The sequence below is a fragment of the Antedon mediterranea genome, chromosome 5 (genome assembly GCF_964355755.1).
Source record: "Antedon mediterranea chromosome 5, ecAntMedi1.1, whole genome shotgun sequence".
Classification (NCBI taxonomy): domain Eukaryota; kingdom Metazoa; phylum Echinodermata; class Crinoidea; order Comatulida; family Antedonidae; genus Antedon; species Antedon mediterranea.
The window spans coordinates 30,335,619-30,465,564 of NC_092674.1; the positions used below are offsets into that span (position 1 = coordinate 30,335,619).

Consider the following 129,946-nt stretch of genomic DNA (forward strand, 5'->3'; position numbering starts at 1 on the left):
AACAAATAAGTTACTGAATGTTAATATCTTTTCGTATGTTAATACACTGTGCTCCAGTGGATCCAATTTGGCGTCAGTGGTGGAGCACAGATAGTCACATACAAAAACATCGAGAAAAAATACTTCTGAAAATACTTCAAAAATATTTCAAACTTCCAGGTATATAGGCTATGGTAAAATCGGTTACTCCATAAAAATTAGTTTCAAGCCACATCAGTGATTTTAATAACTTGCGTTTGTCTAAGATAAATACTTATTTAGTGTCACCGGAGAGTGCACCTATTCATTGAAATATGACATTAAATATTAAGTTGGGGCAGAGTTAATAATGAAAATAGAGCCAAGAATTGCACTTATACTTATAACTATACATAATCACCTATGGTAATATAATTATGGTAATGTTAAAATTTCAACTATTCAGATGCGACTTCAAAATTTTAGGTGGGGTTTTCTACTTTAAAACTTGACTTCCTATAAGGCCTACCCGGCGGCGGAATTTGGTCTAGAGATCGGCATCTTTACAAAATGTTCTATATTTGATCTATTTCACTCTCCACCATTAACCCCATACAAAAACCATCGGAGACAAACTATCTGTTTATAAAACATGTTCTTCTGATAACGGTGTGGCCATACACACCAACTATCATAACAGTTTATTCATAACATTATACAATACAATATCTTGCATGAATCGGAGATTTTCGCTACCAATGTAGCAACATAATAAAAATGTAACAGTGTGGCGTGTTGACCGCGAATGAAACAACACCTGCACAACCATTGCATAACAACGCACGGCATTCCAAACCGTTTCGTACACCTGCGATGAAAATATAAAATTCATTTTTTTAATTGAGGGCCGCAAACATAAAATTTAGAGATAGAATACAGGTTGAAAAAAAAATTTAAATAAAAAAAAAATAAAAAAAAAAAGATGTTAAATGTGCTCTCCCTGCCTCAGCACTAAGGCCCTGCCAATGTTGTTCCCTCATGATGTGTGGTGGACGTATAATCCTGTGAACTCCAAACGTATGCCTTTAACTCTATTCCACCGACCAGCATGGAAATCGAACCCACGACATACGTGTTGTGAACTCAGGCGACTGAGCTAACTGATTTTGGTTTTAACAAGGTTAATGTGATATTTATGATGAAATAATGAATTACGTAATACACGTATAAATACACTATTATCAGCTGTTTAGTCATGTACTACTTTGTGGCCTAACGGGTAATGCTCAGCTTTGGGTACTCTCCCAGTTCTAGTAGATTTGGGTTCGAACCTCTAGGGATATTTTTTTTTTTTAATAAAAAATAATAAAATTCATAAATAAATAAATAAAATAATGAATATTATTTCTATATACCACTGTGCTCAATTGAACCCAATTTGCCACCAGGGAAGCAAAGTGTATTAACATACAAAATATATTAAAATTCAGTGACTGGACCAGTTGCCGTACAGTAGTACTATTTCTATTTCTGAAGTAAATAAAGGCATAAATGGCGCTCCGTAGATAAGTAGAGAACGCTCCATTGTCAGAATGAGGCTCTGAATATACCTCCAGGGGGTGGAAGACGCTGTTCTATTATAGAGGGCGACATTCCAGATAGAGGTAGATTAAAAGGGAAATTCCCTACACTGCACTGCAGATACTGAAGTCTGTGTGGTGAGTAATGCGAGTTTTAGTCTAAATAAATAACAATTAATAAGGTAATTAATTAATATTGATTTAGATCATGAGTTACTATCTTATGTTTATAGTTTCATACACACATTTTGCAAGGCGTTCCACCCTTTTGCCCTACCCCCTATACCCCCTACCCTACTGCCTCTCATCAAAGAATATATATCACAAGAATGAGTATTCCGCGATTTTTGCATGAGAAATTTGTAACAGAGAGCTCCAGTGAGTGATGCCCGCCCTCATAAGGGCGGATGTATACATACTAAATAAGACTTGATTTAATAGATATTATACATGTCACATTAAATAGAATTATGATAATAGTTTTTGCAATTGTAAACTATTTTATAATACATATTTATTAACAAACTAGTGTACATTCACTTTTACAGACAATTATTTACTAACATGCTAAGTTAGTTCACAAAAAAGGCCTGACACAGCAACACCAAAAATCAATGAATCGTTACTCAGCACGGCCTATTCTTTACCATTGCCGTGTACTACTCTACGCCCGGTAAATTAAGTATTGTTTTTATGATATAAATTAGTATAAAATACATGTTATTAATAGGAAAAAATGTTAAATGTTATTAACATTTATTTGTTTTACCAGAAACAAGTTAAATATAGGAATATTATTAAACAATCCTTCGTGAAAACGCGTAAACACCAACACGCCCGGTCACGCTATCGTAGCGCCCGGTTGATAAAGCAAACTGTTTATACGGCAGATTTTACTAAATAAATTGCATAAAACGAACAATTAAATATCCAAATAGTATTTAACATGATGTTGGCATGTAGTTGATAACATTTTTTATCATGAAAATACTACCGGTGGTCTAGCCTTTGATTATTGAAACCGTCACAAAAAGTTGTATACATCCCAGATACATCCACACTTATGGCGGCGCCCTACCACATGGACAATATTACTGTTACAGGGAAAATCGCGGAATACTCATTCTTGTGATATATATTCTTTGCTCTCATCTACCATTTTTTGCTACCTAGTAGTAGTAGGGTCAGACCTGTTCTCCCCTCCTCTCAATCCTAAACATCCACAGGATCCACCCTTGGCCTCTGACTGACATAATGTGGAGAGATCAAATTACTTTAATATCCTGAATAAGTTGATCATTCTCTATGGTTAAATTAATGAACTGATGTTTATTTATATAAATAATCAACAGATTAGATTCTGGGATGGGAAAGTATGTCTGCAGAAATTAGCCAACAATGCAGAATTTGCAAGATCAGCAAACCTACAATGATGAGGTGTACTCGTTGTTGTTGTGCATATTATTGGTAATACCACACATTTTTATTGTTTAACAATAGAGATATAATATCTCTATGGTTTAATGCATTTTCTAATATTTTCTCCTTCTTGTCTTTAAATTTTGTTGATGCTGCAGATGAAGGAAATGAGAAAATCACTGGTTAAAAGAAATACAAAGTTTTAAGTTCAAATACTTGTTTTTTCTTAAGCGTAAAATGCAAAATATATTAACCTTACTAGCTTTGATTTTGTTTATAGTTCACGAGCATGTCAAGTTAAAGAGTGGCCAGTTCACAAAGGGGTCTGCTGCCCAGCAGCAGCACACCTAACAGAGAAATCACAAAATGCAGACACAGTCTCAAGCAATACAGCAACAGTGCAATGCAAAGGGATAGAAGAAGATAAAAGTATTAAAACTACTTGCGAAGAAAGACTTACAATAGTTATCAAATGCCACAAGGAGAAAATTAAAGTAAACATTAGTAAACACTGGAATGGTGAGGAGATACTCAACCACATTTCTGTTGCAATTAAAATAAAGAAATTAAAGTTAATTCATAAAGGTCGAATAATGAATGCAGATAACGTATTGGAATGCGTAAGAGAAAACGCTCTTTTTCAAGCAATTGGTGAAAAAAATGAGGACGAGGACGGACTGAATTCATCAGATATTGACTGCATTGTTGCACAAGCGAAAGTGAATAGAAACGAAGCTGTGAGGGCGCTGAGAAGAACTGGTGATGTTGTAGATGCTATTTTATACATTTCAAATAAATGAGCAATAGGTCTGACACTGGCAGGGTCATTTTTTAGTGTCATGTTTTGTATAGGAGTCAAGTATCATTAAAAAAAAACATTTTTAAGACAATTTTTACCATCTGATAACTGTTTTATTTACTAATTTTCAAAATGTTGTTAAATTTTTGAAATTATAAACTTTTCTACTCAATCTTTTAAGTTGATGTTACATAAGTTTACTTAACATTTTTTCACTTTTTGGATCACATTGCGACTACTGTCATTATTATACAAAGAATTTGTATTTAATGTAACATTCTGGATATCTCACATTCTTGAGATACTCCAGAACCATCTGTGTCTCAATTTATTGGAAATAATTAAAAATCAAAACATTGTACAGTATCTATCATTTCTACATATGAATTATTAAATATAAATCTATCTAAACGAGAGTTTGTTATTGTTATATGCCTTTGTTGAGTTGACATAGTTAAGTAGTATCTTAAAAAATAAGCACATTATACATCAAGGCTTCTTAGCAAGTCAAGGTCTGACCTTATGTCAATGACAAAATCACAAAATACAAAATTATAGTACAGTCAACTCTCTCAATACCGGACTCCCTAAAAACCGGAAAATCTCCCAATAATAGACTTTTCAAGTCCAAAAGGTCCAAAATTCATTAAAAACACATTCTGAATACCAGACTTTCTGGAAAACCGGACATATTTGGCCAGCCCAAATGTGTGCGGTATTGGGAGAGTTGACTGTATAACATTAAATACATTCATTATTTATATATAAAACATTATGAAAGCAACAATGCAAATATAAAGAACTATTCAAGGTAAAAATTATTAAAATTCAAGGTATACACATGGCTTTATGTCAATATTTGCATTTCTTTTGATTTATTTTATGTAACTTAAGCTCTGTCTACACTATCAAAGTTAATGTGACATGCCCATATATGGACATGATGATGTAATATCACTACCATATTTGAGACATCACACTTTTGTGAAATTAGTTTAATTTAGTGTAGACAGAGCTTTATAATATTAATTTTTTAACATGTTTGTACATATGTTCCAGTGGGTATAAACACCAAGCAGATACATAATTAGTAATTAAATAAACAAGTTTATTATTTATACAATAAAAAACAAATTAATGTAAATATAATAAATAATTATATAATTGTCAGAAATTGCTACATAAGATTGCAGTTATTTGGTATACAAAACCGTGTTACACCTCCGTTATTTATCAGGATTTATATTTAGTGGGTTCCTATGGAAATTAACAGTAGTGATTATGTGGCATTCAGTTTAGTTTATATTATATATACATTTGTAATGATAAATATTAAATAATTGATTCATGGTCAGAGGGCCCTGAAATCAAAGGTTTAAATTTGCTGATATATTCTAAATGTTTCTTAGCTTAATAGTTAAAACTACAGTACTGCACTAACCATAACATTTTTATTTGAGGACTGTCAGGTGATCTGTCAGGTGATCTAAACTCAATTATCTAATTACTAGAAGGTACGTTTCTTTATGATTTACAAGTGAAAAGTTAAGATCTGTGCTTTGTTGTGTATGTGGAATAAAGGTCAATTGAATCAATCCAATTGACCTCAGTAACCTATGAACTACTCTTCACCTTTGTCAGCATGCAGGTATATAGATGGATCCTCTATCTTGTGAACTTTCCCTGGCTTGATGGTGTCGGAGCACATTGGACACGTGTCATCAGATTCTAAAAGTCTATAAAACAAAATGATTTATTTGTTTTCATTCACTTAAAATCATATAGAAAAAGAAGATAGAGAGATGACATCAAGAAATATCTGGATAAATTTAGTTGTGGCTGACACAACTCATAATGGTGGGGAAAGTATATCATCCAATTATGGATGGCTGCGTACATTTTGAATTATAATAATTGTTTTTCCAACAAACATCAAATCATGGTCATATTAGATGCCAATTTGTTAGTATTCTTTTATTAACTGTATTATTTATTAACTGTCTTACCTCTTAAATTCTGAATAAAGTGCTGGGAAATTGCACTGTGGACAAACTGACCAATCATCTTTCACCATATGTTGACCCTGTTAGAGAAATAAATTGAAAGTGTATAAAGATAAAGTGATTATTCTGAATAATTGTAACTGCTAACATTACTTGCTTTGTTAACCTTCTTTATTGCTGGTTTCAGTTGACATGTGCATTGCTTTTGGAGGAGAGAGACCTGTAATTTATGTGCATATATTTTTCCATTTTTAGCGTTTGTAATATGGTTCCTAATTAATAAATGTTCCTGTAAACTCACTGTTACTACACAGTATGGAATGTTGTTCTTGCAACCTGGACAGACAAGTTCAGACGTCTCCAAATCAAACTTGCAATAAGGACATGGACTCGTTGGCTCGTCTTCTTCAGTCTTATCAGGTCGTCGCACTATTGCTTCAATCTTGCGCTTATATTTGAGATCAATCTTATTGCGATACTCCGGTCTCATTAGCATTGTTGCGTATGAAAATGACGAGTTCTTTAAACCAGACCGATGACACTCGATCACAGTGGATGTTAAAATTGGAACAATATCTGTAATTAAACAAATATAATAAGATTCATTACTATTAGTGTTTATGTTTAATTATTCATTTATTTTCTTTTATGGTAGCCCTTTCAGTAATATAAAAGTTTTCTAAGGGCCCTACAACCCATTTAAATGATTTAAAATAGTGTTGTCTTAATTTGTAAGGTAGTTGATAAGGCCTTACGCAAGTCTGTAGCAGTCAATTGGTTCTCAATGGTAGTGATTAGAGACCACTGTGTCACTTACTATACATACACATACATTATATGAGAACACATAGGTAAATTCTTTGCTTTAAAACATAATACACTGGTCTTTATCAATCTGAACAGTACTGTAATAAGATTGTATATTTGTACGTACGTGAAGGAAATTTACTGATGTTGTTTGCGACTCTAATGAGCATTCTGGCTCCCTTCATGTGGTCACCTCGTTTCACATGAATCTGAAATTACAGGTAAAATTAATTAGCAGATGATTGTATATATATATTAAATTTCCAATATTTTTATAATTACACATTCTCACTCCTGATGATGATCAAAGCATGTTGATCAAAACGTCGAGAAACTCAACAGTTCCTCTCAGAACTACTTGGTGTACCGCAAACTTTATATCAACAATTACACTAAGATTATACTACAGTATTATGATAATTGGATGCTGGCCAATGGGTAATAGTGTAACGCTGAGGCCCCTGGTTTAGAGACCTAAAGTGGTCTGGAGGCCTCAGACGTTTTTAGCTTTTTTCAACATAGTTGAATGCCTGTTTTTCCTCTGAGCTCTACTTAGAGGTCCACATAAGCTCTGTTACGCCACATGAGAGATATCTAGTTTTGAGAGCAACCTGGACAAAGTGACACATTCAAAAATGACAGTATAACAAACCTTAACAAGGATGTAGCTATGCAGTATCATGAGGTTGGTTGCCATCTCAGATGGTATCTTGATCTTTTGTGAGCGTAGTTCAGTGTACATGCTGTACAGCACATCATGTGCATTACGATAGTTTCCTGTAAGAAGAAAAAAGGCTTAGAAATGAAGAAAAACACACAGATGAAAAAAAAACAGACTACAGAAAGAAGAAAAACAGGCTTAGAAATGAAGAAACACATACTTAGGAAGAAAAACAGGCTTAAGACGGAAGAAAAACAGCCGTAAGAAAGAAGAAAATAGGCTTAAGAAATAAGGGAAAAAACAGGCTTAGAAATTAGGAAAAACACACTTAAGAAGAATAACAGGCTTAAGAAAAAAAAACATATTGAAGTGTACAAGCTGTGTAAAGTAAATTCAATTCCAAGAAGAACATTAAAATGTACATTAATAATGTGTTAATATCTATGTTGTCATCCATAAGTGGAAACATTAATAATCACAATTCTGGTTTTTTTTCTCAAATAATTAACCTAATTGACTGGAAAAAATATGAATTTATAGTATTGAAATTAATAGTTTTTAATGTTCAAATTTTGTCAAAGAAAAACCAGAAGAACTCCTCACCAGCATTCTGTTCTTCTCTTGCGATGATGATAGCAGTTCTTGCTGCCTCTCTGTGTTGTTTTAATGCCATGTACAATCGGAACAAGTATTTGGCATCTTTTGGCACGCCGTCTGTCTCACCCATCAAATAATCTATTAACTGGTGAGTCAATGGGTCTTCATTCGCTTGACCAACCTGTGAAATAATTAAATACATTGCTATTTCTATTTTAATACTGTATTAAGCTCCGTCTACACTATCAAACTTTTTGTGACAAAAAAATGTGATGTGCCCAATATGGACATGGTGATGTCATATCACTACCATATTTGGGAATATCACTACCATATTTGGGCACATCACACCTTTTTTGTCAAACTAGTTTTATAGTTGTACATATATTGTCTTTCTGGGGAATGAATACACATGAATTCATACATATATTTGGTAGATGTTATTTATCTAAATGTCATAACATTTTAATAACTGTAACCATGAAAGAAAATATTGTAAACAAATGTAAGTTAGATTAAAAAACCTGTAATGATTTACTTACCGTTTCAATAGCCATTTCCACAGCAGGGCTATCCTCACTTGTGTACGGACAGCGCAAGAAATGCTGCAATGCTTTCTTATACTGTGAACACAGAAGGAAGAACTTGCCAGCAAGAAAATGACTCTTTTCATTGTCAAAGTGTAAAGCAATACTCTGGTAATCCTCTTGGGTTGCATCATCACCTATAAGAAATGAAAAAATTATGCAACCATTTTATCATATACATTAGTAAATGTCTTATGTGATATATTTTGAAAGGTTTCGATGTAAAATAAACACTAGTAATAAGATTTGGGCTATCAAACCAGGGAGTTGTAAAATTTTACAATTCCCTGATCAAACCAAACATTCACTAGTTAGAATGCAGTAAATCAAAAACCAGAAAGAAACTTAAGCTTACAAATGTCTACAGTAGTTTTCCATAAATTGTGATTTCCCAAATACATTTTACAGCAAATAGGAAAGAATTTGGGCATTTAAAAACAATCGGTTTAAATCCAGGTTCATTGTGGATTGTTTATACTGCTTACCAATGATCTCTGCATAGACTTCCATTTGCCCATGTTGTTGAGCTAGCTGGAATGCTTCATCATTGCACTTTGACATGACAAGGAACTGGATAGCAGAACTGTAATCATTCAGTTTCTGGAAGAATCTGGAAAACAGTATACAAACAATAATGGTCACATAAAGCTTTGTCTGCACTATCAAACTAGTTTGACAAAAAAAGTGTGATGTGATGTGCCCAAATATGGTGGTGATATGTCTAAATATGATAGTGATAACAAGCAGATTAAATAATTCTGGCAATGCAGTTTCAAATCAAAACAATTTTCTGAATTAATTTAAGACAATTTAAAATATTACCTGGCAACCATTTTGGCGCCCTCTGTTGATTTCGTTTCTCTCACTATCCTCACAGCTTCCTCAGGATTATGTAAGTGATCAAGTTGTATCCTGAGAAAAAAAAACAACTTTGTTTATTGTATTGTTTATTTACTGTGCGCATCTATACATAGCTTTGCCTTACAATACAATTAATTTTATTTTTCAAGTTAAAAAAATAATATGAAAGATATATGAGAAACACACAAACATAGCATACACATATCTACATCTCACTTTCTGCAGTTTCCTTACCTGATTACATTATCAAAGTCCTTAGCATTCTCATAGGCCTTGGCTGCATCTTTGTATCTACCATCAGCTTCCTTGGCCTTCGCATACTGCATGTGAATCTTAGGGGAAGTTACTTGAGCAAGTAGCTCACCCACTTTATTCCTGAAATATAATTGATCTATTGTAAAATTGCCGTAAAAGAATAGAAAAAAGATGTTGAGAACAAAAGTTCCCCATTTTCCTTTTGAGGGGTGTACATATTTGGGAATAATGGCATATAGTACTTCCAAATTTCAACACTAACATAGGTATAAAGCTTAGATGCAACGCAAAGACGTAAGCGCAATGTAAGCAAGTTGACCAATGACAAGCAGGAAATAATCTATCGCTTGTGATAGTAAAATTAATTGTGTTGCGTCCCAATGTACAATGAAAAATAGTGCATGTGGGTACAGTGTAAATAAGCATAACTTGGAGAAATGAAATCAAGTTCAGAGCTTTAGTATTTGGAAAAGTCTGAACAAGTAAACAACCATTTAGAATAACTCACCAGTTTTTGCACTTAATATAAACAGATGCAGCCTTGTCGTAAAATTCACCTTTCTCATAGAGGGCAGCAGAGTCAGAATACTGCTTCATACTTTCTAGTATAGCAGCGCAGTCTTTCTTGAGGGCGCGGTTTGGCATTTTTGTTGCCATCTGGACTCCACGCCGGATATCACCACACCGAATTGATGTCCTTGCAATTCCAGAGGCGCACGATTCATCATGATCACGATGCTGTGTAAATATAGATCATAGGTTACTATCAGTAAATTGTTTCAAAACAATTTTAATTTCAGTACCCTTTCAACCCTCTCAATATCAGACTTTCTAAAAATCTATCAATCTCTCTTTATTGATCTCATTAACAAAGAATACACATGAGAAAAAGAGTAAAACAAATTTAAAGAAGATAAAAGGGACCTCCAGGAAACCCTAAGGGCTTGTGATATTGTAGGAGAGGCCCACTAAAAACTAGAGTTACATAGATCATGACAAATCAACAGCATTGTTATTACCATTGCCAGGACAACCAGAAAACTGAGAACTCTCCAAATACCAGACTATTCTTGAGGTCCAAACAAATTTCAAATTAATGAATATGAGAATTTCTTTCTTTCTTACAAACATTAATATAATGGTTTACACTGTACCTCTGGTAACTTTGTGACTCCTTTTTCAAAGTGTATGAGAGCATTGGAATGGTCACCACTGTAAATTATAAAAGTATCAATGGTAATGATAAACGTAAAATAGCATAATACTTAACATTATCACATGATTAACAGCCGTCCACATACAGTAATGCTGAATAACTATAAAATATTTTCTTTTTGACATAAACATACGTGAATTCCAGTTGTTGAGCATATTCCTTGGATATGAATGGAATCTGATCTGGTGCTAAGTTTTTAGCCAGTTTAAGTGCTTGATCCCAGTGTAGTAAGTCTCTTCTCATCTAATACATGAAAATAGAAATGTATTAGTTCATTCAAATTATGGTACTGTATCTAGGCAAATTGTATGATACAATACAATACAATACAAGTGTGTACCACATTATGTGACGCCTGCATCCCTATCCTAAGCTTCCATGATACAGACACTACATGTGATACACATGAGATGCTGTATCATGGAATTTGCCTATAATACCGGAAACAATTGTCCTATGTGGAGAAGCACTGAGAATAATTCATTCTGACTAGTACATCTATTGTACAGACCCAGAACAAATGAATGAGATATTGAAAATGTTCATAGAGACCTCAAGTGCCATCATTGGTGAACTTGAGGCTAGGAAAAGCTCTTGCGCAAGATTAAAATCTTTCTTCATTAAAGCCAAGTTACCGGCTAGAAGGTTCCGATCTTCAGTTCCCTAAAAGAAGCAAAAATCAAAAAGATGTTGAAGGAATAAAAAACATGTTATTTCAAGGTGTTAGCGAATATATTTGTGTGAATCGAACATTCTTGAGTTAAGATTAGTTATTTTTCCAGGCCACAAGTCAGGTCAAAGTATTCAATTCAATTTCAATGCAATTTATTTTCAACATACTACTACTGCTACTACAATCAAGTACATGAAGGCAAATATTAAGATCTGCACATTATTGAACACTTTTGATTTGCACAAATAAATTCACTTAGTGGAAAACTAGCTTAATGGTCACCTAATTATGTTTTATGAGTGTTTGTGCTAATCTTCTTTTGTGTAAATAAGATATCCAAAACTTACAAGCATGTTTAGTAAGGCCAGCAGCATACCCGCTTCACCCATCTGCCTGTACACTCTCATTGCTGCAAGGGGAAAATAGTATTGAGGCACAGAGTGTTATTAAAACTAGGCATAAGGGAGTGTGTGCAGTGATACGCTCTGTCTACACTATCAAAGTAGTTTGACAAAAAGAGTATGATGTGCCCAAAATGGTAGTGATATCACATCATCGTGTCCATATATGGGCACATCATATTTTTTTGTCAAATAAAGTTTGATAATGTAGAGAGAGCTTTAGACATTGAACTAGCAAAAAACAAATGTTTACCAAATTCAAGTTCCAACTGCTCCAAAGCGGTATCAGCCAGTTCCATCCAGTTTTCCTTCTTGTTGATGAAGTGGCATATAACCCAAGATTCACGAAGTTTCTTTAGTGCAAGTGATTTCTTGAGTGATGCCTTTAACTTTAAAAAAAAAGGAAAATTATCAACAAAAAGCAGACAAAAAAATCATTTGCATGGTAAAAGGGATACTTAAAAGGGAATTACATCCTGAGAGGTCCCATAAGAGAATACAAGAAAGCAAGTAGAAGTTATATAAACAATTTTAAAAAATCAATATAATAAACGAATTAAGAGACATTTGCTATATAACTTTAAAATAAAATTTAATGACAAAAAAGATCAACAAATAATTTTAATTTTTTGTTCACCATAAACAATTAATTTTTAGAAAAAAGTCTCTACTTACAAACAATTTTAACAGTTTTATAATATGAAGATTATTTGGATAATTATTGGACTTTTGCTCTTCAAATTTGACTCATACCATATTCAAAATGTTAAAAAAGTACATGACATTGACCTTGAGTTATACTAAACCTTGTGTCACCCTGCCCTGCCCACGCATAGTTTGAGTGTACAATTGTAAATGTAATATAAGTATAAATAAATACACTGCATTGCACAACTTGTTAGAGTAAATTACCACAAAACTTTACTCTTTTGTTAGTGTTTTCTGCCCAATTATTGTGATAAAAAAGGCCAACAAAAAAATCCAGATTGATCTGGCAAGTTGCATCATCTTTTACATGAAAATGAACAGATGAATGATGGACATTTTTGACATTGAAAGTCACCCTGCCACCGTCATTCTGCATCGTTTGAGTGTACAAGAGTAAATTTACCACAAATTATTGTGATAAAATCCAGATTAATCTTGGAATGGCAACTTACATTATCAGTTGTGAATAATGTTTCGGAACCATTCTCAACAACAAATGAGTAAAATTAACAAAGTACAAAGCACCAAAGGGTGACAGGAAATTAGTAACAAAGACTGAAAAGCCTACAAAGATACAGTAGGCTTCTCTCGTTAATGATTAAATAATTTTGCTTTGACTGAGTCATTTTGTTTAAACTATAGAAACCTTACCTCATCCATGGATAAGTCTTGCAGCTTATCATGAAAGTTGTGAGTATCAAGTTGCAAAGTGGTTGTTTTTCCTGATGGTGTTTGACAAGTGACTTCTCCATTGTAAAGTAGAAGTGGCTTCTGGGCATAAGGCAGTTTAGTTGTACCAGCAAGGGTCACCTGTGGCCCTGGTATCAAAAAATAAAAGTATGAACAAATGGCCTTCTCAATAAAAGACCCTCTCAGTATGACAATTGATATATGTTGCTTTGGAACAATTCTGTAGTACAAAAAAATCTAAATTTAATCTACAGCATTTGATTTTGCTACTAATGTATACCAATGTCTTTTATTACCTTTGATGGTTTCTCTAGAATAGACATACGTGTAGATATTATCGTCGTCATATGCAATAAACACTCCTTTATCGTAAGGCCAGTTTTCCCATATTACACCGTCAACAGTTGCTGAAAAGCTTGGAATCTCTAGCGTATGATCATTCACCTAAAAAGTATATAAACAAATATATTATTATTATCATTATCAATCATTATTAAATACATTTTACACAAAACATACATAGACTATATGATTTAATAAACATACAGGTAAGGCTCTACAGTGAGTATATATACCCTTTGTGTATATAGTTCTTTTACAGCCACATTTTCTGGCCGTTTTACTTTATCGTTTTGATTTAGCGTTTTGCTTATTTTATTTTGTATCTCCATTGACATCCAGCCACTGATACACACAGCATTTTAAGTAATTTGCCATTTGATTTATATGTTAAAAATAAACTTTAAATCTATGATGCTTTCAACTTTTTTCTTTACGTTCAATATATATGTTATTGTACCTTTAATGCAAATTAGTTGATACTTGTTGATACTATACTGGGCCTCTTTTGAAATCAATGCTTTCGCACTGAAAAGTATCATTCAATATAAATATTGTGTTACACAAAAACCTCATGAATTCATGCAGTAGAAAACAAACAAGATTCCTCAATTATTATTTAAATATCAGAATATTCCATTCACAAGAATTAGTAAAGAATGGCATCGTTGGAAAGTTTTCAAAATAGAGGGTCATGATAAAAGGTATCCTTTCAAAACCATTTAATATATGAATGGAAATAAAGAAAGTATATATATAGTGTTATTATTATACTAGGTTCTTTAAAGTACACATGAGCTAGATGTGTACACTGGACCTACGTTTATAGTCCTTATACCAGAACCATGGAGCGAGTGAGCCTCGAACCCCTGCCGATGTTATGGCTACGTGATTACAGTTTACTGTCTTAACCGCTCGGCCTTGACCCATACCCATTTCCGGAATTGAAATTGTAAGGAACAATTCAAGCTAAATAATGACGTTCAACACGGCTAAATGACGACATCAACAAAGAGACCAATCAGATCTCTAAAGACTAAGAGTGACAAATTTCCTAAAAATAACCCTATATAAGAACGCCAACAAGAAACGCGGGTTAGACCATTTCACTCCTTCGTGGTTGGTAGACATACATAGAAAGCTAAAGGTAAGTGTTGTATTGTAGTGAAGAGATTAATTTACAAAGAATTTCTTAAATACAGTATAAAACAACTTTATTTAAGAATTTGAAATCTCAAACTTCTGTACTAAATAGTCAGTATGGTAGTCTTCACATGTAATAAATGCATTTTCTACTAGCCTAGGCCTAGCTAACTAGCTATAATTAGTCTCCAGGATCACATTATACCAGTATGGAATTATAGTACAATTCTTATTTTGGATGTTATATAATTCTCATACATAGTGTATCACACAACAAAATAGATTACTGTATTGGCACTTTAACTTTTTACATCAAAAGATTTCATTATGTCGATGCAATAAGTTCCTTAGTACAATGACTCTTTTAAATATTTCATCATCTTGATGCAATAAGTTCCTTAGTACAATGACTCTTTTAAATATTTCATCATGTTGATGCAATAAGTTCCTTAGTACAATGACTCTTTTAAATATTTCATCATGTTGATGCAATAAGTTCCTTAGTACAATGACTCTTTTAAATATTTCATCATCTTGATGCAATAAGTTCCTTAGTACAATGACTCTTTTAAATATTTCATCATGTTGATGCAATAATTAGTTCCTTAGTACAATGACTCTTTTAAAGATTTCATCATGTTGATGCAATAAGTTCCTTAGTACAATGACTCTATAAAAGATTTCATCATGTCGATGCAATAAGTTCCTTAGTACAATGACTCTTTAAAAGATTTCATCATGTTGATGCAATAAGTTCCTTAGTACAATGACTCTTTTAAATATTTCATCATGTTGATGCAATAAGTTCCTTAGTACAATGACTCTTTTAAAGATTTCATCATGTTGATGCAATAAGTTCCTTAGTACAATGACTCTTTAAAAGATTTCATCATGCAACTTATTGCATCGACATGATGAAATATTTAAAAGAGTCATTGTACTAAGGAACTTATTGCATTGACATAATGAAATCTTTTGATGTAAAAAGTTTAAGTTAAAATGCCAATACAGTAATCTATTTTGTTGTGTGATACACTATGTATGAGAATTATATAACATCCAAAATAAGAATTGTACTATAATTCCATACTGGTATACTGGAGGCTAATTATAGCTTTTAGCTAGTAAAAAATGCATTTATTACATGTGAAAAAACCATACTGACTATTTAGTACAGAAGTTTGAGATTTCAAATTCTTAAATAAAGTTATTTTATACTGTATTTAAGAAATTTTGTAAATTAATCTCTTCACTACATATATTTGTGTTTAGTATAATAAACAATGTAGGGGAAGGATGTAGATGGGGTGTGTGGGGGAATAAAATGACCAAATTGTTTTTTTTTAGGATTTCGATTTTCCGTTGCCAAAGTGCCGAAAAAGCTGGGCCGTAGCTACCTGACCACCTTTACACCAAAACCTCTGAGAACCATGTGGTTTGAACAAAAATGGTTGCCTTTTCCTTTGTTAAACAGTAAGTAATTGTTATGTTTCGTCTTTTGTGGCCATTTTAACATACATTCATACCAATTTTTAAAACGTAAAGCATCACATTTAGTAAATTCAGACCATCATAACAGGGTGTTAACATTTTGTTTGAGTTGTACCAGTTCATACAGGAACAATAATGCATAATAAAGGATTCCCTCAAGTAGAAAACATGATTGCTATACTAAACTATTTAAACTACTGTGCTGTTTGGCAGTTTTCAAATATTAATAAATTTAAGATATCCTTATCACTCAATTCATGTACAAAATACAATAATGTTTTAAACCCTCTACTGATATCACCCTTTGAACAATAATTTGTATTAACTATAATTATAGATTAATCTACAACCAACAAAAGACATCTTCATTTGTGTTTGTTTTGTACCCATTGTACATATTCATACAAAAACACAATACAGTACATAATATGATTCCCTCAAGTAGAAAACATGACTATGGTATTTACTATTATTACTATTATTAAGTAAATATATTGGGAAGTATCCTACATTTGTACAATTTTTTCTTGCAGCCCAAGAAAATGATTTAATGAAATGGAAACTAACAGGAGGACAGGATGAAAATTGGTTAAAAATTGCAGATTATTTAAGTAAGTTTAACAAAGTCGATCAAAAAGACAATTTGTAACACTCAACACAGTGGCGGATCCAGAGGGAGGAGCACCCTCCTCACGCCCCCTATAAATCTGGAGAAAAAAAAATTATCCTACCATAAGGAAAAAATTGGGAAAAAAGGCGTAAAAAAAAGTAAAGTACTTTCACTTTTGATTAAAACACATTGTTTCAGCGCCGTGCTAATTTACTTCTTAGTAGAGGTCACCATAACCGTTGCTGTCTGTAAGAGTTGCGAAATGAATTTCCTATTTTCACCTGAAAAATAAACGCATTTTGGTCCCTGGATGTAACATGGTATTGACACGTGTATCGTACTCATACACAGCGAGGTGGGTATGAACGATTCGTACAAAGGACACATGTTTATTGGAGGGAAAAAGTATGATCGTTTTGCTCATTGGTAGCATGCTACATATGAGAGTGTCTTTTCCTGCAAATTAGTGGTGCCATTTATCATGAATTTTATGTGCGAGAGTACCATTTCCGGCCATCTGGGGCGTCATTTACAAAGTTCGCTTCGCCACAGGTCCTGTCGACAGCCCTGGACAAGCACCTTTTTCCGCCATGTACGTGCAAACGCTGACTGCGCGAAACACCCTGTTGTGACGCTTTTACACAAAATAGGTCTATGGGGAAAATGTCACCCTTTAATAGGCTAGTACCTCAGTTTTCATATTTAAAATATCAATTTTTAATACATTTATTTAACGTAAGAGTGCCATTTCCGACCATCTAGAGGTGTTATATTTTCAAAATCGCCTCAACTCAGCCCCACAATGGTTGGGTTGGTGTGGCCTCTCTACAGTTGCGCCTCCCCTTTCACAAAATCCTGGATCCGCTCCTGCAACAGGCGTCAAAAGTTGATGGTATCAGCATTGTTTTTATTTTACGCAACTCTAGTTTATTGAATTATTTGAATATAATGCCTTTTACAAAATGAATTTCATAAAATATGTCCAATATTGAATTGTTTGAACATATTGAAATTGGAACATGGTTCCTGTACATATTTTGTAGTTTTTATTTAATGTTAATCAGAAGTACTTCATAAATTGTTACTGATCTTGTTGTAATAATAAAGGATTAAAATTATATTTCAGTATAATCTTGTAAAAAATTGTTTGTAATAAAATTGAAAGTGATATTAATGCACTAAATTTCTTCTGCTCCTCAATACTGTCCTATCATTGGCCAGTATACCTCTGTTGTGAAACTCGACTAAAAGCCCAACCTTGTTATTTTAAGTCGAACTGCAAACTTCGACTACTTCTTTTATGAATCGAATTTGAACTACGACTGAAGTCCGGTTTAAGAATATGGGCTGAAAACCGCATATTTCATTCGTATTTATAGAAATAACTTTTTTTTTCTGTTTATAGAATTCCTCTGTGGAAATCCCAACACTAAAGATTGTGATCCCACAAGTATTTTTCAAATATATAAATTAGTGCACATTGATTTATATTTTATATATTTATATATTATATTTATCAAAATTTATAAATATGGCCTGAATTTTGATTTTAAAAATAAAAATATTATAAAAATTTATATCATTATCAATGTCAATGGAATAAAAATTCTTATACTTATAAAAATATATATCTATTATATATAAAATTAAAACAATTAAACTAAAAATTTATTCATTCATTTATTCAAATAATTAATGAAATAAATTATAGTCATACATTATAGTTTTATACAATTAAAAAAAATATTTTGAATCCTACATTTTGGGTCACAAAAAAACATACTGTGGAAGGAAAACGAAAATGAATTGGAGGGTTAACATGGACAAACATGCCATTCTACCAGCTTCTGGATTCCTGCTAAAGACTGTCAAAGTTGGAAGGACTTGGTGCACTGTACCTCATCTACTACACCCCTACAATCTTCACAAGATAACTAGAACTATTGTACATGACTAAGCCAAGTTTGAAGAATTTAAAATAAATGTTATGCCTGTGAAATAAAAAAAAAAAAAGTTTTTTTAATGTTGATCTATCTGTTTTTTTTTTTGTCATCAAGTTTCGTAACCCATCCAACATAAACATTGGTAGAAGTGCTATACATACTGTATTTGGTGTGGTTCTACGGTTCAATCTAGTCTATGTTCTAAACAGCGATGTTTTGGCTTAATATTGGTAAATATATTATTTGAAAAAACATCCCATTTTGAAAAAAAGCTTCCATAGAACATCGTTTGGAAAAAAACCCGCCTTAGAATAAACGCCTGCCAAATGCATACTGTATATACACAATATTGCATGATATTACATGACTTATGTTTTATATCGGTAAAATATAAGATTTGACATACCCTCGAGTATGATATTTTGCTCTCGGTAATTTATTTCCCTCAGCTTGCGCTTCAAGATATATATTCCCTCAAGCAAAATATCATTCCCTCTGGGATGTCAAATCTTATATTTCACCTCTAAGCAGGCAATATCGATAACAACAAATTTGTATTTGTTGTTTTATCGGAAATATATCGCAGAGCCTTTTTGTTCAGTGTCTTTTATGTGATGAGCATCCTCTTATGTTGATATAAAGTTTGCAATACACCATGTATATTAGTTCTGAAAAGATCTGTTGAGTTTTTCTACAATTCGATCAATATACTATGATCGTCCTCAGTAGTGAGTATGCAAAACGTCCAGGAAACTGGAATACATAGGTGAAATTGGGTGGGAGCATAATCTTGAAAATGATGAGTCTGTCTGGTAACAAATGCAATTCACAAAGAACAGGTTTGATGTGTTAACTACTTTTTCTATTTGAATTGCAAATAGTTCCGTTTGCTTTATTTTATTTTGTATCTACATTGAGATCCAATCACTGATACCCACACCATTGTCACTTGTTTCAGTAATTTGTCTTTGGATTTATATATTAAAATAAACTTGAAATCTATGATGCTTTCAACTTTAAAAAATTCTATCCACAATATATGAACTTTTTTCTTTACAGTACTTTCAATATATATGTTATTGTACCTTTAATGCAAATTAGTTGATAATTGTTAATACTATACTGGGCCTCTTTTGAAATCAATGCTTTGCCCTGAAAAGTATCATTCAATATAAATATTGTGTTACACAAAAACCTAATGAATTCATGCAGTAGAAAACAAACAAGATTCCACAATGATTATTTAAATATCAGAATATTCCATTCACAAGAATTAGTCAAGAATGACATCAAAATAGATGTAAAGGGTCATGATCAAAGGTGGTCCTTTCATCGAATCAACCATCAACATTATATTATTATTCTTTCTTTAATTCCATTCATAAACATTAAAAAACATAAACATGCATAAATAAGTATAATACAAAGAGAAATAAAAGAATGGAAAGGAAAAATCTCCCTGTTACAAAAAAAAAATATACCGGTATAAGTATTTGAATATTTCTACCTAGCTGAAATCTGTGAAACTCATGTTTGTTATTATTTATATGGGGCTACCTCTTCTCTCCCAGTTGGTGATCAGTGGCTGTGTGTGCACTAGTACACCAGGGTAATCCCCTACTCGTTTCAAAAGATGTACTAGGTTCTTTAAGGTGCATATGAGCTAGATGTGTACAGTGGACATACTGTACAGTTTATAGTCCTTATCCGAGAAGACTTGTTCTACCACCAGAACCATGGAGCGAGTGAGCCTCGAACCCCTGCCAATGTTATTTCTACGTTATTACAGTTCCACTGTGTTAACCGCTCGGCCATGACCAATACCTATTTCCGGAAGTGAAATTGTAAGGGACAATTCAAGCTGAATAGTGATGAAATACAGTAATATTTTTTATGAACGTTCGTTTGACTTATGTCATAATCACGTGATCAAAGGGGACCAATCAGCACTGGTTCTCTACTCAGAAGCTGTATAGAAGAACAATTTTCTAGCCTAACGAAAGAAGACTCTCCAACGGTAGGTGTTAATTTTATTATCAGATTGTAGTTAAGAGTTAGTTAGTTACAAAGAATTTCTTAAACAGTATTTTCAATATGTTTGTTGAAAATAACTTTATTTAATAATTATAGTTAGTTGAAATCCCAAACTTCTGTACTAAATAGTATGGTTCTTCACATGTAGTAAATGCATTTGTAACTAGCCTAGGCCTCGCTTATAATCAGTCTCTGGGCTACACAACAGTACACCAGTAATTATTATAGTACAATTCTTATTTCGGATGTTATATAATTCTCATACATAGTGTATGACACAGCAAAATAGATTACTTTATTACTATTTTAACATAAGTTAAACTTTTTATGGTAGGGTTTAGTTGCATCTTTGATGAAAACTACCACAGGCTAGATCCAAATAAATACCACCTATATCACTCATCAGATCTAATGTATAAAATGAGAAGAGATTTCACTCTGAAAATGATGTGTTCTATAAAAAGTTAATCTATATAACTAATGCTTAATTAGTCTGAAATATCTAGACACAAGAAAACCTTCTAACTCTAGAATATTCCACAGAATGTAGATTTGATAACATTATAGCAAAACCCTGCGGTATTGTTTCATATTTATCTTTAGTATGATAAAATTAAGGGTTGTTGCAATCATAATTTTTCACTTTCATTGCTAGGTTTTTACATTTAAAAATTTGATTTTTCATCCTTTTAGATTTGTCGAGAACAATAAAACCTGACACCTTTCACTAAAACCCAGTTGCTCAAACAGAGGTTGCAAAAAGATCATCTAAACGCCACGGAAATGGGGATTAACAGTAAGTAATTATGTTTCGTCTTTTGTAAGCATTTTAACATACATTCATACAGGAACAATAATATCTAAATAAAGGACTCCCTCAAATACAGTAGAAAACATGACTGCTATCTACTAAACTATTTAAACTCCTGTGCTGTTTGGCAGTTTTCAAATATTAATAAATTTAAAGACCCCTTCCCTGCAATTTTGGACGTTTTTTGGAAAATAATACATATATATCACTTTAAAAACATTAAACCATGTCATTCCTTGTCTTAAATGTACGTTTTATGGTAAATTATGATAAAAAGTGAGAAACAATGCACTACCTAAAGTAGCTCGCGGCGATCGACCTCTCGTGGACGGTCTTAGGCCTAGCCTAGCTAGGCTTAGTTTTGTAGGCCTAGCTGGTAAACATCGGTAACGTACGAACATCGTACGCGAGCTATATACCTAGCCTGACGTTGTATAGTTGCTGCATTAATTGTCTTTCTATTTTTTCCAGACTCCGTTGATACAAATTTGGGAAAACCCGGTATTTTCGCTGAAAAGTTAGTGGTCTTCCATTGGTTTTGGCCTCACGATCAATCGAAAAGTGGGCGAATTACAGGTGAAAAACAAAAATATCAATCCGCGCGCAATGCATTTTGGGATTTATAGCGGGCCGCTATAATTATTAGAATCGACTTATTTTTCACATTTTTAACCGTTTAAAGACGAAAAAAGTTATCGCAATAGGACCATATAGTATTATTTTTACATTAAATATAGTTTGTGATCTTAAATTAGATCTAAAAAACGTAGGGAATGGGGCTTTAAGATCTCCTTATCACTCAATTCATGTACAAAATACAATAATAGGGAGGTTTAGCAACCTTATGAATACGATAACGAAAACGGATACGTCACACATTTGTGAAACTTTTGAGCTGATCCCCATTTCATATTCGTAAAGCGTATTCGTGTTGACGAATATCACCAGTCATAATTCGTAACTACAAAACGAGTATAGTTTTTGATCTATTTTGCACATTTTGCATTTGAATCAGGAATGATTCATGATTATAATATAATTATACTTTTATTGAAAGTAATTGACTAAAGTAATTTACTAAAATGCCAGGTCAATTTTGATAAATAGCAGTTTTTAAAGTCCTCACTCGCTTTGATGTTACGCTAGGCCTAGGCAGTCAAGCACCAAGCAACACGTACCTGCACTTCGCTCAAATTTACCGCAGTCATATTTTGGACGGCGCCCTTAATATTTTGTTGCCATGCGAAACAGGATTTTACTGGCTTACGAAAAACGAATACGTGTGCGTGACGTATCCGTTTTCATTATCGTATTCGTAAGATTGCGAAACTTCCCTAATGTTTTAAACCCTCTACTGATATCACCCAATAATTTGTATTAACTAAGATTAATCTACAACCAACAAAAATACACCTTCATTTGTGTTTGTTTTGTACCTTTTCTACAGTTAATACAAAATAACAATACAGTACATAAATATAAACTAAGCTATTTACTATTATTGTTAAAAGGTAACAATTTTGGTGATGTATCAGGGAAAAATTTCATTTTAAAATTTTGTTTAGCAATATTGCTAATCAAACTGATTTTTGAGTCAAGGAACATAGTTTTGTATTGTATTTTTTGCTATACAATTTTCAAAATGTGTAGCAATAAGGTTGTTTTGTATAGCTTTTTGCTATGCTACACTGGCGAAATTATTCCCTGTGTATCCAACATGTGTACATTTTTTGTTCTTGTAGACCGTGTAACACCAAAAGAAGATGCATTGTATTTGCTTGCAAATATGAATTCTATTAATCAAACTAAATGTCAAACAAACCAAAAAGATCTTGAAAAGACAGAAAATTGGCGGCTACTCAACATAAAAAAGTCACCAACATCTGATGGTTAGTTTTTATTTTACACAACTCTTGTTTATTCAATTATTTGTTTGTTTTTTGTAATAAAATGGAAAGTGATATTAATATATATACTTTTTTTTCTCTTTCTGTTTATAGAAGTCATCTTTTTTTTTCTCTTTTGTGGTGTTACTATTCATTTCATTCTCAAGTGATCAATTATTGAATACAATGATTTTATACATCTTTCTAATATATATTCCATTGTTATTCTGACTTTTTTTCCCCGTTATCTTATATTTTCTCATATTCTTCATACAATTTGATCAAAACAATTTGATCAGTAGCATGTTTATAACATTCTATACTTCATATACCTTTGTTGTTGTATCCACCTTTTTTCATAATTTCATTTTATTTTGCTATTTTTCTCTATATCTAAAACTTGAATATCAAAATGTATTAAAAAACATTGTTTTATATTTATCTCTTATAGGAGTAATCTTTGAAAATAGACCTAAGAATTCCAGCTTGGGAATGTTTTGTGAAAATGCTTCCACTATAATATATTATGGGTTTTGTAACTTTAAAATATATAATGAAATTTACTTTGATATACATTTTGCGGTAAATTCAGAAAATAAATATATTATCACCATTTATATCATTATTGAAATAAATGGAATAAAAATAGTCATAATTATAAAAATACAAATGTATTCTATATAAATATAAAATTTAAAAAATTTAAATTAATTTGAAATAATAATTTGTTAAACTATATTTAATTCGTCACTATGACAAATTAGGTTATGCATTGATTAAAATAAAGATAATTGATTTGTAAAAGATATATTCATGAGGCAAAACTCTCCCTTAGCAGAAATGGTCCACAGGCCTGTCAAGAGTGACTGCCCATAAAACACACAATTGTAATTTGATTATATTAACTGCCCATCAAATACAACCCAAGGGTACTATTAGGTCATTTACAACAAGGTCACCTGGACAGCTCATGAAAATTCCTACATGGTTTTCAGCAATTTCTGTAGTGAAGTGTCTGTCACACTTCAGCTGGCCTCTCATGTGTGTCAAGATAAACAATCAGAACTGGTAAATTGTTTAAAACAGACCAAGATTTATTACCCAGATTTTTTCAAAAACCCGGGTGAAATGGACTGATTCTGCTAAGGGAGAGAAATGCCTAATGTTGTTTAATTATAGGTTATGCATTCATTAAAATAAAGATAATTGATTTATAAAAGATATATTGTTTAATTATAGGTTATGCATTGATTAAATTGTTATATAAATAAATTGTTAGTTGTGACCTTGACCCATGACATTTTTCCCTCAAATTTCGAACTCGTCTGAGCTTTTGGGGCATAGATCATTGTTGCCAAATTTGGTGAGAATCGGATAAAAACTGTGGCCTCCAGGCTGTTCACAGACACACACACACACAACACCCAAACACACAAACATACAGGGGTGAAAATATAACCTCCTTGGCGGAGGTAATTATAGGTTATGCATTGATTAAAATAAAGATAATTGATTTGTAAAAGATATATTGTTTAATTATAGGTTATGCTTTGATTAAAATAAAGATAATTGATTTGTAAAAGATATATTGTTTAATTATAGGTTATGCATTCATTAAAATAAAGATAATTGATTTATAAAAAATATATTGATTGATTGATTTTGTCAGAATCTTTAATCATTATATTACATAGCCTATGTAAATATGTGAACGTGATTGGTTGAAACTGCATCACATGACTACTGCTGCAAGGATCGTAAATCGTATATATCCTCGAGTACGATGATATTGACTGAGTAATTTTCGCGTAATTATCGTGTCCCTGTCATTAAACATATAAAATTCAGCAAATTCTCGAGTACGATGATATTTGACTGTGTAATTTTCGTGTGGCAACACTCGCGTTTGGCGATAAATAAACAAAAGTCATCTACTGAGTCTTGAACTTGCGATGAAATTGTCAATCCATCACAAAACAACCCTTCAACCGCTGCGCTACGGAACTGGCTTGAAGAAATTAATCAACTAAACTATTTAAGCTATGCATATACATAGCGCCCTCATTTGTTATTAGTCCTCCCTAGATGTGATGAAACACCGTTTGTGATTGGTCAATACTCACGCTAGTAACTAGTACACGCTGAACATCCGGTGATTAGGCTCGAAGAAGACGAATTGTTTATTTGGCCTACCTGATTTTATTAGGTGATCATTTAGAATAAAATGATCACCTATTGTTATTGTATGAAATCTTTATTAGGTGATCATTTAGAATAAAATGATCACCTATTGTTATTGTATGAAATCTTTATTCTTTCTGTACACTATTTTGTGTAACAATTATCTCAAAAAGTTGAATGTCAATGATCACATACTGTAACTTAATCCTAATAAGCTTTTCAGCGTGATCACTCATCCGTGACTCGACGGACGCAAAAAAAAGTTGTTGATAGATGACGTCATTTCAATCATGTCGTTGGTTGGCCAGAATCCATAATTACCGCGCGGTATTTTCACAAAATTGAATCTCTTTCGATCCTGAGCGGATTTCCGCTCAACCGATCGTCCGCTCCGCGTTCTGTGTAAATGGTCATAAGAAATAACATAGATTCTATTTTTGCGTTTTCCGCTCAACTTTACCGCTTACCGTTACCGCTCGTCTGCGTAAATTGGCCTTTAGTGAAAGTGATGAGTCTGTCTATTGGTAACAATTTAATTCACAAAGAATAGGTGTAATTTGTTAACTACTTCTTCTATTATTTGAATGGCAAATAGTTCCGTTTGCTTTATTTTATTTTGTATCTACATTGAGATCCAATCACTGATACCCACACCATTGTCACTTGTTTCAGTAATTTGCCTTTGGATTTATATATATTAAAATAAACTTGAAATCTATGATGCTTTCAACTTTTTAAAATTCTATCCACAATATATGACCTTTTTTCTTTACCGTACTTTCAATATATATCTTAGTGTACCTATTCTTAATGTAAATTAGTTGATACTTGTTGATTGACTATACTGGGCCTCTTTTGAAATCAATGCTTTCACACTGAAAAGTATCATTCAATATAAATATTGTGTTACACAAAAACCTAATGAATTCATGCAGTAGAAAACAAACAAGATTCCACAATGATTATTTAAATATCAGAATATTCCATTCACAAGAATTAGTCAAGAATGACATCAAAATAGATGTAAAGGGTCATGATCAAAGGTGGTCCTTTCATCGAATCAACCATCAACATATTATTCTTTCTTTACTTCCATTCATAAACATTCAAAAACATAAACATGCATAAATAAGCATAATACAAAGAGAAACAAAAGAATGGAAAGGAAAAATCTCCCTGTTACAAAAAAAAATATACTGGTATATATATTTGAAAATTTGAAAAAGGCACAAGGGAATGGAAATAATTTCTACCTAGCTGAAATGTGAAACTCATGTTTGTTATTATTTATACGGGGCTACCTCTTCTCTCCCAGATGGCTCAGTTATGATCAGTGGCTGTGTGTGTACAGAGGTAACCCTACTCAAAAGATGTACTAGGTTCTTTAAGGTGCATATGAGCTAGATGTGTACAGTGGACATACTGTACAGTTTATAGTCCTTATCCGAGAAGACTTGTTCTACCACCAGAACCATGGAGCGAGTGAGCCTCGAACCCCTGCCAATGTTATTTCTACGTTATTACAGTTCCACTGTGTTAACCGCTCGGCCATGACCAATACCTATTTCCGGAAGTGAAATTGTAAGGGACAATTCAAGCTGAATAGTGATGAAATACAGTAATATTTTTTATGAACGTTCGTTTGACTTATGTCATAATCACGTGATCAAAGGGGACCAATCAGCACTGGTTCTCTACTCAGAAGCTGTATAGAAGAACAATTTTCTAGCCTAACGAAAGAAGACTCTCCAACGGTAGGTGTTAATTTTATTATCAGATTGTAGTTAAGAGTTAGTTAGTTACAAAGAATTTCTTAAACAGTATTTTCAATATGTTTGTTGAAAATAACTTTATTTAATAATTATAGTTAGTTGAAATCTCAAACTTCTACACTAAATAGTCAGCATGGTTCTTCACATGTAATAAATGCATTCTTAACTAGCCTAGGCCTAGCTTATAATTAGTCTCTGGGTTACACAACAGTACACCAGTAATTATTGTAGTACAATTCTTATTTTGGATGTTATATAATTCTCATACATAGTGTATGACACAGCAAAATAGATTACTTTATTACTATTTTAACATAAGTTAAACTTTTTACGGTAGGGTTTAGTTGCTTATAGTACAATGACTCATCAAAACTGACAATATAAAAGATTTCATCTTTGATTTAAACTACCACAGGCTAAGACCCAAGTAAATACCACCTATATCACTCATCCGATCTAATGTATAAAATGAGAAGAGATTTCACTCTGAAAAAAGATGTGTACTAAAAGTTAATTTATATAGATTACACTTAATTAAAACACTCTCTCATCATACGTTGGTCTTGATTCTTCATTCTGGTGAAAACATGTAGTGACCGCGCAGAGTAACTAAACAGTTTCATTTTTATTTTCTTGTAGCAATTATGGATTTTGGTGATACTAAAATTGATTGGTTTTTAAAAGATTACATCAAAAAGCCAATGTCTGAACAAGAAGCATCAAAGTTACAAAGTAAGTATTAGCAGTGTAAACGGTTTGTTTTTATTTTATGCAACTCCTGTTTATTCAATTTTCTATCCAGACGTGTGAAACTCGACTAAAAGCCCAACCTTGTTAAGTCAAGTAAAACTGCTTACTTTGACTACTTCTTTTATGAATCAAATTTGAAGTGATAGATCGAACTAGCACGTTTGAAGTTGAAGTTCGGTCTATGACTAAAGTTCAATTGAAGAATACAGGCGCAAAACCTCATTATATTTCATTCATATTCATAGAACTTTTTTTCTCTTTCTGTTTATAGAAATATTCTTTAAAAACCCTAATATTAATGATTTTTATTCAAAAATTGGCATTACAAAAAATAATCTAAAATTGTTTGTGGAAAATAAAATCAAATTATATAAAGAAGGACAAAAATTTATTTTGTCAAATAAAATTATTATAATAACTGTAATAATAATAATAATCATCATTATTATTGTGAATGATGTTATTATTATTTTTATCATTTTTATTATTATTTTTATTATAATAATAATAATAATTGTTATTATAATAAAATTTAAGAATTGAAAAAAAAATTTGGAAAAAAAAAATATTATAATACTTATTTTATATAAAATTAAAACAATTGAAAAAACCTATTCATTATTCATTTTATCATTACTATTACGTTATAGATACAAAATTTAAAAAATGTAATGCTAATTTTGGGGTAAAAAATCAAATACAACATAAGATGCTCATCAAGACACTGACCAAAAAGGCTGAGACCATACTGATGAGGGGATAGTAGGATTTCTATGACCAGATAGACCAACTTATTGCCAAAACAAGCCTTCAAGCAAACTGTTTCAAGCCATCAAGCTTTGCGCTAACCATCCTCCAATGACCTGTGGAAGAAAAACGAAAACAAGGCTGTCCCAGAATAACTTGGAGGGATAACATCAACACCTGGACAAACATGTCATTCTACCAGCTTCTGTCAGAAATCTTCGTCATTCATTTATATCTTCGCCTCGACTATTCCAACTAAGAACATGTAGACATATGTTTGCTGATCAGTCATTCTCTTGCACAGCTCCATCCTTATGGAATACTCTTCCACAATCAATCAAGAACGCCAAAGCATTACCTACATTGAAAGCAAATGAATCCAGCCAGACAACCAACGATAAGATAGGATAAGAAATTTCAAGAGAAATAAGAAATTCCTAAGGAAAACAAACAATATATTCAGACAAATAACACCAGAACACGGAATAATATATGTGGTCAGATCTTGTTTCATTACATTGGCTGCTGGTTAAACAACGCATAGAATTCAAGATCCTCACGCCTACCTACAAAGCCATCCATAAACAATCACCGCAATATTTTTCATCGCTCGTCTCCTTCCAGAACACTCACAGAAATCTTTGTCTATATCTTTCTTAGCCTCGACTATTCCAACCAAGAACATACGTTTGCTGATCAGTCATTCTCTTGCACAGCTCCATCCACAATCAATCAAGAACGCCAAAGTATTACCTACATTGCAAGCAAATGAATCCAGCCAGACAACCAACGATAAGAAAGCGGAAATGTTATCAGGAGAAATATAAGGTTCCTAAGGAAAACAAAAGAAATATTCAGACAATAAACACCAGAAATTGACTTTGATGAGCCAGAAGAACAACAATGCATCATAGACACAATGGAAACAGAGCTAACGAAACTGCAATGACAAGATCAGGAAGAGCAGTAAACAAGTCACAATATTTAAAAGACTATGTCGCATATGTGGTATAACCCAATGTGCATGACCAGTATGGTTGCAATCAGAAAGACATTTAAACAACTAATTTCATTCTCTTTTCTTACAAGTTTACTTAATATACCTTATTTTAATAAGTCACACAGCTATCACTATCAGGCATTTAAGCAAAATACGATTATCAGATGTATATGAGACACTTCATTAACACTACTGTTCATAATCCACGGGCTTAGCGTTTTATATTTTGTTGGGGTAGGGATAATGTCAACAGCCCAGTAATTAAAACACTAACCAATATAATCTTGGTATCATTGTGTAGCATTATCTTATGTTTTGTAATCATATAAAATTTTAATTCGGAACAATTATTAAAGGTCAAAGGTCATTTACCTGTTGGTGTTGCACAAATTCACATTTTATCTAATAATATAGATACATTTTAATATCGCATCTCTAAATTTTGATATAAATCGATTTAAATAAACATAAATAAATAAACTAGATTTAATTCGTCACTATGATTATATGCATTGATTTAAATAAAAATAATTGATTTTTAAAAAGATATATTGATTGATTGATTTTCACAGAATCTTTAATTATTTTAATATATCATAGGATCTTGCTAACGGGAATACAATGGCCGGTATCACAATCTGATCGAAGATCCCTCTGCGTATAATGTCATAAACCACATTGTTACATAAGTAATAAAGACATTACTTACTTTTTATATAGATTTCATTATAAATTATGTGTATAATCTATACACTAAAAAATAAAATTGAACAAACCATACTGATAATAAAAAAAAAATCTTATTTCGTTTCCCAAGGTGAGACTCGAACTCGGTACCTTGAGTGCCATAGACACGAGCACAGACCACTGAGCCATACACAACTGACTAAAACTTGTAGAAAGATTCCTCCGTGTATCTACTATGCAGTAACCACTTTGGTGCAAATAGATTATTACATACCGCAATGAATTATAATTTTTTACCATGATGACATCTTTAAAAATGCAAAAAAAAATGATGCACTGTCAAACTATGAACTTTTGAAGGAAGAAAGTTATTAATGTTAAGTTTGTTATTTTGGCCTAAGACAATGTCATAATTTGTTTGATTGTCGGAATTAATTTTTTTAAATTTAATATGCAATTAATGATGACTTAATCAACGTTTGTTCTCTTAATTTCATAATAAATCATATGATACATGCACTTCAAGAAAATGAAATAAAAAATAGGTGTTCCCGAGCATTCTAACGATATATATTAATTTTAAAATTTAGCATATTTTCACCATTTTGTTAACTTACACGTGCGTAGACTGTCACTTTAGACGTGCTCGTATAACGATGTTTCGCGTTGAAAAGTGAATAAAATATGATGATATTATTAAAGAAAGGTTATACAACAGTAATCGGACAAAAAAAGTGCGCACTCATGGTAATTTTTTAAACGCTTAAAATTGCCTGAAACGTACTCTAATTTCATCGAAAATAAATTCGGACAATTTTGAAAATTTTAAGCACGCGTACGCATGCGTTATATGCGCTACGCACGTAATTGTATCGCCATATGATGAAATATGACCGGAAATTTATGAGTACCAAATTTTGTTTAAAAATGATTCATGCTTGTGAAGATATGATTACAACGTGATTTCATTAAATCGCGCGTAGACCAGGTAATGTTTGATTGCGCACCGTGAAAACATAACCACATCGATTCCTGGCCATAAGGAATATACTCTGAAAAATTGACTTAGCTAGATGAAACTGATATCAAGATAATTCACGGACAAAATAGTGCTAAGGAAAGAATAAATAAATAAATAAAGATTTTGACAGAATCAAGAGGTTATATGCATGATAATGCATATAATCATTAATGTAGGCTTATTGATGGAAATTCTTCTGTTAATTTAAACGGCCTAGGTCTAAAGTGAATATTTTATTGCCAAGGAATCATTAATTAGTAATTATCTGTATATTATTCTTCGCAAGGTAAGGTGAATGCAACGCCTAACTAGGCAGGCTTATTACATAAAGGAGGCCTAGCTACACCCGACCCAGCAGTTACATTGGGTGCTGGTCAACCCGTACCCAAACCAACCCTACCCATGCCAACTCGTACCCAACTTGGCTAACCCGTACCCAAATAATTGGTCAACTCGTACCCACTTTGGCTAACCCGTACCCAAACCAACCCGTACCCATGCCAACTCGTACCTAAATATTTGGCTTACTCGTACCCAAGTATTTGGCTTACTCGTACCCATTATTTGGCCTACTCGTACCCATTTTTGGCTTACTCGTACCCATTATTTGGCCTACTCGTACCCAATTTGAATAATTACTTGTAATGATTTGATCGCAAAACTAGTGGTATGCTTTTGCCGTATGAATATTTTTATATTTAAATTTTTATTTTATTTTACAGGTCTCGGTGAAATGTGTGCTAATAAAAATGACCATTGATTTGATTGTATGCTTCGTTTAATTAGGCATATATTTGTTAACATTTATTTAATAGTATTATAGTTTTATAAACGTATGTTTGATGTGTCTTTTTTATTTACGTAAGAGAACATTAATTAATAAAAAAATATTTTAACTGTTGTATAGTATTACAATTCTTAATTAAGCCCAGTAAAGTAGGTCTACCAACAACGTATAATTTTTATACTTATCAATTTTTATCACCTAATTATCTTCCCTGATTAGATTCGATCAAGTAATTATTATTTCTATTGTATTGGTAATTTAAAATTGGTTGAATTAACAACGTCCTGTTTTAAGCAAAAACCCCACGGGGCTATGGGGTCAAATTACTCGTAGATTTCGTGTTACGTGTTTTTGCTGACCGGGATTAACCTTTTATTATTAAAAAACACGCATTTATAGGGTATCAAAGAGACGACTCAGTAATGACGTATGATCGTTTTCCATATATTGTATTTATTAATAATTCAGTGAAATGATCATATCGGGGATCATAATACACGTACTGTAAGGCATGCAGGGCTATGGGGTCGAATTACTCGTAGATTTCGTGTTACGTGTTTTTGCTGACCGGGATTAACCTTTTATTATAAAAAAAACACGCATTTATAGGGCGTCAAAGAGACGACTCAGCAATGACGTATGATCGTTTTCCATATATTTTATTTATTAATAATTCAGTGAAATGATCATATACACGTACTGTAAGGCAATTAAACATTTTGGCAGATTTTCTTCTATAACAGCTACGTGTTTTTGCTGACTGGGGATTCCTCTTTTATATTAAAAAAACGCATTTGTAGTGCGTCAAAAAATAGACAACGCAATGTGGCGTATGATCGTTTCCTATTTATTTTTTTTCTAAATAATTCAGTAAAATGATCTGTTTGTTTACATTTTTGGTAGATGTTTCCGCAATAACAGGCCAGCTACGTGTTTTTGCTGACGAGGGATTCCCTTAAAAAAAAAAAAAACCCTTTCTATAATGTGTCAAATAAGACAAATCTACGGCCGTATGTCGTATTATTTACTAAAATAATATAAACGTTCTGAAAGCCTACCTACACGTGTCTGAGTATACTTAGGCCTACGTATCTGTCAGCGATAAGATGATTTTTTTAAATAGTTTTAGTAGTATGTATTTTGTTTTTTTAGTCATAATAATACAGTAATAATCATTATAAAATGAAAACGTAATAACAGCAAATGTCGTCGTTTGTAATTAAATGTTAAATTATTGGAGGTTACCTTTTATTATTATTCTCACATCCGTCATTGTATACTAGATAAACGACAAAAATATAATCTACTACTAAATGCTCATACCAGCAATGAGGCTGGTATCCACTTAAATAGTTTCGTGATTTAAAATACGAGTGACTACTTAAAAATGTATTAGATATTTTCGAAATGTTAAAACAGTTTAATATTTTCCAAAACTTGCAAAACAAAACAACAAAAACCATTCGTTTTAAAACGATTTTCAAAAAGCACATTAGGCCTACTTCATTATCTGTAAAATAAAATGAAAATACAAATTATGTATAAGATATTCATGTTTACTCTTAATAATTCAAGTTTTCATCATCACAGACTAGTGGGTATTTCAATTTCCGTGTACAGGCTATTCATAGTAAATAATAGATTAATAACTATTCATAAATAAAAAAAAATAGAATGCAGCACAGCCGACCACTGACATCTTCCATGTAAAACAGCGCCCTCAAGTATTAACTTGACCAAATACGACGTACCCAAATACGATGAAAGCTGTGCTTTTTTCGTACGAGTCAAAACAAAATTTGGGTACGAGTTGGCATGGGTACGGGTTGACCTGTATTCGTTACATTCACTGGGAATACATAGGTGAAATTTGTTGGGAGTATAAAGGCCAATTTACACAGACGAGCGGTAACGGTAAGCGGTAATTGTAAGCGAAAAACCGCGTGGCTTTTCCCATTTACACAGCGCGCGGAGTTCGTGAACGGAGTGGTGGAAAGTAGGTGCGTGTAGGCCTCGAGGCTAATGCATGTTACAGTCACTGCTGGCCTGGATGTGACTGCATGACTGTCAGTAGGCCTAGCACACACAGGCCTAAGTTTTAGAGGGAATTGTTGCCTAATAACGTACTAAAATGTGTATTTTCTTTTCACTGTCTTTATACGAACATTAGTCACGTCGTAGGTGTTTGTATTTCTGAATAAAAAGAAGTTGCAAACTAGGCTAGGCCTACTACGGCACTCGTATTTATTGTCGTCTTTCACTCGACGGACGCAAAAAAAAGTTGTTGATAGATGACGTCATTTCAATCATGTCGTTGGTTGGCCAGAATCCATAATTACCGCGCGGTATTTTCACAAAATTGAATCTGTTTCGATCCTGAGCGGATTTCCGCTCAACCGGTCGTCCGCTCCGCGTTCTGTGTAAATGGTCATAAGAAATAACATAGATTCTATTTTTGCGTTTTCCGCTCAACTTTACCGCTTAACGTTACCGCTCGCCTGCGTAAATTGGCCTTTAGTGAAAGTGATGAGTCTGTCTATTGGTAACAATTTAATTCAGGTGTAATGTGTTAACTACTTCTTCTATTTGAATGGCAAATAGTTCCGTTTGCTTTATTTTATTTTGTATCTACATTGAGATCCAATCACTGATACCCACACCATTGTCACTTGTTTCAGTAATTTGCCTTTGGATTTATATATATTAAAATAAACTTGAAATCTATGATGCTTTCAACTTTAAAAAATTCTATCCACAATATATGACCTTTTTTCTTTACCGTACTTTCAATATATATCTTAGTGTACCTATTCTTAATGTAAATTAGTTGATACTTGTTGATTGACTATACTGGGCCTCTTTTGAAATCAATGCTTTCACACTGAAAAGTATCATTCAATATAAATATTGTGTTACACAAAAACCTAATGAATTCATGCAGTAGAAAACAAACAAGATTCCTCAATGATTATTTAAATATCAGAATATTCCATTCACAAGAATTAGTCAAGAATGACATCAAAATAGATGTAAAGGGTCATGATCAAAGGTATCCTTTCATCGAATCAACCATCAACATTATATTATTATTCTTTCTTTACTTCTATTCATAAACATTAAAAAACATAAACATGCATAAATAAGTATAATAAATACAAAAAGAAACAAAAGAATGGAAAGGAAAAATCTCCCTGTTACAAAAAAAAATATACTGGTATATATATTTGAAAATTTGAAAAAGGCACAAGGGAATGGAAATAATTTCTACCTAGCTGAAATGTGAAACTCATGTTTGTTATTATTTATTGTTGTTATTATTCAGTCAAAGACTGGTCTCCCAGATGGCTCAGTTATGATCAGTGGCTGTGTGTGTACAGAGGTAACCCTACTCAAAAGATGTACTAGGTTCTTTAAGGTGCATATGAGCTAGATGTGTACAGTGGACATACTGTACATTTTAAAGTCCTTATCCGAGAAGACTTGTTCTACCACCAGAACCATGGAGCGAGTGAGCCTCGAACCCCTGCCAATGTTATTTCTACGTTATTACAGTTCCACTGTGTTAACCGCTCGGCCATGACCAATACCTATTTCCGGAATTGAAATTGTAAGGGACAATTCAAGCTGAATAGTGATGAAATACAGTAATATTTTTCATGAACGTTCGTTTGACGTAGTATGACTCAATTCACGTGATCAAAGGCACTGGTTTAGAAGAACAGCTGTGTAGAATAACAATTTTCTAGCCAACGAAAGGAGACTCTCCAACGGTTAGTGTTAATTTATTATCAGATTGTAGTTAGTTACTTAAGAATTTCTTAAATACAGTATTTTCAATATGAAAAATAACTTTATTTAAGAATTATAGTTACTGTAGTTGAAATCTCAAACTTCTGTACTAAGTCAGCATGGTTCTTCACATGTAGTAAATGCATTTGTAACTAGCCTAGGCCTAGCTTATAATTAGTCTCTGGGTTACACAACAGTACACCAGTATGTTATTATAGTACAATTCTTATTTCGGATGTTATATAATTCTCATACATAGTGTATGACACAGCAAAATAGATTACTTTATTACTATTTTAACATAAGTTAAACTTTTTACGGTAGGGTTTAGTTGCTTATAGTACTCAATGACATCTTTGATGAAAACTACCACAGGCTAGATCCTAATAAATACCACCTATATCACTCATCAGATCTAATGTATAAAATGAGAAGAGATTCACTCTGAAAAATGATGTGTACTATTAGTTAATCTATATAACTATAATGCTTAAAATGGACCAAAAATGGATTTTCAATTTTTTTCATTTTAGAATGATGTTTTGGGGGCTATATTAGGTGTTGCTAGAATGTATATGTTACAAAATATAAATTCGCCCTTTTGGGGAAAGCCCCATTTAAAAATAAAAAAAATTCACGGTTGACGTCACTTTGCGAATATATTCCTATCCCTCTAATGGACAATTTGCAGTTTTTTGGCTATAACTCTTAAAATCTATAACCCAGTACCGTTTTGATACGATCAATCGGGAAATTACCTCACGACAACAATATTGTGTTTATTTCGTACCCATTGTACATATTCATACAAAACCATAATACAGTACATAAAATAAAGGATACCCTGAAGTAGAAAACATGACTACTATCATTACTATCATTATCATTATACATCACCGTCGTCACCATCACCGTCGTCATTATCATCATTATTTATTATTAGGTCAAGATATTGGTGAAGTATTAAAAATGTTAAAACTATTTGAAGAGACAATTATGGTAGCAAAGAAAAAATTTACCAGTCTAAAACGCAAAAGTAAGTATAATTTATGTTTCGTCTTTTGTAAGTATTTTAACTTATTGCATCTGTTAATGAGATTTACTTATTATTGAAATACTGACAATATTGTGTTTATTTCGTACCCATTGTACATATTCATACAAAACCATAATACAGTACATAAATAAAGGATTCCCTGAAGTAGAAAACATGACTACTATCATTACTATCATTATCATTATACATTACCATCCTTACTATCTTCATTATCATCACTATCACTACCAACTATCATTTATTATTAGGTCAAGATATTGGTGAAGTAGATGATGATCTTTTTCGATGTATCTTATACGAATATAATATTAAACACAATTTAAAACAAGAAAGTTTACAAGATATACATTTTTATTCTGGTAAGTTTAAGTGAAATATAATAATAAAATAGAGATGATTGAAGAGGCAAAATGGATGCATTACATAAAAAAAATTACTTTATTACTGTTTACTAAGATTACTTATTATTAAGATGCTGACAAAATTGTGTTTATTATTATTATTTATCGCTATTCGCCATCGTTATCATTATCAATATTATTATCATCATTATTTATTATTAGGTCAAGATATTGGTGAAGTATTAAAAATGTTAAAACTATTTGAAGAGACAATTATGGTAGCAAAGAAAAAATTTACCAGTCTAAAACGCAAAAGTAAGTATAATTTATGTTTCGTCTTTTGTAAGTATTTTAACTTATTGCATCTGTTAATGAGATTTACTTATTATTGAAATACTGACAATATTGTGTTTATTTCGTACCCATTGTACATATTCATACAAAACCATAATACAGTACATAAATAAAGGATTCCCTGAAGTAGAAAACATGACTATGCTATTTTCTATCATTACTATTATTATTAGGCAATATTTTTGATATTGGTGAAGTATCAACCATCTTTAAACTATTTGAAATGAAGAATGATCTCATCAATTTTTCTGGTAAGTTTAAGTGAAAGATTTTAATAAAAATAGAGATGATTGCAGAGGCTCTAAAATGGATGTATTACATAAAAAAGAAATTGCTTGAGGTTTACTAAGATTAATTATTATTACTAGATGGTACGCTAGCCATCTAGGTCGTGCCCACAGATGGTTCTCCAACTGGCTATTTCAAATGTACGTACCACAGGACTATAATACATTGTCGTTTACAGAAACGAATAAATAGACAATGATTTATGTACTCAACTGAAATTAGCACCCTGGGAAAAGAATTACTTTTGAAAAAGAAACTTCTCACAAAATGAGTCCAAATGTTTGAGTCAAATTTAAACAAACCCAATGTGTGTAACATTAGGGTTGAGAGATGGAGAAGAGGATGGGTGCAAAGAGGAAAAATGTATTATGACCTTCAGACCATTCTCATCGCAAATGCCAAACTGTCTATAAATGTAAATGCACTGGACCAAAACAATTTGTCTATTTTTTCGTAAAATATTTTTCATTATTTATAGAAATAACTCAGAACTTTCTTTTCTTTTTAATTCTTTCTCTTTATAGAAATGCTGTACATCATTAAAAAACTCAACACCTCCAAGACAGGAAAAGGAAACATTAATACAGTTAAAACTGCAACAGAAAAAAACCACATTGTTATAATTATTTACCTGTATATTGATGGTGTTCGCATCATTATTATTTTAAAATTTTTTTTTAATGTCTATTAAACGTTTACGGTTTAATGGGCTTAGCATGTCTTTGTTTCTGGACTTATGGAAGTTAACATCATGAATAACTGAGCAAAGTTTTGTATTTAATTGCTTAAAGTATGCTCTTAAAAAAATGCTTTTCTCTAGAGGATCCTCAGTTTATTTAAACAAGATGTGGAATTAAATTTATTTTTTTTCAAATGTTGATCTATCTGTTTTTTTGTTGTCATCCAATTTCGTAACCCATCCGAATCCAACATTGTTAGTGCTATACATATTTGGTGTGGTTCTGTATGGTTCAATCTAGTCTATGTTCTAAACAGCGATTTTTGGCTTAATGTTGGTAAAAAGATAAACATTATACCATATTTTTTTTTAAAAACATCCCATCCCATAGAACATCGTTTGGAATAAACACCTGCCACGCACACTGTATATACACAATATTGTATTATATTACATAGCCTATGTAAATACGTGAACGTGATTGGTTAAAATTGCATCACATGACTACCGCTGCGAGGATCGTTAATCGTATATATCCTCGAATACGATGAAATTGACTGAGTAATTTTCGCGTAATTATCGTGTCCCTGTCATTAAACATATAAAATCCAGTAAATTCTCGAGTACGATGATATTGACTGTGTAATTTTCATGTGGCAACACTCGCGATTGGCGATAAATAAACAAAAGTCATCTACTGGGAATTGAACACTCGATGAATTGTCACTCCATCACAAGACAACGCTTCATCCGATGCACCACGCAACTTGCTTGAAGAAATTAATCAACTAAACTATTTAAACTATGCATACATAGCAGCCTCATTTGTTATTAGTCCTCCCTAGATGTGATGAAAGACCGTTTGTGATTGGTTAATACTCATGGTAGTAGTTAGTTACGCGCAACGCACTGAACATCTGGTGATTCGACTCCTCGAAAGAAGAATTATTATTTATTCGGCCTACCTGGTAATAATATCATTATTATTAATGTAGGCTTATTGATGGAAATTCTTCTGTTAATTTAAACGGCCTAGGTCTAAAGTGAATATTTTATTGCCAAGGAATCATTAATTAGTAATTATCTGTATATTATTCTTCGCAAGGTAAGGTGAATGCAACGCCTAACTAGGCAAGCTTATTACATAAAGGAGGCCTAGCTACACCCGACCCAGCAGTTACATTCACTGGGAATACATAGGTGAAATTTGTTGGGAGTATAAAGGCCAATTTACACAGACGAGCGGTAACGGTAAGCGGTAATTGTAAGCGAAAAACCGCGTGGCTTTTCCCATTTACACAGCGCGCGGAGTTCGTGAACGGAGTGGTGAAAAGTAGGTGCGTGTAGGCCTCGAGGCTAATGCATGTTACAGTCACTGCTGGCCTGGATGTGACTGCATGACTGTCAGTAGGCCTAGCACACACAGGCCTAAGTTTTAGAGGGAATTGTTGCCTAATAACGTACTAAAATGTGTATTTTCTTTTCACTATCTTTATACGAACATTAGTCACGTCGTAGGTGTTTGTATTTCTGAATAAAAAGAAGTTGCAAACTAGGCTAGGCCTACTACGGCACTCGTATTTATTGTCGTCTTTCACTCGACGGACGCAAAAAAAAGTTGTTGATAGATGACATCATTTCAATCATGTCGTTGGTTGGCCAGAATCCATAATTACCGCGCGGTATTTTCACAAAATTGAATCTGTTTCGATCCTGAGCGGATTTCCGCTCAACCGGTCGTCCGCTCCGCGTTTTGTGTAAATGGTCATAAGAAATAACATAGATTCTATTTTTGCGTTTTCCGCTCAACTTTACCGCTTACCGTTACCGCTCGTCTGTGTAAATTGGCCTTTAGTGAAAGTGATGAGTCTGTCTATTGGTAACAATTTAATTCAGGTGTAATGTGTTAACTACTTCTTCTATTTGAATGGCAAATAGTTCCGTTTGCTTTATTTTATTTTGTATCTACATTGAGATCCAATCACTGATACCCACACCATTGTCACTTGTTTCAGTAATTTGTCTTTGGATTTAGATATATTAAAATAAACTTGAAATCTATGATGCTTTCAACTTTAAAAAATTCTATCCACAATATATGACCTCTTTTCTTTACCGTACTTTCAATATATATCTTAGTGTACCTATTCTTAATGTAAATTAGTTGATACTTGTTGATTGACTATACTGGGCCTCTTTTGAAATCAATGCTTTCGCACTGAAAAGTATCATTCAATATAAATATTGTGTTACACAAAAACCTCATGAATTCAAGCAGTAGAAAACAAACAAGATTCCACAATGATTATTTAAATATCAGAATATTCCATTCACAAGAATTAGTCAAGAATGACATCAAAATAGATGTAAAGGGTCATGATCAAAGGTATCCTTTCATGGAATCAACCATCAACATTATATTATTATTCTTTCTTTAATTCCATTCATAAACATTGAAAAACATAAACATGCATAAATAAGCATAATACAAAGAGAAATAAAAGAATGGAAAGGAAAAATCTCGGAAGCATAGCTTATACAAGTAGAAACCCCCCTGTTACAAAAAAAATATACCGGTATAAGTATTTGAAAATTTCTACCTAGCTGAAATCTGTGAAACTCATGTTTGTTATTATTTATACGGGGCTACCTCTTCTCTCCCAGAGGTCCCAGTTATGATCAGTGGCTGTGTGTGTACTAGTACACAGAGGTAACCCTACTCAAAAGATGTACTAGGTTCTTTAAGGTGCATATGAGCTAGATGTGTACAGTGGACATACTGTACATTTTATAGTCCTTATCCGAGAAGACTCGTACCACCAGAACCATGGAGCGAGTGAGCCTCGAACCCCTGCCAATGTTATTTCTACGTTATTACAGTTCCACTGTGTTAACCGCTCGGCCATGACAAATACCTTTTTCGGAATTGAAATTGTAAGGGACAATTCAAGCTGAATAGTGATGAAATACAGTAATATTTTTCATGAACGTTCGTTTGACTTATGACATAATCACGTGATCAAAGGGGACCAATCAGCACTGGTTCTCTACTCAGAAGCTGTATAGAAGAACAATTTTCTAGCCTAACGAAAGAAGACTCTCCAAGGGTAGGTGTTACTTTTATTATCAGATTGTAGTTAAGAGTTAGTTAGTTACAAAGAATTTCTTAAACAGTATTTTCAATATGTTTGTTGAAAATAACTTTATTTAATAATTATATAATTAGTTGAAATCCCAAACTTCTGTACTAAATAGTCAGTATGGTTCTTCACATGTAGTAAATGCATTTGTAACTAGCCTAGGCCTAGCTTATAATCAGTCTCTGGGCTACACAACAGTACACCAGTATGTTATTATAGTACAATTCTTATTTCGGATGTTATATAATTCTCATACATAGTGTATGACACAGCAAAATAGATTACTTTATTACTATTTTAACATAAGTTAAACTTTTTACGGTAGGGTTTAGTTGCTTATAGTACAATGACTCATCAAAACTGACAATATAAAAGATTTCATCTTTGATTTAAACTACCACAGGCTAAGACCCAAATAAATACCACCTATATCACTCATCAGATCTAATGTATAAAATGAGAAGAGATTTCACTCTGAAAAAATATGTGTACTAAAAGTTAATTTATATAAATTACACTTAATTAAAACACTCTCTCATCATACGTTGGTCTTGATTCTTCATTCTGGTGGAAACATGTAGTGACCGCGCAGAGTAACTAAACCGTTTCATTTTTTATTTTCTTGTAGCAATTATGGATTTTGGTGATACTAAAATTGATTGGTTTTTAAAAGATTACATCAAAAAGCCAATGTCTGAACAAGAAGCATCAAAGTTACAAAGTAAGTATTAGCAGTGTAAACGGTTTGTTTTTATTTTATGCAACTCCTGTTTATTCAATTTTCTACCCAGACGTGTGAAACTTGACTAAAAGCCCAACCTTGTTAAGTCAAACTGCTTACTTTGACTACTTCTTTTATGAATCAAATTTGAAGTGATAGATCGAACTAGCACGTTTGAAGTTGAAGTTCGGTCTATGACTAAAGTTCAATTTAAGAATACAGGCGCAAAACCTCATTATATTTCATTCGTATTCATAGAACTTTTTTTCTCTTTCTGTTTATAGAAATATTCTTTAAAAACCCTAATATTAATGATTTTTATTCAAAAATTGGCATTACAAAAAATAATCTAAAATTGTTTGTGGAAAATAAAATCAAATTATATAAAGAAGGACAAAAATTTATTTTGTCAAATAAAATTATTATAATAACTGTAATAATAATAATAATCATCATTATTATTGTGAATGATGTTATTATTATTTTTATCATTTTTATTATTATAATAATTGTTATTATAATAAAATTTAAGAATTGAAAAAAAAATAGGAAAAAAAAAATATTATAATACTTATTTTATATAAAATTAAAACAATTGAAAAAACCTATTCATTATTCATTTTATCATTACTATTACGTTATAGATACAAAATTTAAAAAATGTAATGCTAATTTTGGGGTAAAAAATCAAATACAACATAAGATGCTCATCAAGACACTGACCAAAAAGGCTGAGACCATACTGATGAGGGGATAGTAGGATTTCTATGACCAGATAGACCAACTTATTGCCAAAACAAGCCTTCAAGCAAACTGTTTCAAGCCATCAAGCCTTGCGCTAACCATCCTCCAATGACCTGTGAAAGAAAAACGAAAACAAGGCTGTCCCAGAATGACTTGGAGGGATAACATCAACACCTGGACAAACATGTCACTCTACCAGCTTCTGTCAGAAATCTTCGTCATTCATTTATATCTTCGCCTCGACTATTCCAACTAAGAACATGTAGACATACGTTTGCTGATCAGTCATTCTCTTGCACAGCTCCATCCTTATGGAATACAAGAATCGCATCGACACAATGTAGTTGATATGGGGTTAAAAAGGCATTCGCCTAAACTTTCCCATTATAACTAAACTAAACCTACATTGAAAGCAAATGAATCCAGCCAGACAACCAACGATAAGATAGGATAAGAAATTTCAAGAGAAATAAGAAATTCCTAAAGAAAACAAACAATATATTCAGACAAATAACACCAGAACATGGAATAATATATGTGGTCAGATCTTGTTTCATTACATTGGCTGCTGGTTAAACAACGCATAGAATTCAAGATCCTCACGCCTACCTACAAAGCCATCCATAAACAATCACCGCAATATTTTTCATTGCTCGTCTCCTTCCAGAACACTCACAGAAATCTTTGTCTATATCTTTCTTAGCCTCGACTATTCCAACCAAGAACATACGTTTGCTGATCAGTCATTCTCTTGCACAGCTCCATCCACAATCAATCAAGAACGCCAAAGCATTACCTACATTGCAAGCAAATGAATCCAGCCAGACAACCAACGATAAGAAAGCGGAAATGTTATCAGGAGAAATATAAAGTTCCTAAGGAAAACAAACGAAATATTCAGACAAAAAACACCAGAAATTGACTTTGATGAGCCAGAAGAACAACAATGCATCATAGACACAATGGAAACAGAGCTAACGAAACTGCAAGGACAAGATCAGGAAGAGCAGTAAACAAGCCACAATATTTAAAAGACTATGTCACATATGTGGTATAACCCATGACATTGAACTAAAGACTATGATTGAGATTTATCACATAATGTACAGTGCATGAAACCAGTAAGGTTGCAATCAGAAAGACATTTAAACAACTAATTTCATTCTCTTTTCTTACAAACAAGTTTACTTATTCAGCTATCACTATCAGGCATTTAAGCAAAATACAATTATCAGATGTACGAGACACTTCATTAACACTACTGTTCATAATCCACAGGCTTAACGTTTTATGTTACAATATTTTGTTGGGGTAGGGATAATGTCAACAGCCCAGTAATTAAAACACTAACCAATTTAATCTTGGTATCATTGTGTAGCATTATTTTATGTTTTGAAATCATATACAATAAATTCGGACAATTATTAAAGGTCAAAAGACATTGAACTTTTGCACAAATGCACATTTTATCTCATAATATAGATACATTTCAATGTCACATCTCCAAATTTTGATATAAATTGATTTAAATAATAAATAAATAAATATATGATTTAAATTATGTTTTACTTATGTACCTACTAACATATGTAATAATAAAATGAAAATGAAAACAATTTACATCATGTACCATTACCACTTTTGTTTATTTATAAAATGTTAAATGTTATATTTCACCTAAGCAGGTAATACCTATATAATATTGCTGTTTTATTTGAACATAACTTAAGAAGCTCAGAAATATATCACAGAGCCTTTTTGTTCAGTGTATTGATGAGCATCTTATGTTCATATAAAGTTTGCGATACACCATGTATTATTAGTTCTGAAAAGAACTGTTTTTCTACATTTCGATCAATATACTATGATCGAATGCAGAACGTCCAGGAAACTGGGAATATACATTGGTGAAATTGGGTGGGAGTATAAGCTTGAAAATGATGAGTCTGTCTGGTAACAAATGCAATTCACAAAGAAGGTGTGATGTTTAACTACTTTTTCTATTTGAATTGCAAATAGTGCGTTTAATAAATACTCAGAATAAATACTCAGTGTAAAACACTGTAACAACGCTATAATGGAAATTAAGCCAACAGTAAAGCTACCACTGGCTGGCATTATGCCAACACAACACAGTCAGATTCATTGATGACTGGAGTGGAAAATTCCTTTTTAGCTAATAAACATTATTTAGCATGATATCAAATCAAATGCTGATTGGTTGATTCTATGTTATAAATTAATTACGAGGTAATAATCATGTGTTCCTTCAGTGTGCTCCACTAGATCATTTTAGAGTGACAGATTACAGCTGATCATTCACACCAAAACTCTGCTGAGATCTCCGGAGACACCCAGAGTTTGTGACCATTCAAAACGTCGAGAAACTCCAGAGATACCCCATTAACACCATCCTAGCAACACCAGTGTTTTTAAAAATAAAATTGTAAATACCACCCTCTATTTTTTTAATTTACATAGTGACGATCATTAGAGTCATTTTAATTGATAATATTTTTAATTTAATAATTATTTTCAAAAGTCTCAGAAGTTATATGTTTTATTTAAATACTATTTATTATTTTTTAGACCGCTATAGTATATATTTTTTACAAATTAAAGTATTTTGAAATAAAACTAAAGAAATGATTGATCGTGTGAGGATGACCTTTTGACCTAAAAACTCTGGAGTTTGATGTTGGTACCTTTCACATCAAAACACCGGTGTATCTCCGCAGTTCGCCTTCCGGAGAACATTCAGCTGTTCAAACCCGCTGTTTTTAATTCTGGAGTTTTTTATTTTACCTTTAACACCAAAACATCGGGGCGTCAACTCCGGAGTGTCTCCAGATTTTTTTCTTTTGTGTGAAAGGGGTATTGGTTTCACATATATGCTCAACGGTGAATGTGAACCTACCTATTAGCTCGAAAATAATCAATAATTTAATATCTGAGCAATAAATTTCATTAAGACATATTTTCAGACTAAACAAACTTTCTCAATGAACACATTTCTTTACATGTACAATGATGACATTCAAAATACATATTTCTCAAAAAACTGTAATAAACTGACAAATTTCTTAAAAATTAAAAAAATTTGAAATTATTTGTGTGTTTAAAATATTTGAATTATCAACATTAAAATAATCAAAGGCTAAATTACAACAATAATGAGATTATGTATTGTTTGAAGGTTTGCATGGCGAAATCAAATGTTGATATAAAGTTTATGGTACACCACGTGTATTAGTTATGAAAAGAACTGTTGAGTTTCTCGATGTTTCGATCAATGACGATCAAAGCATATTGATCGAAACGTCGAGAAACTCAACAGTTCTTTTCATAACTAATACACGTGGTGTACCATAAACTTTACCGTATATCAACAAATGAGATTATGCATAATCTTGGCACTTTGCCATAATAGGTGTAACAGTCACAAGACAATGAGACAATTGGGTGAATGGAGCGGAAATGTCCATTCATAACATTCTAGAATAGCAAATACTGCACAGTCAATGAAATTTGTTCACTGAGAAAGACATATTTTTCAACACAACAAAATTATCAGATAACAAGAACAATATGACAAGATGTAAAGGTAAGAATTAATTGTTATTATATTTAGTTTATTCGAAATATAATTTTCTTCTATATTCTAGATAAATTTATAAATTTAAATTGAAGAATTATATTAAGGTGAAGTTTCAACTTTAAAGTTATTAGTTTTGGATCTCTCACACACAAACTTTATGCAATATAAGTTATGTTCAGACTGCCTTATGTCTGAGGTAAAGTTACGTCAGACATGCAACATTACTTTTGATGAGTGTCCACATGATGCTTAATAATACCCCTTTCACACCAAAAGCAAAACTCCGGAGACACCCCGGAGTTGACGCCCCACTGTTTGGTGTGAAAGGTAAAATCAAGCAACTTTAAAACTGAGAGCGAACCGGAGAGCGAACTGCGGGGACACCCCGGTGTTTTGGTGTGAAAGGGGTATAATACAAGGAGCACATTGTCTGTAGTAAGGTTGAAGTAACTTAATACAAACAAACCCTTCAGAGCTTACTGACTGATATTTTGTCAATAACTATAGTTTATTTATTTATATGTTTTGTTATTATCATGGATTTTTGAAACTATACTGCATTGCAACATAAATTGGTGTGTTTAAATATATACAAAATTTGTTTTAAAAAGAATGTATAAAAAGTGTGGTCTAGATAACTGTTTTGTTTTAGTAAATAAAACTGTATTTATTCAATGACATATAAATAGTAGTACAAAAGTATACAAACAATAAGACATAATAAAAACATTTCATTTAAGATAGATTGCAAATAATATTACTTTTAGATAATAATAGTGTAAATAAAAACAAAAACAATCTTTATACAGCATAAAAATCAGGTACTATGAACTACCATATTGCAATAAACGTTTCAAATTGTGAAAAATATTTGTTCAGTGGGGAATATCTTTACATTATTTTGCAGAAATATTGCTTGGAAGTCTAATATGCGTTGGCCTACTTATGCTTACATCAAAAGACCAAGTGGATGCCAAACAGATTTTAGATGTTCCAAAAGGCGATTCAATTACCTTACCGGCCTTATTAGAAAACGCAAATATAAATGGAGTATGGCAATTGAATGGTCAGAACGTAACATGTGACCCAAACATGCTGGTAACTTACGACAGAGTACTTAGTAAATCCGAGCTATACATAGAACATGGTGAATACAATCATAGCGGCCAGTACAGCTTCATTGTAAATGGTGACATCTATAAAAGTTATAGAGTAAACATCATTGGACAAATAACTAAAAAGCCCGAATTAGAAGTGCGAGAAATAAGTAGTAATGAGGTGATTTGGCAATGCATTACGGACAACGTACATCCACATCCAAATTTCTACATAGATGAAGAGCCAGTACAAATCTTGTTCATAAATGACACCAACATTTGGGTTGAACACACCACAACAGTTAAAAAAAGTGTCACTTGCTGTGTGCAATTGGAGCGTAACTACAAAGAATGTTCAACGAAAGGCTTTAAAAAACCGGAAATGACCTCAACCATCGATCACAGAGACAGTGACCTCTTGACAAACCTGAAGAGCCCTACTACTACTGATCAGAATACTGCAACGACTAGACCGTTCTGGACAAACCCACTCACAGATTACAAAGATACCACTACTCAAGCCTTGATAGTTATTTTGATAGTCCTGGTTTCACTAATACTAATATTAATTATAATGCTTTTTCAAAAAGTAAACAATTACTTTAAAACCAAAATGTATGACAAAGTACCAACTTATGAAACAGTGGCAATCGAAATGACAACTATCCCAAACCCTGAACCTGATGTAACTAGTGTGACATTAAGGGAGTAAACAAATTAAGAATAAATTGTTTTAACACTCAAAACTATTTCAACTCATAAAAATGTGTAAAAAATCTCTTAAGGAAACCGTTACTTCTTTCTATAGCTTCTGTTACTGTGACCCATGAAACAAGGAGAAAAAATTAGTCTAAACAGATATTGTGGAAAATTATCATGTTACTTGATACTGTACTTATGAATACGTATGTAAAAGAAAAAAAGTTTATATCTATCCATTTACTTAACTTGTTAATTGAAAAAGTGTTTTTTTTTTAACTGTAATTGGTGAAAGCCTATCTTAGTTATGTTTATTTTAAAATTAATTTAAATACATTTAGTAGTAAAATAGATAATATAGAATGTTCTGTATAAAGAATGTTATAATATAGAGTGTTATTCAATAACAAATAATATAAAACTAGGTACCATTATATTCAAATATTGAACAAGTGTTTTTTACAACAATATATTACATAACTAAGTATGTACATTAGGTAACATTTTAATTTTAGATATTTAATATAGGTAGTAACTACTAAGTATTTCTTACAGATATTTACATATGTACACACATGTAAACATGTAAACTAATATTTAAGTAATAAATTAGGAGATAGGATGCTTCTCAATAACAAAAAATATATGGTAACAAACAACATTATATTTTAATATTGAAAAAGTATTTCTTATGTGTATATTAATGTAAGTTAAGCATGAACATTAGGTTAACTAATATTTATTTTATATTTAATAAGATAGGGTGCTTGTCAATAAGAAAAAAATATTATATAGGGACATTATAAAGCTAATATTTAATAATCTATTCTTAGGAAAGAAAATGTATTTAATAATATTGTAGAAGTGTCATATTTAAATAAATATTTATTTTGTACATTAAGGTAACTATTCTTCAGGAAAATTGTTCTTAAATCTAATATATTATTTGTTTTAAGTATACAGTATCTTATAATTAAGGAAATAAAATGTTTTATTGATTTTATTATTATTAAGAGAATATTGTATTTTAATTGTATGTTCTAGCACAGAATATTGTATTTTAATTGTATGGTCTAGAACAGAATATTGTATGGTCTAGCACAGAATATTGTATGGTGTAGTGCAGAATATTTCATTGATAATATATTAATAAACACTAGAATTACAAATTCAAATTGTTCAGTTATTTTTGTCAGGGCTTTTGACTTTGAAGTTTGAATGTTATTATGTTGCGACCCTTTATAAGGTTTGTTCTAGCATACTCTATGTCAATATGTAGTCAATGGGTTGAATATTGTTGAACGGGTTCAATATTGTGGAACAGGTTAAACAGAATGAATAGCCACGTTCACATAAGATTTTATCATGCTTTCGTATCCTGATATTGAATATCACGTTAACAGGAAAAGCGTTCACATAGAATTCAACATCGTGATAAGTATGCTAATGAGGTGCACTGCACTATTTTTGTTTCTACGGAGCGCCAAAAGAGCAACGATAATAAAGGACTAAAACTCAGAGGAATGCGTCAATTTCTCATGCATTTATTGGTGAAAAACACGTTTAATTTCAATATATTTGTTAATTTGTCAATACAAATGCTGTAATATGTTACTGCTCTGTTTTCAAAGAATAATAATCGATCCTAAATCAGCATCACTACCTAGCCTAGACCTACAGTAGGAATCCTACTAAGGATATTATGATGAATTGTTCTATTTTATTCTTTAAAAGGTTAACGAAACCGTGTACAGTATCAACAGTAACATTTTTCGTTAAGCTCTGTCTACACTATAAAACTTTATGTTACAAAAAATGTGATATGCCCATATAATATGGACATGATGTTGTCATGTCAGTACCATATTTGGGTATACCAACGTGATTGGTTGAAACTGCGTCACATGACTACAGCTGCGAGGATCGTAAATCGTATATATCCTCGAGAACGATGATATTGACTGAGTAATTTTCACGTAATTATCGTGTCCCCTGTCATTAATCATATAAATTCTCGAGTTCGATGATATTGACTGTGTAATTTTCGTGTGCAACACTCGCGTTTGCCGATAAATAAACAAAAGTCATCTACTGGATCTTGAACTCGGGATGGAATTGTCACTCCATCATAAGACAACGCTTCAACCGCTGCGCCACGGAACTTGCTTGAAGAAATTAATCTTTTAAACTATTTAAGCTATGCATACATAGCGCCCTCATTTGTTATTAGTCCTCCCTAAATGTGATGAAACACCGTTTGTGATTGGTCAATACTCACGGTAGTAACCTAGTACGCGCTGAACATCCAGCGATTCGGCTCCTCGAAGAGAAGAAGACGAATTGTTTATTCGGTCTACCTGATTATAATATTATTATTAATAGGCCTATTGATGGAAATTCTTCTGTTAATTTAAACGACCTAGGCCTAAGTGAATATTTTATTGCCAAGGAATCATTAATTAGTAATTATCTGTATATTATTCTTCGCAAGGTAAGGTGTCTAGGCAGGCTTGTTTACATACAATACAAATACTATAGGAGGCCTAGCCTAGCTTCACCCAACCCAGCAGACTTGTTCTTGGCTATATAATATAACAGATATCGTCTTCTATATCGGTAAAATATAAGATTTGACATCCCCTCCGGATGATATTATGTTCTCGGGGAATTATATATATCCCTCAGCTGCCGCTTCGGGATATGTATATTCCCTCGAACATAATATCATTCCCTCGGGGATGTCAAATCTTATATTTCACCTCTAAGCAGGCAATATCTGTATAATATCACTACTAGCTAGCTGTACACAGGGCATAGTTGTTTGCTTGACTTAACAGGGTATTTCCCTACTACTACACAGCAAGCTATGGTAACTAGTTTGGCACTCTGCCAAATTCAACATCAGTGACAGAATCCCCAAAGAATGGAAAATTCCATTGAAAAATCATTCTAGTCAACAATTCGAGAATATTTGATGAATTGAAACTGCGCAATGAATTTCTATCCATTGATAGAACATTCTAGTCAACAATTTGAGAATATTCAATGAATTAAAACTGCGCAATGAATTTCATTGTAATGAAGATGTAGCTTGGTGGTTAACATGCTTGCTTTTTCCACCCAAAGTCCAGAGTTCAATGATCCTGACCTGGTGTCATGGCTGTAACTCCCTAAACCTCAAATAAAACTTTATTATAAATTATAAAATAGCTACAGTAATCCATCCTCTAATTGGTGACTTGCTTGCTGTTGGATATTTAAGAAATGTTGAAAAAATAACTAAATAACAATTGTTTTGAAGACGTAATAATAAAACAAAAATCAGAAAATTGAAATAATTTGTTATGAATTTTAAATTAAAATTTATAATTTTTCAGACTAAAATATAAAAAATGAGAAACATTAGTATTATTAGTATTATTGAATATTAATAATAAAAATACAAACTCAGATGACATTTTGAGTTTATCTACATAGCAATAATAAGCTAACAACAAACTTGACACTCTGCCAAAACACTCACGAGATATCTATGAATGGAGAGTGGAAAGTTCCATTGATAGAACATTCTAGCCAATGAACGAGAATATTCGATGAATTAAAACTACGCAATGGAATTCATTGTAATAAAGTGTGTTCATGGAGACAAACGTATATTTCAACACCTTTATCAGATGATAACAAGAACAATATGACAAGATATAAAGGTAATAATTATTTTTGTCATAGAAAGTTGAACTCAAATGTAATTTTCTTCTATATTCTCAATAAATTTATAAATTTTAATTGAAGAATTGAAGATATACAGTAGTTTATATTTTATTTATTATTTATATTATTATATTACATTAGTGTTATTATAGTATACGGCACAACTATATTGTATACTGCAGTGCAACATAAATTGGTTTTTGACTAATAAAGTAATATAATAGTAAAATATACAAAATTTGTTTGAAAAATGCATGTTTATACGGTCCATGACGGCTTGTGAATAGTGCATAAAACTGCATTGCCTTCAATGACAAATAAATATCAATAAAAAAATAGATTAAAAAAAGTAAACAATACATAATAACCTTTCATATAACGCTTTCAACATGTAGCATTAGTCCCACTTATGTGCTCAATATTTGTGTGCGAAAAAAAATGTGATTTTAATAAATTGAATTTATAAATTTTTTTTTGGTGTGTGGTGGGTCTACGGTTGGGAGTGAAAAAAAAGCTAAAATGCATATTAATGACGTCATGTGACCATTACAGCTATTTTGGAATTCCTGTTTTTGTCAATTCAATGATAAAAACTATTTTTCTATAAGAAATTCTTATGGAATATGGGTTTCCCTCTGGATATATAAAAAAAAATTATTTTTATATAATAAAAAATTACGCATAAATCAAAGTTTTGGGTCAAAATCTTAGAATGACATTTTCCAAAAAAAAAATGGGTCACAGCAAAATTATTACTTCAGATTTTTTGTTTGCGTATTACAATGAACATAATATTGCTCTATTGGGGTGGTAACATTTGGTAACTGGGGGATGTTTTTGCACCATTATAGATAATGATACAACTTTCCAAGGTGATAAATAATAGTTTTTCCCATACCTGATAATACCGGGTATGCAGTTCAATGATATTTGTTGATACCCGGTAGTACCGGTTATACAGCATAAAAGTCAAGTACAGTAATTAACTACCGTATTATGTCACCAATAAGCGTTCAATATTTAAAAAATTATTTTTTCAGTGGGGACAATATATCTTCTTTTTTTCAGCAATATTGGTTCTGACTCTAATATGCATTGGCCTACTGATGCTTACATCAAAAGACCAAGTGGATGCCAAAAAGATTTTAGATGTCCCAAAAGGCGATTCAATTACCTTATCAGCCATATTAGAAAACGCAAATATAAATGGAGTATGGCAATTGAATGGTCAGAACGTGACATGTGACCCAAACATCATAGTAACTTACGACAGAGTACTTAGTAAATCCGAGCTATACATAGAACATGGTGAATACAATCATAGCGGCCAGTACAGCTTCATTGTAAATGGTGACATCTATAAAAGTTATACAGTAAACATCATTGGACAAATAACTAAAAAGCCCGAATTAGAAGTGCAAAAAATAAGTAGTAATGAGGTGATTTGGCAATGCATTACGGACAATGTAAATCCACGTCCAAATTTCTACATAGATAAAGAGTCAGTAAAAAACGTAACCATGAATAACACCAAAATTTGGGTTGAACACACCACAACAGTTAAAAAAAGTGTCACTTGCTGTGTGGAGTTGGAGCGGAACTACAAAGAATGTTCAACGAAAAGCTTTGAAAAACCGGAAATGACCCCAACTATCGATCACAGAGAGAGTGACCTCTTGACAAACCTGAAGAGCCCTACTACTACTGATCAGAATACTGCAACGACTAGACCGTTCTGGACAAACCCACTCACAGATTACAAAGATACCACTACTCAAGCCTTGATAGTTATTTTGATAGTCCTGGTTTCACTAATACTAATATTAATTATAATGCTTTTTCAAAAAGTAAACAATTACTTTAAAACCAAAATGTATGACAAAGTACCAACTTATGAAACAGTGGCAATCGAAATGACGACTATCCCAAACCCTGAACCTGATGTAACTAGTGTGACATTAAGGGAGTAAACAAATTAAGAATAAATTGTTTTAACACTCAAAACTATTTCAACTCATAAAAATGTGTAAAAAATCTTTTAAGGAAACCCTTACTTCTTTCTATAGCTTCTGTTACTGTGACCCATGAAACAAGGAGAAAAAATTAGTCTAAACAGATACTGTGGAAAATTATCATGTTTCTTGATACTGTACTTATGAATACTATGTAAAAGAAAACAAAAAGTTTATATCTATCAATTTACTTCATTTGTTAATTGTTTTGTAACTGCAATTGATGAAAGCCTATCTTATTATGCCTATATTATAATGTTTGTTAAACTCAATTTGAATACATTTAGTAGTAAAGTAGATAATATAGAATGTTCTGTATCAAGAATGTTATAATATAGAGTGTTATTCAATAACAAATAATATAAAACTAGGTACCATTATATTCAAATATTGAACAAGTGTTTTTTACAACAATGTATTTATATAACTATGTACATTAGGTAACATATTTCATTTTAGATATTTAATATAGGTACTAACATCTAAGTATTTCTTACAGAAATAATTTATGTTTATGGCATTTACACACATTTAAACATGTAAACTAATATTTATTTTAAGTAATAATTAAAAGAGATATAATGCTTCTCAATAACAAATAATATAAAGCCTTGTCTACACTATCAAACTTTATGTGTCAAAAAAATGTGGTGTGTACAAATATGGATATGATGATATTTAAGCAAAGCACTACCATATATGGCCACATCAAACTTTTTTGACAAATAAAGTTTGATAGTGTAGACAAGGCTTAATGTAACAAACAACATTATATTTTAATTAATATAAGAAATGTGTATATTAATGTAATTGTAAGTTAAACATGCACATTAGGGTAACTAATATTTTTTTTAATATAAATAAGATAGGGTGTTTGTCAATAAGAAAAAATATTTAACTAAGTACGTACATTAAAAAATATTTATTATATTTTAATGTTGAAAAGTGTTTCTTGTATATAACAAAGTGAAACATGAAATAACTATTTATTTTAGAAATATTTAATATAAAACTAGGCATGGTACTATTAAGTATTATTAACAACATTAAAATATTAATAAATAAATTAGGTACTTATTTAATAATCTATTCTTAGGGAAGAAAATGTATTTAATAATATTGTAGAAGTGTCATTTTTAAGAAAAATATTTATATAAGTATATGTATATGAATACTGTATTGTAATTGTATGGTCTAGCACAGAATACTGTATTGTAATTGTATGGTCTAGCACAGAATACTGTATTGTAATTGTATGGTCTAGCACAGAATATTGTATTGTATGGTGTAGCACAGAATATTGTATGGTGTAGCGCAGACTATTTCATTGATAATATTAACACTAGAATTACAAATCCAAAATTGTTCAGTTATTTTTGTCAGGGCTTTTGACTTTGAAGTTTGAATGTCATGTTGCGACCCTTTATAAGGTTTGTTCTAGCAAACTCTGTGTCAATATGTAGTCAATGAGTTAATTATTGTGGAACAGGTTAAACAGAATTAATGTGTTACAAATTATCCATGGATAACTGTAATAAGCCATGTGCATGTCAACATACAGTAAAACAATATAACTGATCATCGGAGAATAAATCATAAAAATATGGAATTTTAAAACTTACCGGGTTATAAACAAATCCATCACTTTTGTCATCAATGAAAACAAGTCTGGTTCCACTAGGATCTGGGAAAAGACTACGGATGCCAACAACATGTCGGAACTCATTCACATACTGCCAGTCCTCAATGAAGAAGTAGTAAAGCTCACCAGTCTAAAGAAAGAAGTTTAGTTTTAATCATAAGACTAAAGAGCAATAATGAGATATAACATGTAGTCCAACTTTTATTTATGTTCGCAACAATTTTGCTAACGCTGATACTGTATACACATTTTGAGTTTACCTAAAAAGTGGAGATTTACACAATAATGGCATGTACATGTGGGAAAATAAGATAAAGTTAATTTTTAAATTGGATCATGAAAAATTAACTCTGTTAAAGATTCTTGATGTCTTTTATATATTTAGGCAAATTACCAAGAATAACCACAAGCGAATTCATTCACTATCCTTCTTAAAGGTGGCAATCCTGTTCACAAGAAAAGCATATACACAAGATGCTCTACATAAACAAAGTCTTTGTCTGAGTTTTACAAATATATAAAAATACATCATAAAAAATGTTTAACAATATAAAAGGTCAACAATTTACAAAGCAAGAAGAGAATGCCCCAAAACAGGAGTAAAAAATTAAAATCAAACATATTGCAAATCATCAATTACGTTAAAATTTTTGTTAAAAAAAAAAATAAAAATTATTAACACCTACAATTAAATAATTTGTACTACTGTCTGTCTGAGCCAAGAAGCTTGTAATATGACACTGATATATTAAGCAAAATTGGAATTTTAGAATAACATAAAATGTACGTACATCAGTGCCAAATATGAGGAACTCTGGAGTGAGACAATGGCAGAGAACCTTGCCATCATTGTCCTTGCCTGGAAACAGTCTTGTCTCACGCTCTTCACTTGTGCTTCCACTTTCTGTTTCAATCTGAAATTAAACCATAACATAAAGCAATGTAATCACATTCAACAGTGAAGAAATAATGTACTTTTAAAAATGGTTTTAGGCATGACAAAAATCTTAACCCAACCAGAATTACCTTACCTTATTCGTTCGTAATAATAAATAAATCTTTTGGTCACAGATTTTTATTTCATCTACAGTTTCCTTTGATTTATTTCAAAGTATTTCTGGTATTATTAATAAATCATTTAATAATCACAATTAAAAACAATTGGCCTTCAAAAAATTATGAGGTTGTGTCCCCTAATACCCTTGATAAAAGCTAGTGCCACCTCAAATAAAAATATTGTCTCACCAGATGCAACTGGACTTGGTTTTCAAATGCCACTGCTACGTAATCAGCGTTCAATGACATACTGACTATGGTTCCAAGATACTCACGGTCCTTCAGTTTCTCAGGCCCTGCAATTAAAGTAGTTTGTCATATAATTTGCAATTGTGATATTCATATTTGAACACAAAACATAATCCTCTACATAAAGTAAATTTTATAGACTTAGGGAGTCGAGTGAAAATCATAAACCTAACTCAAAAAGGAACTGAATGGCTTGGAAGGCAAGTGCCTTTTAAGCTAAAGTTACTTATTATTTTTATTTATTTTCAGTTACATTCAACACCAGGAAACCCGCTACTAAATTTAATATTATGTGAATATATTTATAATTATAAAAAAAATCTGTTATTAATAATTAGACATAAAAAAAGATATTAATTATGATTTGAAAATGAATAAACTCTTGACATTAAAAACAATAAAATATAAAACTATTTTAACTAAAAATATATTTTATTGAAAACCATTTTTAAAAATCATGAAAATATTTATGTTAATTTTAAATTCTTTGAATTTATTAGTAACAAAATTAAATGAATGAACATAAAACAAGACTTCTTATTGTTAATGTTTTTTAATGAATACAGAAAAAATTTGAAAAAATGAAAATCAAAGTATTAAACTTTTAACAAATATCCAAATCAATGAAATAACTGTATAACACAGATTGTCTTGCAAGGTCACTCACAGAACTGGACAAACAACTGAAAAAGAGACCCTGTGTCTGCTTCCTCTAAAGTAAGATGATTAAAAAGTTTGTTTATAATATTTTTAAGTAGGAAAAAGGAAAGTATTGCTCATTCAAATAAAGACCACTATAATGTTATTAATAACATTGGCATCACTGATGAAGACAAATGTAGTCACAGTCAGTTGACTGAGTTTTTTTTTTTTTACTTTATGTCTTTAGGCATGTGGCCAAGGATTACCAATAGTAAATTAATCACTGTCCTATCAGATAGGTTGTAATCCCCCTGGTACAAGGGCTATTTTTGTGAACCAGTTCACCGGGGTACCCCCTACACTTCTCGAATAATGAACTGGGTTCTTTAAAGTGCACACAGGTTATAACTGTACTGGACCTTCGGTTTATAGTCCTTATCCGAGAAGACTTGTTCCACCACCAAAACTAGGAGTGAGTCGGCCTCGAACGCTTTCCAATGTTGTTGGCTCTTTAGGTGCGGTAAACAACGCCTCTGCCTTAACCGCTCGGCCATTTGACTCGACCTAACTAGATCAGGTCAATTGATGTGTTATCAGTTGTCGTCTAGACCTACTGTAGAAACAATCACAACTGTGTGGAGGTGGGGAGCGAGGACACGCGTCCTAATATCCTCACATGCGCAGAAAGAATTGATATGACGCACCTTGATCATCAATCATAACTGTGTGGAGGTGAGGAGTGAGGACATGCGTCCTAATATCCTCACCTGTGCAGAAAGAATTGATATGACGCACCTTGATCATCAATCACAACTGTGTGGAGGTGAGGAGTGAGGACATGCGTCCTAATATCCTCACATGCACAGAAAGAATTGATAACGACGCACCTTCATCATCAATCACAACTGTGTGGAGGTGAGGAGTGAGGACATGCGTCCTAATATCCTCACATGCGCAGAAAGAATTGATACGACGCACCTTGATCATTGGTTGTCATATTTTAAAAGCTCAATACTGTATACTACTGTAATCACATACTGGAAATGTTGAATAACAAATGGTAATAATGTTTACATAATGATTGCCATGGAAATTGTTATGAATATTATGACAATGCAGATAAAAAGCAAATACCAATCTATGATACTTCAATTACATCATAATTTTAAACTATTATTTTGTTCAACCACTTATTAAATGAATACCTACATATGATCTTTACCAATAATAATATATAAACTTTGTAATAATTCTAGACTTTAATTCATTGTGATGAGGACATAGACTGGTAAATTGCTGTTAATGTTGTTAATGCAATTTCTCCCAGTACAATCCTACCCCTCATTTTTATTAACAAAATGTTATACCATGAGACTATTGTACATACAGTACAGTATTAAAAGAAATCACACTTATCCTATAAAAAATGAAATGGATAGATTATATACACGTGAAATTTGACAGCAAGGTGCAGTACAACAAATAACACTTGTGGTCAATAGGATGGTGATATTGGTTGAAGGTTAATTAAAATATGTGATATATAGGAAAACATGAAGGCAGATGTTAGGTACAGTTGGTTGACTTATGCATTTTCAGTAGAAACCCTTCTTTGAGACACACCTACACCTCCCCCCCCCCACAAGATGTGGGGGGGGGGGGGGGGTGTTACTATATTTTATCACACTACAGACAACCCATATTTAGAGAACATTCTTATTAAGAGGGACACTTTTGTTAGGTGCTGAAGTGTCACCTTAATTAGGAATCTACTTTTTAAGCAGTAATGACACTCAATAATGGTATATCTGAAATCTTTTATTAAAGCACATGGTTCCTTTGATAGTGGTATGGCTCCACTTGTCTTATTTGCATCCTGTATAAAATGTTATTATAATTAAATGCAATGTTAACAATATTGTCATGAAAGTGTGTGTATTGATATTAAAAATCACACACGTGAAAAGGCACTTGATTCCAAACAAAAAACTTACATGTTGAAGAGTCCTCATATTCATCTAAAACGAACACAAAATTATGATGTATTACACATTTTGTAATGGGTAAAATCTCAATCATTGAACCACTTTATATGTTGGTATATTGAAGATGGGCCACTAAACTTTAAGACTATGTAAAAATAAAGTCACATGGTAAACTGAAATAAAAAGACTTAAAGTAGATTATTCCTACCTTTTGTCCCAAGTACATAGAACCAGGCTCTGTTGTTCATGCCAACTACAAGATGATACGGACCAAGGGCAACAAATGTTGGTTCGACCTCTATGCTGATCGGGAAAGCTGGTTCCTGAAAAAGTATGAAGATGTAGTTATACAGTGCACAGATGAGCGACAAAATGCCAACAAAGTTTTCTTATAATAACGTTTGACAGGTGTTCTAAAAGTGTTCCGTCTTCCGTGAAAATAAAGGATATCTTAAATACAAAATGGTTCCTTTAAGTCTGTTTTCCATTAGTGAATATATTTGCGCGAATCAAACATTCCTGATTTATGATTGGTTGCGCATTTTTCCACGTCACAAAAAGTAGATGAAAATATCAATACGCAATAAATTCGGCTAGTGGAAAACAAGCTTTGAATAATAATAATGTTCAATTTATATAGCGCGAAATGCAGAGTGCCTCTAAGCACAGAACATTCAACAAAAAATCTAAACAGCACACAATTAATTAATGTTGAAAGCGCAAATTAAAAATGTGGGATTTAACATAACTTCAATTAAAACAAACAATAAATGCTAAATTGTCTATAGTACAGATAATAAACAAGAACATTGCGGTAGGATTTACAAGATATCTTGTCTATAATACAGATAATAAACAAGAACATTGCGGTAGGACTGGTCTAACTGACAAAAAAATATCATTTTAAAACTTTATTTATTCTTATTCTTTACCTGGTCAACATGGTTGACAACAGTGACTTCTAGTAATGATGTGAGGTAAGCAATACGGGTTCCCCATGCATCTCCCAACACCGGTAACTTTGTAAGATATACATGGACACTGCCTCTAGTGGAGCTGACCGCTAGCAATTGTCCATCATCAGTCCAGGCCATCTTACCCAAGCCTTTAGTCTCATCTTCCAACTCAACAATAGCATACATTTCTTTCAGCTCACTTAAGTCATGGATTTTAATGCTGTAAGATCATCATATTATTTAAACATTGTACATACACACTTATATGATTTTGATGATGAGTAAACATATTCGTAAGACGACGTTTGTTTGAATGCTGACAGTAAGCTTTTTAAGTCGTTTTGTAACTGTGAAGCTAGATGTAACTGCTAACATGTTTTACAACTTGTTTATATGATAAAAATATATTTTTGCAACTCTCTCTCTCAAATCAATGACAAGTATAAATTCTATAAATAAACCAAAAAGATGAACTCTTCACTTACGTGTTATCTCCACATGATGCGGCTTTGTTAAGTGACAACGAGATGGCGATTGACGTTAAATTGTTTTTGTGGTTACGAGCTTGGAACAACTCTTGTCCGATCTCACTTATATGTGTTGAGATCACAACCAGGTAGCCATTGGAAAATCCTATCATAATGTAACCATCACCATACCTATAGTGAAGAAACAAATTGTTTTTATTTAAAATTTTCCTATTGTCCAGCGCTTAGAGAGGCATTTTGAGCTATATAAATTGAACATCATTATTATATTTACATGTATTAAATTCCAATTTTATGACTATAACAAAAAATCCTTTCAAGACACAATAATAATTAATTGAACACACATTTATTGGCAGCATTGGCTTGCCATACATGTTCTTACCATTTATATCCAACAACATTGCCATAACGAGGCTGAAACGCAAGCTCAATCGGGTTATCAGAGTCATTTAGGTTGTACAGGAATATGGTTTTATGACCACAACATATGCTTACCTATGCAAAGAAATATACAAATTGAAATTAGAAAAATTCTTATATAAGTAAAGCTCTGTCTACACTATCAAACTAGTTTGACAAAAATGTGATGTGCCTAAATATGGTAGTGATATGATATCATCATGTCCATATATGGGCACATCACATTTTTTTGTCGCATAAAGTTTGATTTATATTTTGTTTCAGTTCTGTGCTATTTGTTATTTGTCTTCTATGTGTTATATGACAATACTATAACGTATGGTGAGAGTCATTAAAGAATTATTGAATGATAGTGTAACAGAAAGGTAACAAGTTACAAAAAGTAAACAAATGCTAGACAAATTAAGAGAGAAATTAAGTAATTTGTGTACTCACTGTATTTTCACCATTGGGGCTTCTTTCATCAACTTTCATTTCTGAAAATTGAATATCATGAGGTTCTGAACGAAGAGGTGTCTAAAGAAAAAAAAAGGATTAATTCAAACAGGTAGTGGATTATTCAAAATTGAAGTAACCACCACACATCTTTACCCATAAACCTGGCTAAACATGTGGCTTAAGTCATCGTTGACATATAGTAATAGCTGACAGGGTACAACTTTTCAAGCAAAGAGTCTGTAGTTATAAGCCGGTTGTAGCTGGCTAATAGGGAGGTTTCGCAATCTTACGAATACGATAACGAAAACGGATACGTCACGCACACGTATTCGTTTTTCGTAAGCCAGTAACATTTTGTTTCGCATGGAAACAAATTATTGAGGGCGCCGTCCAAAATATGACTGCGGTAAATTTGAGCGAAGCGCAGGTACGTGTTGCTTGGTGCTTGGCTGCCTAGGCCTAGCGTAACATCAAAGCGAGTGAGGACTTTAAAAACTGCTATTTATCAAAATTGACCTGGCAATTTAGTAAATTACTTTAGTAAATTACTTTCAATAAAAGTATAATTATATTGTAATCATGAATCATTCCTGATTCAAATGCAAAATGTGCAAAATAGATCAAAAACTATACTTGTTTTGTAGTTACGAATATGACTGGTGATATTCGTCAACACGAATACGCTTTACGAATATGAAATGGGGATCAGCTCAAAATGTGTGACGTACTGTATCCGTTTTCGTTATCGTATTCGTAAGGTTGCGAAACCTCCCTATTATATTCATTCTATTTACTTTTATTTCAGATAGTACATCCATATACAAAATATACAAAAAAGATAACAAATTTCACCAGGAAATTAACAATAGCATGTTCCACCTTAAATTTCCTAAAATATCAACGCTGATGTACAGTAGTTTGGAATACTGTAGTCATAATCATGGTATGTTTATTTTTCCATTCAAAAGAATTAACAGAAATTTGATTTCCAAACTGGCATATCAAATATATAAACAAAACAGTAAAAAATAAACAGAAAATTGCACCATGACATTAACTATGGTTTTCATAATTAGCTTATTACAACTATGATGAATTCTGTTCTTAAAACTATGAATGGAGTTCGTCCAATATTCATAAAAATGAAACATCATGCTTGCGCTATTATAATATGTTAACATATTTAAGTGTGCCTACCTGCTTAATTGTATCACCCTCCTGGTTACTGATTGATATAGACTTATCTTCACTACCAAGACATAGTAGGTTCTTATTGTTCCAGGCACCACAGGTTATTTTTCTGGTGTGTTTGCCAAGAATTGGAACTTTCCTGAAATGTTCATAAAAAAAAAAACAAGATGAATAAACTAAACATAGATAATAAAAATAAATTAAACAATACAAATTGAATACAGTATGTTTGAAGAAAATTATATTATTACCATATATAACCGAGAACAGTCCCAATAAGGCTTGGGTATGAAATTGGGAGTTACACATGGAGTTTTATTGAGTACATACCTTGAGGTTTGGTGGTTATATATAAGGAGATTGCCTTTGCTGGTACCAACAGCTAATTGTGGTCCAATTCTTGACCATCGGACAAAGCTGAGGCCATCTTTGAACCCACTGTCCAGTTGAGATGTCTTGTGACTGTTAGCATCCCAAAGAAAGATGACTGGGCTACGTTCACAAACCACGGCTAAGGTGTCACCATCTTTGTCCCATTCAAGGCTGTTGCAAATGCTACACAAAAAAATAGGTCACAAATAATATTTATGGTTAGAACAATGACAGATAGATAATATATTTTTTCCTATATAAAATAAATGAACTACAGTGTATGAAAGCATTTTTTACGTTGTATTCAGTCTAATCAAATGAAGTGATCAATGATCAAGAAGAATAATAAAATACTTTTATTGTAAAGATTTTATAACTGGTTATGACGTAATTCTATTGTATTTTAAAAAATATATTTTTTTTAAAGACAGTATGCTGTAATTTTGCCACCAGCACTATCAGGAGAGTCTTCTACAGCGATATTTTTGTTTTCTGACAATCCGCCAGGATAGTGTCCTGTGTTTTCCTATGCTTGTTTTTGTTTTCTGACAATCCGCCAGGATAGTGTCCTGTGTTTTCCTATGCTTGTTTTTGTTTTATGTAATTTTTGCTTTGTACTGTTTTTTTTATTGTATTTCTTTTTCTGGGAAATAAATGAATATGAATATGCATGGTTATTCCATAGTTCAAGGATGAAAACTTTTCTAATTTCCTATTTTTGCTTCTTAGCATAAATAAACAGGCCTCTAAGCTTTTGTAGTATGTTAAGGTACAGTACTACAGACAGTACTCTAGCCTATCGTCAACTCTCGTCAAACTGTCGAGAGAAAAAAACATTAGCAAACTTTCTTTTGGTTGGGTAGTAGAACTTAAAATAATAACTTTACCCAGGAAGGTTAATTTCATCAACAAGTTCTCCATGTCTGTCAAACAAGTTGACGGTGTTACTGGTGCCAGATGATGCCAAGTAATTGCCAAGTGTTTTCTGCCATTCAAACTTTACTGCACCCGTTCCATTTGTTTTTTCTGTGATTTGAAAAACTCTCTGAAAAATTAAACAAGGAACACCACTAATGTATATAGGCCTATAAGCTATTTCTTTCTTTTGTTTTCAAATCATGATAATTCATTGAGGATTCAATTAGCTAGGCCCAACTATGTTAGGCCTAACCATGTTTGTGTTGGTTGCTAAACCTACAAGCGTCCTCGAGCCGCCGTACGGGCGTAAAGAGAAGAGAGTCACTTTCATTCATAGATAGCCTAGAAATATAATCGATCAAAAATTGTTTACAAAATAGGAGTTTATATCATTAGCTTTTACTAAAGTAGTAAAATCATTATATTTTATACCTTCATCTTTACAAAACCTAGAATTCATTTAATTTTCCAGGTTTTTGCAATTGTTTTTCGTCGTGGTTTTTGTTTTGTCGTCTGATAATTTGTTTATTGAGTAGCTATGTTAATATGGCACGCACAAAGCGCAAAAATCACACATCCATATATACGGCGCGCCTCCTATAATCTGGGTCTATGCACTTTTTAGAAGACATTTAAAGAAGATATCCAAATCCTAAAAGAAAGCCTTATTTTAAAATGGTGCTGGAATTTAGCTCAAATTAAATAAAAGAGAAATTATTGGTCCTTTGGGAACATCTAAATTACGCGCTTGCTCTTTGATTAATTTGGCCTATAAAGTAAGCTACGGTCTTATATCAGACAATACCTGATTCAGTGTTCTAGTTTGATCATCATCCCCATATAGTTGTCGTCTGTATTCGTGACGTCGTCGAGTGTTCATCACTGCTTCCACATGTTTACTCCTGGAAGGTTCGCGTTCAGAATTGCCAGTTTGCGTTATATTAGCCATGGTAAACTAATTCGTCAATAATCCATGATTTTAATGGCTATATATATTTACTAGTAATGCGGTCAACCAACATCATCATATTATTATCTTATGCATCAATCGCCATAAATGATAATAATGCAGCACTTGACCTCCCGTTTGAACTTAGTGAAATGTGTAAGCAAGTTTCAGTATATTATTTTTGAACAAAGAAATTAATCAGTCTTCACTATAAGGCCTACTATTAATAATGCGCTGAGATGAGAGATGCTTATGATGATATCAAAAGGACTTTGTACGACGCTAAAAGAGAAATGCTCTTTAACGATCAACGTCAAATCCCAACAGTCAAAAATCAAAATATGTCGATAACTTCTTTAGATCATTCATCAATAAACCTGCCTATTTGTTCGTCATCGTCTCTCTAATTTTCAACGCACGAGAATCATCGTTGAGTGCAAAATGGCAGCAAATGCAAGATCATCAGCAGAAACACGCACACACACGTCACGCGCACACGTCACATACACGACGACACAAGTTAATAACTGCAATTTGCCTGATTTCGTTTGTATTGCTCATAATATCGAGTTGGTAAATGGTTGACGTTTAAGTAATATTAATATTCTTAAGTACACGTTCATTACGGACAACATAATCAATAGCGTTATTCATTTCCTACACTGATTGACTTGTCCTCACTTTATGCAAATCAATACTTCATTGTAACTTACAAGAATACGGTTTATTCTACCACAATTGAAACACTCGTTTTGAAAACAACAAATTGTGTATCATGCAAAATTGCCATTACTAATTACAAAACGAGGTGATCCAAATTCGGTTGCATAGCAACACAATGCCTTGGGTAATTATAGTGGAGAATACAATATTGTTATTATAGTATGAGCAACCATGAATTTATGACAATTATTACCTTGAAACGGTCTGTTCAACACGGATGCTATTTTTTGATACAGACCTATTTAGGAAAAAAAGAAAAACAAAGTGATGGATCAACATAATTTATAGGAGGCAATTATATCTTGTCATGGTTGAAAAGTGCATAGGCCTATACAATAAGGCTATCCCTTTATATTTTGATTTTAGGGCTTATAAAATAAATCTACGTTTTGCAATATTTAAAGATGTATTGTCCCCCAAAAACATAAAAAATGAAGATTAATTAAATCAGACTTTGAATATGTTATTTTGTAGTTTTAATAAAGTTATTCACTTCCATAGAAAAAAAAAATGTTTTCACTTGTAAAATGACAACATAAATGGTTAAATTCAATCAAAAATCCATTGTCTGGCAGCCAATTTGACCATTTTTTGCTTTAAATTACATTTTTTTCAGGTAAATACATTTTTTTTCGATCCAAATTTTGGTCAAAGTGGATAACTATTATGTTACATTAAAATGGAATATTCAACAAAAAATGTTTTAAGAATTATTTTTTCAGGGGGACAATACATCTTTAAAGGGTACGCGCATTATATTATTACATTTCATTTGAATATTGTTTTCCTGTATTTTTTCTGTATTTGCCAATTGGTTCGATCAGTATTTCTTTTTATTATTTCAAACGGTAGAATTTATTTTAATTATGCTTTTTCAACAGTGCCGAAATACCTAGTCAGTTGGAAGAGCAGCGCATTTTGTATAATTATTCAGCGAAAAATATAACAGCGCATACACGGCCGGACGCGATTTTTTTTTTCGTACATAAGTTGGGGACCCCCCTCATGAAACGTCACAAAATAAACATGAATAATTCATCAGTTAAATTTTCTTCTTCCGTGTGCACCCAAGCGTATAGCAACAAGAAGTGATTACACAAGAAGTGCGGTACGATTCTAGGCCTATCTCCGCTGTTGTTGCGCCGTGCGATTTCATAGAAGAATAGCGACGTTTTGTGTGGATTGTCGAAATAATCAGCCTTTAGTTTATGGTGTTTTTAATATAATTTATTACTAAAGAATTACGTGTTAAAATTATAGTTTCTATTAATACTATTAGGCCTAATTATTAGTCTCTAAACCCATGTCTATTCTAGGCCTAGTAGTAGCTGTGTGGGTGTGTGTGACGTGTGTGTGTATGACACAATCCGAGTAGTAATAAGTCAGCAAAATTAAACAATAAACATTACACAAAAATACATTTTTTATTCTCGTGGGTCTAATCTTCCCATCTCATGTGTTCATATACGCACATTTTTAAAGTTCCTTTGAGTACATGCATATTGTTTGATAATAAAATAGCAGAATTAAAAAAATACAGTACACAAATTATACACATTCTTTATTCTTGTGGGTCTAAGCTTTCTTTGGGCTATGTCCAATTAATTACTACTTAGTTTAATGTCTTGCCTAGCTGTCGATTAGCCTCGACTCGACACATTTTGTGTGAAGAAGAGTGCGCGAAGGCAATCACGTGAATTGACCTAGAATCCTAGGCCTACTGTAGAAATAAAGTATCGTATCGCAGTTGTGTAATCACTTCTTGTTGCTATACGCTTGGGTGCACACGGAACAACAAATTTAACTGATGAATTATTCATGTTTATTTTGTGACGTTTCATGAGGGGTCCCCAACTTATGTACGAAAAAAAAAATCGCCGGCCGGACACAAAATCAAAATCGGTCCCTCGTTGAATAAAATGGTTATTATTGTACTCGTATTTCTTAATTATAAAACACTTTGATAATAAATAAAATAAAAAAAAATATTAATAATTATCAGTTTTATAAATTACAAAGTCTCTTTAGATTCTAAAGTTTAATAATTAAAATTAAAATTTAATAAATAATTCTATTACGTACAAAGTTTTCAGCAGACGACGAATATACCGAAACATGGCGATGACCGGTGTGTTTTCCTTGTTTTTACGAACATGTCCTGCACCAGTAACTTTATTTCCACTTACAAAAGCTTATATTATACGAAAATACTGCACATCAAAAAGTGTATCAGATGTTTTAAAATTGGATATTCTACAGACGACGGGAAATATTATTACGAACCCGGTAACTTAGTTTTGTTGTTAGCCCCCACGTCCACAACATGCATGCTAGTGAATTAGAGAATAGGCTGACTCACTCACACTCACAGCCTTATATGCCCCGTGGAAATTGACCTAGCTTGCCAGGCCTACTTAGCTGGGACTGTAAGAGATTAACGACTCAACCACATGACCTCTTTTATTTATTTATTATTATAGACTACTTTCTTTATATTTCTCTATGTTTAAAATAATTTATAATAATATACAATTTTCCCAATTTTGTTTCTGTATGTTTTTTTAGGGATGGGTACAAGCTATTCGTTCACATAAAGGAATATGTTTTCTTGATATCAATGATGGTTCATGTATTGACTCCCTTCAAGTGGTAGCAAAGTCAGATGCTATGCCAGAGTAAGTCGGAATTATTATTTCGATTAAAAAAAAAAAAATAGCGTAGAGTAGAATTCAGGATTGTTTAAACGGGAGAGCGCTAATATAATAAATTTTATTAATATTATTATTTATATATATATTAGTAAAATAATCATAGTTTGTCAAAAATATATATCAAAAAGTGGTTAATATTAATTTAATTTTAGCTATCAAGCAGGGAGCATGCATTTTTTTTTATTGCTTTATTAAACAATGAAAAAAAAACAACTTTAAATTATTATTTTTTTCCAATTATGAAGTGAAATAACAATTGGATGTTCAGTACAGATAGAAGGATCGTTGGTACGAAGCAAATCCCCAGGCCAGTCCTCAGAACTCAAGGCAGATATTGTCAAAGTCATTGGAGAGTGCAATCCACAGGTAAATGTTACCTCTCATTTAGATTCATTAGATAAATGGTCACAAAACCGAGTCCACATTTCTATGACATTATTAACTATAACACAAAACAAGATAATGTAACTCTATATGCACCACTCCACACACATGACAGTATGCATACAAATTGCAATGAGCTAGAGCCAGAGTGGAGAAATAGCCTTCAACAATGAAGTTTGCTCTAAGAGTACAGCAACACTCATTGGGCCTGCAGTGTCTTGCTGGTATAGTAGGCTGCTACTCTGGGCCTGCAGTGTCTTGCTGGTATAGTAGGCTGCTACTCTTTCACTTCAGTATACCATCATAACTAATTTTTTTCTAATAACTATTTTACAATAACAATATTCTATTTTCGTTGTCACACAGGAGTATCCGTTCAAACCAAAGGCACGGTATCATGCAGACTTTTTGCGACAGCTTCCTCATCTACGATCAAGAAACAATATTTTTAGTTCATTGTTAAGAATTCGGAATGCGGCAACAATTGCGACTCATAAGTTTTTCCAAGATAGAGACTTCCTGAATGTACACACCCCGATTATCACGTCCAATGACTGCGAGGGCGCTGGAGAACTGTTTGCTGTTAAGGTTTGCGCTGTTCTTATATGTACAAAGCACTTTCATGGAATGTTATTTTTATTTTGTGCATGCAAAAAAAAATTACATTAAGACAGATTTTAAAACTCAAATTCTATGTGCTGCACAAGTCATAATATATATCTCGGTATCTTTATTTTTAAAAACATGACAATTCACTGAGGCAAATAAAAATCTGTAGCAGCCAAACATTTTTTAATAATTTCATACAAAAAAAATATATAAAAAAAAACCCAAAAAACAAAAGAGAAGCAGCAAAATTGAAAATGTTCGTAATAAAAATAATATAGGAATAATAATAGTTTCAACATGTTGTATAATGTATTTTTTCAGTCTGCAAATACAAAAGTAGAGGATGTCAATTTTTTCAATGTTCCTGCATATCTAACTGTTTCTGGTCAGTTACATTTGGAATGCATGGCATGGTAAGACTTTAGAAATAATTTCTTAAGCTCTGTCTACACTATCAAACTTTATGTGATGTGCCCATATATGGACATGGTGATTTCATATCACTACCATATTTGAACATCACTACCATATTTGGGCACATCACACTTTATTAGTCCAACTTGTTGATAGTGTAGACAGAGTTTAGATAGTCTCACTCCACTCCTGCTGTGTAAATAGATATCTTAAAATGTCTTGTCTGATTTTCATAAATTTGTTTGGCCCATGGGACTGTGTGGGGTAGTACACTATCTTTTGTGTTCTGTCTATTTAATAATATATTTCTTTATTATATAAGTTCTCATAGCAAAGTGTACACAATAGGGCCAACGTTCAGGGCTGAGAACTCGAAAAGTCGTAAGCATTTATCAGAATTCTACATGGTTGAAGCGGAGATTATTAATACAAAAACAATAGAAGATTTAACACAAGTAAGAATAATGTTAATGAAGATATCAAATAATTGTTTTACGGTCATGGACTAACAGACAAACAGACAAAATTACATATTTCCTTTTCACAATCCATTCTCCACTAATTTATTATATCCATAACGCATTTTAAGTAAAGTGAAAAAAAAAAACTGAATATAAACATTGTGTAAGTTTTTGTACTAAAATTAATTTACATTACTGTATATTTAGTTGATTGAAGATTTTGTAAAAGAAACAACACAGCATGTTCTTGAGGAAAGATCAGAAGACGTTTGTTTATTTCACAAGCAAGTAGCGCCAGGTCACAGGGTACAGTATACTGTATAATTATTAAAATGCCTTATTTAATATTTCATATGAATGTTACTTGTGATTGAATAATCATAATATAGATCATGTTATATAACACTTAAATAAATTCCTGTCATTTGATTGGACGATTGTGGGTCACATGGCATGCAATAGTATGATGATGATATTAAACTTTTTGTTTGGTTCTTTTCTTACAGGAAATCATTGATAAAATGCTGAAATGTAATTTTAATATGTAAGTACTGTATTTTAATAATAATAATGGTAGTCATATATAGCGCCTAATACAATATTTCTAAGCATTTTTCACACTAAAACGATCCATAAAATATCCTAACCAAAAAAGTTAGAAAAGCAGAGGAACCATTTACACCGCTCCTTCTCCAGCACTTTGAAGCTCCCACGTGAAACTAAGCGATCAACATACTTGCACATTTTAAGACAACAACATTTATTTTAATTTGCTACATATTTAGTATATCATACACAGAAGCAATTGCACTCTTGGAGAAGAACTCAGACAAATTCATCAATAAACCATTTGTAAGTAAAAATTTGTTTTTTGAAAAAAATAGAAATGTAAATCAAGAGTGTAGAGTAGAGTTGTAGCTTAGTGGTTGATATGCTTGACTACCGATTCAAGGATCCTGTGTTCAAATCCTGTCAGATGCCAGGATTTTTCTTCTCATGACAGGAACAACTTCATTACCACAGACTTGTTTAAGACTTTGTTTATGGAGAGAGTCTTGTGTATATGTTTGTCTTTTGCCACCTTTGAGGAGGATAGTGAATTAATTTGCTTCCTTCGCAATTTGCCATAATATATTAAAACAATCTGTACTTCTTTTCATTTTTAGTGGGGCTGTGATTTGAATACGGAACATGAGGTGTTTTTGGTGCATTATTTTGATGATACACCAACATTTGTAGTAAACTTTCCAAGCGAAATAAAAGCATTCTATGCAAGAGAGAATGACGACAGTCCACAGACGGTAAGGCTTTCTCTTTACTCCTCCTTTACATTTAGAATACAGTATTTGTCTAAAATTCACAATAGCGCAGTTTAACTTTTAAATAATATACTATAGTTTTATGTATAGGTCTTACAATGATGAAGGTGTTGCCCGAAAGTTCTGCTAATTTTTCTGGCTGTTTTACTTTATCGTTTTGATTTAGCTTTTCGGTTTTTTTTGTATCTCCATTGAGATCCAGCCACTGATACCCACAGCATTGTCATTTTTTCAGTAATTTTCCTTTGGATTTATATATATATATATATATGTTTTATATTTTATGTATCCCTTTAATTTTTCATTCATGTTTAAAACTTTGTAAATCTTGTCTGTGTATTGTGATTTTAAAGTTTTATTGTAAGTTTTTAAATATGTTTTTATGAATGTTTTTAATCTATTGCTCTAAACAGGACTAACAGGTGCAATATATGGTATGCTCTTTAATCCTGTATGAATAAGTTAAAAAAAATCTCATACTTACTCTTTGAAGTACGACTGTTTCCAACAGGTATCAGCAGTTGATTTACTGGTTCCTGGTATTGGAGAGCTAGTTGGTGGAAGTCTCCGAGAAGAAAGAACAACTGTTTTAGAAGAAAAACTTAAAAATAATGGTTTATTAGATGTGTACGATTGGTACGTAGATCTACGAAGGTTTGGTTCGGTACCACATGGGGGTTTTGGATTAGGGTTTGAGCGGTATCTACAGTTTTTGTTGGGGGTAGAAAATATAAAAGATGTTATACCATTTCCACGGTTTACTCATTCCTGTAGATTATAATTTATGAATAACCAATGAGCTGCTAGAGTGCAGACTCCAATGTTATGACTGTTTAAAATAATCAATGAGCTTCTATAGATTGGCTGGAGTGTGGACTCCAATGTTATGAATGTTTAAAATAACCAATGAGCTTCTATAGATTGGCTAGAGTGCAGACTCCAATGTCATGACTGTTTAAAATAATCAATGAGCTTCTATGGATTGGCTATAGTGCGGAATCCAAAGTTATGAACGCTTAAAATGAGCAATGGAGCAAATATAACGGCTATTTAATATGATTGTTACACAGTCACACACAACTACACCTGTGTAATAACATCCATATCAAACTCAATTCAGGATCCCATGCACTTGGCTGTACAGTATATCTGAAGAACTATTACAAAGTAATAGAGCTGTACTGAAAGAGTCAATGAAATACATTTTCAACAAAGTTCATGTTCAAGTTCTCTTTTATTGAAAATACATTTTATCTATCGCAAAACTACAAAAGCTAAAAGTTAAAAAAGAAGCTGCTAGGGTTGTAATTTATACATGTAAATGACAACACAGAAAACTTACAATGCTTTATCGGACATCACACACATTTTGTAATGTTTTTTTATGATCACCAGATGTGATTAAATATTATAAATAACCACAAATTTATCGTTGTTTTTTATCTCTTTTTGGCAAGAACAGTGATGTTACATTCACAATATTAATTTTTATTTCCTTGATATTAAAGAACAATTATGGATGGAAGACACATTTGTCTTTGATTCTGATTTACTGTACCTGCACAAATAAGCCCAGAGTGTTTCAAAATTTATTGAGTTTAATAGAGAGTGATGATGAATTCAAAATTATCATAGAGTGTAAGTTTATGAAGTAGTACTGATTGTATACATACAAATCATTTATTTAGTGCGATGTACGGATCCTGTTAGCATAGGAATAGTGTAAAAGTAGGTCTCATTCGAATAGGTACAGTAAGGACGATTCATGAACAAACAATTAAACATTAAATGTATTCAAATCTATTGGTCAAATTAGGAAGATACGTTGATGGTCTTGTAACCAGTAAGGTTCGTTAGTTCCTTGGAGTTGAACCCAACGATAAATTGACGACTTCCGCTGCGCTTTGGTGTCAAACGAGCATTCAGTTGAACATTCTCATTTCCCCTGATGTGCCTAAACAAAATATTACAAAATGTTATTAATGATATTAATTAATAATATATATCATTGATACTCAAAATACTGGACACCCACCCCAATATGTCTGGTTTTCCTGAAATTCTGAATGTATTTATAATGGTAAAAAATTATAATTATTTAGAGGTCAAGAAGAGTCTGACTGTGGGAGGGGTTGTTATTCAGTCCATTAATGGATTCATTGATTGTACTTACTTGTATGGAATGCTCTTAGAGCCTTCTATGCCAGGACCTTCTACACGGAACACACACTGGGTCAGGTTGATCTCTAGCGGGTTGGTGAACTTTACAGTTAAATTGAAGGCTTCATCAACAGTCACAGTACTGTCATCAACCTATAAACCACAACAACATGGATTCATTCATACAATTTTGTTATATATTTACATAATATACAGGGTTCTTAAACTTACAGCACAAAATATTTTTATACCAGTTCGTATTTACATAATGATATGAATATCTTTATCATTTAATTTGGCTTATAAATAAGCTCCGTCTACACTATCAAATTGTATGTGGAAAAAAAATGTGACGTGTTCTAATAGACATGATGATGTCATATCAATACCATATTTGGGCACATTACACTTTTTATCAAACTAGTTTGATAGTGTAGACATGGCTTTAAACTTACAGACACATCCAGATCTGGTTTGGTAAGACTTAAGTCATATGTACCAGAGAAAGCCTGCTTGGTTTGCTGGACTCCAGCCATTATAAAAAACTTGATGGCTGCATAGTCAACTAACTCTGGTATGTACTGCTCTGCTTCTACTTTGAACACCAATGTTGTTGCTGAGAAAAGAGCAAAGTATTACTCATTTAAAATTGTAATATAAACACAGATATTGAAACAATTTGCCTGGGTTAAAGGTTATGTTGACATACAGTATTCACCAATCAGATATTTCCCCTAAATACTAGGTATTATATCAATGTACATTCATATATAAACAGATATTGAAAATATTTGTTTACAATTGTCTAGGTTATTAGCTTGTGGACATATTCACTAATCATAGATATTTTCCTTAATACTAGGTTGTTCACTGTGATATTCAGATTATAATTTTTTTTAATTTTAGGTGTACATATACAGAATACGTGAGTGAGTGGCCGAGCGGTTAAGACAGTGGAACCGTAATTACGTAGCCATAACATCGGCAGGGATTCAAGGCTCACTCACTCCATGGTTCTGGTGGTAGAACGAGTCTTCTCGGATAAGGACTATAAACCGTAGGTCCAGTGTACACATCTAGCTCGTGTGCACTTTAAAGAACCTAGTACATCTTTCGAGACGAGTAGGGGGTTACCCCGGTGTATTAGTACACCGGGGGTTACCCCGGTGTATTAGTACATCACAGCCACTGATCACCAACTGGGCCCTCTGGGAGACCAGTCTTTGACTGAAGAGGTTACCCAGTATAAATATATATTTCAATTCAACTGTGAATACAGATGCTTATAATGACATATTATTAGGTAAAACAATTGATATAGGTAAATAAATCACAATTATAAAGAAAATTAACAATGACATAATCATATTATTGGTGTAACCCATTTCCAGCATAAAAACTTACAAGCATTTGCCTTCAGTTCCGCGTATTTCTTATCACGGATAGCGATTCCTGCGACCACACCAGTATAGTACACAGTCTTGCCGTTCACGTTTACAAACAAATTTCTTTTCTCTGAAGTTGTGTTCTTAACGGTGACCTTGACATCAAAGTCTTTTCCGATCTTGACATCGTCAGGAATGTTGACGGAGAAGCTGACATCGGTTGAGACGTGCTTTTGGAGACGTTTCTTCCTGCGTATGCTACGGAGTGCAGTTGCCACTGAAGTACGCTCTTCAACTGAGCCTGTAGTGAATATTTATAAACAATATTTGTTTATTATAATTCTGTAATACAGCATCTGATGTTTTTCACATGTGACGGCTGTATTATGGAAGGTTATTTTAAATTAGGATATAATTGTCACATGTGGGAAATATGATATAGTACCAAGAATTTGCTTAAATGTTTAGTTAACTGCTGTTCAAGAAATACAATTTTCCTTCGTACATTTCAAACAAAACTGTTACAGCAGTTTTAAGAGCCCTAGTGGATGGAAGAAACAAATCTATTGAAATTTATGGACACTTTTCACACAAAAAATACAAGAAGTCAATCAACCAAAACTCTAAATGTTCCAGCATGGAACAATATTTATGGAAAGAGAATGTTTAATTATAGAGCATCAACCTTATGGAATAATCTTCCTGTACATATCCGTAAAAATTATGAGACACTTAGTCAAGTTGAAATTAAACATCTTGTATAACTTCTATTGTACATAGTTTTAATATAGCTTTTACTTTTATTTTTCTTGTATTTTTTTCCAAATCTGGACCTCTTGGGAGACCAGTACTTGTGTATTGAAAGAGCTATTCCAGAATAAAGAAAGATTTGTATTGTATTGTATTGTATCTAATAACTCACCCTCTCTAAATTTATAGTCATTAGTAACATCATGTCTGGCGTATCTTCCAACAGCCTTTGTGCTCATATTCATGCCTACATAGTCTGAATCGGTATCAATGACTGAAAAGTTCTAAACATCAAGGAATTTGAGTTAATATTAAACATTAATAAATACTACCAATCATGAAATTTGCAGATAATGACAATTCAAAAGATAAAAAATTAATTTTAATAATGATTAATAAATAAAAAAATTGAAAAGACAAATAACTGTGCATACCCTTCCATCTTCACTAACTCTCCAATCAACCTTTTCAGCATTGACTTCCGCAAAGACAAATTTGGTGTCGTAATCAAGATAAACATGTCCTCTCTTGATAGCAGTCAAAGACGAGGGACCCATACGATAGATTCCGGCACTAGTCTCTTGTGGAGTGGCATCAACAGCCTGCCACCCTCCATAGCCGTCAGGAAGGTCAGCTCGAGCCATCCAGCAGTCATTCCAAACATGGAAATTCCTATAAGCAATAACATAAAATTGGACAAAAGTTGTGACTTACAATAAGCAGTGGCATTGGGAAGTGTTGGATACAACATCAAAATGATACCAATCTAGAGACAAGCTGTGCAATATGGCACCATTTTACTCTGGGTGTTGGGGAAGAGGGATCAGGGGAAGAGAGCAATGTGCGCACACTCCTCTTTTGACAACTAAAATGAAATTATGAATTAATTCCAATTTCTCAAATTCAATATATTTTATATATGCTTCCACATTTAAAACAATCATGGACTTTTGTACTTTTAGCTGATTGAAGACAGTACAGTTGCGATGTGTTTTTTTTCTTACCAAATACTGTCATCATTAAGGTCCTCCAGTGGATCACCATTGTCGTCGTAATGGTAATCCAGAGTGAGGTTGGCATCAGTGTCATGGGCTGAGCCAAAGTTGGTAGTGGTCCTTGTAGGTACACCAAGTGCTCTCATCACTAAAAGAATACAACCAGCAAGACATAAGATAACAAATATATAAGAAATAACTACAATAATGAATAATATTTTGCCTCTAAAGTCAAATGTTTGTTTGAAACAGTTTTCTGCTATTTGGTGCCTGTATAGACAAGTTACTGTCACATGACTACAAAGACTGTTATTTGATTGGCTGAGTTCACAGCCCTCATCAAACTCACAATGGTGCATGGGTTCAAATTAGTTTTCTGCAATTTGTTAAAATTTTCACCTGGTTAGGTGTAACCTGAATCCAACCTACCCAACATAATTACACAATGACATTCATTAAAAACCTACATGTTGTGAAAACGGAGCCAAAAACCCAGCATTGTCCATATTTGACCGACTGACCAGTCTTCATGTACTCTTCCAAGATGGCCACACTACCATTCCAAGTGGTTGGCGATGTACCATCTTCATAGTCTCCACTCCAGTTACCAACCAAAACGCCATCATCATCCTGGGAGTTCACCTGTTATAGAACAAACAAATGTTTTCTTTATGTTTCCTCAACTTTTTTATAAAATTGTTTCAAAAACAAAGTTGAATGAACAAAAAACCTACCATTGCAGACATAGCTCTCGTGACTTCGACAACATTAGAACGCTTTACTTGTGATAAGCTGGACCTTTCCAACAGAAGCATGGCACACTCCAAGGCGACTGCCTCAAATTGACCTTGATACCAAGGACCGCTGCCAATCTGCTTCTTGCTACCGTAGAAGTACTGACCGTTTTCATTCATTACATACTCGTTTCGCTCTTTGTCATCTTCCATGTACACATCACCCTCTAGAATTGTGGGGAAAAATGATTAAATACTGGGTGGTCAAAGTAATGTGTGTACACTGGACCTACAGTTTATAGTCATTATAGTCATTATCCGAAAAGACTTGTTCTACCACCAGAACCATGGAGCGAGCGAGCCTGCCTCAAACCCTTGTAGATGTTATTACTACATTATTAAGATTCCACTGTCCGTTTGGCCACTCATTCCTAAGTATACAAGGATGTAAACCACAAAGACACCAATTTAGATGTACTTACTTTTGAACCATGGGTTAAAGAGCATAAATATATCGTCATCAAACTTCATCTCATTCTCATCAGCATTGTTCACCCTAGTTATCACAATCAGTTCATGTCTGCCGATGATCATATCAGCATCTCCAGGGTTGACACACAGGCAAACCTTGGTTCCTTTGCTGCTTACTAAAGTCACGCACCATTCGTCTTCCACTTTCTTTTTGGCAAATGGTATGATAATACGAGAGCCGTACGAAACACGGGGGCGATTACCTGGAATACAACAGAGAATTATTAGTATGGCAGTTATGGTGAGTTTGATGAGGAGATGGACTGAGATTGCATTATGATATATATTCACCATTTTCAAGAGATGCAACCTGATGTATTGTTGCCAAAGACAGACTTTGAACGCCAAATGTGGCTTGTCAACTAAGGGAATATTTTTGCCAAATGCTACACAATACAACTTTATTACTACCAATTTATCAAATGGTATCTGCCAAAAATGCAATACAAAACCATTTGTCCTACTCCATATTTGGATGGATCAGCAGATATGGCTAATCAATTTCAGATTCAGATGGGTAAAAAAGTTGTGTACTGCTAATTATATTTTTTCTTTTAAATTAAGGCAACAATAAAACAAGAAGTAAAAAAAATGGAAATAAACATCTTTAAAAGTTGTTAATTAACAACAGCTGTTATTAATTACTTTAAGATATTTGAAAGGCAGCCACACCAAGGGCAACTTTAAGCATTAATGTAATAGAAAGTATGGAGGGTTCTCCATGTAGAAACTAATGAGTTGTTATAGAAAATAAAAATGTCTAGTCATGATGAAGAAATTTTATGTATTTGAAGGTAATTCTAATTAAAACCATGGAGCTATACAAAGCCAATTTTATAGCTCCATGTTAGATCCATTCAGATTCAAGATTCAAGAAATTTTATTTGTCCATAAAAATGGAAATTCACTTTGCTTGGTAGATTAAAACAACAATATTGCAACAATTTAAAAACGTGCAGTATTATAACAGATTAAAAATACAAGATAAAAAGTTAAAAATACTGTTAAAAATGTAAAACTATTAAAAATTGCATTAACGTCTTACATTAGAATTAAAAATATGAATGCTATTTACAACAAAGGATTTTCTAGTTCTACAAAGATTTGCTTTTGGAGGTCGTAGCCTAATGCCTGATCTATTTAAGTTATAACAGTATTCATGGATTTATTTTAGAAAAGTTCTTTAGCCCACATCACAAATTGTAAGGTTTGAAAAAAATGTGACAAAGAAATTACTATGAAATAGTTTTCTCCTTGACTTCACTATTATAATGAAAGTAAGTTTAGATTATGTGTTAGTATGTGAACTACCGATCAACCCTTTGTACTTCATAACACAATTGAACTCATGAATCAACAACCAATGAATGCACGGATTAAATCTCAAAGACGCTGAGCATTATTTCAATTTACTGACTTAATCACGCCATAACGAAGGAAGGAGAAGGATTATTTATTCAAGAGCAACATTGTACAACTTAATCACGCCTTAACAAATTTATGTTCAGGGGAAGGGATAGAAATATTTATTCAAAAGACTGTAAAAATCAACATTGTTTGTACACCTTTTGTTGTTTACTTTTACTTTCTTTCACTATTCAGATATAATTATAAAAGGAAAAACAATGTTAGTTTCACATTAGAGAGATTTGAAATCTTTTGTTTTTATAAAGTTCTTTACCAATAGTTATACTGTAATAATGATTAAAGAAATAAATTTAAATAACTAATTCATTTTATTTGGTTTTTTTTTTCAACAATTTTCAACCAAAATTTGATGCGGACCAAGATGTGAAAACAACATTTTTTTTTTATTTGGCCTAACATAAAACACTAAGTACTAGTAGAATGTTTTAACAGTTACTATAGTATTAACAGGGAAGAGTTCCCTGGTATTAATAAGAAGTAACATTCATGCAATGGAAGCTTTATATCAGAAATTGTACACTAAAAAGTTAATTGTTTGTCAGGGCTTTGTAGTATAAGTACAAAACATGAAGGTCGACTAATTATACTTTGCTTTTGAGGAGGTCCCTGGAAAAGCTGCTGGCTTCCTGTTTTAATTGTGATAATAAGAGCAGACTACAGTATAGGTATACTCCAAGGCTAGATTATGCAACTGCATCTGAGAGGTATCCAAGGTTGCATCAGTCAAGGACCTCTAATTTAATACAAGAGCATTTTATGAATGAAATATTAACTACTGGATTTATTTCACACAACACATATAAATTAGTTTTTAATAAATGAGTCAATAAGCGAAATATTTAAGGAAATTGATTCAGTATTACTATCAATCAGGCATTCAAATCCTTCTAAAGATAAATTTACATATTATTATTTCCACCATGGAGGTATATACACACATAACCGATACCATAGTAAGTTCAATACCAGTGAACATAGGTAGGTAGGCAATCTTATTGTTTATAATTTTGAATATACAATGTAAAGAATAATCCCATTAACAAAAGAAAATGTTAGACTATAATAAAACATACCAAATCTGAGCTCGATTGTGATGTTGTCTTGAGCTGGCTTAAATTCTCGATCAAACTCAACTTCAAGCGTAAAAGACTGCCCTCTACGGAGGATTAACTCATCAATTTCATATTCGCTTGTGTGATGTTCCCTCTTATTTCGCTCCAACAACATGTCAATGCTTTTAATTTTCAATTGTTTTGCTTTGAAATAAACACATTTGTAAGTCTGACATTTGAAAATAAATAAAAATTAGAATTTATACCAATACTGCTGAAAATAAACCAGTTTGGTTAGATTGTTTTAACTTCTTCCTCAGAATTTAAAATATATATAATTTATCAGTGTAATTTTTTGACAAGGTTATAGTTCATTAGTAATTATAATTTTGGGTCACCGAAAAAAAAAAAAAATACCAGCAAATTACTATAATACCATCTTTTTATAATGATTCTGTTAAATATTTACTTTTTAACTGCATCAATAGAGGGAGAAATTATTTATTTATTCTATTCTTTATTTTCTTAATTCTATTTCTTTTGTTGATGCATTTAATTCTATTTTTTAAATAATTTTTTTTCTTTTCTTTTTGGATGAATAAATTATTGAAATGAAATAAAACACCGCCGCTTGTGAAATACATTTAAAAAACAGATTTTTTAAAAACAAAATTTACCTGTTACTGGTGGGGCTGGAATAACAATTTCCTTGTCCGAGACATTCCTTCTACCAGGTTGTTTTCTTAAGTCGTTAATTTTCGAAGCATTACGAGACACTGGGTAGGGTTCATAACGTCCAGAATAGCCAAATCGGGTTGGCGCACGTGTTCTTCTGCTTGATCTTCGTGGTGCCATGGTTGTACTTTAAAAAAAAAATATCATTATAAATAGTTGTGAAATTTACTATGTGATTGGTGGTGGCCTAAGGGCGACACGTTAAATGCAAATTAAACAGCTCAGAAGACATGTTATTGTTATAGAAATAAAAATAATAATATTAAACATATGATATATTAATATAAATTTTTTTTTAAAGTAGCGCAATTTATTTATCCCATTGAAAACTTTTGAATTGAGCGAATTAATTTGTCTAGTGGCCAGAAAACAGACTTTACGGTGCTACCCAATGTAGTTATTTCTACTTAGCAAAAATACCTCTGCCCTTTGCGTTATTTTTACTCTGCGCACAGCAGACAAAACGGTGCCTGGATATGTTATTGTTTATGCCACCTTTTGGTTGGCTGGGCTTGGCTGCTGGTGGGGAAAAATTAATCAATGAATTTCGTTTATTATTCTCCTTCTTACAACAACAAACTGATCTATCTGTCTAGGCTCTAATCATCACAGATTTACAGTAGGATATTTACTGATTACTCAAAATATACTTACATAAACAAGTAAGGAAGGTGTTTAGGACGGACTCGATCAATACCTTCCTGCTCAAAGACAGCAGAAACAGAAAGAAAGGAGGAAAGTGCGTGTGTTGTGCCGGTTTTTGGTGTCGCGGGAAAATCCTTTTGTGAGGGCGCTGTTTTGCTCTTACAAGTTTGGGGAGAGATGCCAAAACGTTTTTAATTGTTTTATTTGATGAGTTTTAGAATAATTATTATAAAGAAGATTATAATGATGAACACTAACTATTGAGGAAAAAAGTTTGCGTCGCGTGGCATATAATATGATGATGCAGCAGCATCAGTAACGCGGCTGCACAATAAAAACAATTATTTTATAAAACGCGCCCCTGGGCATTACGTCACGAAACAGTTTCTCGGACTCTACCACTTTTAGAAGGGGATGAGTTAGCAGATTGTGGTAGATGTCATAAAGCCTTCTAAATTAAAAATATATATTGAAAATTAATTGCATTTTGCATCAACTATGATATCCAACCACAGAATAATATTAAAGAAACGGCCAAGTATGTTATTTGTTAATTTTAGACGATTGTTTTCTAGTAGGCTAGAGAGGTTACTAGACAACGTAGCCTAGGCCCTTATAATTATATAGTTAGTAGTAGTAGTAGTAGTAGTAGTAGTAGCCTACTGTGTGATAGTCTAGTCGTAGCCGGCCGGCTAGACATTGTCTGGCCGTCTGCTGGACACCCTTCAATTGAAGAGTGGCCCGTGTGTGCTGGCTATGGCTCTTACTTTTTATTTTAATGAGTTATTCATTATAGTACTGCATTAGTTAGTTGAAACTTTAAAAAAAAAAATTTAATATTAATAAAACTTATTATTATATTAATTATAATTATTAAATTAATAATATTAATAAATAATATTAATAATATTTTAATTTTAATGATTTATTTATAGCTTGTTTTTTTCTTTATCCACAGATTACAATTCCCTTCCATTAGAGGATGATTTTCAATATGAGGAGTGTCCTATCCCAGAGCTTGATACCGGACAAATCCTGGTTAAAACATTGTACCTATCCATGGATCCATATATGGTATGGTTAGCAATCGTATCGGAGGAAAATCGTTTTTTTGCCGGGGTGGTGACCATCCCCATCGAGTTGGGCAGGGTTATTCTTATTTTCTGGGAAGCAAAGCAGAAACTGGCGTTAAATAAAATATAGAAATACTAAAATAGGAGATGGATATAGAAAATATGATACTTTTAGAGAAATGTTTTAAATTAAAATGATATTTTTTGCATCGTAAAATCCTTATGCACAAAAATTTAATATGAAAATCATAAAAACCAGAGATGCACAATAGTTGTAATTCTTTTATTTAGGATATACACAGAGAGGACATAAACTGATATGTAAATCTCTTCTTCCTCATATTTTATTTAGAGATGTAAAATGAATGAGAATACAGGCACTGATTACCTGACGCCATTAAACTTAGACGAGGTCATAGATGGGGTCGGACTTGGGGTTGTCATGGCATCAGAAGATTCCAATTTCTGTGAAGGGGACATTTTAGAAAGTTACCATTGGCCATGGCAAAAATATGCTGTTTTTGATGTGTCTGGATTTAATTCTTTATTGGTTAATAAAGTGAGTATTTTGATCTTATAGCAATAATCAGTGGTAGATTCAATATGATATTTTATTAAATTTATATAAATAACATTTTAAATTATTTTATTTTCTTTCAAAGGTAGATACAAAATTGACTGGCAAAAACTATACATTAATGCTGAATTTATTTGGACTGCCAGGCTTGGCGGCTTTTATTGGAATACGTCAAAAGGCTCACATCAACCCAGAGGCTAAACAGACAATGGCAGTGAGTGCAGCGGGTGGAGCTTCTGGCTCAATGGCTGTCCAGGTAAAGTGGAACCCCTTCTGGGGACAGAATGAGGAACAATGTATGTTTTAACAGTACAGACCAACCCCTATTAAGGAGATGAATGTGTTCCTTAACAGGGGCTCTCTGTGTATTTAAGTTACAGGATCGTGTCAGTTTTACCCAACCCTTTAGTGTGGATCAGCCAATATTTTTAAAAATCCCCAATAGATCCTGAAGCTAATCAGAAAATCCTAGAGTTCTATTCTATATAAATATTTGTGCCTTGTTTATGGTGTGTGTTTCTTTTTGTAAATGTATATACAGTATATCTACTATATTTTGTTAAGCTCTGTCTACACTATCAAACTAGATAGTTTTTTTTGACAAAAAAGTGTGATGTACCCAAATATGGTAGCGATATGCTCAAATATAGTAGTGATATGACATCATCATGTATATATGGGCACATCACATTTGATAGTGTAGACAGAGCTTTAAGTGTGCAAAATATAATCTTTTCTTCTCCCATCTTCAGATATCTAAGCTTGAAGGCTGTTCTAGAGTGGTTGGTATATGTGGTTCATCAGAAAAGTGCAAATTTGTTGCAGATCTCGGAGCTGATGATGTCATAAACTACAAAGAAGGAGATCTTGATCAAAGGCTATCTGAAGCCTGCCCTCATGGGGTGGATATTTACTTTGATAACGTTGGTGGTGCAATAAGTGATGCTGTTATTAGCCATGTAAGTTAATGAAATCGTCAGTTCATTAATATTTTCTATTTGATTTACTTTCGTCTAGCTGTTTTTTTAGTTATTCTATCTAAAGCCCTGTCTACACTATTAAACTGTAATTTATTTGAATGTGTTTAGATGAATGACAACAGTCATGTGGTGCTGTGCGGACAGATTGCAATGTACAACACAGATCATGAGTATCCACCACCTCTATCAGGTGAAATCCAGGATCTGCTGTGTACTCGTGATATCACAAGAGAACGCTTTCTGGTGTTAAACTACATAGAGAGATTTCAGGCTAGCATACTGCAACTTAACAAGTGGTACAAGATGGGCAAGATAAAGGTATGAAGGGAATTGATTAAAACTTGACTAGACTTGTGATTGGTCAACTCACTTGCATTGTACCTACGCTGTTGAATTGTGTGGCAACCAAACTTTAAAGAGCTAGATGTGGAGACCTAGAAGGGGAGATCCAGAATTTTTCATGACCACATGACATCACCAACCAACTTCCCAGCACAAATTGTCATATGTTATATTAATAATTATGTTTAAAGCATCTTTGCCTCGTCTGTTTTTAACCTCTTGCTATGACCTTGATGACCCCTTGCTTAGACATGTCAAAGTAAGCATGTTATTTCTTGTCTTTCAGTGCAGAGAAACTGTAACACATGGGTTATCCAAAGTACCAGAAGCATTCATTGGAATGATGAGTGGTAGAAATATTGGAAAACAAATCGTCTGTGTGTCAGAACCTTGATGTCTATCAGTGTCATGTCATTGCATGTTGGTGTCATGTCAGCGTCATTCCAGCGTCATGTTGGTGTCATGTCAGTGTCATGTCAGCATCATGTCATGTCAGTGTCATGTCGACATCATGTCAGTGTCTTGCAAGCTTTACTGCGCACAGTTAACCTTTAAAGAGAATCAATAAAATGCCAAGTGTTATTACATTATTGAAGCAACCATAAATTGTTTCAGATACTTGTACAACACCATTCCTCAACTTTTATACAAATTACAACCATGTAACTTAAATGCCAACACCTTGCTCAAGTTTCAAAATTTTAAAATTCAATTGATATTATGTCTGGCTGCAACAAATGTTAACTGTACCATGTACATATCCTCCATGGTGCATGGTGTCTGTTATGGACGTGGAACTGTTGTGTTGCAGCCACAGATAAACTCTGTGATCTCCGGAGCTCAGCATCCTGATGTTAGATTGCCTTGGTTAAATGAATAGGATACTGGATTAATTAAGTGAAATCTGTACTGATACTGTGCATTGTGATGATGTACTAGTTCAGCATTCGTCCAAGACGAGATTTGTTTCTGTACTGCCATTATTACCAGTCTTGCCTAGAATTCCTTTAAAATATAGAAGTCATATTTTTGTACTTCCTACAAATTATAACTGTACAGAATTAGATTAACAAAGTTAGAATTAGTGAAGAAATGTCAATTTACTATATAATCATTGTTTTCCAGTGTTGTTCCAAAATATATTTTGTATAAGTAATAAAGCCAAAGTTTGAATGTATTCTGGGTGTGCTACAAATGGAAACACAGGGTTTTGCAGGCAGACCCCACTTTGCCAAATTCTGCCTACGGTTCTGTACATGATAGCTGAGCTAGCAGGGTATACAATTGTCATCTTTATAGTTGAATTTATTGTAACAAACTACTTATTTATTATACTGTAAAAGTAAAATTGTTTCGTAAAGTTGTTTTGATCCAATTTCAGTTTGAAAATGTCAAGTTTCTCAATTTTGCATTGAAAACTATGAGTTTTCCACTGTGATCAAATGTCACCCATTTATAAAGTTAGGATGCTTTTGGGTTGAATCCTTGATACCAATTAAAGAAATCCACAAATCAGTTACAAATAAGTGTTTTATTGTCATATATATACCTTATTTAGATACAAAGCCATCTGTTTATAATCTATAATGTTATCGTAATCCAGGACATGGTCATAATTTGAGATACAGAAATAGTGTTAATATTCCTCATGATCCCTTATTAGGGAATAAACTGGTGAACTTGTGTGTTTTATTTACAAATGTTACATATTCATGATTTGAAGTCTGTAAACTTTTACATATTCATGGCTTCAAGTCCGTCTTCTAAAAATCGTTTATAAATGCTCATAAATTTAGCGACAAACGCTTCTAGGTGATAAATGACTTTGCTGCCCATTTGAAGTCTGTGTTCATAAAACGCTGCAATTTGCGTAATCTCTGATTTCAGTTGACCATCACAATTAGTGATTAGTTCCTTCAATAAAGCCTGTGAAAATATACAACAATTTCATTAACTACCCCCATAATCAAATGGTACAATCAACAATTTTGAACAAGTTCCTAAGAATACTATTCTATATTACAAGGAAAATAAAATTTTACAAATGATTTACCTTTATAATAATATCAGCCGGAATACAATGTGTTAATAGTTCATAGAGACGACCTCTGACCTCTAATAACATTTTCGGACTCTGTTCCTGAACAATCTTATTGGCTGTTTCCCTTAGGAATACCTCCCAGTCTGGTTCTTGTACCTCTTGCTGTGCACTAAATGGATACCTGGAATACAGGAGAACTTGGTAAATGATTTGATATGCTTAACCCTTTAAGCTCTGTCTACAAACTAGTTTGACAAAAAGTGTGATGTGCCCAAATATGGTAGTTATATGACATCATTATATATGGGCATATCACATTTTTTGTCACAAAGTTTTATAGTGTAGACAGAGATCATTTTGATGCATTGGAATGTTATCAGTTTCCAACAATTCAAATGTTAACTTACTGCTGCACTCTGCAAGCTTCACACATAAGAATGGCACGACGTAGATTTCTGCCAGACTTCTCTGCAACTCTTCTGGCCAGTTCTATCGGGAGTGTTAATCCTTCTTTTTTACAAATCGTTTGCAAGATTTGAGAGATCTGCAGATTAGAAAAACTAGTATTAAGGGTCTTTCACACGTGCCGGAACAGGTGTGATAGGCTCTTAAGTCAGCGACTGGAGATATTGCGAATTTCAATAAATATCTCCAAGATAAATTATGAATTACTGTATCAACACAAAAATGTACAAACCTCATCAAGAGATGGCGCTGCAACCCTTACACCGAGGCATCTACTTCGAATAGCAGGAATGACCTTGCTAGTTGAGTTACTACAGAGGATTAGACGACACGTTGACATGTACTTCTCCATCGTACGACGCAATGCATGCTGGGCATCTTTTGTTAGTCTGTCAACCTCGGTCAGGATTACCACTTTAAAATAAAATTACTTTGACAAATAATCTTACCATGATTAATATTTAATACTTGGATGGTCAAATGTACTCTTTAAAGTTCTTTTTTAAACATAAAGCTTTGTCTACACTATCAAACTAGTTTGACCATGTGCCCAAATATGGTAGTGATATGCCAAAAAGTAGTAGTCAACGTTTCCATATATGGGCACATCACATTTTTGTCACATAAAGTTTGATAGTGTAGACAGAGCTTTAGACAGCACACAAACAAACATTACTATACATATATTATTCAAGTTTTAAGGCTTCAGGGACATTTTTTACTAAAACTTTTAAAAACTAGAATATTTACAAGTGTGAAAATATCAGTTCACAACACAGTAGTTAGACTTTCTTTATAAAGAATATATTTACCTTTGAATTCTCTTTGAGCAGACGACTCAAGTTGTTGCGTTTGTGCTACTGTCTTTATCAACTCTTGAATTACCACTCTATCTTGTATTCCAACATCACTAACATAAATACAGAAGAACAGTATTTAAAATGGTATGTGGACTAGCAGGCCTACTTTAACACCAAAATATGGAACCAGCTACTGTTGCAAATCAACCATATCAGAATATGATTTTGATTTGAATTTATTAGGAAAATCATCATAAAAAATACAAACAAAGTGATAACATAAATTACTGACATTACAAATAATACATTTATAAAAGATTTTCCAGGATAGCCAAAAAAGCTTATCAGCTTATTTCCATTGGGATCCTTTTATAATCTAAAATAAAAAATATAAAAATTATTGCATCAAACACAAAAATATAACAAAAACAATAATATAATAAAAAAAAAAAAGTTAAATTAAAAGACTATGATTGACTTATAGTTATTGCTTACCTTGGGTTGACCTCTATGTGGTAATTACTTGCAATAGTTGTGATTTCAATCTTCTTTTTAGATGGTGTCTGCAAAAATGGCACAATATTTTTAATTTAACAAAAATTATTTGAAAAAAATTCAAGCTATGTTTAATAATGCCACGTTTAATAATGCCACACAGGATAACAACCTAAACTACAAGATTCACTCCATGTTGCAAGATAGATTTACTCCATGTTGCAAGATTCACTCAAGTTGCAAGATTCACTAAATTTTGCAAGATTCACTAAATTTTGTAAGATTCACTTCAGTTGCAAGACTCACTCCATTTTGCAAGATTTACTCAAGTTGCAAGATTCACTCAAGTTGCAAGATTCACTACAAGTTGCAAGATTCACTACATTTTGCAAGATTTACTACATTTTGCAAGATTCACTCAATCACAAGATTTACTCCAATCACTCAATCATAAGATTCACTTCAATCACTCAAATTGCAAGATTCACTCCAATCATATATCATATGGAATACTCACTGTGAAAGTCTGGTGTTCAATACGAAGCTTCTCAACACCTGTGCCATATACCTCTCTAAGCAAACACATAATTCGTGTCTTTTTCCCAGCACCAGAAGGTCCATATACAAGAAGATGAGGAAAATCTCCACGATTTACCTAAAAAAAACCTAAAAATAAATATCCATCTCTTTCTTTTTTTTTTTAATATTAAAATACAATCATAAATCTAATATCAAATTATTAATAATATTAATAGGCCTAGGCTACTTATTAAAATAATTTTTTTTAAAACATTTTGTCTCTATTCTAAAGATTGGCCAACATAAATCAATTCAAGATCCGTATGTCTCAAGGCCCAAATAATTCTAGTGACCTCAATGATCCACCGAGATTAGCCGGCCATAAATGCTTCTCTCTCTCTTTACAAATTTCTACACAACAAAAGTCTAGGCCTAGCATATATCAGCCCCAGGTACTAGTGAGGCCTCCTAGCCTAGCTAGTAGCCTCCTACTAGAAGGCCTAGCCTAGGCCTAGTGTTTGAAATGGTACAAAACATTAAATTACCAATTTCTTTAAATTAGCTGCTTGGTTTTTATGATAATCCAACTTCGAAAGAGAAGTTGGACGATATTTATCAACCCATAAACTCATCTTTATATCGAAAAACAACAAATCTTTTAAAATTATTCCTTATGTACCGAATTTCGCGCGTTTTCCTTCCGATCAACTAAAAACGTAGGAGGTATAGATTTGGTACACAATTGGTACCCAAATAGGGTTGTAAATTTTTGGGAAACGACCAATCGCGGATCATTTTACGATTTCCGATAGATGGTTTATTCATGTACGACGTGTGTGCTTAATCCGAGAGGATGGAAGACACGCTAGCAAAGAAAGGATGGTAAGATACGATTTTACTTATGTTAAAGATGATTTTTTATTGATTATAGATTAAGAATAATTAATGTATAATTTCAATAACCAATACAAACGATTTGATTGTTTAAACTTGCACTGTATACATTTTTACTTTGAGTTCAAGCTAGGCCTAGCCCAGTCCTAATTCTGGATTTTCCCGCAGCCGGTTTGCGGTATATTTATACCTTCTAGGCCTAGATCCTATTTTACGGGCCGTCTGTGTGGGTATACAATTTATGTAGGTCATAGGCCTAGCTCAGAAATAATGTTTCATCTTCACAATTTTGTATTAAAGAAATACTTATAAATTCTTAAATAAAACTTAAATGTTAAAATATTATTAAACGTTTTACTTAAAAAAAAGTGATTTGTTGTTTGTTTGACCTGTCCTATGTAACGTTTAAATTTATATTATATTTAATATTAATATGATTTCACTTTCTCAGGCACCTAACTGCTAATGGAATACAGAGATGTAAAGATGGCCTTCCAGTTGGGAATGCAGAAGCAGTAATTAAGAATGCACTTAATGTAAGTAACTGGTATAAATTAAGAATGCACTCAATGTAAGTAACTGGTATAAATTAAGAATGCACTCAATGTAAGTAACTGGTATAAATTAAGAATGCACTTAATGTAAGTAACTGGTATAAATTAAGAATGCACTCAATGTAAGTAACTGGTATAAATTAAGAATGCACTCAATGTAAGTAACTGGTATAAATTAAGAATGCACTCAATGTAAGTAACTGGTATAAACTAAGAATGCACTCAATGTAAGTAACTGGTATAAATTAAAAATGCACTCAATGTAAGTAACTGGTATAAATTAAGAATGCACTCAATGTAAGTAACTGGTATAAATTAAGAATGCACTCAATGTAAGTAACTGGTATAAATTAAGAATGCACTCAATATAAGTAAAATGGTATAAACTAAGAATGCACTCAATGTAAGTAACTGGTATAAATTAAGAATGCACTCAATGTAAGTAACTGGTATAAATTAAGAATGCACTCAATGTAAGTAACTGGTATAAATTAAGAATGCACTCAATATAAGTAAAATGGTATAAACTAAGAATGCACTCAATGTAAGTAACTGGTATAAATTAAGAATGCACTCAATGTAAGTAACTGGTATAAATTAAGAATGCACTCAATGTAAGTAACTGGTATAAATTAAGAATGCACTCAATGTAAGTAACTGGTATAAATTAAGAATGCACTCAATGTAAGTAACTGGTATAAATTAAGAATGCACTCAATGTAAGTAACTGGTATAAATTAAGAATGCACTCAATGTAAGTAACTGGTATAAACTAAGAATGCACTCAATATAAGTAAAATGTTATAAACTAAGAATGCAGTCAGTGAAATATGTAAGTAAAGACATACATTAAAAAATGCACTCAGAGTACAGAACATATTACCAAAGTAAAAATCTTTATTAACAGTCACATGATGTGAATTCATTTTATTTTTACATGTTTTATTGTAGATTGATTTACGTCACATTGGAGATAAGTTCCTTCCAGTTGACATCAATAAAGGCAAAGTTGATACTGTGAGTTGCACTGGAATGTTGTGTTTTAGGCCTGCCCCTAAATTAAGTAGAATATCCCCACTTCTCAATTGTAACGTCAGGCTTAAATCTCACCAGATTACATTTCACTCTTGCCTGGTCTTATTAAACCAATACTGTACTTCTTGTAATCACATTATTAATAGTTTAGTTTGGATTTCCTACAGTACCAGCAAGAAGTGTCGTAATGGCTGTGATAGCTCATTGACTAAACCCAGGGCTCCAGAGCTTATGGGACACTGAGCAGTGCCCAGAGTATTAAAATATGTTGAAAAGGCTAAAAACGGCTGAAGCCTCCAGCGTTAGAGGGCCACTTAGGTTTCCTAAACCGGGCCCTTTAGGCCTTTGTATTACACCAATGCCAGCAAGTTGAGTAACTGCAATGTCATAACTTAATTCGAGTATTACCATTTCAAATTAGTTGCAAGGACCATGTGTACTACAAGTATTGAAGGTTAGGAATATTGCTGCACCTAAGATTAATGAAGGGTCAACCTTTGCCCCGAGGATGCTCAGACTCCAGTTGACCGATGGACATTCAACTTGCTCTGCTTTAGAAATTGAAAATATACCAAAAATTAAGTATGAACTTACTTTGTTATTTTGTAATAATACTTTGAGAAATCTACTACAGTTGTGCTTAAATTAAATTTTTGATAAAACAATCTAATAAATGAAATGCGTTAGATGCTCTAATTGACCATCATTTAGAAAATGAATAGATATAATTATTTGTTATTGCCATATCCCCAATAGAATTGATGGTCTAATCCCACTCCCTACTTTATGTCTGATTTCACAAACAGGCATATCCCTGGGTTAAGTCCCATTAATGACTTTTGCATGTGGGCTCTAGCCAGTTCAGATGAGTTTTTAAAAGAAATGCTTACCAATAATTTATTTCCTGAACTAAGGTTTCCACAGGTATAGTCCCACCCCCGCGGTGGTGGGTGTGTTGAATTCTACCAGAAGTTATACGGTATATAGTAATGTTAATCAGACTACTTCAGTTTATTTCAAGTTTATTGTTGCACAAAATACAATATACAGAACATTTAAATTAATAAATATAATTGTGTGAGGAGGACGCATTAAGCCAAGGATTTAATAATTAGGATATGTATGTATTATCTCTACAGCATTGACACAGGTCCTGGAACCAAACTACTACTTACTGGCTGTATTTCACTTCAGAAAGGGATGCTTTTACTCAATAGTGGTAATACTAAAAACCTAGGTGGCAGAGTGGAAGAATTGTATTCAAAATGGCTGCTTGCAAAGGTAATAACTGTCGGATATTTGTGTCTTTTAATTATGTCTGTCATTTCAGGAATTGATAATTGTATTATTATTGATAACTAAGTTCAACTAAGTTCTCATCTAAGTTCTAACTAAATTGTCAACTAAGTTGTCAACTAAGTTCTAACTAAGTTGTCAACTAAGTTCTAACTAAGCTGTCAACTAAGTTCTAACTAAATTGTCAACTAAGTTCTAAGTTGTCAACTAAGTTCTAACTAAGCTGTCAACTAAGTTCTAACTAAGCTGTCAACTAAGTTCTAACTAAGTTGTCAACTAAGTTCTAACTAAGTTGTCAACTAAGTTCTAACTAAGCTGTCAACTAAATTCTAACTAAGCTGTCAACTAAGTTATAACTAAGTTGTCAACTAAGTTCTAACTAAGTTGTCAACTAAGTTCTAACTAAGTTGTCAACTAAGTTCTAACTAAGCTGTCAACTAAGTTCTAACTAAGCTGTCAACTAAGTTCTAACTAAGTTGTCAACTAAGTTCTAACTAAGTTGTCAACTAAGTTCTAACTAAGTTGTCAACTAAGTTCTAACTAAGTTGTCAACTAAGTTCTAACTAAGTTGTCAACTAAGTTCTAAGTTGTCAACTAAGTTCTAACTAAGCTGTCAACTAAGTTCTAAGTTGTCAACTAAGTTCTAACTAAGTTGTCAACTAAGTTCTAACTAAGTTGTCAACTAAGTTCTAACTAAGTTGTCAACTAAGTTCTAACTAAGTTGTCAACTAAGTTCTAACTAAGCTGTCAACTAAGTTCTAACTAAGCTGTCAACTAAGTTCTAACTAAGTTGTCAACTAAGTTCTAAGCTGTCAACTAAGTTCTAACTAAGTTGTCAACTAAGTTCTAACTAAGCTGTCAACTAAGTTCTAACTAAGCTGTCAACTAAGTTCTAACTAAGTTGTCAACTAAGTTCTAACTAAGTTGTCAACTAAGTTCTAACTAAATTGTCAACTAAGTTCTAAGTTGTCAACTAAGTTCTAACTAAGTTGTCAACTAAGTTCTAACTAAGTTGTCAACTAAGTTCTAACTAAGTTGTCAACTAAGTTCTAAGTTGTCAACTAAGTTCTAACTAAGCTGTCAACTAAGTTCTAAGTTGTCAACTAAGTTCTAACTAAGTTGTCAACTAAGTTCTAACTAAGTTGTCAACTAAGTTCTAACTAAGTTGTCAACTAAGTTCTAACTAAGCTGTCAACTAAGTTCTAACTAAGCTGTCAACTAAGTTCTAACTAAGTTGTCAACTAAGTTCTAACTAAATTGTCAACTAAGTTCTAACTAAGTTGTCAACTAAGTTCTAACTAAGCTATCAACTAAGTTCTAACTAAGTTGTCAACTAAGTTCTAACTAAGCTGTCAACTAAGTTCTAACTAAGTTGTCAACTAAGTTCTAACTAAGCTGTCAACTAAGTTCTAACTAAGTTGTCAACTAAGTTCTAACTAAGCTGTCAACTAAGTTCTAACTAAGCTGTCAACTAAATTCTAACTAAGTTGTCAACTAAGTTCTAACTAAATTGTCAACTAAGTTCTAACTAAGTTGTCAACTAAGTTCTAACTAAGCTATCAACTAAGTTCTAACTAAGTTGTCAACTAAGTTCTAACTAAGCTGTCAACTAAGTTCTAACTAAGTTGTCAACTAAGTTCTAACTAAGCTGTCAACTAAGTTCTAACTAAGTTGTCAACTAAGTTCTAACTTAGTTCTAAATAAGTTACAGTAAGTTCTCATCACCCTATCTCACATACATGTTTTTGTGTTTAAAATGTCTATGTATATATCTATAAATAGTATGTATATTTTCAACAATGTTTTTAAGAGAGTTTTTATTATTTTCTAACTATTGTTAGAGTTTAGCATCACACAGTAGATCAACTAGACAAGATGGTGGCCCGCCTTCCTGGGTTCAGTTTGGTCAAGGTGGTGTTCAAATAGGTGTGCAGCGGATGGGAGGAGGTAGAAGAGGTATGCCAATTTTGACTCATCAACATTTTACATTTTATTCATTTCATCTAATGTCTGAAAAGTTCCTACTTTCTTTTAATAATATTTTTAATTTGTCCCAAAATATTTATGAATATAGTACTAAATCTCTGTCTACACTATCAAACTTTGTATGAAAAAAAACCATGATGTGCCCATATGTGGACATGATGATGTCATATCACTACAATATTTGGACACATCACACTTTTTTGGTTCAAACTAGTTTGATAGTATAGACAGAGCTTAAGGTCAAAACTGAATCTAGAAGAAGAATAGTTTTATAAGATAATAAAATTAATCCACGTTTATTCATTCAGGTCTGAAAAAATCATTAGAATCGCAAAGAGAACACACAGAACTTGACAAAGAGTTTGAAGAACAGAGAAAGGCTGCGATTCAGGAACTAACTAAAAAGAAACAAGACAAGTCCTTAGGCCTAGGAAAAGTAAATATGGCGGCGGACAGGGGACGGCAGAAGGAGAACAGAAACAGTGGTCCAGTGGACCGTAATAGTAGGGAGGCTGCTACGGGCAAGTTCCAGAAGTTAAAACCTGAAGGGATATATAGAGAACTTAATTACAAGCCGAGCGTAGTAAGTACTTTTAAGTTTGTTTGTTTCATTTACAAAATAGAGCAGATATTTATAATTTAGAAAAAAAAAGATAAAAATAGGTAGTAATTACTTTAAGCATTGACCACCTGAGCAGTTGGCGACATGACAAGAATACTAAGAACTATATTTACAAATATATATATATATATATATATAAAGAAAAAACAACATTAACATTTGAATATATGAATACCATTTCATTATAGAAATTGTTTTTAACAACCTCATCGCAATCATATCAGCATCAGAAAATATGTATATTTATTATGATAAAACTTGTAAACAAACTAGACATTATTTTGCCTGTCTTAAAATACATCAAGAACAAGATTTGTATATCAAACATGTTGGGCCATCATTTCTAGATTGAATAGTACTGTACTATAAAAAATCTAACGTTAGAGTTCACCCTCTAGCCAACCATAGAGATATTATATAATATCAACCAACTCTTAATATGTCCAATGATTAGAATGTACATGTACTTTAATGTCTGTGTTCTTTCTGCAAGGTTGACGACAAAGATACTAGAAAGTTAGTAGACATGGGTTTTGCCAAAGACTTAGCGACATCAGCATTACGAATCCATCATGGTAACTTTGATGCAGCTCTAGACTCATTGGTATCGGAGTCTAAGTATGATGACAAGCGGCAAGAAAGACAGTCATGGCCTGGTAGTAATAGACCAGACTATAATAGAAGAACAGGTATAATAATAATAATAATACCCTGGATTTATATAGCATTTATATAAAGTTGTAAAACCTCTAAGCGCTGAACATTATTACCCCAGTCAGTTTGTACTTAATTCAATTCTTCTCAACATCTGGACATTCATGTAAAATAAAACTTATTTCTATTTCAATAATGTTTTACCAGCTACAGTACTACCCTGTATCTTAAAATGTTTTTTCTTTTCTTTCTTATTTTTGTGGAAGTTTTGCTGACTAGATTGTATTGCCTCATTTATATTTAGAACTAGGAACACTCTTCCTTGTTGAGAACTAGGTACATAAATAAAATAAATAAAAATGTAGTCACTTTTATATAATATAAATAGTGTATTTCAATTTTAAATGTTAGCATTATTTTTTTTCTCACCAAAAAGAGGATAACCAGAGGCGAGATGATTATCAAAGAAGAGATACTGATACTAGATGGAAAAACAATGACACAAGAGGAAGAGATAATGACACCAGAGGAAGAGATAATGATGCCAGAGGAAGAGACAATGATCCCAGGGGAAGAGATGATCCCAGAGGAAGAGATGATACCAGAGGAAGGGACAATGATCTCAGAGGAAGAGATGATGCCAGGGGAAGGGACAATGATAGGAGAAAGGAAAGTGATCCTCGAAAAAATGGAGATGACTTTAGGAGACGAGAAAGGGAGGATTTTAAGAAAGGTATTTAAATTTGTATTCACTGATATTGAATAAATAAACTTTATTAACTGATTATAGGTATATGAATTTGTTCACAATATTTTTTTGTAGGTGGAAGAAAACCACGGGTAGAGGAGGAAGAAGAAAATGGGGGTAGCAGGCCCTCTGGTCCGTCCACACTCTTTGATTTCCTGGCAACTAAACTTGGTGAGCCAGAAGGTGCAGGTAAGTAGATCATAACAAAACATATAGCAAGTTTCTTGGCTACTGTTAGAAAAACTAGTAGAAAACTAGTTATTAACGGAGTGTAAAATTGTTTTCTCTTAATACCTACAGAGAAATCAAAGCCAACTCGTAAAATAAACTCAGACTATGAACAGCCATCTTCAGTGAAGGAAGCTGGTATAACTTTTCAGCATCGTGGGGGAGGATCAAAACGTCAAGTTGACGAAGGAAATAATTCCAGAGAGGACGATCATAAAGGGAACCAAAGAACTGGACCAAGAGATACGCGTAGTAAAAATTGGCAGGATAACCTACCGCCGCGTTTTCGGAAGGAACAATCTAATTCCCTTCCAAGTAGCGCTCGTAATTCCCGCCGTGATTATGATCATGAAGACAATCATCGTCATACAGATTATGAAAGGACTTTTAACAATGAAGGTCGTAGGTCACATCGTCAAGGAAATTATAATAGACAATCGGATGAACATTCAAATAATGATAGACAAAGGAATTATGACAGGAGGTCAAAGTTCAGGGATCAAAGGTCATATGATTCACCAAGGAAACATGATAGACCAGCGAGTTATAACGGAGAAGATTATTATGATCGTGGAACGAATCAAAGGCAGCGACACTATTGTGATAACAACGCAGAGGGGGATCAAAACAAGAATTGGAATGCGTATAACAATGCGCAAGAGTTTCAGGCGGATGAACTACCAAGTCCACCACCTGCACCCGATGCTATAGTATATGAACAATCAGCACAGCCAATCGCAATGGTTCAACCGCAAATGGTGGCTGTATTTCAGTGGAAACCAGGCGACTCCTGTCTTGCAATGTGGAATGATGGAGGAGTAAGTCATGTTGAAGTTTATACAATAATGGACAATTAAGATCTACATTAGAACCCTATTAAATGGACACCGTTGAGACCCTAAAAAGGGGTATCCCCCTGAATATTATTAAATAGTATTAAAAATATATATTTCTCCTTGTTCATTTCATAGAAAAGTTTCCCCTTAATAAGAGTGCGTCTGAATAGGGTATACCAAAGGATGGTTCTACTGTATTATTTACCAGTTGAAGGGATTCAACAATAGACTCCAATAATAACATTTATTTATCCTTTCAGTTTTATCCAGCCAGAATCCAAAACATAGATCCAACTGGACAGAGTTTCTTTGTATACTATGAAGAATATGGAGATTATGCCCATGTACAAGTTGGTGACCTACGACCTTATATGGGACAGTGGGTAAGCAGAAACAAACTTTAAAGCACTGTCTACACTATCGAACTAGTTTGACAAAAAAGTTCCCAATACGGTAGTGATATGCTCATATATGGTAGTGATATGACATCACTATTTCCATATATGGGCACATTACATTTGTTTGTCATATAAAGTTTGATAGTGTAGACAGAGCTTAAATAGTGTTTCATTTAATTACAATATCATAGTTCATTCTAAATCTTGTTTTCATTAAATTCAGCAGACTACACAGCTGATGTATTCAAACTCAATGACCCAACCACCACCACCACCACCACAAACACAGATGATTGACAGCTACCAAGGCCAGCTATCTGGTATATTAGAGGTACGACGAGGGGGACAAGGTGTAATGAAGAGGCCTGCTAACGGACCTCCAAGAGAGAGGAGATCTGTACGACCAGGTACTCAAGTTTACACCCCTCCGGGGGGTCGAAGTTGATGAAAACAGGCCGTTGAGATATTTATAAAAAGAGATATGAACTTTGACCCCATTTCCAATGAGGTTAAAGTTCAAAGCCTTTATGGTGATTGTTTTCGGCCAAACCAAACAGATGATATTTTGTAAAGCATTACTTGTTACTATACACTGCCAGAGTTAAATAGCCAAGTGAGTTAAATAATGATTTGTTTGACTTGAGAGTGTTTATAATTGAAGTATGTTCTAAGCCTTAGAAGCTGTAGATGATGGATGGTGATAATTATTGTACAAGGTGATTGATACAGTCGACTAGCTGTTAACCCGACACACTTGGCCTTGCTTACCCACAGTAATTGTGTTTCTCCCAGAAGTCTCTGTTTTTGTGGACCTAACTTAATGTCTTGTTTTTGGTTGAATTGACTGTAAAAGAATGAGTGAATAACTGTCTGATATCTAGGTATAGATCTGATGGTCAATTATTATGGATGAGTTTGCTAGGCGATGTGAAAGAACTATTATAGTGTTCAATACATTGATTGTAAGAAACTTGGCAAACAGCAGCAGCGGATAATATATAAAGCTCTATCTACACTATCAAACTAGTTTGACAAAAAAATGTGATGTCATATCCCTACCATATTGAGGCATACCACTACAGTAGTTTGATAGTGTTGACAGAACTCTCAGCTTGCTTTTAAGTAACCCAAACCCCACCTGAACTATCCCACCTTTTACACTTCTTCCCAATATATAGCTACTGCTGCATGAGATTTGGAAAAAATCTAATGAAAGCTGATTATCTGTAAATTTAGTTTTATATAAAATAATGCGAGTAATAATATCAAATTCAGTATATCGCATATTTTTTGTAATAGATGCTTTTGATTAATTATTTGTATTTGCTCGTCATAATTTGTCCGTCATTTGTATAAACGTATAGTGTTGCTCCAGCACCTTGAATTGATAGCACTTAAAGTGGTTGACAAAGTATGTGTAAGTAAGCATTGTATTCAGTTCTACAGAGGCAGATCCAGGATGGTTTAAATGGAAGAGGGTGGGGGGAGGGGAGGGGTGGGGTGGGGTTAGTGAGGGCTAACATATAATCATATCATCATATCATATATGTATATTTATTGATGGAATAAAAATAATTGTATAGCAGTATAAAAATGGAAATATTAATAGTCTGTCAAAAATAGAAAAAGTAGTTCATGCCAAAGGGGGAGAACATGACCCAAGCCCCACCCCCTGGATCTTTCCTTGTTCTATTTCCTTATGTTAGGTGCAAAAGTTGTTTAAAGCCTAATTTGGTATCATATTTTTAACAACTATCCTTGTTAATCTACAGTTTTGTTTAACAGCACTGTATTATGATGTTTTGCCCGACCTGCAACTCAAGCTTTGTTAAGTATGAACCTACATGATTTAGGACGCTAGAATGTGCCTAACAAGGGTCCACATATGACAGGGATCATGGGTCATGTGACAGGGCTTCACATACAAAGCTATAAAAAAAACACCTGTAAAACTGTACAGTGTCAGTATGTAGTTACAGTAATATAAATTACGTTAGGAGTACTTAAATCCACCCCTGGTAAAAGTAAGTACAATACCAATGATATTTTCACAAACAAGAAAGTAATACCCAATCCTAAAAAACCACATTTGTAAAGTATTGTATATTTTTTTAATTACAGTATTAAACATTTTGTGAAATAATTTTACCATAATTTTAATTAAAATGTTTTATATTTTTAATTCCTCATTATTTACTCATTTAACAGATTTAAAACAATAAATACAGGAATTACTCATAAGCATTAGTACGAAGAATGATTAAATTATTTCCAAATTGTTTCCATGAAGTATGAGGTCAGATGTATGAGGTCGGTTAAAGTAGTACTTAAATAAAAAATGGTGTTCAAAAATGTCATTAATAAAAAATATTAGTTAAAAATAGTAATATCCAAATACATGTTTATTTTACTAAAAACATGCTTATATTTTTATGATTTTTCATTTTGATGAAAAAAAATATTATAATTTATGTAAATTAATTTTTCACAGGCTAAAATAAATTATGAATTTCATAATTAAATAATGTATTTTGGAAAGGTAAACAGTTTTTTATGGTGATTGTTTTGTTTAAAAATTAGAATAGGAAAAACTTTGTGAGATATTGGCTTATATTGTCACCTGTTAGTTATTGTGGATATACAGTAGGTATGTTTAGAGAAGTGACAACTTGATTATAACATACTTATTTAAATATACCAATGAGATGTCATTACACGTTAATTACATGATGGTTTAATGTTTTCCATTTAGTATGTTCTTTGGTGGAAGTTGGTTAATGGATCTTAATGATTTTGTTCATTTTTAGTAGGTTGTTGGAAAGTATTAGTATTAGTATAATAATAACATATCATTTATATTATTTCATATGTGTACTTGTTTAGTGGTCTTTTTATTTATTAAAAGAAAAAAAAACAAAAGCTATACTTTTATCATAAGCTTATCAATATCTTTAATTTTTTAGTAAAATGCTCAACTATTAGTATAAACTAATAATAAAGCCAGGTTAATGTTTATCATATAATATATTGTGCATTAGTGGCTTAAAAAAATTAATATGCAATACTATTTTTGAATTTAGAATAGTAGAAGCTTAAAAATTATAATTTAGCAATGTATTAATTGTTACGTTTAGTATTCTGTATTGTACTGTACAGTATATTTGTATAGCATTTAAAAATATTGTATAGGTATTTGTTTTAAATATACAAATCAATTACAAACATTGTTGTCATAGTTTTGATTGCTTTCTGAGTTATTCTGACAATAGGGAGCTGTCAATTTGGGATGACCAATGACCTAGGTCAGGTCAATGTATGTCGTCAGTTGTTGCCTGACCTAGAAATCATCAAACCTGTGTCGAGGTAAGGAGCAAGTCCCAACATTTCTGCATGCTCACAATGAATTACCATGACGTAGTTTTGTTGTCGTTTGTTGCAAATCACAATGTAGACATTTTCTTCGGATACATAATTGAAACGACGAAGAAGTTTTCAAACATATTTATTGCCACTTTTAATATATTTAAATTTGTTCAAAAATTTGATGAATAACTGTACTATATGTTTAAAAAAATTTAAAATATTAATTTAATTTGAAAAAAAATATAGATAGAATGTTACTTATTTCACCATATGTTAAAATAGATTAGAATAAAATGGTCATTACACAGTTAACTAAACCAATCAATAAAATCAAGACAATAACATTTTATTAGCAGAAATGTCCATCAACTGAGCTACATACCTCAACACTGTACATTTAGCTGAATCCTACTCTAGGCCTACATCCCAATACAAGCCAAATCTCCATATTAACTCTATATCTCAAATAATTAGGCCTGGGCCTACAAGCAATAACATTTTCTATATTCAATCAAAATACATATTGAAACCATTTTGTACAGATATTTTGGAATAATTTTGTTACATTTATCTTTAGTATATTTAAGTTGTTCTATGCACTCAATAATGTTACAAACAGCAATAATTTGTTAATATCGAATTTCATCATCTCTTCTTAAACTTTGCTGAGCAAAGAATTGGGTGACATTATCATAATAGTCTTCAGATAACCAAAAGCACTGTTGTGGATCCACATGATTCGAGCTACAAGAAGCAAAAGGATAAAATATTTATTATATTATACACATTATACAATTATCTGTGAAGTTACAAGATAGTATTTGAACAAAGATAATACAGTGAAGAACTGTGTAAACAGTTACATACAATGCTTCCATCAGTAGTCCCATAAATGGACTGTTAAAATACATCCAGCGAGAACATGTGACCTTTTGCTGACATGGTGAGCATCATAACCATTAGACCACGTGTTTCTTGGTTATTATGTTATATATCATGGAGAAATAGTCTCCATGGTTATATACATGTATATGACATCAACATTAACTGATACACATAAAAAACTACTTATGTACACCTCTTCTGGAAGCATTGATTTCAGAAACAAGGGAAAGATTGAAATGACTCTTCCCTGCTGAAACTGTTAAGTTTTGTTTGTGTTTGTTTATAATCTATTTATAAATAAGCACACATTCAACAGTTAATATACAGCAACAATACCTTGTTCCGTTGCAGAATTTCACAATGATATATCCATCATTTGTTCCCACTATCTTTCCAGGCAAGTAAATGATGGACACGGCATTGGCAACCGCAAGAACGTGATCTCCTAGAGCTAATCTCTGTCGGCGAGTGAAAGAACCGAATATATGTTTTGTGTACTGGGAACTTTCTTCACCATTTGCCCATTGTAGATGAAATTGGAAAGTTTGGCCAATTCTTTCTTTGATGGATGCTGTAAGAAAAATGATGTGAACCGTTTTTTTATATTTAGCATTGCATGAAATTTATTATACTTGTATCCCAAAGTCAGTGTTTATAATTAAATACATATTGGAAAATTTCATTTTCTATTCCATTGATTGTGAAAATCTCATTAAAATCTAATTTATTTTCCATTTCTATCGCATCTTACCTAAATGGTACATGCCATCTCCATCATTTCTTGCCACCACAGCCGATCCAATCAACGACGTCTCACAATTCATTATATAAGCTACTAACTCTTCATATAGTTGGTCATTTATTTTGTAAAGCTCTTCTCTGGGCACTTTAGCTTCTTCATCATCATAGAATAAAACTTGACACCAGAGATCTGGGAATGAGCGGGTAATACGACCTGGTGCGTAACGAAAAGGGTAGTCAGGATGTAGACCAATTATTAAATCTCCAGCCTAAAAAATAACAATTTATTTATTACCACAATAATACTAAGACATTTTATGTATGAATTATTGCCCATACAGTATATGAATCGTGCCCATATATGGACACGATGACATTATATCACTACTATATTTGGGATCATAATACTTTTTTTGTGAAACTAGACAGAGCTTCACATTTGTGTTTTATAGTGAATCAGCTATATTATCACCTGTATAATAATCTCTGAATCTTCTTTATCTGTAAATATATGTTTTCTATCAGCTTTTTCAATTGCTCCAACATTATCTGTTATAAAGTATTGACCATCTTCTGCTTGTTCTTCAATTGTTCCTACAAAAAATAACGATGATGTGTTGAATATCTGCTTGCTATAGTAGTGAGAGTTTAAAATTATACTTTTGAAATTTGAGTGATTGTCGTAAAAGCTAACCTCTGTAAAACCATCCATCAACTGGCCAGCGTGCAAGCACCTCTTCGCCATCTTCTATTTTATCATCAAATTCTTCTTCTATGATTGATTCATTTTCACTTTCATCAGTACCTGGCTGGACTTCTTCTGATTGAGTACTTTGTTCGTGTGTTGGTGCTTTCTTGGTGAAGAAATCCTTAAAAAAGAATAAAATATGCTATAAATAAAAAGACATGGTACTTATAATCTTAACAAGGCCATTTTACAATGCCAGTGATCAACAGCTATAACTTTATTAGGAAGGTATAGGTACTATGTCTTAAATGGAACATACCTGATGCTTGTCTAGGAGTTCTTGTTGTTTGTCCTGCAGTTTTTTGTGTTTGTCTTGTAGCTCTGCATGGTGACTGTCATAACCCTTTTGTACTTCATTTATCTTCTTAACAGTGTGTTTAAGTTCCTCACGTAATTCCTGAAAAATGTAAAGGAAGATTTTAAAGGAAGCTTTTCAACAATAGTGGTCAAGGAAAGGGTATACATGCAAGGGCTAGTAAAGATGGGCTATATGAATATTGCTGTTATGGTAAAATAAATTGTACTGACCTCTTGAGACCTGAAGTGATCTGTTTGCTGTTGGTTCAACTGATCTTGAAGCTCTTCAAGTTTGTGAAGGAACTCTTTGAGAGATTCTCCACTTAACTGTGAGGTTGCCATATCAGGTTCATCTTCACCAGCAGAGGATCCAGCACTAGAATCTTCACTCTTACTGCCATCATTCTTGGAATCATCCTCATTTTTCTGAGTTTGTTCATGATCTGGAGATGCTGATCTTGATGAATGTTTTGAGTCAGGTGGTGAACAAGACCTGGATGATGATTTAGAAACATGAGATGCTTCTGATTTGTGAGAAGAATGTGACCCTGATCTCTTTGAAGAATTTGAACGTGCTCTTTCTGATGAATTTGAATCTGACCTTTTGGATGAACGTGACCTATCAGATGAGTCTGACCTGTTTAGTGAGCGGGAACCTGACCTTTGAGTTGATCTTGAATGTGAACTTTTTGATGATTTGGAACTAGACCGAGATTGTGTTCTCTTTGAAGATCTTTCATTACTGGATGATCTTGAGCGGTCAGAAGCTGCACTAGAATATTTGTTCTGTTTATTGTCTGATTCTCTGGATCTCGATCTGGACGTGGACGGAGACCTACTAGATGACCTATCAAACTTTACACCTGATAAATAGAAAATTTAATTTATATAAAATGTTATATTTACACAACCCAAAGTTTTGGGACAATATTTTTACATAGTAAATATAGGGCTTACCTTTCTTTTCCTTCTCTTTATCTTTTTTCTTTTTCTTTCTTCGTCTGTGTCGCTCTCTTCCTCTATCTTTGTCCTTTTTCTTTTTATGATGTTTTGGCTTTTCTTCCTCTTTCGTTGCTTTATTCTCCTCATGTATTGTAGAGTGAAGACTAAAAGTGAAATAATTCAAAGTTTATAAATAATTAATAAGTCGGTATAGTAGTATACAATTCTTACTGATTGTTATTTGTATGACATTAGATGTTATAAGTAGTGCAACAAAAGGTGTTTTACTTTTGGAAATCGACTCCTTGTAAATCCCAAATAAACCGTAAAGCAAAGTTGTAGCGGGATTTGGTGATCTTCACAATAGAGTTTCTTTGGACGTTTACCTGAAACAATACAATAGTTTATTAAAATAATCCTGGTTTATGTTCTGTAATACCGAAGTGGCTCTCTGTTTCAATATCAAATAATATTGTCTTTATGTACTACACAACACATGGATTTCATCAAAATAAAAATATGGAAATGTAATGAAAACCTTTTAGATAAATTTACAAACTTACTGCTTTGTTGTTGAACTTAATTATGGTGTAAAACTTTGCTTGTTTCGCTTCATGAATCGGTGTGATTTGAACCATTCCTGGTACCCAACATTGGTAGGGCACTTTTCCAGTTTTGACCAATACATAATCTGCCACCTGTGAAATAGATAAACTTTTTGTAGATTACAAGTGAGTACAGATCATCTTGTAACAAACTGGGTTAGTGCTACCAGACTGACACCATGAATATGTGAATATTGTAGCTCAATGTATGTATTGGCCTATCTTTGATCTTGAATCTACACTCAATGTGTAGATAGAGGTTGGACACTCAATGTGTAGATAGAGGTTGAAGAGGAGAGAGCTAGTCAAACAAAGGTGACCCTTGGTGGTCAAACTTAGAGATCAGCTTCGAGATGTTTTTAGTGAAAGTGGTCGCAGTTGTGGAGTATGGAAGGGTACTCCAGTCTCTGACTGGAAATAACAAATTCCATTCTCCCTATGGCTGAAACATTGTGATGTCATGTTTCTTAGGTCGATTTCAAAAGAATAATCAAGGCTTGGGACTACTGTATATCAATTTTATATCAACTTACCCTGAGATAGGGACACGGCCTGGCACCACTCATAGGAATAACAAAACGTGATGGTACTAAACGCTGAGTTGTATCGTAGAACTGGACTTCAATGTGACGGGCATTTGGAACATCCACAACAGTGCCTATTAAATTTATATATTATTATTTCGTTTATTTTATATTTAATGAGTTCATGGTTTGGGAGAAAGCATCTACAGGTACATATATTTTGAAAAATTGAAAAAACCCACATGTATTGAAATTGTTGTCATTTTTTTAACATAACTTCTAGAAGGGATCCATGATAATAATGACTACCAATTACTGCTTTATCTATGTTCACTTTAATATCTTTTTTCTATTTTGTATATTCATTCATTATTATCTAAATAAATATTATCTGAAATCTGAAATAACATGATGGTACAGTAGTGTCATGGTAAATGTGTTTAGCATCATTGTACAGAGCTTTCATGGTATAGGTTTCAGCATCATGGTACAGTGTCTCGGTAGTGTCATGTTAAAGGTGTCACATATCAGGCTGTTATTTCTTTTTTTTAATCATAGAAACTCATCAATTAATCTCCTTTATAACCGGTTTACCTTTATAATAGAATCCGTTCTCATCACTCCGTGCTATCACATGCATTCCTTTCATTTTGTCTAAGACACAGCGAACTCGTTTCTTACTAAGAGCCTTCTTGAGTGGTTTGTCTGTAGTTTTGTGGCTACCAGTAACCAAAGCATTGAGGCCCTAAATAGAAGAGAACAAAAGATTTGTAAGGGATAAAGAAGATAGAATATATGTAGAAGAGATGCATGCTATATGTCCATTTATTTCGTAATACATCAAAAGATATAGACAGAACTTTTCATTTTATTTGCTGCTAGCTACGGTCAAAGTTCACGTTGAATAGCCATTTTGAAATAAAAATAAACAGCTGAAAACAGTAAAGAAACAAGAATATTAATGAAAATGCATAGGCCTACATAGAAAGCAGTGAAATAGCAGACAAACCAGCTCAAACAAAACTCTTAGAAAAAAACATAAAACAACAAAGAAAGCCAGTGTACATTCATGCAAGGTTTTTTCAGTTTATTTGTGAGTTTGCAGCTAAAAATACAATTAAAAGTTCAATTGTTCATTATAATCATATAGAAATACAGTATATAAGCCCTATGGCAATGTTTAATGTATTGGAATAATACAATATTAACATTCATTCCTACAGTACATTAAATTTGTTCAGTATAAATACACCAATTTATAAAATCTCCACCTAAATTTGTAAAATACATTTTTGGTTAATCTAGCATTGTTTGTTACATTTCTATCTATTTAAATTTTTCAACTTTCTAAAAAAAATAATAGCACTAACTTAGGATATGTTCAGACTATAAAATCCTAACTTTTTCCTTTCAATCTTTTAAACTATAATATAGTAATTTCTTTATTACAATTATTATATAAACTTAATCCGAATCTCGCAAGCTAACACCACCATCATTCTCATCTACCTCATAACTTAGAGCATCGCTCCTCCTCGAAGCATCACTCCTCCTCGATGTATTGCTCCTCCTTGATGAATCGCTTTTCCTTGATGCAGCATCATCTGATTCAACATTATCAGAAAATCTTGTACGAGGCGAATCATCTTCTCGAGGTGTACTTGCTGTGACTTTGGGAGTTTTTCCATTACTTTCCTTCACAGCATTTCGTAGGTCTTCACTCTGCTGAAGATAGCGGTGAGCTTTTTCAATCTCTTCTTCTAATAGGATGATGTCCTGTTCTTTGATTGGCCAACCAATTCGGTCAAGCGCCTCCAAACAGTCCCGTCGATTTTCTATGAAGGAGACTGGTATATCCGAATCAAATCTATAAAAAAACATTTTAGAATTAAAATTTGACTCGATTTGTATAGTGCTTTTGTACAGTAATTCTCCTCAACAAATGTCAGAATATAATATACAGTATAACTTACTTGTCTTTTTCTTCTTGTGGTAGAGCTCTCCAAACAACCTTGTCCAATCTCACCATATACTCCACGATGGCTTTTTGTAGTTTCTCTTCATAGGATTCAAGATTCACTGCACTGGGGTTGATTAGCTGAACTTCATGTCGATTACTGCCAGTAGTATGAGCAAGTGGAATCACCTTAAAAAAACACACACAGAAAAGTTTATAATTCAGAAGTAAGAATTGTCCCAAGGGAAGAGGATTTATTTCAGGTTTAGAAATAAGAACCTCTGCAGAGCAAAATAAAGAAACTATTAGAAAGTCTAGTCAACTACTAACCTCATCAAAGACCTTGGAGATGACATGTTTGTCTAAGATAGGAATGTATTTTGACCTTTGTCGTATCATCGTTGGGCCTAAAGCATCTATAATTGTCAGTTTTTTAGCAGAAAGACCATGCTTTTTTAGCCACTGCCTTGAAGACATCTCAAGAGAACTCTTCTTCTTTGTTTTCTTCTCTTTCTTTACAGGTTCTGGTCGTTCAATTCCTGCTTCTGTAAAAAAAAAAACATTGTTATTCTTATTTCTGTATTACAGGTTCAATTGACTTTGTCCAAAGCTTGAAGATTATTTACACAAACTTGTATCAATACAAACTATGTTCAGAATGAAATTCTAGGTGTTTTCTGGTTCAATTCCTGAATAATAGATATTAGATGGTAGATGGTGCAAAATAGTAAGCATTTTTATTCAGATTAAATGATCAATTTCTGTATTTCAATCAACTTACTTCTAAGTACATCAGTGTACCTCTCCCATTGGTTGTCCATTAACTCTTTTGTTTCTGGCAACACCCAATCTTTTTGTCCTGTTATTCTTAACAGACTTGTTTTAGTATGATCTGAAAAGAAAAAACAAACATACAATGAGAGGGACAAGCAGAGCAAGATGGAAAAATCTATTTCGTTAACAATTGAGTCATTGACAACTTGAATGCTGTACAGTAAAGCATGCAGTTGTCTCTGTGGAATCTTTTATAAGAGGATTGAGGACCCTTGCCTAGGAATAAAGCTATCAAGCAAGTACACACCATACAGTAATATTCAGTTTCCACTTACATGCAATATTAGGCTTGGACAAATTAGATTTCTTAGAGTGTAAAGTTGGTCGAGGAGGGTACGTAGATGTTCGACATCTTTCATGGCCACCTGATGACCTATGACTAAGAGCTGATGTGGGTCGTTGTTGAAAACCTTGAGACGAGGCTGGTCTTGTAAGATGGAATTCATTTGAGGAGCTCAGTGACAATGTTCTTCCTTTCCCGGACATTGGCCTAGATGATCTAGAGTAATATAATGAAAATGTGGTTAGGGGAAATATAAGTTGAAAAATATTAGCATTTACTATTAGCAGTTATCAAGAAAAAAGAAGAATTTAGAATCTGTTGACAACCCAAAAAAAACAACATAAAATTGTTCACCTTTTTCCATTATGATTTCGGCCACATCCTTGAGACTGATTATTAGAGTTCCCCCAATCTAGCAGAGCGCACTGAGCACGTAGTTCAGATAACTTCTTTACATCATCTTTTCCTTTCTTTATCTCCTCCTTCAACAGACTTATGTCCTCACTTTCAAATGGTGCAGGCCCAATTCGTTCCCCCATGTTCTCTGAGTAGTAGTGGTATCGTCCACCAGTGTCTGCTGCTAACTGTGACAGGAATTCGTTCGCTTCTACATCGTTGCAGTTGAATGATATTGCATGAATTGGAATGGAGTTTTGTAATTGCACTTGAGCTAAAATAGATTTGGTTGGCTGCAAAAAAGGCATTATAAATTAATTACAATAAACAACCCAAAGATGGGTGGTATTCAAATACCAGTCATACAGTACAATTCTAGTCATTATAAGGAACAAATGTACACGCGCTCTCTCTCTCTCTTTCTCTCTTATCGTATATTTAGTATAAATCCAATTGGAACAACCCATGTTTCACCTTCAATTTATTACTTACATGGTCTGGCCTTCCATCTGTCAAAAGATACACAGCTTGTGTTCCTGGGTCAGACAGAGCAATCTTTAATGCAGCTAGAGTATTCGTTGACCCTGTCACATTTAACCCTCGAACCCACTGCCATGCACTTTGGAGACTGTCCTCATTCACATCCAACATACGGTCTCGCCAAGAATGAGCTTTACTTCCAAACTGTGTCAGGTTGAATTTCATTTTGTGTCGAAGTTGTTCCTAAAGAAAAAAACAATATGAAATGACAGTCATTTTAATAAACACATAAAAGTAAACAGGATTTTTTACAATTTTTGTTAACATAAAAACCAAAAAACTTGTAATACCTGCATTAGACGATACAATCTGTCTTTCACTAAGTTGAGATGGTTCTCCATTGAGTTGGATGTGTCTATCAAGATATAAACTTGCTCTTCTATGATGGTACCAAACAACTCACGACTACCCTGCTGAAGCCAGTCAATCCTGTAAAATTCAAAATTCCAATATTATTTTAATTAGTGTAAAACTAGAATAACTTTCTGTAGGCTTCAAAATAACAAGATTTTAGAAAAGTCACAGTCATCAATTACAAAAATCAAAGTTAATTTATTAGTACAGTAAGTTTGACATCAGTTTTAAATTGCGTACCTTCTCTGAAAGTCATTTACAGCCACAGTCATTTTCTTTTCAAATGTGCGGTGAACTTCAGCTGTCACATGTACATGTTTCACTGTGCCATCCTTCCACTTAAAATGGCAAAATTGGTTGCAGTACTTGGCATTTACAAGTTTGTTTCTTGTGTCCTGCAAAACATGTATCAAACAGATATAATAATAACACACTACTTTAATACAGTATTTAACTTCTATATAATGATTTCTTGCGGTGATGCTAATTTGCTGATCACATTAAGAAACTGACAAATGTGAAGAAGCAAAAAGGGTTTTGATGTAGCAATGAGACTATTAGTGAACTATTTAGATTAAATGTAGTATGGTTTAAACATTACTTACAGCATCAGTGTATTCATCATTAGGAGGGCGCTGCAGGTTGACAACTCCATCGCAGTGTTTGAATGACACAAGTCCAAGTGCATCATAGAGGCCAAGTTTGCGAGACTTTAAACCATGGCTCTGAAGCCACTCTCTAGACCCCATGTTTTGTTCACTTCGTTTCACATCAGATGGTGATGGAGCGATTGCCGGAGTCTCTGTATTAAATAAATAAAATATATTTATAAATTCAAATATTTAGATTGCTCTTTGTATAGTTGGTATAAACTTTTCATTCATTGCTTTGTACACAATTTTGCATTATTTTATGAAAATGAACACTGATTAAGAAGAATGTCTGAATGGAAAAACTGGAGAAAACAAAGAAATTCAGTGCTACAGTAGGGTGGAGATTAAGAATCGTCATTTTGTCATGGTGAAGTAAGGACACATAAAATAGTATTATAAAACCAGAGAGGGGTTTAATGCTGATGACATACCTGGTTTATTACTATCAACAGCTGAGTCTGTTAGTAAAGATTGCAGATCAGCCAGTATGTTACGTGCTTCTTCAAGCTCACTCCATACCAGGACAACATCTTCTCTTGTTCCAGCTCCAGGAGGTATTCCACCCAGCTTAATATGGCTGTCTAGTGTGTATCCACTTGTGCCTACAACGTCTGCATCCAGTTTATTGAAAGCAAATGCATGGAATCTTGAAAACAAAAAAATAATCAAAAATCAAGAAAAAAAAAATTTGTTTTAAATAGAAACTCTCCCAGACCCAATTTTTGTTTAGATTATTTTATAAATAAACTAGAAACCAGTTCAAGAGTCCAGACCAGATTGGCCAAAAAAGTAAGTATTCTTATCTTTTATGAACTGCTGCATTTACTTATGAGATGTTTATCAAAACCAAAATAGGCTTATTTTCAAATCACTATGTTCAAAACACTATCTAACTACCAATCTTATACCATATTATAATATATGGTAGATTTTTCATTTTTGATAGATTTGGCCTTACCTGCCACCAGTGAGCTCGGATGCTTGTCTTAGAAACTTAATGGTAGTTGAGTCTGTACTGTTGAAGGCTACAGTGTTGACTGGTATAGGAGCACCTTTCATCTTCTGTAAGAACAGCTCTGTGTTTGTTTTAGCAGAACTACCTTCAGAGAAGAGGTAAACGGCTTCAATCTGAAACGAATTACAATAAATAAAGGATTAACACATCACGTTCAGTAAATTGTTAAATTTTGGAAAGTTGTAGCTTGGTGGTTTAGATATTATCATTACTATTAATCTCTCATATATGATCCTCAAGATTCAAACATTTTTCTCATGACAAAAACTACACTCCATTCCCAATGACTGATAATAAGACTTATTAACCTACAGTATTACTGTTTATGTAGAGAGAGCTTCTTGTGTTTATGTTTGTCTTGTGAATAGTACATAAAATCACTTTATGGTTATCTATTGCAATGTGCCTAATTTGAAGAGAAAAACAACAAATAAAATCTATTTACATTTTCATCATTGAAAGCTTTTACAATTCCTTCCAAGGCACTGTTCTGTGTAGTAGCTGCAACTTTGTCAAGATCCAGCAACCAGTCAATGGCACTGTTCAAGCTCTCTGCAGACATTGGCACAGCATAGGGCTGGAATGACACTTGATCTTCAGCAGCTCTGAAACAAGATAAAGTACAGTATCAAATTAACACCTTAAATGAAAGAGTAGTTGCAAACAAATAGAGATAAAAATAGCAATTCACTTTGAGTAAATAAATGGCTTCAACCATGTATCATGCATACAGTAAATGTCATCTTTGTTGTCGTTCCTAAAGTCAATATCGGTTGTTTAAAATGTTTGTAAATTATAAGTTTTGGAGAATATACACTTATAAATACTGTTGTATCTTATATCTTCATTTGAAAAACTTTTATAAGTCTGGAAAGGCAAGTTTACCTTATAAGATTAAGTTTGGCCACCTGTGATCCTTGCTCCTCAATGACTTTAACAATAGCATTACGACAGTGTTCAAACTGTCCCGGTGAATGAGTTTTAATGTCAATAACAATTGATATACATCTCTCTTCAATTACACCAAAGAATCGTCTACTCTCGGTTGTCAACCACTCGATTCGTTTCTTGTAAAGTAATATTGCTTGAAGTAGACTGTTTTCAATCTGTTTGATCTTCTCTTTGCCGACATTCAACTGAAATTTTAACAATCCTTTTTTAATTTTGATAAAAAAAGTTTATTCAATGCAACACTCACTTATTCTGATTTTTGACAGTGCTATGAGCAATGATCGTTGGAATGCTGCTTTCAAAATGGAACGATTGATTGATTGATTGATTGATGCTAAAGAGTGAACTCCCACTTACATTCGTAATAAAATAATGTTTGGTTTATATTCTATTATTCATTTCTGTAGATGATCAAATAAAAATTGAAATGTCGAATCATGGCTTTGAGTCCCTCTAACTTTTTGAACATACATGGTTAATTACCTTTAGATGTTTTGAATTATATAGTTTTTTCAATTTTCTTACATTAACATTGTAAACTGTACCGTCTCTTCGTGGATATCGTGAGAAAAGTCCTTCGCCATAACGAGAACAAACAGGCTTCTTTAAGGCTTGATCAAAATCTTGAAAAAAGGGTAAAAAATAAATGGATATACTATATGTCTAATATTAATATAATTATTTTTATTGATAAATGATGATTTAAATCATTTGTAGTTAGCACTTTAGGGAAGAGAAGCACAATGGTACTATGGGCTGCAGATACAAGAGAACGACAAGGAACACACATTCTACCCCTGACTACCAAAGTTTTCACTTTACTGTATATTAGATTAGAGAACATGCAACGTATTCTGCATGTTCACTTTCAAATAGGTTATTATAATAGCTTTATCATCATCAAAAACAGATTAGACAAACAATCTGAAACCAGCAATCTAATATTATCACCAACAAGTTGGCTTAAACAAATAATGAACATCAGACAATAGACTTTTTACAGAATACAGCATACAGTACGTGTACAGACAATAGACGTCTGATGGTAGTGACATGATGTTGCTAGCCAACCATTCACTCTACAAATTCAATTTCAGAATGTGTGTCATCAAACATACAATCTGTTAAAAGATTGTCTGATTTTTAAAACAATTTCATATGCATCCGACATTGAGAAACTATAGCCAATTATAAGATGAATTTATTTGAGGTTTAGGGAGGGTAACCACTAAAGCTACAAACATCTCTCCAGTACGTTCCTTTATATGTTGTGATATAATGTATATCAAAGTAATTTATTTTGCTTACCATAGCAGGGTTGCTAACTTCCATTTTTTATGAAGATTGTGCATTTTGTGACAAAAGCACCAAATTTGGCACAAACCTTCTTTAGGGTATATCTAACAATCCTAGAAGGGGTGCCCAAAAATCGGAACAATTTAACGACGTCATTTGGACCACGCCCTTTTTTTAGTATTACGTAATTAGGTGAAAACTCAAATCTTAGTATATACATACCAAGTTTGGTATCAAATTAAAACTCATGACATGTACATTGCAATACACACATAGCAAATATATGATTTCTCTTCAGACGGAATATATAGGTCAAATAATGTAATTTTCTGTCATATTGAAGGGAATTTCAATCAAAACGCGCCAATATTGGGCTATGTTATGAACATTGTAGTTATAAGAACAACAACATTCATTTTTGTAATAGAACTACAGTACTAATATATATTTATCCTGTATCAGTTACTTTCCTTTAACATAATATTAGGAACCACCGAAAAAAAGTATATAAAACATATACTGTATCAAACTTGGCTCAATAATCACTGGACTAAGTAAACAGACAAAAGACCATTTGACTGACAATTATGGCGTTAGCATCCATAACAATACATGGAGGTGATTTTCAACTTTACTTTTATGAAATTATTTATCTGGAAACAAACACTTATAATGGTACAGAGTTGCTAGATGACGAACAAGTTCCACGGCATGGGTAACAAAGACCAGTGCAAAAAAGACCTGCTGAACGGCACTTGCAGTTCCCTGAGCAATGCAGGCAACCAATTCCTCGATAATTGTTCAGAACTTCTGGTCTTGGATGCTCGAGATTGTGCCAATAAAAGTGCAGTAGTGACAGTTCGTACAATTCAGGATGTAGGTACTACCCAGTACCAACAATATTTCAAGGAAGTTATTCTCGACAGAAGTGTTGCAATTCAACAAGCCATCAAACAGAATAAGCTGCCGTTGTTCAACACACCATGGTCAAAATCAGTGTCCAAAACAAAGCAACAAGTTAAGAGTTTAAAAAGTGACTGCAGCCTATTCAGTCGACTGTATATTGCAAGTCAATCTAGTGATGGAGTTTTGGAAGACATCTTCATGCATGAAAACCAGCCATGGCAACCCTCTTTGGCAGTAAATGGAAAGCTTCGACTACCAACTAAGAAGTCTGAGTTTCTACAGCATTTGGAGACTGAAGGCCAGCCTGAACCTCCTACATATTGTGACGTAAAGGTGTTTGACAGAGCTGCTATTGTCTATGCCCTTTCCAGCACCCATGCATTTACATTTGATGACTACGGTGATAAGGTGAGTACATTTCTTTGCATTCAGGATTGTATCTATTGTTTAACCACCACATAATTGGTCACTTCTATATGCGGATCGTTATTCTTGTATCATTTGTATGACAGGTCTTTCTACCGTGGACCAGACAGCAGCTGCAGAATAGTAACAGAATTGATATAGTGTGGGACACTTACAGAACAGATAGTCTTAAGCAGTCTACAGGAGAAAAAAGAGGAAAGGGGGTCAAGAGGAAAGTTGGGGGACAAACAAAGATTCCAGGGAATTTTCCAGACTTTCTGAAAGATCCAGTAAATAAAGAGGAGTTATTTACTTTTTAACTACAAAGGTGTCTACCCATGATTACTCTGACTGCAAAGAAGTTTACATTACATCAGGTAAGTTTTATTATGATACATACTTATTTATTTTGTTTGTAACCAAACGATTAATTTACTTATACAGTTTCATACCAATAATTAATTAAAAAGGCATATTAAATTAGTAAGTAATTCTTGATATATGTCCTGTAGGCGAGTCTGTTGTATGTTGACATCTACTCAACCTATGTCAATCTGCGACCATGAAGAGGGATGTGCATTCACATTGATGATGCCTTAAAGAAAGGTAGCAGGGTTATTTTGGTGCGTACAGTTGATACTGATGTCGTCGTTATCTTGGTTGGTATTTTCTGCAATCTAATAGCCTGTTATCTTGGTACGTGTATCTGGGTCGCATTTGGCATGCGTAAGCACTTCCAATATTTTAATATAAATACCATCTGCCATAACCTAGGAGAGGATAAGTCAAGAGGGCTGCCAGTTTTTCATGCATTTACTGGGTCCGATACTACATCCCAGTTCTTCGGAAAATCAAAACACTCCGCATGGGAGACGTGGAACTCATTTCCAGCAGTCACAGAAGCCTTTCTTTTCATGGCACATCACCCTTTCAAATCTCTAGGAGTCAACTCATCTCAATTCCAGTTGCTAGATGAGTTTACATGTCATCTATACGACAAGACAAGTACTTTAAGAAGTGTTACTAAGCTAAGACAAGATCTTTTTTCAAGAAAGGCACGGACAATGGACAACATTCCTCCTACACAGGTAAGGGGAGCTTCCATATAATTGTCAATTGTCGTTTAATAATTTATTATCAGATTCATGTTTTTCTTTCATTAAAAGGTAACACCAATCTTTAAATTGTTTATTGCAGGATGCACTTTTACAGCATTCCAACAGATCCATATACCAAGCAAGCATTTGGACCACCAGTCTACAGCCACAGCAGAATGCTCCATCACCAGAAGACTTTGGTTGGACTAAAACCGGCAGTACATGGACACCAGTCTGGACAATACTACCTGAAGCATCCAAGGCATGTAGGGAATTGCTAAAGTGTGGCTGCAAAAAGTTGCCTTTTTGCTCAGGGAACTGCAAGTGTCGTTCAGCAGTGCACTGGTCTTGTTACCCATGCCGTGGAACTTGTTCGTCATCTAGCAACTCTGTACCATTATAAGCGTTTGTTTCCAGATAAATAATTTCATAAAAGTAAAGTTGATAATCACCTCCATGTATTGTTATGGTTGCTAACGCCATAATTGTCAGTCAAATGGTCTTTTGTCGGTTTACTAATAGTCCAGTGGTTATTGAGCCAAGTTTGATATAGTATATGTTTTATATACCTTTTTTCAGTGGTTCCTAATATTATGTTAAAGGAAAGTAACTGGTACATGATAAATATACATTAGTACTATTACAAAAATGAATGTTGTTGTTCTTATAACTACAATGTTCATAACATAGCACAATATTGGCACGTTTTGATTGAAATACCCTTCAATATGACAGAAAATTACATTATTTGACCTATATATTCCGTCTGAAGAGAAATCATATATTGTTTATGTGTGTATTGCAATGTACATGTCATGAGTTTTTATTTGATACCAAACTTGGTATGTATATACGAAGATTTAAGTTTTCACCTAATTACGTAATACTAAAAAAAGGGCGTGGTCCAAATGACGTCGTTAAATTGTTCCGATTTTTGGGCACCCCTTCTAGGATTGTTAGATATACCCTAAAGAAGGTTTGTGCCAAATTTGGTGCTTTTGTCACAAAGTGCACAAAAAAAGTGCTAAGTTACCCTGCTACCATACTAAAACCTTTTCACGACATTAAGCAGATCTCTCACTGCATTTCTGAATTTCTCGGTTGCCCTTATTATGTAAGAGTAATCTCACTCCTTCCTGCCCTTATGTTTGCCAAAAATATAATCATTTGGATAAATGTTCATACGTTAACTTACCATCAAAATGTTTAAATCCAATGGAGGACAATATCTGTCCAAGGTTCAACCTGTTTTTCTTCAAGCCGTATGTAGCCAGCCACTTCTTTGATGATATCAAGGAGGACACATCAGGCTCCCATACCTTTTTCTTTGTTGGTTTTTGTTTTACGTATGACTGTATATCTTCAACTGAAACATTGATATCAGATTTCGACCCATTTGTAACTCCGGAAATCGGCAAATTTGGTAGGTCAAATTTGGGTCCTATAGGAACAAAATTTTAAAATATCAACAGAAATATTATTTGAAAAGTTATTGTATGTGCAATTTTAAAATGATAATTAAATAAACACAATAGGATAACTTCGAAGATTTTAAACAGCAATAAAAATACTGTAGTATTACATATTTATTATCTGTACAGGTACTGTATATAATTCTCCAGTTAATTATCAATAACAATGTTACATTATATTTGTTATTGATTAAATTACTGAAAATATGACATGTGGGTACCAGTGGCTGGATAAAATATGACATGTGGGTACCAGTGGCTGGATAAAATATGACATGTGGGTACCAGTGGCTGTGGATAAAATATGACATGTGGGTACCAGTGGCTGGATAAAATATGACATGTGGGTACCAGTGGCTGTGGATAAAATATGACATGTGGGTACCAGTGGCTGGATCTCAATGGATATACAAATAAAATAAGCAAAAACCTAAATCAAAATGAAAGAAATTGCAGAGCTTTTGAAAACACTATTCCTTCAACAGTTAGTTTTTTTAATTTATTTTTTATATTATGTTAAAAATTATTTGATTATATTAGTTAAGTATTTGAGAATGAAAAAAACTGGAATGTATGATGATGAGTGACTGATTAGTAAGAAAATAAACAATTCAGAAAGTGCAAAAAGAAATTTCTGAAAATGTGATAAAATTAGTAAAGAAAAGCTAGTACACTCTCTAGAAAGATTTCACTACACTTCTACCAGATCACTGTTTTAAATTTTACAATAAAAGAGACAAAAATGGTTAATTTTAAAATGATACCATGATAACATTAGTAAGCTGCACCTTGGTGCAGTACAAATGTACTGTAGAGGTATACGTGTGCAAAACAATTTTTGTGTTCAAGTAACTTTTTGATTTTAGATGATAATTTCTGCATCAAAAGAGAAATAGTGAGATAAGTTAAGCTCTGTCTACACTATCAAACTATTATCAAAGTGGTACCAAATATGGTAGTGATATATCCAAATATGGTAGTGATATATCCAAATATGGTAGTGACATCATCCATGTCTATATATGGGCACATCACATTTTGTTGTCACATAAAGTTTGATAGGATAGAGCTTAAAAAAAAGTTAGTTGATTAGTATGTGCTCCTTCATTCGTCACTTCAAACAACTTACTATGCTGGTCAGAAAGAGGAAAGTAAACTCGGTCACGTTCTATCTCGTACATTTCAATTAGTTTTTATATCCTAAAATGAGCAGTTACACCAAGATAATAAAATGAAAATTGATAAAGATATATTTCTTACAATGTAAAATATTCAATGAATGTACATGTGTTTTTAAATTGTACATTTTTTTTCACATTTTGCTGCGGATACTTCTGCAACTGCACCCAATTAATATCTTTATTTGAGCTGCTGCAAATAGATTGCCCCACCAAAACAAAATATGCAATTATGTATGACATATTCTCGTTAATTATGATTCCGACAAATGTTTATTTATAATTTCAAAACATTTTTTATGTGCCCATCAACATTTAAGACAAACATTTTGAGGATTTCATACTGGAAGTCTAATATCAGTGTAGGCCTAACTACATGTAAATCAACAGTCTAGACTATAGGCCTTCTATAGTATGCCTCCGGCTGCTTTTGCACAGTAATTCAAACAGTACTTACAGTATTACGGTCAGTCTAATTACCGAAAACAACCGAAAATAACCGAAAACAACCATAAACAACCGAAAACAACCACAAACAACCGAAAACAACCATAAACAACCAAAAACAACCATAAACAACCGAAAACGAACCGAAAACAAACCTAAAACAACATAAAATAATCTAAATACCGAAAACAAATTTGTATAATATTTTTTTAATGTCGCCCTCTATTGATGGGTGTTTCTAAATCTAAGACCATAACAGAGACAAAAAACCGCGCGCGCAAAAGCCAAGGAAGACCCTACGATGACAGTGTGCACAAAATACAACTAAAAATCGTACAATCAATCAATTGATAACATCGCATTTACTTACAGAATCTATAAAAATATTTTAATTTTAGTCTTTCGATTTTTGATCCAGAAACCAGCGCATTACTCCTTGTTTTTGAGTTCGTGTTGTGTCCGTTGGATATTGTGCTCCGCCAACAGAGCAAACAGAATTTCTATGTTTTTCCTAAAACAAATGATAATAAATGATACTTGACTTGACTTGACTTGACAATAATTATGAATATGTTAATCCATAGTATAGAAAGTAAATTGACTATGGTTAATCATGATCAATTTAATTATAGATTTTCAAAGATAAATTATACAAAGATACTAGGGACTATAAAGTATACTATCCTTAATCGCTTCAGTATTCACTTAAGTGACGAAACCGGGGACGAAAACGCAAAGTTAGGTAAAATCATGCTTTGTTTTTGAAAAGACTAAAAACGAAATGTGTTTATAGATTTTGTAAGTAAATGTAGTCTACGGTGTATTTCATTGAATTTGTACGATTTTTAGTTGTATTTTGTGCACACTACCATTTCGTAGGGTCTTCCATGATTTTTGCGCCTCTGTGTATGGTCTTAGCTTTAGAAACACCCATCAATAGAGGGCGACATTAAAAAAAATATTATACAAAATTTGTTTTCGGTATTTAGATTTTTTAAATTTTGTTTTCGGTTTGTTTTCGGTTTGTTTTCGGTTGTTTACGGTTGTTTTCGGTTGTTTATGGTTGTTTTCGGTTATTTTCGGTTGTTTTCGGTAATTAGACTGACCCCAGTATTACTAAGAAGTATTTAGGCCTAACGTCGTGACAGTGAGAGATAGACTCTATGACACGTTATACTTTAATAACTATATGTTTTCTTAAATAATAGGCTTACTAATGATATTTATGCTTACCTAAATGTGAACTCATAACTCAACAAGGTGTTCTATTTATAAAAATTCCATTATCTACCGGCTAAGTACGAGTACTTAATGCTTCATACTCAGCACCGTGAATTTTCATTTCGTTTTTGTTTTGGTCTCAGTTGCCAGGGTTGATGACGTAAAATAAACCAATCAAATTGCTTCATTCTTTGATCAGTATTAAGTCCTCGTTCACAAACAAAAATGTTACTAAAATTAATTTTTCAAGTTTTAATCTAATTATAAATACATTTCAAAATACATAATATTACGTACATAATTTTAATCAAAATTAATTATTTCTGATTTTATCATTCAATCAAAATATACCAGACCTTAAAAGTCTACCACAGTGGGCGTGTTCATTGTATTACATTATACTTTCATACAGACGTTCTTTGGTAAAACATTCGACCATGCATAACTTGCCAATATGGTATATTGTATATACCTCAGGGAAGTGATGAGATAATGGAGCTATATATCCAATACCAAATTGGCGAGTAAATCATGTTTTACTTTAAATTAAATGTATACGCTCTTCCACAAGGTAAATTGTTAGTTATACATACAGACTATATTAAAACAATGATTTTGAACACGTAGGGCATTTCTTTGAATTCTTTCCTATTGTCGTTTTGTGGTAATTTACAGCTTTTTATATGTTTAACAAACGTACATAATCAATTGCGTCTGCATCATGCTAGACTACAACTTCCGGTAGTGACGTAATCAGCATATTTTTGGTAATAAAACTTTTTCACTAAGCTAGGGAATCTTCTGATATCAATATTCATTAGACCGTACTTTAGTTAGCCAATCAAAATAAACGTATAAACAATTTTGCGGCGATGTTGTTGAAGTAAAATATACTGTGTTTTACAATAACCAATTTGGTTAGAGTAAAACACAATGATAAAGAATAGGAAACATTTAATAATATGATAAATGTCATTACATAGCAATTTATCACTGTGTTTTACTATAACCAATTTGGTTAGAGTAAAACACAATGATATAGAATAGGCAACATTTAATAATATGATAAATGACATTTACATAGCAATTTAGCACTGTGTTTTACTATAAACAATTTGGTTAAAGTAAAGCAGAATGATAAAGAATAGGAATTCAATAATATGATATATGACATTTACATAGCAATTTAGCACTGTGTTTTACTATAACCAATTTGGTTAGAGTAAAACACAATGATAAAGAATAGGAAACATTTAATAATATGATATATGACATTCACATAGCAATTTAGCACTGTGTTTTACTATAACCAATTTGGTTAGAGTAAAACACAATGATATAGAATAGGAAACATTTAATAATTTGATAAATGACATTTACATAGCAATTTAGCACTGTGTTTTACTATAACCAATTTGGTTAAAGTAAAACACAATGATAAAGAATAGGAAACACTTAATAATATGATAAATGACATTTACATAGCAATTTAGCACTGTGTTTTACTATAACCAATTTGGTTAAAGTAAAGCAGAATGATAAAGAATAGGAATTTAATAATATGATATATGACATTTACATAGCAATTTAGCACTGTGTTTTACTATAACCAATTTGGTTAGAGTAAAACACAATGATAAAGAATAGGAAATATTTAATAATAATGATTATTTACATAGCAATTTAGCACTGTGTTTTACTATAACCAATTTGGTTATAGTAAAACACAATGATATAGAATAGGAAACATTTAATAATATGATAAATGACATTTACATAGCAATTTATCACTGTGTTTTACTATAACCAATTTGGTTAGAGTAAAACACAATGATAAAGAATAGGCAACATTTAATAATATGATAAATGACATTTACATAGCAATTTAGCACTGTGTTTTACTATAAACAATTTGGTTAAAGTAAAGCAGAATGATAAAGAATAGGAATTTAATAATATGATATATGACATTTACATAGCAATTTAGCACTGTGTTTTACTATAACCAATTTGGTTAGAGTAAAACACAATGATAAAGAATAGGAAACATTTAATAATATGATATATGACATTCACATAGCAATTTAGCACTGTGTTTTACTATAACCAATTTGGTTAGAGTAAAACACAATGATATAGAATAGGAAACATTTAATAATTTGATAAATGACATTTACATAGCAATTTAGCACTGTGTTTTACTATAACCAATTTGGTTAAAGTAAAACACAATGATAAAGAATAGGAAACACTTAATAATATGATAAATGACATTTACATAGCAATTTAGCACTGTGTTTTACTATAACCAATTTGGTTAAAGTAAAGCAGAATGATAAAGAATAGGAATTTAATAATATGATATATGACATTTACATAGCAATTTAGCACTGTGTTTTACTATAACCAATTTGGTTAGAGTAAAACACAATGATAAAGAATAGGAAATATTTAATAATAATGATTATTTACATAGCAATTTAGCACTGTGTTTTACTATAACCAATTTGGTTATAGTAAAACACAATGATATAGAATAGGAAACATTTAATAATATGATAAATGACATTTACATAGCAATTTATCACTGTGTTTTACTATAACCAATTTGGTTAGAGTAAAACACAATGATAAAGAATAGGAAACATTTAATAATAATGATTATTTACATAGCAATTTAGCACTGTGTTTTACTATAACCAATTTGGTTATAGTAAAACACAATGATAAAGAATAGGAAACATTTAATGATATGATATATGACATTCACATAGCAATTTAGCACTGTGTTTTACTATAACCAATTTGGTTAGAGTAAAACACAATGATATAGAATAGGAAACATTTAATAATTTGATAAATGACATTTACATAGCAATTTAGCACTGTGTTTTACTATAACCAATTTGGTTAAAGTAAAAAACAATGATAAAGAATAGGAAACACTTAATAATATGATAAATGACATTTACATAGCAATTTAGCACTGTGTTTTACTATAACCAATTTGGTTAAAGTAAAGCAGAATGATAAAGAATAGGAATTTAATAATATGATATATGACATTTACATAGCAATTTAGCACTGTGTTTTACTATAACCAATTTGGTTAGAGTAAAACACAATGATAAAGAATAGGAAATATTTAATAATAATGATTATTTACATAGCAATTTAGCACTGTGTTTTACTATAACCCATTTGGTTATAGTAAAACACAATGATATAGAATAGGAAACATTTAATAATATGATAAATGACATTTACATATCAATTTATCACTGTGTTTTACTATAACCAATTTGGTTATGGTAAAGCACAATGATATAGAATAGGAAACATTTAATAATATGATAAATGTCATTACATAGCAATTTAGCACTGTGTTTTACTATAACCAATTTGGTTAGAGTAAAACACAATGACAAAGAATAGGAAACATTTAATAATAATGATTGTTTACATAGCTAGCAATTTAGCACAATGTTTTACTATAACCAATTTGGTTATGGTAAAGCACAATGATATAGAATAGGAAACATTTAATAATATGATAAATGTCATTACATAGAAATTTAGCACTGTGTTTTACTATAACCAATTTGGTTAGAGTAAAACACAATGATAAAGAATAGGAAACATTTAATAACATGATAAATGACATTCACATAGAAATTTAGCACTGTGTTTTACTATAACCAATTTGATTAGAGTAAAGCACAATGATAAAGAATATGAAACATTTAATAATATGATAAATGACATTTACATAGTAATTTATCACTGTGTTTTACTATAACCAATTTGGTTAGAGTAAAACATTTTAACTATGATAAATGATATTTAGCACTGTGCTGGATACAGTAAAACACAAATTAAGAATAGGAAACATATAATAATATGATACATTTACATACAAATTTAGTATTGTGTTTTACTATAGCCAATTTGGTTACAGTAAAACACAATGATAATGAAACATTTATTATATGATATTATTTACATACCAAAATATTATATTAAACATATCTTATTATCTAAACGTTATGAAAAGAATAGGATACATATAATGTAATAATATAATAAATACAAGTTACATAGTTTATCATCTTGTTTTACAGTAAAAGCAATTTGGTAACACAGTTAAACACAGTGGTAAAGAATAGATACTGTTTTAGGTTATATAACCCTAACCCTAGTTTGAAGCGACATAATAAATTCATCGCGAAAAAGTACGTATCGTATTCAGAAACTTTTGAAATTTGTTAGATATGTTTAATAGGTTCTTACGTCTATAAAACAAACAAAAAATATAAATTTCACAAAAAATTCGTGATTTTAATAATTTGCATTTCTAAAAATGTACACTTATGAAATACTATACATTTTCCAACACATTTTTACTTCATTGATGATTCCCAGAAATCAAAATAAAACAAATTATGATATTTCTTTTACATTATAGATGTAAGAACCTATATTGAACATGTACCAAATTTCAAACGTTTTTTAAGACGATACGTATTTTTATCGATGAATTAAGTATGTGATCGCTTCAAACTAGGGTTAGGGTTAAATAACCTAACAGTTCATTCTTTAACACTGTGTTTAACTTTTAACCAAATTGGTTTTAGTACAACACAATGATAAACTATGTACATTTTATTTTTCATATTACATTATAGGATACATATAATGTAATAATAATAAATACAAGTTACATAGTTTATCATCTTGTTTTACAGAACCAATTTGGTTACACAGTTAAACACAATGATAAAGAATAGACACTGTTTTAGGTTATATAACTCTAACCCTAGTATAGTTTGAAGCGATCACATACTTAATTCATCGCGAAAAAATACGTATTCAAATTTGGTAAATATGTTCAATAGGTTCTTACGTCTATAAAACAAACAAAAAATCAAAGTTTCAAGACAAATTCGTGATTTTAATAATTTGCATTTCTAAACATTTACACTTATGAAAGACAATACATTTCCAACACATTTTTACTTCATTGATGATTCTCAGAAATCAAAATAAAACTATTAGGATATTTCTTTTGCATTATAGATGTAAGAACCTATATTGAACATATCTACCAAATATCAAACGTTTTTCAAGACGATACGTATTTTTAGCGATGAATATTAAATATGTGATCGCTTCAAACTAGGGTTAGGGTTAAATAAACTAAAACAGTTCTATTCTTTATCACTCACTGTGTTTAACTTTTAACCAAAATGGTTATAGTAAAACACAATGATAAACTTATATGTCAATTTTATTTTTCATAACATAAAATGTTTGATATTCTTTATAATATTTAATATTATATTTTAGGCCTACTATTAATGACGTATAAATGCACACTACATCTGAAATAACTTTCTACTTCATTGGCGATTTTTACCAAAAAAAAGAACTAATTTTGTTATGTATATAGAGCAACCTATTATAACATGTCTTGTATGATTTTTATCTCGTTTCAATGACATTTTATACTACAATTCAAATGAAAAAGCATCACAAAAAAATACGTCTGGTATTCAAAAAGTTTCTAAACTCGGTACACAGAAAAAAGGAAATGTTGAAAATGTATGGTCTTTCATAAGTGTGAATTTTTTGAAATGCAAATAATGGAAATCATCGATTTGTCTTGAAATTTATAATTTGTTTTGTCTTATTGAACATATCTATACAAAATGTCGAACGTTTCTGAATACGATACGTTTTTTATCTCGATGAATTTATAATGTCGCTTCAAACTAGAGGGTAGGGTAGTAACCTAACAAGTATCTATTCTTTATCACTATGTTTAACTGTGTAACCATATTGGTTCTAATAAAAAACAATGATAAACTATGTAAATTGTATGTTTCATATATTACATTTTTGCCAAAAAAAATTATTGGGAATGTTAAATTTCTTTTTCATGACATATATCTACAAATTTCAGAAGCTTTTGAGTACGAGTATTTTACGCGATGTTTTTTTATCCTCATTTTAATATTTTGGTAATGTAATTCACATAAAGTTTTGTATCCAAAAATTGTTTATTCTTGGGTAGAAATGAGGAAATAAATAGTATTCCTGTATAATATAATAATCAATAATAAAGTATAAAAAAAGTGTTGTGTAAACGAACGTTTTTTACGCTTCGAATTTTCTGTTACATTATGTTTGAATTGAAGCTACAGATATTGAATCATGGACCTATAAATTAGTAATTTATAGGTCCATGATTGAACATATCGTCACTCACCACACATTTTTTGTTTTGTATTTTGAAAGTATTTATTCTAAAGAACAATTGATGCAAACATCAACTGCGTAACTTATTTCATTAATTAATTATATTAATTATAATTTGGCGATTATTCGTCACACGAAGAGTCGAATATCGATTCGTCTCGTCATGGGCCGGAAGAAAACGTGCATTGCGCACACTGTTTACGCGCCTCAACAATAAACGGCGAATATGCGATTCGTCACTTATGGAACGCCGTTTTACACAAGTTTTTGGCGATGATAAAAATTGCGTCGATGATGAAATTGCGTCGATGAAAATTGCATCGACGCAATGTAGATTGCGTCGATGCAATGTAGATTGCGTCGACGCAATTTACATTGCGTCGATGAAAATTGCATCGATTAAAATTGCGTCGATGAAAATTGCGTCGATGAAAACTGCATCGATGAAAATTGCGTCGATGAAAACTGCATCGATGAAAATTGATGTGATGAATTTAATTGATTATGAAAATTCCAAATGGTTTTAATTCAATCAATGATGAAATGACTACTAGTAAAGTAAATGATGATGTTAATAATGATGTTAATAATGTTATTATGTTGCTAAAAATTGACGGTTTCTGAATATTTTGATATGATAAACATGTTTACCGCTTGCGCTAGCGCGCGTTATAGACAAGCGCACAGTGATCGCGCACTAAAACAAGGTTGAAATATATGCACTGATTAACATTTTAGTGATTTATTGTCAACACATTTTAGCAATGGATCCATTATTGTCCTTTCGGACACATTATATCTTCTAGCTAATTGCTTCCGTTAATCCACCAGTTCAGTACATAAAATCCAGAGGTCCAGCATCCATGACATCATATTCAAATCATACCGGCAGGGAGATCGCAATTTTCATCGATGAAAACTGCATCGATGAAAATTATTTTTTTTTTCATCGATGCAGTTTTCATCGATGCAGTTTTCATCGACGCAATTTTCATCGACGCAATTTTCATCACATTAACGCAATTTTCATTACATCGACGCAA

At 32.5% G+C, this 129,946-nt stretch overlaps 13 protein-coding genes and 3 long non-coding RNA genes across 24 annotated transcripts; 12 read left to right on the forward strand and 4 right to left on the reverse strand.

The window, feature by feature from the left end:
* Positions 1-1,611: 1,611 nt before the first annotated feature.
* Positions 1,612-4,014, forward strand: LOC140050401 (uncharacterized). Of its 3 annotated transcripts, none has more exons than XM_072095572.1 (3): positions 1,612-1,676; positions 2,891-3,005; positions 3,238-4,014. In XM_072095572.1, exons 2-3 carry the CDS (start codon positions 2,914-2,916, stop codon positions 3,755-3,757), a joined length of 612 nt encoding a protein of 203 aa, XP_071951673.1. In that variant the 5' UTR covers positions 1,612-1,676; positions 2,891-2,913; the 3' UTR covers positions 3,758-4,014. The 3 variants fall into 3 exon arrangements, with proteins under 3 accessions (XP_071951673.1, XP_071951674.1, XP_071951675.1); XM_072095573.1 differs by having other exon boundaries at positions 1,640-1,676; positions 2,896-3,005; XM_072095574.1 differs by having other exon boundaries at positions 1,642-1,720.
* Positions 4,015-4,031: 17 nt separating this feature from the next.
* On the reverse strand, positions 4,032-65,531 carry LOC140050383 (WD repeat-containing protein 19-like). The gene is made up of 30 exons (XM_072095546.1): positions 65,440-65,531; positions 64,977-65,134; positions 64,048-64,272; positions 63,724-63,856; positions 62,524-62,604; positions 62,051-62,163; positions 61,663-61,836; positions 61,154-61,397; positions 60,430-60,544; positions 57,535-57,641; positions 57,081-57,203; positions 56,270-56,419; positions 13,512-13,659; positions 13,177-13,343; positions 12,071-12,206; positions 11,764-11,825; positions 11,296-11,406; positions 10,877-10,986; positions 10,682-10,739; positions 10,036-10,265; positions 9,507-9,647; positions 9,234-9,323; positions 8,897-9,021; positions 8,367-8,548; positions 7,831-8,005; positions 7,219-7,343; positions 6,694-6,775; positions 6,061-6,335; positions 5,763-5,839; positions 4,032-5,492 (listed from the first exon to the last, which is right to left on the reverse strand). Exons 1-30 carry the CDS (start codon positions 65,443-65,445, stop codon positions 5,378-5,380), a joined length of 4,038 nt encoding a protein of 1,345 aa, XP_071951647.1. The 5' UTR covers positions 65,446-65,531; the 3' UTR covers positions 4,032-5,377.
* LOC140050415 (uncharacterized) lies at positions 14,659-18,825 on the forward strand. Its single transcript, XR_011845391.1, has 4 exons — positions 14,659-14,701; positions 16,045-16,170; positions 16,722-16,799; positions 18,204-18,825. It is a non-coding gene; the product is annotated as an uncharacterized lncRNA (long non-coding RNA).
* On the forward strand, positions 20,719-25,067 carry LOC140050409 (uncharacterized). 2 transcript variants are annotated; one of them, XM_072095582.1, is made up of 5 exons: positions 20,719-20,758; positions 21,469-21,571; positions 22,058-22,162; positions 23,329-23,475; positions 23,924-25,067. In XM_072095582.1, the coding sequence occupies exons 2-5, from the start codon at positions 21,559-21,561 to the stop codon at positions 24,154-24,156; spliced, it is 498 nt and encodes a 165-aa protein (XP_071951683.1). In that variant the 5' UTR covers positions 20,719-20,758; positions 21,469-21,558; the 3' UTR covers positions 24,157-25,067. The 2 variants fall into 2 exon arrangements, with proteins under 2 accessions (XP_071951683.1, XP_071951684.1); XM_072095583.1 differs by lacking the exon at positions 23,924-25,067 and having other exon boundaries at positions 23,329-23,816.
* Positions 27,359-30,593, forward strand: LOC140050417 (uncharacterized). Its single transcript, XR_011845393.1, has 3 exons — positions 27,359-27,407; positions 28,065-28,157; positions 28,826-30,593. It is a non-coding gene; the product is annotated as an uncharacterized lncRNA (long non-coding RNA).
* LOC140050407 (uncharacterized) lies at positions 35,611-39,120 on the forward strand. Its single transcript, XM_072095580.1, has 6 exons — positions 35,611-36,187; positions 37,150-37,242; positions 37,512-37,622; positions 37,827-37,919; positions 38,132-38,209; positions 38,771-39,120. The coding sequence occupies exons 2-6, from the start codon at positions 37,176-37,178 to the stop codon at positions 38,935-38,937; spliced, it is 516 nt and encodes a 171-aa protein (XP_071951681.1). The 5' UTR covers positions 35,611-36,187; positions 37,150-37,175; the 3' UTR covers positions 38,938-39,120.
* LOC140050418 (uncharacterized) lies at positions 41,741-45,038 on the forward strand. Its single transcript, XR_011845394.1, has 3 exons — positions 41,741-42,032; positions 42,694-42,786; positions 43,431-45,038. It is a non-coding gene; the product is annotated as an uncharacterized lncRNA (long non-coding RNA).
* LOC140050399 (uncharacterized) lies at positions 47,042-49,486 on the forward strand. Its single transcript, XM_072095570.1, has 2 exons — positions 47,042-47,134; positions 48,036-49,486. The coding sequence occupies exons 1-2, from the start codon at positions 47,119-47,121 to the stop codon at positions 48,935-48,937; spliced, it is 918 nt and encodes a 305-aa protein (XP_071951671.1). The 5' UTR covers positions 47,042-47,118; the 3' UTR covers positions 48,938-49,486.
* On the forward strand, positions 52,517-56,009 carry LOC140050398 (uncharacterized). Its single transcript, XM_072095569.1, has 2 exons — positions 52,517-52,631; positions 53,704-56,009. The coding sequence occupies exons 1-2, from the start codon at positions 52,616-52,618 to the stop codon at positions 54,603-54,605; spliced, it is 918 nt and encodes a 305-aa protein (XP_071951670.1). The 5' UTR covers positions 52,517-52,615; the 3' UTR covers positions 54,606-56,009.
* A 2,229-nt stretch (positions 65,532-67,760) lies between the features above and the next one.
* Positions 67,761-73,807, forward strand: LOC140050391 (asparaginyl-tRNA synthetase-like). Of its 3 annotated transcripts, none has more exons than XM_072095557.1 (11): positions 67,761-68,601; positions 69,245-69,354; positions 69,636-69,756; positions 70,141-70,362; positions 70,705-70,796; positions 71,120-71,252; positions 71,466-71,564; positions 71,765-71,802; positions 72,044-72,110; positions 72,425-72,559; positions 73,089-73,807. In XM_072095557.1, exons 1-11 carry the CDS (start codon positions 68,599-68,601, stop codon positions 73,356-73,358), a joined length of 1,290 nt encoding a protein of 429 aa, XP_071951658.1. In that variant the 5' UTR covers positions 67,761-68,598; the 3' UTR covers positions 73,359-73,807. The 3 variants fall into 3 exon arrangements, with proteins under 3 accessions (XP_071951658.1, XP_071951659.1, XP_071951657.1); XM_072095558.1 differs by having other exon boundaries at positions 67,784-67,890; XM_072095556.1 differs by lacking the exon at positions 67,761-68,601 and adding an exon at positions 68,717-68,965.
* Positions 73,808-73,848: 41 nt separating this feature from the next.
* On the reverse strand, positions 73,849-83,090 carry LOC140050389 (protein-glutamine gamma-glutamyltransferase K-like). Its single transcript, XM_072095554.1, has 13 exons — positions 83,002-83,090; positions 82,290-82,474; positions 81,634-81,816; positions 79,084-79,335; positions 78,602-78,828; positions 78,335-78,509; positions 77,877-78,015; positions 77,307-77,544; positions 77,045-77,156; positions 76,142-76,423; positions 75,193-75,353; positions 74,751-74,890; positions 73,849-74,531 (listed from the first exon to the last, which is right to left on the reverse strand). The coding sequence occupies exons 2-13, from the start codon at positions 82,465-82,467 to the stop codon at positions 74,390-74,392; spliced, it is 2,229 nt and encodes a 742-aa protein (XP_071951655.1). The 5' UTR covers positions 82,468-82,474; positions 83,002-83,090; the 3' UTR covers positions 73,849-74,389.
* Positions 83,091-83,408: 318 nt separating this feature from the next.
* LOC140050396 (prostaglandin reductase 2-like) lies at positions 83,409-87,469 on the forward strand. Of its 2 annotated transcripts, none has more exons than XM_072095564.1 (7): positions 83,409-83,530; positions 83,951-84,066; positions 84,418-84,624; positions 84,728-84,898; positions 85,395-85,601; positions 85,731-85,940; positions 86,251-87,469. In XM_072095564.1, exons 1-7 carry the CDS (start codon positions 83,491-83,493, stop codon positions 86,356-86,358), a joined length of 1,059 nt encoding a protein of 352 aa, XP_071951665.1. In that variant the 5' UTR covers positions 83,409-83,490; the 3' UTR covers positions 86,359-87,469. The 2 variants fall into 2 exon arrangements, with proteins under 2 accessions (XP_071951665.1, XP_071951667.1); XM_072095566.1 differs by lacking the exon at positions 83,409-83,530 and adding an exon at positions 83,679-83,798 and having other exon boundaries at positions 86,251-87,468.
* Positions 87,470-87,540: 71 nt separating this feature from the next.
* Positions 87,541-90,993, reverse strand: LOC140050395 (replication factor C subunit 3-like). 2 transcript variants are annotated; one of them, XM_072095562.1, is made up of 8 exons: positions 90,830-90,993; positions 90,283-90,420; positions 89,766-89,833; positions 89,283-89,380; positions 88,703-88,884; positions 88,413-88,549; positions 88,018-88,186; positions 87,541-87,890 (listed from the first exon to the last, which is right to left on the reverse strand). In XM_072095562.1, the coding sequence occupies exons 1-8, from the start codon at positions 90,914-90,916 to the stop codon at positions 87,699-87,701; spliced, it is 1,071 nt and encodes a 356-aa protein (XP_071951663.1). In that variant the 5' UTR covers positions 90,917-90,993; the 3' UTR covers positions 87,541-87,698. The 2 variants fall into 2 exon arrangements, with proteins under 2 accessions (XP_071951663.1, XP_071951664.1); XM_072095563.1 differs by having other exon boundaries at positions 87,542-87,890; positions 90,283-90,431; positions 90,830-90,871.
* A 114-nt stretch (positions 90,994-91,107) lies between these two features.
* On the forward strand, positions 91,108-101,004 carry LOC140050386 (uncharacterized). Of its 2 annotated transcripts, none has more exons than XM_072095550.1 (13): positions 91,108-91,166; positions 91,630-91,714; positions 92,684-92,749; positions 93,189-93,349; positions 93,907-94,048; positions 95,905-96,019; positions 96,358-96,632; positions 97,165-97,360; positions 97,762-98,058; positions 98,149-98,262; positions 98,374-99,119; positions 99,398-99,520; positions 99,759-101,004. In XM_072095550.1, exons 1-13 carry the CDS (start codon positions 91,138-91,140, stop codon positions 99,978-99,980), a joined length of 2,571 nt encoding a protein of 856 aa, XP_071951651.1. In that variant the 5' UTR covers positions 91,108-91,137; the 3' UTR covers positions 99,981-101,004. The 2 variants fall into 2 exon arrangements, with proteins under 2 accessions (XP_071951651.1, XP_071951652.1); XM_072095551.1 differs by having other exon boundaries at positions 99,762-101,004.
* A 1,485-nt stretch (positions 101,005-102,489) lies between these two features.
* On the reverse strand, positions 102,490-122,746 carry LOC140050381 (von Willebrand factor A domain-containing protein 3B-like). The gene is made up of 30 exons (XM_072095544.1): positions 122,658-122,746; positions 120,929-120,999; positions 119,523-119,768; positions 115,149-115,246; positions 114,558-114,808; positions 114,118-114,277; positions 113,616-113,785; positions 113,089-113,303; positions 112,610-112,806; positions 112,245-112,399; positions 111,941-112,079; positions 111,603-111,833; positions 111,069-111,403; positions 110,707-110,930; positions 110,379-110,489; positions 109,928-110,142; positions 109,614-109,786; positions 109,150-109,507; positions 108,235-108,385; positions 107,650-107,774; positions 107,075-107,209; positions 106,800-106,897; positions 106,527-106,675; positions 105,801-106,432; positions 105,532-105,669; positions 105,219-105,393; positions 104,997-105,118; positions 104,535-104,793; positions 104,120-104,354; positions 102,490-103,642 (listed from the first exon to the last, which is right to left on the reverse strand). Exons 2-30 carry the CDS (start codon positions 120,978-120,980, stop codon positions 103,528-103,530), a joined length of 5,664 nt encoding a protein of 1,887 aa, XP_071951645.1. The 5' UTR covers positions 120,981-120,999; positions 122,658-122,746; the 3' UTR covers positions 102,490-103,527.
* LOC140048924 (uncharacterized) lies at positions 117,803-118,730 on the forward strand. Its single transcript, XM_072093724.1, has 2 exons — positions 117,803-118,318; positions 118,428-118,730. Exons 1-2 carry the CDS (start codon positions 117,803-117,805, stop codon positions 118,728-118,730), a joined length of 819 nt encoding a protein of 272 aa, XP_071949825.1.
* Positions 122,747-129,946: the final 7,200 nt, after the last annotated feature.

What these genes read in the sequence shown, in the direction of transcription:
- LOC140050395 (XM_072095562.1), bottom strand. Translation starts at nt 90,916, where the DNA reads ATGAGTTTATGGGTTGATAAATATCGTCCAACTTCTCTTTCGAAGTTG. An exon ending in TGCTCAAAGAGAATTCAAAG is followed by an intron (nt 88,885 to 89,282) that starts GTAAATATATTC and finishes TTTATTTTAAAG; the next exon opens with TGGTAATCCTGACCGAGGTT. An exon ending in GAAGCTTGCAGAGTGCAGCA is followed by an intron (nt 88,187 to 88,412) that starts GTAAGTTAACAT and finishes CCTGTATTCCAG; the next exon opens with GTATCCATTTAGTGCACAGC.
- LOC140050409 (XM_072095582.1), top strand. An exon ending in GAAAAGTGGGCGAATTACAG is followed by an intron (nt 22,163 to 23,328) that starts GTGAAAAACAAA and finishes TTGTTCTTGTAG; the next exon opens with ACCGTGTAACACCAAAAGAA. An exon ending in AAAGTCACCAACATCTGATG is followed by an intron (nt 23,476 to 23,923) that starts GTTAGTTTTTAT and finishes TATCTCTTATAG; the next exon opens with GAGTAATCTTTGAAAATAGA.
- LOC140050386 (XM_072095550.1), top strand. Translation starts at nt 91,138, where the DNA reads ATGGAAGACACGCTAGCAAAGAAAGGATG. An exon ending in AGACTATAATAGAAGAACAG is followed by an intron (nt 97,361 to 97,761) that starts GTATAATAATAA and finishes CTCACCAAAAAG; the next exon opens with AGGATAACCAGAGGCGAGAT. An exon ending in GACCTTATATGGGACAGTGG is followed by an intron (nt 99,521 to 99,758) that starts GTAAGCAGAAAC and finishes CATTAAATTCAG; the next exon opens with CAGACTACACAGCTGATGTA.
- LOC140048924 (XM_072093724.1), top strand. Translation starts at nt 117,803, where the DNA reads ATGTGCATTCACATTGATGATGCCTTAAAGAAAGGTAGCAGGGTTATT. An exon ending in ACAACATTCCTCCTACACAG is followed by an intron (nt 118,319 to 118,427) that starts GTAAGGGGAGCT and finishes TGTTTATTGCAG; the next exon opens with GATGCACTTTTACAGCATTC.
- LOC140050381 (XM_072095544.1), bottom strand. Translation starts at nt 120,980, where the DNA reads ATGTACGAGATAGAACGTGACCGAGTTTACTTTCCTCTTTCTGACCAG. An exon ending in CAGATGGAAGGCCAGACCAT is followed by an intron (nt 111,404 to 111,602) that starts GTAAGTAATAAA and finishes CCTTTTTTGCAG; the next exon opens with CCAACCAAATCTATTTTAGC. An exon ending in GCGATGCTCTAAGTTATGAG is followed by an intron (nt 108,386 to 109,149) that starts GTAGATGAGAAT and finishes TCTTCTATTTAG; the next exon opens with GGCCTCAATGCTTTGGTTAC.
- LOC140050407 (XM_072095580.1), top strand. Translation starts at nt 37,176, where the DNA reads ATGTTAAAACTATTTGAAGAGACAATTATGGTAGCAAAGAAAAAATTT. An exon ending in TACCAGTCTAAAACGCAAAA is followed by an intron (nt 37,243 to 37,511) that starts GTAAGTATAATT and finishes ATTTATTATTAG; the next exon opens with GTCAAGATATTGGTGAAGTA. An exon ending in AGATATACATTTTTATTCTG is followed by an intron (nt 37,623 to 37,826) that starts GTAAGTTTAAGT and finishes ATTTATTATTAG; the next exon opens with GTCAAGATATTGGTGAAGTA.
- LOC140050383 (XM_072095546.1), bottom strand. An exon ending in AGGGTGATACAATTAAGCAG is followed by an intron (nt 62,605 to 63,723) that starts GTAGGCACACTT and finishes TTTTTTCTTTAG; the next exon opens with ACACCTCTTCGTTCAGAACC. An exon ending in CACCAATGATGGCACTTGAG is followed by an intron (nt 10,987 to 11,295) that starts GTCTCTATGAAC and finishes TTCATGTATTAG; the next exon opens with ATGAGAAGAGACTTACTACA.
- LOC140050401 (XM_072095572.1), top strand. Translation starts at nt 2,914, where the DNA reads ATGTCTGCAGAAATTAGCCAACAATGCAGAATTTGCAAGATCAGCAAA. An exon ending in TGTTGTTGTGCATATTATTG is followed by an intron (nt 3,006 to 3,237) that starts GTAATACCACAC and finishes TTTTGTTTATAG; the next exon opens with TTCACGAGCATGTCAAGTTA.
- LOC140050396 (XM_072095564.1), top strand. Translation starts at nt 83,491, where the DNA reads ATGATATCCAACCACAGAATAATATTAAAGAAACGGCCAA. An exon ending in TATCCATGGATCCATATATG is followed by an intron (nt 84,067 to 84,417) that starts GTATGGTTAGCA and finishes TATTTTATTTAG; the next exon opens with AGATGTAAAATGAATGAGAA. An exon ending in CTGGCTCAATGGCTGTCCAG is followed by an intron (nt 84,899 to 85,394) that starts GTAAAGTGGAAC and finishes TCCCATCTTCAG; the next exon opens with ATATCTAAGCTTGAAGGCTG.
- LOC140050391 (XM_072095556.1), top strand. Translation starts at nt 68,795, where the DNA reads ATGGCGATGACCGGTGTGTTTTCCTTGTTTTTACGAACATGTCCTGCA. An exon ending in CAATAGAAGATTTAACACAA is followed by an intron (nt 71,253 to 71,465) that starts GTAAGAATAATG and finishes CTGTATATTTAG; the next exon opens with TTGATTGAAGATTTTGTAAA. An exon ending in ATGACGACAGTCCACAGACG is followed by an intron (nt 72,560 to 73,088) that starts GTAAGGCTTTCT and finishes TGTTTCCAACAG; the next exon opens with GTATCAGCAGTTGATTTACT.
- LOC140050389 (XM_072095554.1), bottom strand. Translation starts at nt 82,467, where the DNA reads ATGGCACCACGAAGATCAAGCAGAAGAACACGTGCGCCAACCCGATTT. An exon ending in TCCAGCCCCACCAGTAACAG is followed by an intron (nt 81,817 to 82,289) that starts GTAAATTTTGTT and finishes TTTATTTCAAAG; the next exon opens with CAAAACAATTGAAAATTAAA. An exon ending in CGAGAGCTATGTCTGCAATG is followed by an intron (nt 78,510 to 78,601) that starts GTAGGTTTTTTG and finishes GTTCTATAACAG; the next exon opens with GTGAACTCCCAGGATGATGA.